The sequence below is a fragment of the Lactuca serriola genome, chromosome 2 (genome assembly GCF_051521515.1).
Source record: "Lactuca serriola cultivar US96UC23 chromosome 2, Lser_US96UC23_V15, whole genome shotgun sequence".
Lineage (NCBI taxonomy): Eukaryota > Viridiplantae > Streptophyta > Magnoliopsida > Asterales > Asteraceae > Lactuca > Lactuca serriola.
The window spans coordinates 196544862-196689040 of NC_136409.1; the positions used below are offsets into that span (position 1 = coordinate 196544862).

Here is a 144179-nt window from a genome sequence, read left to right on the forward strand (position 1 = left end):
GCAGCTCTCGTTTGAGTCTAACTATTGTAGGGTTGTGTCTTTTATTCGAAAGATTATTTAAATTTTGTTGCATGTAATCGTAATCATGAAGTAGTTAGCGGATTTTAGTAGGGGTTCTTCAGTAGTTGATGGCAGTGTGAGGTAGGAATCCTAGGAGAGCCTAGGAAGTGCCTTAGAGGAATTGGGGCGTTGTTTAGCAATGTGTATTTGTTGAGAGTGGGTATATGTGATTGGATCATATGGTAGTAGACATGTGTAGTTACTTAGAAGATCTAGAATGATTCTTGAGGAAAGTACGGATAGGTGTGGAAATAAGTATTGGGCCTGTACTACTGAAAACATAGGATTCATACTCAAATCAAGGAGGATTTCGGGGATTCTAAGGAGCTCGCGGAGGGTAGAGTGTATGGTTTGGCACCATGATTCACTACAACGTGTTTTCGTCCTCATCAGATTATCGGTTATTGTTGTTCAGACTGGGGATGGGTCTAGTGATTTCTTGGGCCTTAGTGACCATGTCAGTCTAAGTTTTGAATGGTGCAAACCTAGGTAAGTTAGCTTATCTGAGTTCTTAAGGTAGTGCTAGTTGAGTCACGAGACTCAAGAAGGAAGCGATTGTTATGATCGGATCGAGGATTACAGCCAGAGGCTAAGTGATTGGCTAATGGATTGGGATGTCACTATCTTTGAAGGGGGGTATTCACTTCTATATTTTCGTATTCGGAGGAAAGAGAGAGCAGACATGTGATTTTCAGAGTTGCGAGGTACACCCAACATGTGGCTAGATAGTTGGGGTTCTTGGCGGCAAGTATGACAATGTTGGAATGTACAAGACGATTATTGTGGTATGATAGCCTTGAGTTGAGACCAAGGGTCTACTTTCCTCGAATTTATTTCGTCATCGCAATATGTAACTTAACATATTCATTTACTAGTTAGTAAAAGACAACTAGAACTCCTAAAAGCACAAAGCAAGCAGCATTCGAGCATTGAGTAAACATAACCAAGCATATCTCATTCAAGTTATCCCTGACTAATCTGTACTAGCATGCAGTTCATGAATTTGAGATACATATAACAGACATATAAGGCATCCTCCCTAGATCCTTAGCCCTAATCTAGCATGCAATTCTCATAAAGTTGATACACATATAACATGCACATAAGGTATCCTTCCTAGATCCTTAGTCCTACTCTAGCATGCAGTTCTCATAACATATCATAGCATAAACTTGTATGGGTAATTTGGGAGTACTTACTTGAGCTCGTCTGATTGCATGCACCATACCCTTTTCTCTTTTTCAAAATTCTTTTTGCTTTTTCTAAAATCTCTTTTCCTTTTCTCAAAGTCATTTTTATAAAAAAAAAAAAAAAGGTTTTCCTTTTGAAGATTTCTATACCAATTCCTTAGTCTGAGTTTAGACACACCCGGAAGTATGACCGAATCCCTCAAACCAAGGATCTGATATCAACTTGAAACATCCCAAAAATACGGTCCAAAAATTTCGTTTTGATTATTCATAAAACCATAAATACCATTTGTCATCTCATAAAAAGAACATAAGTAATGTATCTCAAATCATCATAATAAAATATTGTATCAAAATCATATGCCAAATATCATAGTCTAAACATCCCAGCCTGAAAATTGTGGTGTGTGCCATGTAGTCATCCCGAGCTCTTCTCCTTTCTACCGGAAGTACCTGAAACCAAACTGAAAACTGTAAGCACGAATCTTAGTGAGTCTCCCCAAACTACCACATACCATACACATAATCACATAATAACATACATTGGGCCTTGCCTGTTACATCAGGCCCCGCCGGGCATCGGACTGAAGTCCGACATTTGGTCCCGCCCGACATCGGACCGAAGTATAGTATACATATAACATAGCAACATACATATAACACATAAACACATAAACATTCCTCGAGCTTGCCCCGACATCGGACCGGATTCCAGAACACGTAACACATAACATATATGTTAGACCTTCCTCGAGCTTGCCCCAGCATCGGACCGAAGTCCGGAACACATAAACAAACACATGCAAGAATCACGAAGACATCAAGCATACAAACATTCCTCGGGCTAGCCCCAGTATCAGACCGAAGTTTGGAAACATATAACTACATCGGGCTAACCCCGACATTGCTAACATACATAAACGGGACGACCTTGATGCCTTAGACCCGTTCCTACTGGAAGATGACTCACCTCGCAAAGATGACTACTGAAATCTCAAGTGAGGAATCCCCGACGACTGCTCCCACGACTCCCTGGCTATTATTATCACCATAACACTTAGTCAAAACATGATAATTCTCCTTAGGGTAAAATGACCATTTTACCCCTGGTCAAAGTCAATGCTCTGGTCAAAGTCAACCTTCTGGTTGACCCAACTCGTCGAGTAGCTCCATAAACTCGTCGAGTCCTAGAACCTGAAATCGCAATCTAACTCGTCGAGTCACCCCTCGACTCGTCGAGTTCCCAGGCTACTCATAGTCGCGATCTACCGAATCAACTCTTCGAGTCCCTTCACTTACTCGTCGAGCTCTAGATTAAGCTAAAACGGGACAAACCAACTCAACTCGTTGAGTCCCTCTATGGACTCGCTGAGTTCATCTGTTTGATTGAGCCATCTCCATGGATTAAGCTCTTACCCTTCATATCCAAACCCCATACTTCATCTACACACTGGGAATACACTTTTAAGGGTAAAGTTTCCAACTTTACCCGCTATTAGTCCTCCTTAATGGGTTTAGCTCAAACCCTAACTCTCTAGAACATATATCTTGGTCAACAAGCCATAATACTCTAAACCAAAGCACACTATATTAGATCTAGGCCGTGGACATCAGTTGGGCACGTAAAGTTCCTAGCTTTCCTTCCATGCATGGCCTTTTAGGGCTAAAAGGGCCATAATAACATTGTTAAGCTTGCATGGGGCTTCCATAGCCATAAAGTTTGCACCTTTATGCCATGGAACCCCTTCTAGATCCCAAATCTAAAATGTAAGTCACTTGGGACGTCCAAAGACCAAGGTTGTTGAACCAAAACCCTCATAAAAATGGAAGTACGTAGATCTAATGAATGAATGATCAAGTTAGAGACTTGATTACCAGAAAGTGATGAGGACGGAAGGGAATCCCTAGATCTACAATCTTCTCCTTGAACCTTCTAGCTCCCTCTTCTTCTTCTTCTAGCTTCAAGAACACACATAAAATCACTCAAGAATGGCTCACACACTCACAAAATGCTCTAGGGTTTCATGGATTAGGGTTTAGGACTTGAAGGTTGGAAATGAGGCTAAACGGTGGGGATTAAGATGCTTAAATAGGGTGCAAAACCCCGAAATTAGGGTTTCATTCTGGCAGACCTACTCGCCGAGTCGTGGGCTCTCGACTCGTTGAGTAGATAGTTGAAAACCCACGTCAAAGACTCGAATCTACTCAACGATTCAGGGGCTTCCAACTCGTTGAGTAGCTCTACAAAAATGAATAATTTTATAAATAAATGTGTACCAGAAACCATGCGTTACATGACTGGGGTGGGTGTCCACTGAATCATCGCTCTACATCTGGCTATTGTGTCTTTTTAGGTTACAATCTCCTTTCCTAGTCCTCCAAACGTCTAAACACGACATCTCAGTCTAGTGTTGAAGCCAAATATAAGGGGGTTGTTAATGCAGTTGCTGAAACATGTTGGATTTGCAACTTACATTTGGAGCTTCATTATATGCCTGTAGGCTACCATCATTTACTCTGATAATGTTAGCGTTGTTTACATGTCATCCAATCCGGTTCATCATCAACGCATCAAACATATCGATATTGATCTACATTTTGTTCGAGACAAAATTGCCATTAGTCATGTTTGTGTTCTTCATGTTCCGTCTTCTTCTCAATATGCATATATTTTTACAAAGATCTTGCCGTCACCTCTTTTCCTTGATTTTTGGTCTAGCTTGAACGCTCGTGATTCTTCTCCCGTTCAAACTGCAGGGGATATTAGTGTATTATTTGTATGTGTATTTGTATTATTGTTTATAGTCTAGCCCATGTGTTTAGCCGTTTTCTTATTATTTTTGTACCTTGTATATATTGTGGGTATTTAATGAAAGATGGGATTCATGGGAAAATATAGACGGTTGCAATAAAGTACATGGTGTAGCTATTGCAGCTGCTTCCCTTGCTATTTTATCTACATTAATAAGTCTTGCTTGTAGCTTTTCGCCTTCAGGAGACATAGAAATCATATTTTCACCATTGGTTGGATTTGTTCATGTTAGATGTATGAGCATTTTTTCATATTCAAATGTTTGCATAAAGGAGAACAAGATGTTGATTGTTAATAAAAAGGGTAATCTAAGTTCGTATAGACAAAAGGTAAATAGATTATGTAATTAGGTTACACAAAAAAATTATGAAAATATGGTCTGCCAATTGAGTCATCCATTTGCAAAATTATGAAATAATGAAAATATGAAATTACCTTGGTGCCAAGTAGATCGAACATGCATGGTTTGCCAATTGATTTTCCATTACAAACTGTAATAATATATGATGATAAAAAAGAAACTCATCTTCTTTTGTTCATATAACATCAACAGTAATGAACCTAACTATATATATATATATATATATATATATATATATATATATATATATATATATATATATATATATATATATATATATATATATATATATATTCAAATGTTTCTCACATCTACTGTGTATTAGAATGCATCAATAAGAATTTTGTAAGAGTTTATATGTATATTAAATGATATCCATACTTATAATTTCTTTTTATGGAAATTAATTAAATTCGTCATTAATGTCAACAATAATATTCTTTCAGAATGAATTCGTATCTAGAGTAATGAGAGTGTATCGTTCTTTATATTCCATGCAATTTTATTTAAGTGAGTGAGTCCTGAAACAAATAACGAACTCATACATAAAAACCTAGAATGTTATTGTTGATATTAATGACGAATTTAATTAGTTTCTATAAAAAGAATTATAATTATGAATATCATTTAATATACAATCAATTATGGAAATTATTTAATATCTATCTTTATTTAATTAAATAATCATTAAATTTTATTAAATTCTTATTGGTATATTCTAGCACACAATAAATATAAGAAACACATTAATTTGGCAGCTAATTTAATATAAACATAAATCATTAGACCTTGTGTATATGAAAGATTGATGGTTGCAAAAGACAAAGTTAACTGCATGTCCTTTTATTAGCTATTTAAGATGAGATTTTCTGCATCTTTCAGAAATTTTTTTGTGAAATTGGATCTTTTTTTACTCTTAAAAGCATAGAACTTAGTGAAAACTTCATTGTTATATCGATGCTTTGACAAATTTTCCGAGACAGACATAAATCTTAGCAAATCTTTGCATTATAACGAAATATGATATGATAGTCTTAAACAAGTGCATCTATGATGCAATCTCCAATGAAATATAACTTCTCGTATCATTATTAAATCAAGCATTATTTAAAACATTCACACTAAGCCAATTATCACAATAACAAAGTTTGAGTTTCATGTTTGTTATAATCATAGCAAACGATGATGATATCGAGTTAAAGTCCAATCCACAAGAACTAGAAGTACTTAACAAACCTTTTAAAATGAAAGTCATATTATGATATGATCGGTTTTTTCTGTCATCTATTCGCCTACCAGCAATTTGAATTGACTAGAAATTTTCTAAATCTGAAATCACATTAATGAAAAAAAAAATCACTCCTAGTTTTTCCGAAATCCAAGCAAATGTGAAATTTGCCGTTTTTAAACAATATACGTGTTTGTTGGACCAATGTTCATTTATCAAGGCTCTTTCGTCAAGCTGATAAAACCTCAAGGGTGTCTTCTGAAACATTTCTTTTATTTAAACCACCTATCACCTATGCATTCTGTGAAGGGAATTGAAGAAACAGTCCATCGCACGCAGGGAGGAGATTGAGAGAGTAAACGCTAGTTTCAAGTGAAAAGCCTAGGGCTGTTTAACCCGATCGATTCAGGTCTATAATCTATATCTTTCTCCTTTCGATCTAATCAATGCATGTGTGTATGGATTATGTTTCGATTATTGTCCTCGAAAAAAATCAATGATTATCGCGGTTTCATTTTGATTTTAGATATAGCTGCATTATAGAACGATGTATAGATCTGTGGATTACAGTCTTCTGCGCTTTCAATTCGGTTCATTTGATTCGGTTTTTCCTCTAAATTTGAGCATTTATCTATGTTGCATGTAATTTTGTTTTTTTCACTTATTGATGAATGAAAATCCATAATTTTGGCTGTTGCTTGGATTTGAGTTCTTAATTCTATTAAGCATTGAGGATGGAATCTATCGTATGTTTGTGTTCTTACCTTGCTCATAATTTTTGCGATTAATGCTTTGGGAGAACTTTTTAGATTTTCTCTGCTTTCCTTAATATAGTCACAGACGGATGACAACTGTTGAAATAGTTCTTCGGCAGTGATGTTATTAAATACCTACTGTTATATCTGCTTCGATGCAGTTTCAATAGGATATTTTCCAGTAAAACGATGAATTGTTTCTTTCAATCGACGAATAGATCTGTGAATTAAAGTCCTAAGCTTTCAATTCGTTATATCATATTTTGTTGTCGAGGTTCTTAAGCTTACATAATCATTGATATCATCGACAAATGGCAATTGCTCAAAGATATATAAACACCTGTATATTGCCTTCATGTTTCGATAAGTAATTTCCATAATTGATGCTTCATATTAAACATCTTGCAGGTTAGTATCTGGTGAAGAGGTAAAATGGGAGCAGGAGGATGTATGTCTGTTTCTGAAACAAAACCCGAAGAAAAGAAGAATCCGTTGAAGCGAGTCCCTTGTGCAAAACCTCCTTTCACAATCAGTGATATCAAAAAAGCCATCCCTCCCCACTGTTTCAACCGTTCCCTCACCCGTTCCTTCTCCTACGTCATTTACGACCTTGTGATCAGCTTACTCCTCTACCACATCGCCACCACCTACTTCCACCGCCTCCCAACGCCTCTCTCCTCCCTCGCATGGTTAGCTTACTGGGTTGTTCAAGGCTGTGTTCTCACCGGCGTTTGGGTCTTAGCCCACGAATGCGGTCACCACGCATTTAGCGATTACCAATGGGTTGACGACACCGTAGGCTTTCTCCTCCACTCCGCCCTCCTCGTACCTTACTTCTCATGGAAATACAGCCACCGGCGCCACCACTCCAACACCGGGTCACTCGAACGCGACGAAGTGTTCGTCCCAAAGCCCAGATCCAAAATCCCATGGTACTCAAAATACCTAAACAACCCACTGGGCCGAATCATGAGCCTGTTCGCCACCCTCACTCTAGGCTGGCCGTTATACCTAGCATTCAACGTCTCCGGCAGACCCTACGACCGTTTCGCCTGCCACTACTCCCCCAACAGCCCTATATACAACGACCGCGAACGCCTCCAGATCTGGCTCTCCGACGTCGGAATCATCACCATGTCTTTGTTCCTCTACCGTGTTGCTCTTGTAAAAGGCGTGAGTTGGGTGATTTTTGTCTACGGGATTCCGTTGCTGATTGTGAATGGATTCCTGGTATTGATTACTTACCTTCAACATACACACCCGTCGTTGCCGCATTATGACGGGTCGGAATGGGATTGGCTGAGGGGGGCGTTGGCGACGGTGGATAGGGATTACGGCGTGTTGAATAAGGTGTTCCATAATATTACAGATACACATGTGGTGCACCATTTGTTTTCAACGATGCCTCATTATAATGCGATGGAGGCGACGAAAGCTGTGATGCCGGTGCTTGGGGAGTATTATCAGTTGGATGAGACGCCGTTTTATGTTGCCATGTGGAGGGAGGCTAAGGAGTGTTTGTTTGTGGAAGCGGAGGGAGAGGGAGGAGTGTTTTGGTATAAGAATAAGATGTGAATTAAGTAATTAAAGATTAAAGATTAAAGATTAAGGATTAAGGAATTAAGGTTAGGTTGTGTTTTTGTTTGTGTGGTTGTGGTTTAAATGTAGTGTTCGAGTGTTTGGTATTTTGTTAGTTTAATGAACATGGAGTAGTTCCTTCTTTTAAGACAAGTGTGAAACAACTACCAAAGAACTTTTGGTCCGTCATTGAAAAGGTCTCTCAACCAAATCCGTATTATCCATGAATTCTTGTGGGATGCAATTACATTCCGTAATTGTACTGATAGTATTTAGATGGTGCCATTTTGTCACATAGCGATAATGATATGTTCTTGATGTTAATGGTACCTTGTACTGGCTTAAAAGTTACGAATTTATACGAAAAGATTTATCAATGAAGTCATCATATTAAAATTGGCTTCTAGTAAAATTATATTTTCCTAATGTTTGTTGCTCATATTAATTGCGTGTGGTTATTAGTTAATTTGATTTAAAACCTATATAACTAGAACAAATCTCAAAATTCTGTGGCTACTTAATTTATTATTTTACTAGGAACAAAACAAAGGGCGCACGCAACTTAACTAATGTACACATAAAAGAGTAATGGTAGAGTAGAAACAAGATGAATCCAGTAAAAAAAAATGGAGAGAGCGTAGTAGCTTAGCTATATACACATTTACAGATTAAAATCAGCAAAAAAAATATGGATGGCTGTAGCCTGTAGATAGAGGTATGATCTCAAGCAGAAAATTAGAAAGGTCAACTGCATAAACCAGATCTATATTCCTGACTGAGAGTGAGAGATCAAGGCATACAATTGTTTTGCAGTTAAGCTTGCTTCTGAAAGGTTTCTGAGAGGAGCTGCAATCTCATCACCAATTGCCATCAATAGCTCCATGCAATCTGCAACTCATTTATCAGTCCTGGTCAGTCTTTCTATTCATTACAAATTGGAAAAAAAAAAAAAAAAAAAAAAAAAAAACAGTTCCTTCATATCATTTCCAATGGTATCACATTTTCTTCTTGTTAGCTAGGCCTAGCCGCTAGTGTACATAATATTGTGTATTTGCATTATATTTACTGTCCGGCCCTATGTATCTCAGCCTAGTCTATGATTTTTTATTAACCTAGGCTAAAATTTAAGATCTTGGGGATTACTCTCTTTGGGAAGAAAATACTAACCTGGGATTTTGCTAAAATTTAGCAGAGACGCTGCAGCAAGAACCTTGTGCTCTACCCATTCACTATTTTCAAGGGTTTCTTTCAGTTTTGAGATAAGAACCGAAAAGGCAGACAATTTAGCTTCAGAATCAAGTGAACAACTTAACCACACCACCGTTGTCAACCCCACCTTCATCATCTCCCTGTGTCCACAACTCAAACCCTGAGAAAGTGATTCCAAAAACAACTTCTTTCCATCACCAATTAGAGATTCCGACAGTTTCATTAACCAATCTTCAACAGCCTCTTCATCCTCAGTATCCTACATTCATAACCAAATTCACACTCGTCCCAAAACTAATACTGTAATCCTTGCAGAAAGAGAAATCAAATTACCATCAATACGTTATCTTTTATTGTGATTTTATTGTCTGAATCAGGTCTATCAAAGAAACCAGCTTTCTTTAAGATCCAATCCTCTGTCATAACCTTCCCAGAGAAAGAGATACGCCCTCCCAAGATAAGGAGTGCCTTGCAACAAGCTTCTTGCACCTTTTCATTAGAAAGGCTGGCATCCATAGCAGATGAAATGGTATCAACAGCTTCTTCTCTATATATACTGTACTTCTGTTGTTGATCCACCTGTCAGTTTGCACATATGTTTAACTAGTTTTAGTATCCTCTCAAAAGAAGCAAACAGGTTAAACAACAAACAAAACATACCATTAGGTCCATGTGTAAAAGGAGCACAGCAACCAAGGGTTTTTGCTCTGGTGAACAACTCTGAAGAAAGAGTAACAAAATGTGCATCGAGCTCACTATACCTTCCTTGTGCAACCCATTTAAGAAAAACTGGACGTCTTTTCTCCTTGAGTCGCACACATGGACAAATGTTATTAATTTAACAGAAAGAAGAAGAACATAGAGGTTTGAAAGTTGAAACTGAAATACCTGTTGAGACAAATGAGATCAAACAGCAGAAACACAGCATTTGCTCTTGATTTTACTCCCTTACAGTGAAGCAACTCAAGCAGACACTGCTTCTCAATGTGTCTAGCCACATGATTTCTGCAACTAGGGTCTACTTTAATACAGTGGGACAGCAATGCAGCTACACGAGTCTTCTCATCCAAATTTCCATACTCAAATCTTTGAATGAGAAACTGTAAACCCCCAAGAGCAAGTAACTGTTTGGCATTTGCTGTATTTTCCTCTGTGCCAAAATCAGTAAGAAGCTGCTCTAATATGAAAACAGTTGCTTCAGCTTTATATTTCTGTTCCCCATGGCTTCCTGTGGGCTGAGAAGCAGAAGCTAATATCTCCCTGGAGTGCTTTGATTTCCAGCCATCAATCATTCGCTTCAAGATAGAGTTTGTGAATGGAACAAAATGGCATTCAAGAGTTTTCCCGGTTACAGGACATGTTGTGTTGCCTTTATCAAACCATTGTACAATAGCTTCACGCTCATAGGTTTGACCAGTCTCTATAGTCACAGGATCTTCAAAAAGAAGTCCGGTTAAAGGGCATACATAATCCTCAGGGGTATTCAAGTAAAAGCACCCTCCTCCATCACCATATGGCCTTGTTTTCATTGGCTGCATAAAAAAAAGAGAGAGAAATATACTTTTAGGGTGGATAAAAACAAAGGGTATTGTACTATTGTATAAACCATAAAGTTTTGCACTTAGGATCAATGTTTGTTTCAATATAATTACCAAAAAATCAGGATATTTTGCATCATCTAAATCAACAGATTTCTCGGATTGTTGCAGTGCAAAGACATATGTTGCTAGCCTCTTGAGAGTAAGTTCATTGACTTTTGCAACTGGAAGTGATTCTAACATTTTAGTGCTCTCCAAACCTTCTTCTTTTGCTATTATTACATCCTGCTACAATGGAGAATATTAATGTGAAACGACTAATGACATGATGAATCCAAATTTAGGACTACACTTACATGATAAGGTACCACATCCCCTTTAACATCTAAATCTCTGTATATATCTTCTTCCAGAGGGTATGTCACTGTCCTTTTCTCTTCCACTACAGACTCATCAAAGCTACATATGTCATCATCTGATCTTTGTGAATATTGATAGTCTTCCACTTCAGCAGTTACTGGCTTATTCATCTGCCCAAATACAGAATCATATAACTTTTTGCTGACCATAGACTGTGATGAAAATGGTGGGCTGTCCTCATGCTGAATCCCCTGAACAGAAACAGATGGAACATGGATGGAAGGAATTGAGGGAGCTTCAACAGCATCTGTGAGCCAATCTTTATAGTACAATGCAAATTGGTAAGTACCCGTATCCAAAATCTCATTATACACTTTCTTAAGTTGCTTTAGCTTCCTTGTATTCTGTGGGTCATCAGATAAAGATTCAACTTCTTGGTTATACCACTCTTCTAGATGGGATAAATGAGGGTGAAATACAGTTTCCCATAACTCAGGTACCAAAACGGATCGAGCTGCAGATGGTGAATCACAGAAAATCTGCAAAAGATGCTTAGCTGCTATCCGTTCTTTCTTTTGTAACTGATATACCACACTTAAGTACAAGTGGCCACAAGCTGAAAGAATGGAATTAGGAATTCCGGAGGTAATTCCATCCTTTAGATCATTTGCATTTAGACCTGTGATCACACTAAGCTGTAAAGAAGCTTTTTTGAGCTCTTTTGTAGTGGCGCGATTATCTGCAGCTTTTTCGACTGTTTCTATGGCTTGATCAAGATTCGATATAACTTTGCTTTCAGCCACTATTTCTTCTTCTAACTTAGAGAAATTAATGGCAGCAAAGCAGTTGTGGTACATTGATGTCCTGAAATCTTGATCTTTGAGAAAACTTTTAATGTAACCACTCAAAATAGATATCATTGCTTTGATTGCAATGTCATCAAGAGCTACTTCGGGTACAGATTCAATATCAACTGGTCTTCGAACCTTAGTGTCCTTGTTTTGTGTGCTTCTGTTTGATCTGGTAGATGATGAACCAGGTTGATTCGCATCTTTCTGATGATTAACATAGCCATTATCAACCTGAACATCCTTCCCTGAGATGTCCATGTTATCATACTTCTCTTCTTTCTTGCTCATTGGAGGGCTAAACACTCCATTTAGATAAATATCTTTGTACTTTCCTTTATCTGGTCTTCTGTCATTGACTTTCTGCTTGCCTTCTTTGACCTCAACTATCTCATCAAGAGAAAATGGTTGTGATGAATCGATACTGTATCGAGGAACATCACGTGTGTCTTGAGAACCTCTTCTAATATGTCTTTCCCTAGTTTCATTCCTTGAACCTCTATCTAGTTTTTCCCTTTTCAGAACATCTACTGATCTCCTACTCTTGAGTTTATCAGTTAGGGGAGATTCAACACGCATATCATATCTACGGGTATCTGAATATGCCCTCTCTGTCTTTCTCAAACGAGTTGAAGGACCACGAAGCGGGTGGGTTGGGATTGATGTTACGGGTCCTGAGGAAGCTCTAGTCATTCTCTTTGAGCTACTGCTTTTGAAACCCTCCTCTGTAAGAAGATCCTCCAGTGACATTGCCATTTAAAAAGGTTGAAGCTTTTTGGTATGAAATCCTGTGTTAACCAAGAAGACCCGTGTCATTAAATCAAATGACAAAATCCACTAATATACATCTCAATTCATGTATGCAATTCAACACAGGCAAGACTTGTGTATATGATAGACAAACATAATATGGTATAAAAGCTTGAGGAACTACAAAATATTCAAAGGGCTCCTAGATAACAGGTTATACAATCCATTTTCGTGACCATGTTGCCACAAAATATCCAGTGAAAGGTTGTATAATTTGTATTAAAATACTCGTGATCTCTTACAGATGTGCTTGTATCAAAATTAGGTGTAAAACTACTAAAACTAATCGAAACAAATGGGGCCCTATAAACTTTAAAACCATTTTAGTCGTTTATGCAATTTCTCAAACACATGATGTGCACTTTATAACTCGTAAAAAAATTGAATATTCGTACCCTTAACTTTTATCTTCTCGGTATATACTGGAAACGCACGTACCACATGAACATAAAATGGTTTCCAGCAGAGCACTTCCGATGATCGGAGAGGAAACTGCAAAATTGAGAAAAGGGTAACAAGAAAAAATGTAATATTGGCGAAAATTTTGAAGAAACGAGTGAGTGAAGGCCATTGGCTATCAGATATAAGAAACGGTGGCATGATTAAGACAAATGGAGATGCAGACAGGGAGGCAACAGAGAGTGAGACAAATGGAAGACGACAGAGCAAGATTGATGAAAGTATTAACAATGAGGTTATGTTGCCGGCCGAATCAATGGCATGTTTGAAGTTTTCCTATATTTTGATCGAGAAAGCCGACCTCATCTCTGTCGTTGTCGCATTGTTCTTCCAGTATGACCAGTTCGGCAGTTGAATTAAGCGGACTGAATTCACTTTATATGTAACCTCCTTCTTCTTTTTTTTTTTTTTTTTTTTTTCTTTTTAGGTGTTTTTTTAGTTAATAACTTTTTTTTTTATTTTTTAATTATTATTTATTTTTTTATCTTTTATTATTATTGTTATATATATATATATATATATATATATATATATTAAGGAAATGAATCTTAGGAACAGTAAAGTTCCTAAGATGTTGGCTGAAGTGGCCTTTTTTTATGGGTTTTGTTCCAATTTCGACTTCCTGGGCATTTTACGGACTTATGAACATTCTTTAGACACGCGTTTATCATCGTTGCATTTGTGTCACTGTATCACTGTCTCCCGATGCTTCTCAGTTTTCTCCCACCGCCTTATCTCTTTCTTTCTTTCTTTCTTTCTGGGTTTCGTTCCAATAATATCTCTTTCTTTCTCTTGCTTTCTGGATGGTTCCGTCTGTCTTCCATGTTCGACACGGTCCAACACCGCCATCTCCACCGTCTTTATCAAGCACCACCAGCCACTCCTTAATTTTTACAGTCCTTCTGCTATTCATCGTTTGCTCTTTAACCCACCATTTTCTTCATTTGATGGGTTCCGACTTTGATGGTTCCTTACTGATATTGAGGCGATGATGAGTTTTATTTTTGAAAAGATTTTACGTTATCGAGTATCGGGTGAAACTGAGGGTTGTTTTTTGGCAGGGCAACTCGAAAGGCATTCCAGTCGGATATTGCAACCGGTGTTTGCAGCCATCCCGATGTTTCACCCCTTTTTCCTGAACATCGCCCGGTTGAAATTCAGGCTCGTGTTCTTGATTTAGGGTTACTGCATTAGTACATGAGTACATGTTGTGTTGTCAAAGTTCTCCCTTTTGTTTCAATTGTTTCCTCCCTGTCTTACTATTGCTTCGGACGTAGGGATTCAAGGGTTTTTAGGGGGTTGCTTGGCTTGCAATTTTGGGTTGGCTGACTTGCCGGTTAAAATACCGGTACCGGAATCTCCTTCTAAATAAACATCAGAAAACATCTCTTCCGTCAGCATGCCCTCCAATTTTGAAACTTCCCTAATCTCATTTATTTTCTTCAGGTATGCTTAATGAGTTAATGGAATCACAATTTGAAATTATGCGATGCATAAGGTTATGCTTCCAGTTTGGTATTTTGTAAGAATTTGAGGTACACAATCTATTTTATGTATTTTTACCTAATTTCTTATTCTCCTTGCTGAAAAGTCATTATCTTAGTTTGTTGGATTAGAACTTGGAAGCGAAGATTGAGAGTCAAGTAAATCATTTTATTGATTTAATTTCAATTTTAGTAGGTTTTTAATTATGACTTTTGGGTTTTTCTCAATATATGATTATGGGTTTTGTTTTGTTAAAAGAATTGAGTGAATCTTAAAAGTGATCTTGAAATTACCACCATTGTTTGAGATAGAGAGATTCTTTAACCAATTGCTCTAGGTCTCTCACGTACTCTAATCTAATTACACCCTTGAACCTAAAGGTATTCAGTCTTTCGAGTTGTAAGTGTAAGCAAGCAGCTACCCAATCCATAAAAATCAACTTTACAGTGTGTGTAAAATGTTGTGAATTGTTTTTCAGATTGTAAGGGTAAAATGGTCATTATTTTGTCATTCAGCCAGTTTATTAAGTCTACAAAAGAAACAAACTTTATATATGGATCAAGTGTTCTCTGGGTATATCATGTTTAGAAATATTTACGAAAATGACAGCATATAAGGGTAAGTTTGTGTTAATTTACTTGGAAAAGGTTCCCTTTAATGACCTTCCGTATTAAATTGTTCTTTTTTTGCATTAAGTCATACTTAATGGATTAGATGATTAAAAAATTTTGGTGAAGGTATCTGCAGTTCCGGAATGCCCTTTTAACATTTATTTTGTTTTTATAGAAATAAGGAATACGCAAAAGGTAAGGATGATGCATTTGCACCAACATGGTGTTTGGAGAAGTTGTATACAATAGGAAGAGGATCTCCTTTCATGTATAACAATATATCAACATTATGAATTTAATAATTTCTTATTGTAAAGGGTAAACTCATTTATTTTTTCATTTTGACTTATAAATCCATTTCAATCAGAACGAAGATAGGACATATATTTGGCTTTGATAGCCCCTGAAGTAAAAAAAAACGTTATTCTCACTATTCCTAAGGTGAACTCAAAAAAACATTTATCTTTTCACCGGGATCCAAATCGTGAAATTGGTCGGTACCAAAAGTCAAAATATTAGGTTTTGTCCCACCTACACAAATGACAGATCCAAGTTTTTAACTACAGATAAATTGTATATATATTTGAATAAAAATGTAATTTCATAAGTGGTGGCTTTCTTGCATACTCCTTTTATGCATGATGCCTTTAAGAGTTTGGTGAACACTATCATTATGAGATGGTTTGAGATGTTGAAGGGTCGCTAATATAATTACACATTAACTTTTCATTCAATATTCATATATGTACTGGGGGAGAAGAAAACTGACAAAAATGTTACCATGTCCTATAATCAGAGCGGATACCTTCTCTTTTTTCTTTCTTACTTCCAGCTCTTGAAGAGCTCCAAAGTGGAATCCAATGATAACAAATTAGATTTTATTTTCTATGAATCGTTATTCTTCTTTGTTTCTTTTTGTTTCCAGCAACTACCGATTTTCCATTATAATCCTCTCATATCTTTTTCTTATCTATTTTTTAAGGACGTATGTTGTTGGAAGTTGGAACCCTTATGATTATTGGTTGCTGTTACAAAATGACCAAAATGGTGATGTCCAAAATTAACATACAAGGTAAAAAAAGCTTTCTTTTTTTATCTATTATGTCATGTTTTAAGTGACCAAAAATTATTATTTTACCTACGTTTTACCTGCAAGAAAAATGACCAAAAACTAAAAATTATACTTAAATAGTTACAATGACCAAAAGGGTAAAAATGTTTTGTTTGAATCTTTTTATCCCATTATAACACCTGACATCATGCTTTGAAACTAAAGTACCATATGGTTTACTTTCAAAAGCAAAAACTCTCCAGTTCGTGCATACAGTCTTGCCAAACAAGTATAATTATAAACTTCTAAAGTTATAAAATATAAAAATTAACTTGAAATAATTATAATGTTATTTCAGCCTTTTGATGAAGCAATTGTTGAGTTGGATACATTGGGGAGGATTCTTACATGGATAACACTTTTTTTATATATATCTATATATAATTTGTTGATTAATAATTTAATATTAATGACTTAATTGTGACAGGACTAGGGAGCTGATGATCTCATAGTGTTTTGTAACTATTTTTTATCCTCACACTTGCTCCTTTTATTTCATTATTTGTGTTCAATTTTAAACATTGTTGCTTAATTTGATGTCGGAGATGGATATATAACGTTCTTACTTAGATGTCAATAGGGAAGTTGATTTATTGAAGCTTTACATGATGCATCATGATGAAGAACATAAATTAGGGTTTGTTGAAATAGGATCAAAAAGAGAAAGATTAAAAGGAAGAAGACGATGAAATAGAACTAATTGATTAAACGATAACACAATCTACAAGATTGCCCAGGGAATCTCCCTCTCTCTAAGCCGAAAGCTTAAGAGCCAATACAAAGTATTACACTATCAATTTTCTAGACATCTCTCTATTATGACCTTTCTCTCTATTTATTATAATCCTAGCCCACCTAGGTGAATTTCCTATTTTGCCCTTTACTGGGTCTTCTAGACAAAACCTATAAACTTCTTGCTTAAATGGTATTTGGGCCCAACAATACTCATTTCCTATCACATCACAACCCCTCTGACGTAAATAAGCTAAATAAAGAAGACGATGGTCAAGTTATTGCTCTCATAATATTTAAAAAAAAATAATGACATATTGTAAATTTGATTTAATCGATTTAAGCTTTCCATATCTGCTTCTGTTATTGTTTATATGATGATTTTGCCAAATTTATTTGGGTTTATTGTAACCGCTCCATCAAAGTTGACCAACAACAATCCCAAAATCAAGGCTTACCAACCGTCATGCAGTGGCAATTCCAGGTGATTTCATGTTTTTCTTTTATAATCTTCATGTGTTATATAATCTTTGCCTTGATTTTTAATGTATGTACACACGGTTTTGAGGTTCTGAACACATAGTTTTGAGCTTTCGAAAACCTATTTGCACAAGTATTGCAGTTTCATCAAAGTTTATTTTTTGGTCAATTTTCCATGCCCTGTGTTCGATGAATTGTTTAAGAGAATTCTGTTTGATTAAACTCATTTGATTATGAGAGATTTACATTAGATTGTTTTAATGTGATCAGATGAAGATGGGCACAAGTACATGAGTGGCGAAACCGAAAGTTACTGCTATGGACGCATTCCAGATTGTGGTGGGTCGGCTAAAAGGGGATACTCAATTAGGCATGATTTTAGAATTTCTGCACAAAAAGTAAATGTACCAATTTTTGTGAATAGTATCTAATTCCATGTTAACACCACATCTTATTTACCATGAAACCATACGTTAACATAATTTTTCTTTTCTAGGATGCAACTTATCGGGGAATCGTTGGTGTAAGTTTTGATGTTGTGCAATACGGGTAATGTATTATAACGTTGATTGCCTTTTGTTAGAATTGGACGGATCTTATTTGGTTATCATACTGGTAAATATGTCCATGTTTTCCTTCATTTTATTTTTATTTCATATTTTTCTTATTTACATTGATAATTTTACTACCAAACAGGAGACAAGAAGTAAAGAAGCATACGCGGTTGCAGGTAAACTACAAATGAGATCCTTTCTTTTTAATTTATAAAATTCAGTGCTATAGGGTGCGTTTATTATTCCATTACAAAATTTCATATTTCCCTGTTTCATTTACTAATTTGCAAACATAAACAACTGATAAGATCGATGCCTACAGCCAGTACATTGACGTTTTTTCTTCATAACATGTCAATGATTTGGATAAGAATAACAACCTACTTTTATTTCATATTTTACCAATATCAATGTACTTTTAGTTTTTTGTCGAATATAACATCATAATTTCATTTTCCATTTTGTCAAATATAGAAAATGGAAGTAGAGTGCTATATATGGGTATCTACTCAAAATTGCAAACCATCACGACCATTTTTTGTGGCATGACATTTATGATTTTATATGAGAGGAGATGCAGCGAAAATTGGACCAGAGGGCCGAAGAATTGCACAAGGAACGAAAGTGATTGTAGAAGGCGGATGTGAGTTTTAAGGGTAGCTCACCTACTTGCGTTCTGCACCTGATGTTATTTATTCTGCTTCTGCACTTTTAGGATAGCTCACATAAACCTTGATATTCTATTAGTCATATTAAGTTATTTAAGCTTCATATTCTGTAACTGGATTTCTGAGATAAGCATTTTTGTTTTAATTTTCAGGATCATGTTTGAGGAACACTTTGTGAAAACCACACAAGAAATTGAATAAGAAAAGATTCATAAATAAAGTTAATTCGATCTTTGGAATTCATATTCATCCACAAACATCATCAGCAAATGACTATAGTTGCACACAACAGTAACAACTCCCAACCCCCGCAACGCGGGTTGAACAAATCTAGTTATTATTATTAGTAGTAGTAGTAGTAGTAAAAAAACTCGAGCTTCGTCCAAGGTCGGGTTTTTTTTTACAATAGAAGGCGGCGGGAACTAAACTTGCCAAACTTTGAAAATATTATGGTTAAATTTTGTAATAAGGGACCAAAAGTGTAAGAATCAAAAAGTTTAGTGACAAATGTCTAAAACAAATGAACGTTACTACTTCTTAAGCTTTTGAGAATTAAATAACTAAACTTGTCAAACTATGGAAAATATTGCAGTTAAATTCTGAAGAAAAACAAACTTGTGTAATAAATGACAAAAAATGTAAGAATGGAAAAGTTTAGTGGCAAATATATAAAACAAAGAAACATTACTATTCCTTAACTTTTGAGGATATATATATATATATATATATATATATATATATATATATATATATATATATATATGAGAAATTAAATATCCTTTTACCTTTTGTTTTCTACTTTTATTTCTGCATATTTAAGATGATGACAAGTAAACAAATTTAACATCCCAATCAAATTTAAATTTAATTGAATGACACATGTAACCATCTAAATTAGGTAGGAAGATAGTATATATATATATATATATATATATATATATATATATATGTATATATAGGGATTAGGGAATATAATGCTATTAGGTATCTAATTTTGGGTGTAGAACCTAGAAAAACGACGTCGTTTGTGGGTAAAATAAGGACCCGCTTTCTTTTTCTTTTTTTGCGCTTTCACATGTTCATTGTTCGGTTTCAATTTCCCTTCTCCGCATTCCTATCAAATTTGGATGTGGGATTTGAATTGGTTTTTAACTTTTGTGATTCTTCGATAGCTTCATTTAAGTTTGATTATTGGGTTGTCGTTCCATTTGATTGTCCATGGTTGATCCAATTCCTTGACTGTTTGTTAGATTCCACAACAATCAATTTTCTCATCCGCTTTAAGTTATACAGTTTAAATTCATTTACATTCGTTGCTTGTATATGGTTTAAATAAGTAAATGGTAAGGTGGGTAGATTATGTATGGGTTATGCCTTGTAGGTGTATGATTAAATGCCTACGAGTGATTTTTCATTTCATGGATAAGTAGCTATATATGAGCATTCGTGCTTATCAAAGTGAAACATCCAAACAATACAATCCAAAATTTTCGTTTTAAACCATTAATAAAATCATAAATATCCTCATCATATAAAAATCATAAGTCATGTATCAAAGTTACATGTCAAAATATATCAGAGTATAAACATCACAGACTAAACAAATGGTGTGTGCACTACAATCTTAACGAGCTCCTCTTTTGAAGACTGAAGTGTCTGAAACCACAACTGAAAACTGTAAACACGAAGCTTAGTGAGTCTCCCCAAACTACCACATACCATACACATAATCACATAACTTGGGTCTAGCCCACTGCATCGGGCCCCGCCCGACACCAGACCATAATCCGGTACACATATAAACATATCAACAATACATAACATAAATGCAAAACATAAACATAACCTTGGGACTCCGCCCAGCTACATCAGGACGAACCCGACATCGGCTTACCCAGCATCGGACCGTAATCCGGTACACATATAAACATATCATCAATTCATAACATAAACACATAACATAAACATAACTTGGGCCTAACCCACTGCATCGGGACGAACCCGACATCGGCTTACCCTGGCATCTGGCCTAGGCCCGGAACAAATAATACATAACATGCATGAATCACAAAGACATCAAGCATACATATACTCTTCTCGGGACCACCCCAACATCGGACAGTAGTCCGGAACTACTAGCATATAAACAGGCTGACATTGTGGCCTTAGACCCGTTCCTACTGGAAAAGGAATCACCTCACACTGCTGAAGTCCCGCAGACGAAAACCCGTACTATTGCATGACAACTTCTCGAACTGTCAATATCAAAACAATACCCAATTAATAATTGGGTTCCAACATATATCTATAAGGTCCATGCTTGGGGTAAAAGACTATTTTACCCCTAACTTAGTTTGATTCAAGCCTAAGGCCCAATCGAAAGGCCCAAAAGTCTAATAATTAATCAAGGCCCCATTATGGCCCAATTTTCCAAATTGGGCCCAAACCTCTACATGGTATTGCCTTATGGCCCAACCATTTATTCTTGGTCCAACACTTGATATTCTGATGGCCCAATATCTCATAATCATCAAGGCCCACACTATGGCCCAATTTTCCAAATTGGGTCCAAATCCCTTACACGGGCCTTACCCTAAGCCCATTAAATAATTATAGTCCATTTGTTTGTTCTTGGATGGCCCAATTCGAAGCTCAAGTAAAATTAGGGTTTCACATAAAATGACGACCATTAAGGACTTAATTCATTAAGTCTATCACTCTACTAGATAAATCATATGGTGTGATTGAGTGTAATTCACAATTCCATTCCAATGGCCCAAATGTGGGTCCCAATAAGTCCAAGCACATAATTCTAAATTAGGGTTTTTTTAAACCCTAATTAGGGTTTTCAACCCAATCACAACCCAATAGGCCCAAGGCTAAGTCATTAGATCAACTAGGGCTCCATCAGGCCCATTAGGGTTTTGCTAGTCGGGCATCACCCACTACCACCTCGGGTAATGGTGGTCAATGGCGGCACACAGCGACGGCCACCACCTCACAGTGGTGGTTATGATTCTTTTCATTATTCTTTTTGCTAATTACAATTACAACGCTTTAATCCAAAAAAAAATAAACACACACACACACTAACTAACCTAAAAATTGATATTGCCATATTTATACATATTTTTAGGCAATATTTAAGTATATTTTTATATATATTTTGGTCATTTGCATAGAATAATGATACTTACAAGGTTAAATTATATTTTGCAGCAAAAAAAAGACATTTTGAAGAAAGGGACTAAAAGCATTAAAGGATGGAACTTTGGAGGTTGAAGGCTTAAAAGAAAAGAGAAACACCCAAAAAAAGACGTACTCAGGACGTGAACAGTTGATGGTTCACGACGTGAGTGGAAAGAATCAGTAGATAAGCATTCGGGTGAAGGAATCCTTGACGATCACAATTACTCCGAGTTCACGACGTGAACGGTGATTTTCCAGAAATATATATATATATATATATATATATATATATATATATATATATATATATATATATATATATATATATATATATTATATCCTTCTCCATTATGATTTGGAACAACTTTTGCTGGCTAGGAGGATTCCTGGAGACGAAATTCAGAGGAAAAGAAGCTCTGGAAGTTGGTTTTAACACCAAGGAAGAAAAAGTTTATAATTTGTCTTATAGATTGGTACATTTAAATATGTTTTTGCTTATAGAATTCGTTTGTTTAGCTGTTAATATGTCTAGCTAAATCTACCTGCTTCTGTTAGCTAGATGAAGTTGGAACTCATGGTTTCAATGCATTAGACTTAACTTTACTTGTTGGTGATATGCTTGTGTTGATTGATTTTACCTAGCATGCTTAATTTAGTTATTTGATTGCTTTGAATTCTTGTTCTGTGTAGTTAGTGAACACAATTCTGCATGAACTTGAATACCTAATAATATAGTGAACACTAGTTATTGGAGCTAAGATCAAACCAATCTTAGATTAGTAATTGAATAATTAAGTTAAGCTGTGTTCGAGAACTCATATTATGACTGTAATTGTGTTTTGATTAATTAATCTTTCATGGCTCCAATCTTATCTAATAATTGATTATGTGTTAACTATTTTATGAGCATAAATAGATTTACATGAATTGATTAATAATTAGTAGATTTAGAACTAAATTGCTAATACATTCTTAATTGGTCACCAACAGTAATAGTTATAGCTAATGTATAACCATTGAGTGAAAGTGGATTCGAACTCACAGAAGTATTTTGTTTATTGATTGAGTTTTTGTTAAAGAATTAAGTTTATCTACACTTGCAAAATTAGATAAAAAAAACCCTTTTAGCTTGTTAATAATTAGATTAATTTAGTAGTAAATAAAGTCATTGATAACACCATTCCCTGTGATCGACACCCGACTTACCTAAGCTATACTATAATCTGACTAGGTACACTGCCTATAAGTGTATAGTTAGTCTAAGTTCGTTAGGTTATAAATATTAAAATTAGTGGGTACTTCCGTGCACATCAAGTGTTTGGCGCCGTTGTCGGGGAACGGTGTAACATCCCCATTTTCACGGCCAGAAAAGACGGAGTTTTGTTTATGCTTTATAAAAATCAGAGTATCTCTTTTAATAAAAAGGTTGCGGAATTTGTTCCCAGTAAAACATGATAAATACGTTATCAAAGCATTTCCGAATAAAAGTATTTTTATTCATTTTAAAACATTTGGGATGTCATTGTCAATACATAAACATAAGCATAAAAAGAACTTACATTCATTATCACTAGTGATTTATATCTCCTTAATCTCTCAGTGTAATGTGACTTCATATCGACACCAGTGATATAAATAAACTGAGTGGGTCAGGTTGGGAAACCTGGTGAGTACATAGGGTTTTCAACCCACAACAATATAATTATTATGTTTAAACAATCAAGCAATCAACCCAATTACCCATCCCCATTATCTTATTTATTCTTAAGGATCTACCCTAAGAATCAGCTATTTCTCGTTCACTCATTCCTAAGGATCATCCTAAGGAATCGGCACGAAGTCCATCGTTGCCACGGTTTACACAACGGGCACTAATTCTGCATAATCGTCATGGTTTAGGCATCAAGTCTACATGATCACCAAGATTTAGGCATCAAGTCTGCACGATCACCAAGGTTTAGACATCAAGTCTGCATGATCACCAAGGTTTAGGCACCAAGTCTGCATGGACGCTAGGGTTTAGAGTACACCGGGTGAACACATCGTTCACAACACCTATAGGTTGCGAGTCCGCTAGTGTTCCACTGGACTGTCTAGAATAGTCTGTGGTTGTCATCCATACTCTGCTGAATGACGGGGCCATCATTTGGGAAAGGCTTCTCACATCGTCCACCTCTCACCCTCACCTCGTGGTCTATAACACCTCTCAACTCATCATCCAACTCATATTCCATCTATTACATCTACCCATGTTTTTTCCCAACATTATCGTAGATATAAAATACATATACAATTTAAATCATTTAAAACATGTATAAAATTGTTCATCCAGCATAGATAGAAAGTATTCAGATAATATGCACACACAACACGTAATTTACATAGAATACTTCATATCTATGTGTAAGCTGAAAGTAACTATGCACTCACCTGATAAGGTGATGACTCGGTACTCGGACAACACTTCGTTACTGTTAAAACAATTATCCCTTGACGAAACCTAGTATCATTACCACTAGAGTTTAGTCTAACGTTAACCGCGACTAATTAATAGTCTAGTTATTATTACTATTATATAAGCGTTAAATAACACTCAATATAACTCATAATAATAGCTCAAATAATGATTTTAAGGTCCTAATAATGTTACTATAATTAATTAGAAGCTATATTAAAAATAGCGTAGGCGTAGCTCTTTCGCAAAAACCGGGCTTCGTTGGAGGAGCGTTCCCGAGCCGAAAGGCTCTTTTCTCGGGACTCCGGGAGCCTCGGGGCTTCCTTCGGGTGCTAGGGGGTTTACCTAGGCTTTTAGGGGGGGTTAGGGAGCTTAGAGAGAGGAGGTTGAATTCATGATGAACTCGCCGAGTAAGAGGATCTACTCGCCGAGTTGGGACATGTGGCAGCCTTCTGGTGGTGCCACGTGTCCAATTCTGGTGGTGCCACGTCACCCCTATCGCGTATAAGCCTTCAAACTTAGAAAAATCATAACTCTCGCATATGAGCTCCATTTTCGACGTTCTTTTTTCAACATGTAGGTAAAATCAAGATCTACAACTTTCATTTAGACTTCGTCGGCTAATTCTCGACCGATCTCAAATTTAACAGTAGGAGGCGTTTAGACTGTTAAATGACCGCGAAGAATTCGTAACTCCTTCATACGGACTCCGTTTTTGTCTATATTTTTACCGTTGAGTTCCTATTAATGAGATCTTCAACTCTCATTTAGGTCGCGTAAGCCAAAAACCACTCGAATTAAAATTCGAGTTTCGGGCCGTGCACTGGTAAGCCGAATCTTAGAAAAATCATAACTTCCTCATACGAAGTCAGATTTGGGCGTTCTTTTATGGATGTTCTGGGTTTAACGTATACTACAACTTTGGTTTAGATTTCTAAGGCTAAAATTCGCTCCATCGTAAATTTACTATTTACGCTTCCCGGTGTCGTGCCTGTTTTGCCGTAAAACTTCAACGCACCATAACTTCTTCGTTATAACTCGGATTTCGGCGTTCTTTATATGTAAGGAAACCTTGAGACATATTCTACAACTTGGTTAAGACTATTTATTATAAATAATCTTTTGCCGAAAAGTCGTTTTCGACCCCTATTATCTCTAAATTGACTAGCCCAGATCTACGGGCGTTACAAACGGCTTAGTTTATTATTTGTTTATTTGCTTTAGATTAATCGATCCTTTTTGCGGGATAAAACCTGCAAAAAGTTAATTTCCCAACAAAATTTTTTAGCATAAGTTTTTGTTTTTTTTTTCTGTTTGTCCAGTTTTCACGACGTGAGAGCACTTCTCGCAACGTGAATATAGTAGTATCAGTTTATTCATTTAGTAGAGATTTTCAATAAATTCTAGGAAGGTTTGATTTTTTTCTGATTACAGAACTCACGACGTGAGTTTATAAGACTCACGACGTGAGAACTGTGATTTTAAGCTTTCTTTAGTTTTTAGTTTGTTTTTCTGTTTTAGTTCGTTTTTACGTTGTCTTTATAGATTGTCTGCAGGAGTTCATGACCAGAGGCTCAAACACACCTTTGGTGCCACCACTTGAAAATCCGGAGTCGACCCTTCACAAAAACAAGAATAAGAACGTGAAGGAAGATCACACGCCAAAGAAGACGCCATTGCAAGAACTTAAATCAGCCTTTTCAAAGAAGTCGGGGAAAAAGACAGGAGAGACAAGTTCAACCCCAAAGGATAAAAGCAAGGTTGAAGAATTTGGTCCAATTTCTAACCCACACGAATCAGAATACGAGTCAGATCCAGAATTTGAAATATTCGCGAGTGAGCCCAAAGACGAGCAAGAGAACGAAATGGCAGACATTGAGGAGATGTCCATGGGAGCTTACCAGAAGCGGATCCGAGAAGATATGGGTCCCGGTTTAGTCCAACCAGCATTACTTGCCACTGCTACATTCGAGCTAAAGGGACACATCTTGACTGCACTGAAGGATATCCCATTTTATGGGAAGGATCATGAGGAAGCTTTTTAAGCATCTTGATGAAGTCAATGACATTGCGGATTACTTCAATGTCCCAAATGTCAATAGAAACACCGTCTTGCTTAGGATGCTTCCCATTACTTTCAAGGGAGCTACTAAAGAGTGGTTAAAATCACTTCCACCAGGTACGATCACCACTTGGGCTCAAATGCGTGAGCAGTTCCTTGACCAGTTTTTCCCACCATCCAAGATAGCTAAACTTAAGAAGGCAATATCCAACTTTGAACAACAGCCAGGGGAGTCATTATACGAAGCATGGGAGCGTTACAAAGGCTTGCTCAGAAATTGCCCTCCGCATGATCTTAATGTCCAACAAGAGATGTCAATCTTCTATGATGGGGTCAACGTTATAACAAGGCAACTCCTTGATTCTCAAGGACCTTTGACAAAGAAAAATCCAAGGGAGGTCAAGGAGCTGATTGAAGAATTCACGAAGCACTCTCGTGAGTACCACAACCCCAGGCAAGATGGAATCAAAGGCGGTGGAGGGGCCCAAACTGAAGAAATAGCAGCTATGATGGCTATGCTAAATAATATGGACCGGAGGCTAACCCAAATGGACCAATCAATTCATGCTATAAGAGTTGGTCGCGAGCGGTGTAATGGTCCACACTTGACCAAGGACTGCAATTTAGATGAGTTCCGGAATAAAAAAGCTCAAGTGCGCTACTCGAGTGGGGACAAGTATGATGAAGTCTGGAGGAAACCAAAGAAAGAGTGGCTGCCATATGAAGAATACAAGAAGCAAAAAGAAGAGAAGTATAGGCAGACAGGACGAGGCTTCTACCAAAAGGAGCAGCCACCAGCTGAGAAGAAACCCGATCTAGAGACCATGTTAGTTAAGTTTATGGAAGCTTCAGAAAAGAGACACGAGGCTACATATTATGCTATTGATGAACAAATAACTTTGATGAAGAATTATCACACAATGATGGTAGAACAGCAAGCTTTAATAAAAAATCAACAAGCCTCCATTAATAATCTTGAAGTGCAACTTGGTCAATTAACTACTTTGGTTCATGAGAAGCTTTCCCCGAAAAATCCTAAAAATAAGACTCAATCTCATGTAATGGTCATAGATACAGAAGAAGAGGCCATCTATGAGTTTCTAGAGGCATTAGAAGTGGAGCCACAACAACCCGATCAAAAGCCAAAGAAGCCAAGACTCGAAAAAGAAGAAGCTGCTGGAACACCCAGTTCACGACGTGAGCCCGCTATGCTCACGTCGTGGGATCTGTCTGAACAGAAAAATTCCGTCTTTGTTCCAACATATAAGCCACCTTTTCCGTTTCCTTCCCGATCTGCGCTTAGTCCACTGGAAAAAGAGCATATAGAGTTTATTAAGCACGTGAAGGGTATCCCGATTAATACTCCCTTTGTCAAGTCGTTATAAAAAATTCCCAAATATGAAATTTTTTTACAAGACTTGATAGACACTCGTCAACAACCAAAGAAGAATTCCAAAGTTATTCTAAGTGAGCAAATTTCAAGAGCTGTATTGGGAGATATACCTAAGAAGATGGGGGATCCTGGACGACTCACTCTTCCATGTGAGTTTGGGAACAACATGAAGGTTTATGCTTTAGCCGATTCTGGAGCTAGCATAAATTTGATGCCTTATTCATTTTATCAGAAGTTGGACATTCAGAATATGAAGGCTACAAGAATGACTATTCACATGGCAAACCATTCAGTGACACAACCCTGGGGGATTGTGGAAGATATTTTAGTGAAAATTAGGAAATTCATTTTTCCAATAGACTTTGTGGTATTGGACATGAAAGAATATCCCACTGTACCGGTTATTCTTGGCCGCCCGCTGCTAAACACTGTTGGAGCTCTTGTTGATATTAGGGAGTCTAAGCTCACCTTGAGAGTTGGTGATGAAAAATAAATTTTTGGAATGGAAGATGGCTTTCAAGGGAATCATGCTCACGAAGAAGTGTTCAACATGGATGAAGACAATGAAGTTGAAGAATTTGAGAAGCTTATGGAAAAAGAAATTCATCAAGTCAAAAGAACAAAACCAAGAGCAGTTGTTCCATATTTAGTTGAAGTCATTGCATACATGAGTCCAGTTTCTTGGGTGAACAAGGAAGATGACGAGATTATAAGTGATGAATAGGAAGTTACTTCAAAAGTAACAATTCCAGTGGTGAAAAAAGAAAAGAATGCTATGGGGTATAAGGAAGAGACTAAGGGGACCAAACGCAAGCTTGATGAAGACGGTGTAAAGGCTAAAAAAGAGAATTCGAAGAAGGCGTACAAAAGACGAGTTCAAGCTTACAAGAGGCGTTTCAAGGAACAAAAGATCTTAGTGGTGGATTCTTCCAAGGACTCAACGTAGGAGGCACGGAGTCCAACTCATGACTCCAAGAAAAAGAAGCGCTTCTCGGGAGGCAACCCGAGTTTGGTTTGCAATTTTTCTTTTCTTTTTAGTTTTTGCATTTTAGAAACATAAATCGTATCATCCAACTTGCTTTATTCATAATTAAACACTGAGTGTGGGGTCCCTAAAAATGAAGTGTTAATAATTACGGATTTAGTTAATAGACAAACTTGACTTAATAATATTTTCGTACAATATTCACGACGTGAATAGTTAAAAATTCACGACGTGAATTCTGAATTAGTCGGGTAATGAAAAAATGATGCTAGTCAGCCCATTTTCTATTAAACTTATTAGCCCAAGACTAATCCATTATAGGGAATACATGGCCCAAAAATTCAGCCCAGACAGGTGTAAATCCTTAAGGATTCACGACATGAATTTTAAAAAACACAGGACCACAGATTAAGGGGATAAGAATCCCTTTGACCCTCATTTCTTTAATCCCCACGAAGTGAACACGAGATCTGGTCCCCCTTGCTTCAATTTTGGCCGACAATCACACGAGTTTTGTTTTTGCTTACCTCATTCTACAATCTAAGGTAACAAATCTTGATTCTTAAGTTTAATTTTTCTTTAATAGTTGAACTTAGGGTTAGGGTTTGTTAGTTAGTTGAAATGTATGAAATGTGCCCAAGAATTCGTGGATTAGCCTTGCTATGTTAATGAATGATGGTCGAAATTATCATAGGAGTAAACCCCATTAGTAATGTGGTCAGATTTGCCCCTGATTTTTTTAGATATTGCTTGTTGTGGTTGCGAACTCACGACGTGAATTTTTAGGAATTCACGAAGTGAATTCTGGGCTAAGCAGTTTTCTGTTTTCCTTTATTTCTAATTTGTGGATTGTTTCTTTGGATATTTTTGCTATTGTTTTTGCAGAAATGGCTCCTAGAAGAGAGGTTCCAGCCGGAGTAGCATGTTTCTATCCCTTTTACAACTTCCCAACAACTACACCCCGGGATATATATACGCGATGGAATAATCGGTTGGGTTGGCTTTACAATCGGGCGTTTGCTATTGCCCCAACTATTCAGTGGGCACGATTGAGGGAGGTTGGGTTGGTGGATCGGATGTCCCAATATCTAACCAAAATATTTTTGGGCGATGGGTTTTTTCTTCACGTGCAAGGGATGGTACAATTTATTTGCCATCCAAGAGCGGGTTTATAAAGAGTTATGCGTGGAGTTCTTTTCGACAGTGACATTCCATGAGAATGTACAGGATCCTACCTTTCCCCAGGCTTTGGTTTTCCATCTAGGAGGGGAATATCGGGAGTGTAGTCTGGTGGAGTTTTCTCGCAGAATGGGGTTGTATGAGGCTCATGAGACCATAACTCATGAGTTTGTTTTATTCCTGAGGGGCGCCACACGAGGGTATGCGGATGGTGTTACGGGACCAGAGTTTTGGAGCAATATCGCAGCCGGCGTGTTCAATCCCGGTGTATCCCCCGAGAGTAGCATCAGATCACCAATACATCACCTTATCCATCGCCTTATTACCTTTTCCATTCACCATAAACGCCATGTTGATAAGGTTACTAAGGCCAACTTGTTCTTTTTGTGGTGCATTTTACAGCCTGGTGTGTGCTGTAACATTCCATATTTCTTGGCTCGATACTTGGCGGAGTATGCTACGAGTGCTCGTCCCGGGAGCCCCATTTGTGGAGGGCACTTTGTTACGCGCTTGGCCCGATCTTATGACCTCATTGTTTCCGGCATCACGCGTTCTTTGACATGCTTGGAGGGGAACAAGTTTAGTATGGGATTTTTAGAGACAATGAGGGCAGTCAAGAACTATGGGACGCATTGGGGAATTATTGAGGATAATGATGATGATGATGACCAGCCGACCAGCCAACCTGAACCGCAACCGAGGCCGAGGCGCAGGAACGTAAGAGGAAGGGGAGAACGCGGGCAACCAATGCATCCACCCGCATCCATGGTGGGGGCACCTTTTGGGGGTGACATGGCCGGTTATTTTGACCAGTTATCTTTGAGTGTAAATTGGATTGGTGGTACCATGGAGAACGTTGTTCGACACCTTGGAGTGGAGCAGCCGCCTCATTTGGGGTATCATTACCCGATTTGCCCGAGATGGACGGAGTATAGAGGGCATGGAGCCGATGGGGGAGGGCACTAGCAGGGTGAACGAGGATAACGAGGATGATTGATCTTTTTTTTCGTTTTATTTGGTTTACTTTTATGTTCTTTTTGTTTGTTTTGGATTTTAAAACTATTTGGATATTATGTTACTTTTTTTTCTCTTCTTGGTTGTTATTTTTCAGCATTACTTGGAGCGCGTATAAATGATGACGAGATACGAGTGCATATGTGTTTACCCGGGAGTGTTTTAAGTCGAGAGTCGAGACCCACAGTTTAAAATAAGTGTGGGGTGAGTCAAGAGAGTAGATAGTCAGCGAAAGAGTCAAAAATGGTGAATTTAGAAAAGTCTTAATACATTAAGACATTAGGTTGAATTGTGCACATTAAAAGAAGATTTGGCTAAATGTTTTTCTGTCTGCCCAGTTCTCACGACGTGCACTCTTGTTACTCACGTCGTGAGTCAGTTCTCAGGGGTTCCCAGAATACACGTGATTGCGACTTCACGTCGTGACTTTTCTTATCTCACGTCGTGAATCGGTGTTCTTCACAAGATCAAAGACCCCTGACATATTTTATTCCATGGGTTGATACCATTCTTCGTGTCATTATTATGAAGATTATTTTGGCTCATTTTCTCTACCATGAAATGTGGCGTTTGCTTTCCCATATTGTTCTTGTTGTGACAAAGAACATGGTTTGGCATGCGGAATTAAAGGTTGCACAATTGAACATGGTGATTTGGGTGTTTAAGAGATATATTGAATGTATATGGTGTTACAAAAAAGATCTAGATCTAGACTACATAATTAACACACACTTACACACTCACTTCTACATCTCTCAAGCACACCTCTACAAGTGGACAAACCCACCTTATATAGAGGTGTTTACATGTCTCTCTCTCACTCTCTAACAAATGGGTCTAAAGGCTAAAGCACCACATGCAAGTGGGTTTTACAAAAATCAAACATTTACAAAGTCATGAATGAAGAACTTTGTACCCCAACAGTTCTTTCCGTTGTGCGCATTTTTCTACACCAAATTTGTTGAAGATTGAAGACTCGATTCCATATTTTTCCGGTACATTACTTAGCTCGCGTTTTCAAGATCCAAGTTTCTATTTTTCAAAGTCTGTATTCAAGATGCACATTCCATCCTCACTTTTGGAGATGATCACGCCACTATCCCAGGGGAGTCTATTCCTTTTTCTCCTTTCTTTTAATTTTTATATTAATTTAAGCATACAATGGGGGCATTGTATAAAATAAGTGTGGGGTAGGGGATAGAAAAAGTAAATTGCTAGATAATGGTAACAATTTGAAATTTTGAAATTTTTAATAATTAAATATAGTAATAATAATTTGAATTGTAGTTGCCAGTGTTATATGGGATAATCCAATAAGAGCTCAAATGTTTAGTTGAGCCAATACACGTTATAGTGCATTTGTGGCCTCCCTTATTTTAGTGAAATAATGGAACAAAAACACGACCTCACTTAGTTTGAAGGATGCAATATGTTTAGCATCGTGTACCAGAAATGTATCCAGGAAAATTATTATCTGTAACCAATAAAGGTTGAAGTTGAGCGCCCATGCTTAAGCATGTAGAGTTTTGAGTGAAAAAAGTGAGTTACATGTTAAAAAAAAAGAGAGAGAATTACAAGAAAAAGTTTGAAGAATTTCTGGAGCATCAAAGTCAAAGTATGAAGATCAAAGATAAATAAATTCTGAAAAAATTCAAAAGTTGAAGATACCCAAAAATAAAAGATCAAATATCAAAGAAGTGAAGAATTTCAAAAGAATTCCATAGTGGTATCATAAATTGTAATTGTCTAGATTATGTATGTTTGGGTTGCTCAACCGAAAATACCTTGAGGGTAGGAGGTTTTCTGCGGATGGATTCGGAGGGATGTATAAAATGAGCATTGTTCGGAAGAAGTGGGCGAGTGTGTACGAAGATTGTGAGTATTTAAAGTATGGGGGGTACTTTAGGAAAAATTTAGACACAAATGCATGCGTTGAGGTCTTGGCATAATGGCTGAGTTGTAATTGGATTGTGCTATGAAATGCTAGTGATGAAAGTTGGAGTTTAAATAAGTAGATTTGCTTGAGGTCAAGCAAAGCCTAAGTGCGGGGTATTTTGATATTGTCATATTTATACATATTTTTAGGCAATATTTAAGTACATTATATATATATATATATATATATATATATATATATATATATATATATATATTGGTAATTTGCATAGAATAATGATACTTACAAGGTTAAATTATAGTTTGCAGCAAAAAAAGACATTTTGAAGAAAGGGACTAAAAGAGTTAAAGGATGGAACTTTGGAGGTTGAAGGCTTGAAAGACAAGAGAAACACCCAAAAAAAAGACATACTCACGACGTGAACAATTGATGGTTCACGACGTGAGTGGAAAGAATCAAGAGATAAGCATCCGGGTGAAGGAATCCTTGACGATCACGATTACTCCGAGTTCACGACGTGAACGGCGATTTTCCAGAAAAATATATATATATCCTTCTCCATTACGATTTGGAACAACTTTTGCTGGCTAGGAGGATTCCCGGAGACGAAATTCAGAGGAAAAGAAGCTCTGGAAGTTGGTTTTAACACCAAGGAAGAAAGAGTTCATAATTTGTCTTATAGATTGGTACATTTAAATATGTTTTTGCTTATAGAATTCGTTTTTTTAGCTGTTAATATGTCCAACTAAATCTAGCTGCTTCTGTTAGCTAGATGAAGTTGGAACTCATGGTTTCAATGCATTAGACTTAACTTTACTTGTTGCTGATATGCTTGTGTTGATTGATTTTACCTAGCATGCTTAATTTAGTTATTTGATTGCTTTGAATTCTTGTTATGTGTAGCTAGCGAACACAATTATGCATGAACTTGAATACCTGATAATATAGTGAACACTAGTTATTGGAGCTAACATCAAACCAATCTTAGATTAGTAATTGAATAATTAAGTTAAGATGTGTTGGAGAACTCATATTATGACTGTAATTGTGTTTTGATTAATTAATCTTTCATGGCTCCAATCTTATCTAATAATTGATTATGTGTTAACTATTTTATGAACATAAATAGATTTACATGAATTGATTAATAATTAGTAGATTTAGAACTAAACTGCTAATACATTCTTAATTGGTCACCAACAGTAATAGTTATTACTGATGTATAACCATTGAGTGCAAGTGGATTCAAACTAACAGAAGTATTTTATTTATTGATTGAGTTTTGGTTAAAGAATTAAGTTTATCTACACTTGCAAAATTAGATAAAAAAAAAACCTTTTAGCTTGTTAATAACTAGATTAATTTAGTAGTAAATAAAGTCATTGATAACACCGTTCCCTGTGATTGACACCCGACTTACCTAAGCTATACTGTAATCTGACTAGGTACACTGCCTATAAGTGCATAGTTAGTCTAAGTTCGTTAGGTTATAAATATTAAAATTAGTGGGTACTTCCGTGCACATCAAAAACCCACACATAAACAACCACCCTAGTGGTAGCCGACGACGGCACATGGTGGTAGCCACCACCTCACGACGGTGGCGGTGGCTTTTCTTGATTTACCAGCTACACAAAACACACACACACACACTCCAAGTTGCAGACTACACTCCAACCACCCACCTGGTGGTTCAAGGTGGCGGCAACAACGGCGATTATGGCAGTAGCCCTTGACGGTTCGCATCACCTCACCATCGTCGGCAGTGTGATGGGGACAAGGGTCGTTCCAGTGCACCCTTCGGTGGATTATGACCCACTTAAGACGAGTATGGCGCCCTATAGTGTGACATCCCCAAAATCACGACCAGAAAAGACCGGATTGTTTATGCTTTGTTTAAAAATCAGAGTAACATTTTAAATAAAAGTGTTGCGGATTTGTCCCAAAACAAAATATGATAAAGATTTATCAAAAGCATTTCCATAGAAATGTATTTCATTAAAAGACTTGGGATGTCATGTTCGTACAAATCAAAAGCATAAACAGTACAATATAAGCCTTACTACATTATTTCATATCTACAGGCCTATATCCGATTAATCTCTCATCCCAAGACATCACATCTATGCTCATGCGCCACTACCTGTAATACAAGAAACTGAGTGGGTCAGGCTTGGGAGCCTGGTGAGCACATAGGGTTTTCAACCCACAATAAATAAGTTTATTAACTTCATTAAATTAAACAAACCCGATTACCCGTTCCCGTTATCCTCACATTACGTCCCTAAGCATCTATCATAAGGGACCTACCCTAAGGATTATCATCGGGACGGACACTACTGCTAAGGGGATTCCTCAGCAATAAATGTCCTTGAGGCAACCATGTGGGGGATGGAGTACATCTGGTGAGCACACAGTTCAAATAAACACACAGTTCGAATAAACACCTATAGGTTGCGAGCCTGCTAGTGTTCCACTGGACTGTCTAGAATAGTCTGTGGTCGTCATCTATACTCCGCTAGATGACTGATTCATCAATAACATTTATAACGAGGCCTCTCATTATTTTATTTCGTCACACAACAACTATTACATCTACCCACATTTTACCCAACACATTTTGTAGATATAAAATATACATACAGTTTAAATCATTGAAAACATGTATAATAATGTTCATCCAGCATAGATAGCAAGTATTCAGATAATATGCACACATAACACGTAATTTATATAAAATACTTCATATCTATGTGGAAGCTAAAAGTAACTATGCACTCACCTGAGTAGGTGGTGACTCGGCGCTTGGACAACTCTTCGTTACTCTTAACACACTTTTCCTTTGGCAAAACCTAGTATCATTGCTACTAGGGTTTAGTCTAACGATAACCGCGATTAATTAATAGTCTAGCTATTATTATTATTATATAAGAGTTAAACGATACTTATATAACCCATAATAATAGCCCAAGTACTTATTATAAGGTCCTAGTAACATTACTATATTAAAACGTAAGCTAAACTAAAGATAGGTTAGGCGTAGCTCACTTACAGCGGGTTTTCTCGAAAATCGGGCTTCGCTGGAGCAGCGTTCCCGAGTCGAAAGACCCCTTTTCTCGGGACTCCGGGAGCCTCGGGGCTTCCTTCAGATGCTAGGGGGTTTTCCTAGACTTTAGGGGGCTTAAGGAGGCTTAGAGAGAGATTCTATAGAGAGAAAGAGAAGTTGGAAGGTGTGAGAAATGAGGATGCCCCGACACCCTTTTTATAGGCTGGAAATCACCAAAACTCGTCGAGTTTACCTCAAACTCGTCGAGTTTACCTCAAACTCATCGAGTTTTATGGCCAGGTGTCACCATCTGGTGGCTAGCCTTGGGAGGAAGCAACGGCCAGGATTGCGCCACGTCACCCGATTTCGCACAGCAGCCTCCCGACTTAGAAAAATCATAAATCTCGCATACGAGCTCCGTTTTTTGATGTTATTTTTTCCACACGTAGGTAAAAACAAGATCTACAACTTTCATTTAGACTCCGTCGGCTAATTCTTGACCGATCTTAAATTTAACAGTAGGAGGAGATTAGACTGCCAAATGACCGTGAAGAATTCGTAACTCCTTCATACGGACTCCGTTTTCGTCTGTCTTTTTACCGTTGAGTTCCTATTATTGAGATCTTCAACTCTCATTTAGGTCGCGTAAGCCAAAAACCGCTCGAACTAAAATTCGAATTTCGGGTTGTACACCGCTAATCCGAAACTTCGAAAAATCATAACTTCTTCATACGAAGTCAGATTTGGGAGTTCTTTTTATCGATGTTCTTAGTTTAACATACTCTACGATTTTCGTTTATATCGTTAAGGCTAAAACTCGCTCTATCGTAAATTCACTATTTACGCTTCCCAGTGGCGTGTCGGTTTTGCCGTAAAACTTCGATGGGCCATAACTTCTTCGTTATAACTTGGATTTTGGCGTTCTTTATATGTACGGAAACCTTGAGACATATTATACAACTTTATGTAGAGATATAGGGCTTATCTCACACTTTAATTTTTGACATTTATTTTTATTCTTTATTAATTATACATTTATAATTAAATTATAAGCACATAAATACACATAATTCACATAATACTCAAATATTTCATCTTTATTACTTCAAAAAGAGTTACAATAGTTGACCTAGACTATTACAATGACAAATATGCTTAGCCCTGAAACCCGGGCGTTACAATTCTCTCCCCCTTAGGATGATTCCGTCCCGGAATCATGCATCAACAAACAGATGTGGATAGCGACTCATCATGTCATCCTCTGTTTCCCAAGTGAGATTCGGCCCATTCGAATGTTTCCATCGGACTAGCACTAAGTCGACCATCTTGCGTCGTAACTTCTTAGTCTTACGGTCAACAATTGCCTCGGGCTCTTCGATCAGCCTCTTATTCTCATACATCCTTAACTCTGAGATTGGAATTATATCGGGAACATCTCCCGTGAATTTCCTCAAATAACACACATGGAAGGTGTTATGAATACCATTGAGTTCTTCGGGCAATTCCAACTTGTAAGCTTGGTTCCCTATCTTCTGAAGAACTTTGAACGGTCCAATAAACCTTGGACTCAACTTCCCTCGTTTTCCGAATCTTATAAGTCCCTTCCACGGCGAGACTTTAAGCAAAACGGAATCCCTAACTTCAAAAGTCATTGGTCGTATTTTCTTGTCAGCATAGCTCTTCTATCGATCCTGAGCTGCTAACATTCTTTCCCTAATCACCTTCAACTTCTCAGCAGTCTCATGGACTATCTCGGAGCCCATAAACTGCTTCTCTCCGGCTTCAAGCCAACAAGACGGCGTACGACACTTATGTCCATACAATGCTTGATATGGTGCCATCTTGATGCTCGAGTGAAAACTATTGTTGTAGGAAAATTCTACCAGAGGTAAGTGCTCGTCCCAATTCCCTTGGAATTCGAGGGTACATGCTCTCAGCATATCTTCCATTGTTTGAATCGTTCTTTCGCTCTGACCATCGGTTTGCGGATGGTAAGCAGTACTTAAGCACAACTTTGTACCCAACTCCTCTTGTAGACTCCTCCAAAACCTCGACGTGAAACGACTATCACGATCTGATACAATCGTAAGAGGAACACCATGAATTCTTACAATTTCCTTCACGTAAGCATTTGCGAGCTTATCCATAGACCACTTCTCGTTGGCTGTTATGAAGTGTGCACTCTTGGTGAAACGATCCACGACTACCCAAATCATGTCGTGTCCGCTCTTCGTCCTGGGTAGTTTAGTCACAAAATCCATGGTGATGTCTTCCCATTTACCCATGGGTACAGGTAAAGGTTCTAAACTCCCATACGGTTTTTGATGTTGTGCCTTAACTCTCGCACATGTTACGCACTCGGCCACATACTTCGCAACATCGAGCTTCATCGTCGGCCACCAGTAGTAGGGTTTTAGGTCCCTATACATTTTAGTGCTACCGGGATGAACTGAGTACATGGTCTTATGTGCTTCTTCCATCAGAAGATCTCTTATTCCTCCCGTCTTAGGTACCCAAATTCGATCTTGGAATACCTTCAGTCCTCGACTGTTTGTACCGAACACTAACGTTTTTCCCAAACGTTCTTTCTTTAGGTCATTCTTCTCTAAAGCTTCTTCTTGAGCTTTCCTGATACTTTCCACAATCGTCGAGATGACTTCAATTCTTAACGTTCTTGGCCTTTTCCTTTCAAGATTGACTTTCCGACTGAGAGCATCAGCAACAATATTTGCTTTACTTGGGTGGTAAAGTATTTCACAGTCGTAGTCCTTGAGTAGTTCTAGCCAGCGTCGTTGCCTCATGTTCAACTCCTTCTGATTAAAGAGATACTGGAGACTCTTATGATCAGTGAAGAGCTTGCACTTCGTGCCGTAGAGGTAGTGCCTCCATATCTTTAGGGCAAATACTACCGCTGCCAACTCCAGATCATGAAGTGGGGTAGTTCTTTTCATGCTCTTTCAATTGTCGAGATGCGTATGCTATCACCTTTTCTCTTTGGGTCAGAACACAACCCAACCCGACTCCAGATGCATCACTATAAACCGTAAAGTCTTCAACTCCATCGGGTAGAGAAAGTATCGGTGCTTCACATAACTTCTTCTTTAGCTTCTCGAATGCCTCATCGTGCTTCTCACTCCACGTATACGTAGCTCCTTTGTGGGTCAACGCTGTTAATGGAATAGCTATTGAAGAAAAGCCTTGGATAAATCGTCGATAATATCCGACTAATCCTAGAAAGCTTCGAATCTCCGTGGGACTCTTTGGACGTTCCCACTTCATTACAACCTCGATCTTTGCGGGATCAACCATTATCCCTTCCTGGTCAACCACGTAACCCAAGAACTGGACCTCTCGTATCCAAAAGTCGCATTTGGAGAACTTAGCGTAAAGCTTCTCCTTTTTTAATACTTCCAACACTTCTCGTAGATGTTTGCCATGCTCCTCCTGACTTTTCGAGTAGATGAGAATGTCGTCGATGAACACTATCACGGATTTATCGAGGAATGGTTTACAAACCCTATTCTTCAAATCCATGAATGCTGCTGGAGCATTGGTTAGTCCAAATGACATAACCAAGAACTCGTAGTGTCCATATCTCGTTCTGAATGCAGTCTTCTCGATATCCTGATCTCTCACTTTCAGCTGATGATATCCTGACCTAAGATCGATCTTTGAGAAGTAGCTCGAACCTTGCAGCTGATCGAATAGGTCGTCAATCCTCGACAATGGATACTTGTTCTTCACTGTTGCCTTGTTCAGCTCTCGGTATTCTATACACATTCTCATGCTTCCGTCCTTCTTCTTCACGAATAACACCGGAGCTCCCCAGGGTGATGAACTAGGTCGAATGAAACCGTTGTCCAACAGCTCCTGAAGTTGTGTCATAAGCTCCTTCATCTCCGTCGGTGCTAATCGGTATGGTGCTTTTGCTATCGGTGTCGTTCCTAGTAACAAGTCTATACGAAACTCCACTAGCCTATCAGGTGGTAATCCGGGAAGATCTTCGGGAAAGACTTCCGGATAATCACATACAACCGGTATATTTTGCACCTATTTCTTTTCTTTCTTAGCATCGATTACGAATGCCAAGTATGATGCACATTCCTTGGACAAACATTTCTTGGCTTTCATCAGGGAGATGATTCCAAAATTCACTCTGCGTTTGTCCCCGTACACCATAAATGATTCCTTTCCGGGTGGGTTCACCCTTACTATCTTCTTTCGGCATTGAATCTCAGCGTCGTTGGCGCTAAGCCAATCCATACCCAAAACGATGTCGAAACCGTTTAACTCTATGGGTAATAGCTCTTCGTGGAATTCGTTTCCGTTTAGGTCGATGACGATGTTCCTAATACGATTACTAACAGGTACGAATTTGCCACTGGCAACTTCTACAATCAGGGCATTATCAAGTTTTTCTACAGACAATGCTAATTTCCCACCAAATTTGTGCGACACAAAAGAGTAGTTGACTCCGGAATCAAATAGTATATTTGCAGGCAAACCATTTACAAGAAAGGTACCTGAAGCGACGTCTGTTGCCTCCTTCGTAGCCTCGAGCGTCATCTGGAAGGCTCTCACCTTCGGCTTCGGTGGTATGTTGGGCCTTCCCGCATCTTTCTTCTTTGGTCAATCCTTAGCAATATGCCCTTCTTCACGACACTCATAGCACACCCTCTTGTTGGTGGTGCACTCATTGGCATAATGCCCCGTTTTCCCACACTTGTAGCAGGTTACTTCCTCACCACATTTTCCCGAGTGCTTCTTCTTGCACTTCTCGCACCATTTCAATTCATTTCCTCCCCCGAACTTCTTTGAACCGAACTTGCTCTTCTTTTTGTTGGGTTTAGCAGACCCTTCAAATTTCCTCTTCTCGCCAACCTCGACTTTGTTGGCAGCTCTTACCTTAATCATATCCTTCACAGACTTGGCAGCCCAGATAGCTGCCTCCAAAGTAGGTGCCTGACGCACTGGCACCGCGTACTCCCATGGTAATCCCTTTGCGTACTTATCAATTTTCATCAGCTCATCCGGAACAAGACGCAATGAAAATTCCATCTTTTCTGTGAAGTTGTTCGTGTATTCATCGATTAACATGCTCCCCTTCTTCAGGGTTAGAAACTGGTTCTCTAGCTCGAGCAAGTTTTGAGCTGAGCAATACTTTCGTTTGAATTGCACCAGAAATTCTGCCCACGTCAGTTGCAGGGGCTTGTCGGGGCTTAAAGTCTTCCCCAAGGTATTCCACCAGCGTACAGCGCCTCCTCGAAACTGACGCACTGCAAACGTGGTCTGTAGCTTCCCTCTGCAACCGCATGTCATGAAATCTAACTCCATTTCCGAGATCCAATCCATGACCCCAATTGGATCTTCCTTTCCCGTGAAATTCGATGGCTTGCAAGTCTGAAAATCCTTGTACTTGCATCCATTTCTCTCGAACCCGTCATCTTGGTTATTTTGTTGAGCTATTGGTGGGTTGATTTGACCAACAGTTCCACTGTAGTCTCCTTCCTCAGTCTGCCCTTCGTTCAACTCGGGCTGTTCGATCTGAATAGTGGCTTCCTCTCGATTTTGTTGGAGCAAACGTCTAGTTTCCTCTATTTGACGATCCAACATCGCTTGGATCATCGCTTGCACTCCGACCATTGTGACTGGCTCAGCAACGGCTTCCATCACCGATATTTGCTCAATTACTGGGGGTTGGTTTATGTTCCCATTTGCGTTCACGTTTCCGCTACGGGTCCTTGCCATCCTTATCTATACACCGAATAAGGTGAATTTAGATCTTTATTTAGGACTGATGTTCAAATCGTCCTTATCACCCCGAAACATTTACATGCTAGTTCTAATATCTTAGTCGTACGTTTAGAATCCTAAACACATAAGGTTTCCAGATCCGGCCGACAACAGACCATAGATCCGAACAAATAATAGCATATCAGGCACAAAGTATTTAGCACATAAAGCATTTTAGGCATAATTCCTAAAATAATCTAGTGCTCACACCTCACAATCATCGCTTAGCATTCTAAGTTTAAGTCTATAAATAAATCCATATTCCCAGTTCGCTTAAACTAATGCTCTGATACCAACTGTGACATCCCCAAAATCACGGCCAGAAAAGACCGGTTTGTTTATGCTTTGTTTAAAAATCAGAGTAACATTTTAAATAAAAGTGTTGCGGATTTGTCCCAAAACAAAATATGATAAAGATTTATCAAAAGCATTTCCATAGAAATGTATTTCATTAAAAGACTTGGGATGTCATGTTCGTACAGATCAAAAGCATAAACAGTACAATATAAGCCTTACTACATTGTTTCATATCTACAGGCCTATATCCGATTAATCTCTCATCCCAAGACATCACATCTATGCTCATGCACCACTACCTGTAATACAAGAAACTGAGTGGGTCAGGCTTGGGAGCCTGGTGAGCACATAGGGTTTTCAACCCACAATAAATAAGTTTATTAACTTTATTAAATTAAACAAACCCGATTACCCGTTCCCGTTATCCTCACATTACGTCCCTAAGCATCTATCATAAGGGACCTACCCTAAGGATTATCATCGGGACGGACACTACTGCTAAGGGGATTCCTCAGCAATAAATGTCCTTGAGGCAACCATGTGGGGGATGGAGTACATCTGGTGAGCACACAGTTCAAATAAACACACATTTCGAATAAACACCTACAGGTTGCGAGCCTGCTAGTGTTCCACTGGACGGTCTAGAATAGTCCGTGGTCGTCATCTATACTCCGCTAGATGACTGATTCATCAATAACATCTATAACGAGGCCTCTCATTATTTTATTTCGTCACACAACAACTATTACATCTACCCACGTTTTACCCAACACATTTTGTAGATATAAAATACATATACAATTTAAATCATTGAAAACATGTATAACAATGTTCATCCAGCATAGATAGCAAGTATTCAGATAATATGCACACATAGCACGTAATTTATATAAAATACTTCATATCTATGTGTAAGCTGAAAGTAACTATGCACTCACCTGAGTAGGTGGTGACTCGGCGCTTGCACAGCACTTCGTTACTCTTAACACACTTTTCCTTTGGCAAAACCTAGTATCATTGCCACTAGGGTTTAGTCTAACGATAACCGCGATTAATTAATAGTCTAGCTATTATTATTATTATATAAACGTTAAACGATACTTATATAACCCATAATAATAGCCCAAGTACTTATTATATGGTCCTAGTAACATTGCTATATTAAAACGTAAGCTAAACTAAAGATAGGTTAGGCGTAGCTCACTTACAGCGGGTTTTCTCGAAAACCGGGCTTCGCTGGAGCAGCGTTCCCGAGTCGAAAGACCCCTTTTCTCGGGACTCCGGGAGCCTCGGGGCTTCCTTCGGGTGCTAGGGGGTTTTCCTAGACTTTAGGGGGCTTAAGGAGGCTTAGAGAGAGATTCTATATAGAGAAAGAGAAGTTGGAAGGTGTGAGAAATGAGGATGCCCCGACACCCTTTTTATAGGTTGGAAATCACCAAAACTCGTCGAGTTTACCTCAAACTCGTCGAGTTTTATGGCCAAGTGTCACCATCTGGTGGCTAGCCTTGGGAGGAAGCAACGGCCAGGATTGCGCCACGTCACCCGATTTCGCACAGCAGCCTCCCGACTTAGAAAAATCATAACTCTCGCATACGAGCTCCGTTTTTGACGTTTTTTTTCCACGCGCAGGTAAAAACAATATCTACAACTTTTCATTTAGACTCTGTCGGCTAATTCTTGACCGATCTTAAATTTAACAGTAGGAGGAGATTAGACTGCTAAATGACCGCGAAGAATTCGTAACTCCTTCATACGGACTCCGTTTTCGTCTGTCTTTTTACCGTTGGGTTCCTATTAATGATATCTTCAACTCTCATTTAGGCCGTGTAAGCCAAAAACCGCTCGAACTAAAATTCGAATTTCGGGCTGTACACCGCTAATCCGAAACTTCGAAAAATCATAACTTTTTCATACGAAGTCAGATTTGGGAGTTCTTTTTATCGATGTTATTAGTTTAACATACTCTACTATTTTCGTTTATATCGTTAAGGCTAAAACTCGCTCTATCGTAAATTCACTATTTACGCTTCCCGGTGCCGTGCCGGTTTTGCCGTAAAACTTCGACGTGCCATAACTTCTTCGTTATAACTCGGATTTCGGCGTTCTTTATATGTACGGAAACCTTGAGACATATTCTACAACTTTATGTAGAGATATAGGGCTTATCTCACACTTTAATTTTTGACGTTTATTTTTATTCTTTATTAATTATACATTTATAATTAAATTATAAGCACATAAATACACATAATTCACATAGTACTCAAATATTTCATCTGTATTACTTCAAAAAGAGTTAACTTGGACTATTACATTGACAAATATGCTTAGCCCTGAAACCCGGGCGTTACATATAGTCCTTGGCGGTCCTCTGACCACCCACGACTTCCGAAAGTGCGAGCTAGACTAGGCGGCCACGAATCTTGCTCTTGCGAATTCTCGTTGCCACAACTTTGGTTCGTCGGCTTCGGCTCACGTCGGCAACAGCGGCAGTGGTCACGTCCGAATAACGACATGAGGTTGGTTCTCTCTGTCATCCATGGGATAAATAGTGACAGCGACTCATCCCAGTGGTTCTTTGACAACGATAAGGAAGATTCTACCTGACGGCCGATGGTGGCGATTAAGCGGTGGCTATCGACGGTTGGATTGCAGTAGCGGAGGAAGGATGGAGATATAGGGTGCGACGACCGAAAGTAGAGAAATAGGAGTGGTGTCGGTGAGGGAGGCATAAGGATGGAGAGTTGGCGGCTGGTGATATCCTCTAGGGGTAGGGTTTGCATTTGATTAAATATGGAGGTTGCACGCTAGGGTGACGGGTTCACCCATACCCTTCAAACTTCTTTCATATTATTCGAGTTCAGCCCCCCATTCACTAAAATCTTGTCAACTTAATCCAATAGTTACCCTTTTGCCCCTGATTCCATAATTTCATTTCATTCTAGGTCTAAAACTTACCAAATAGCCCCTTAGCCCAAAAATCTCTTCAAATGAAGTCCCAAAAGTTACCATTTAGTCCCTGCCTTCATAAATACTTACAAAATCAATATGGAACTTACACTTTTAACCCCAACTTCTAAAATAGTAGCAATTAACTCCTCAAGACCAACACACATCTATATAATTATTGATTTTAGGGCTACTATACATTCATTAATTTATTTATCTATTTAGTTATTTAATAAACGGGGTGTTACACAAAGAATGTTATTTCTATTAAATTTGCATCTTGTGTATGTCTAAACCCACTTAGTCCTAATTACATGGGTATCATGTGGTCATAAATTCCAACAAAATAAAATTAAGAGATATTTTAGTAGTTTTGGTTTACCTCTCCTTTGTGGGTTATACGCGTCTATCTTTGTAAAAGTGAATGAAAAAAATAATGTATATCAACAAAGCTTGTAAACACAAGATGTACTATAGGAATGCGTATCCTTAACTGTTGGCCCCTGACTCACTAACCTCTTGCAAGAGAAATGAAAAGAAAAGTACTTATGTGGTCAAAGAGAGCATAATTGATTGCGCAATGACGGAAAAACTGCTATAGAGAGAGCATAATTTGCTGAAATTTTTAGCAGGGAAGATTTATAGGCTAGTATGGTTGAAAGCAATTGGATCCAACAATCTATAAAAGAACATTCAATGATAAATAAGTGGCGCTGATGATTGTTTACAAGCCTTATTGCAAGGATTTATAGCAGAAAGTTAATATTATTGTAATTTTAAATGTTACATTTCTTGTAACTCTTCTCTTGCACTTTGTTAGGCTTCTTTAATGAAGATTACTACATAAAAACGGTGTGTGATTCTGTTGCAAAATGGGATAATTAATTACTAAAAGTCCAGAATCAAAGTTAAGATGTTATTATTGTGTACAAGTTTTAAAGTACAACGCCTGGACATAATAAAATGAAAAATAATACATGATCAAATAGACTCTCACTATCGATTACCTTAAGCACACAAATTATACATAATACATGATCAAATAGACTCTCGAATAAAAGACTATACCCTAGGTCAGTAAACTTGCATATTTGTTGTCAATTACACTATTTTAAGAGTTGTGAAGGGGTCACCCAATTTTCTTTTGCTTATTTGACATTTTATTAAATAAATATTTTGTTTTTTCAATGCCACCTATGCAAGGTTATAAGATCCACAATAAAAGTAGGTATTCTTCTTCCAAACAAGGTGCGTTTATCTAGTGAACTCCAAAAAAAAGTAGCACTAACGCTATAACAACTTCCACTGCCACCACCTCTATCGTGACGTGCCGATTTGCCACCAATTTCGCTTCCTCGTCCTTTCCGCCAAGCCGCCTGAATGAAGTATGCTGCCCAGGTTTGCTACTATTGTGAAGTGGCCTGAATAAACGGGTTAAAGATTCTCCCCACAACATATAGAAGATGTTGAATTTAGGGTCGATCTCCCAGGTTAAAAGGTCCTTCGGACAGAGAGGTAGAAGACACCGATTCTTGTTTGAAGCTCTGAAGCATTTTGAATCCGATTTTGTTTGAAGCATTTTTGGGTTTGATTCTTGTTTGAATCTTTACGATTTTTGAGAAAAGATGAATGTAAGCTTTTTTGGGTCCGATCTTATTTAAAGATTTATGAGAAGCTTTGAAGATTTATTTAAATCTTTGACGATTTATGGGTTGTTTTAAGCTTCGAATACCAAATATAAAAACAAGGATTTATGATTTATTGGCTCTTTGACGATTGATGATTAATGCTCGATTCTTTGATGAATTCTGATTTCTAGGTTCTTTAGATTCGATTCATTATTAATGTAGCCATTCTATGTTGTTATTTTTTCCCCTAATCAGCCTTGTATCGACTCATTCCTCGCCGCCTATGTTCTAGTTTTCCTATCAACCTTCACTCACTCAACAATAATGGTAGACATCTCTTTATATCCATAATAGAGAGTAAATTTCACATAAGTAATAGTGGTGGTAGAGCGGTGGAGTCGGTTGATGGCGTTGATTGGTAGGGTTATGACGACAATGATGATTGTTGATTATGGTGAGTATGCATCCACCTCAGCCGCCACTCAAGCAATGAGTAGGCATCACCTCACCTGTTTGTTTTGTTTTTTTTGGCAACAAAACCTTCTATCAAGGGTCAATAGATAATTTCAACTAGTGACTTTATACTTTATTCACTTTTTGCACAAAAAAGTTAAATAGGTGAAAACAAACATGATGAGTTCCCGAGATGGTATGATATTTTCCTGTTATATTATATATCTTTGTGATTACGAGTTTCATCGTACCAAAAAGCCATTGACATATGTAATATTGATTTTGCATATTTAGTCACTGAATTTTATTCGTGCTTGATTTACCCTTGCATTATTTAAAATTATTCACATTTTACCCTTATGACCGGTTAGAACCTTCACATTGAAACAAAAATCATTGTTTTTGGGTCGTTACACCTTCATATTGAAAAGGTACCAAACTTTCAATTTTGTTCATATTTAATCATTAATTTTTTTTCGTACTTGATTTATCTCGAAATTATTCACATTTTAACCGATCATAAGGGTAAAATATGAACAATTTCAAATAATTCAAGGATAAATCAAGCACAAAAAATTCAATGATTAAATGTGAATAAAATTAAAAGTTTGTTATTCTCTCAAGTCATTATCCATTTAATATATATATATATATATATATATATATATATATATATATATATATGGTTAGGTTATATTGTTTCCAGTAACTATTGTGTGCCAGAATGCACATATTTGGACCATCGGATGAATAGAATCAACAATCATGATCTGAGGGTCTATGATATTACAATAGGGTAGCATGTATCATATAATCGCACAATTTTTATCAAAAGGGTATTTTGGACAATTAACTACATTTATAAAAGGAAATTTTCGGATTTTTAGGAATGATTAATTCTCCTAATTTAAAAAAAAAATCTGAATTTTTTAATTAATTCAATTTCAATTTTTACCGATTTTATTCAATCAAAATATTTTTTTGTTAGAATGATACTCTTTCAGAATTGTATTCTAATATAATATTACTGAAGAAAAACAAAATTCATAAATAAGATGTTCAAATAACAAACATTCTAATATATTTTTATACATCCGAACTTAAATACAAATTCATACATATTCTTACAGACTAAAAGTCTTATACATTTTAATATAGTTATAAAAATTCTAAAAGAATATAAACAAAAATGAATAACATTCTTAAAAAAAAAAATAACAACATTCCGCTAGAATACTATCGTGTGCCATGTTTTCTTCTTGAATTCTGAAAGAATATTGCTGTTTTTGGATGTTGAATCTTGAAATTCTGAAAGAATATTGTTGTTTTTCTTCATTCTTTGAGAATGAAGTATCATATATCTTTTTTTCACAAGTTTCCTCATCATTCCTGCATCATCCTAACAACTGCACCTTAAGCATACAAATAATTAATTGCAATTCTTTCATAATACAACAAAAATATTCTTACAGAATAAACTATTCTTGCAGAATAAAATATAATCATTTTACTTGGAACAAGGGGAAAAAAGTTAATAGAAAACTCAAGTAAGGATCAAAATTGCAAGAAAAAACTTTTTGGAATCAAAATTGCAAGAAATCAGCTAAAGTCAGGGACCACTTTTGTAATTTACTCTAATAACAACAGAACATCACCTGCTGAGCAGCAACTTCCCTATATGGAAATGAATATGTTCTTTCCCATCTCTGAAATTTTACTTGATACTTCCCAACGAAAATCACCAGTGTAAAGCATGTTCCCCAAATCACCACAGAATAGATACATAACTGCACCTGCCACATACAAAAAGAATAACTCGAATCAAAGAAACAACAAAACTTTTGAATATAAATGTTACATATCAATCTATACAAGAAACTCAAGAACTTGCATCAGTTACATATTTGACATATGCAGGGAGATATGGAGGGAAAGGATAAAGTTGCTAAATCTTTGGATTCAAGTAGTGCTTGAAGCAGTTCCAGTTACAGTTTATTCAAAAAAACCTTCAATCTATCACCAAACAAAACTTTTCAATTTATCTGTCAAAGAAACGTCAAAATGAAAACTGTCAAAAGTTCAAGCATATTAAACAAGAGCTTTGAGACGAAAAAACCAAAATCAAAATCAATTATACCTCAACTAGTAAATCATCCTGCCCAAACAAAATGGTCCAGACTCCAGAATACATTACCATGTTATTCAGTTGCATAGTTCACCACTGGTAACTTTTAATTGGAAGTCAAAGTATAAATCAAGCACTCATTCAATAATGAACATAATGTATTGAGAAATTGAAATAAAAAAAGTGACGAGCAATGAATTGAATCAAATCCAAATCAGACTAACCGGGGCAATGATTGGCATCAATGGCTATAACTTCAACCCTAGTTTCCAAGCCAGACCACAATGAAACCAAAGATAACGAGTACCATTGTCCAATTTCGAGAACTCGAAGCAATAAGAGATCGAAACCGGGAAATTTGGGGGAGAAAAGCTTAGCAGTGATGGAAGAACAGAATAGTGGACCTTTCTTCCAACGAGAAGACAAGCTAGCGGTATGATTGGCGTGAAGATGAGTTAAGAAATAAACCTGACTGCCTTCAGCCCAACGATCGATTGATTGTAGAAGAAGAAGCAGAAGCCGTGGATTAGAAACAATAATGAGTTAGATTTAGGGCTAGGGTTAAGTAGTTGGTCAAAGAGATTTTTATGGTAATTCCCATTAATTAAGGGATTTTATTTTAATTATCATTTTAAAGTTACATAATTACCCTTATTCAATTTTTTAATTATTTAATTATTCTTCAATTTCTATTGGTGCATTCATGCACACAATAGTTGCTATAAACATTTGAACTCTCTCTCTCTCTCTCTCTCTCTCTATATATATATATATATATATATATATATATATATATATATATATATATATATATATATATGAGAAAATAAATACTACTAGTGAAATACTATGGAAGTTTGGAAAAGAAGATAAAACCAAACTCCCAATCATCTGTATTTATGGGTAGTTTTTGCTTTTTATCGTAAAAGATAGGGGCTATTACTGAAATAATGTTAAAAAGAAATTAGATTAAAGGGTAAATTTAAAACGGCTACTTTTTAATTTTTTGTTGCTTTTTGGATGCAGGATTTTGGATTTTAGCGAATCTGACTTTTTTGCATTTCCTAGTTTCCAAAAATGCCCATGTCTCTTTCTGTTTTTACGCTCATATTAATTAAAAATATGACGAAACCACCCTTGTAAAGCAAAACCCCACAGCAATAACATCCCTGATTTAGGACCCAAAAACCCATCTCAACCACAACCAAGTTTAACACAAAATGGCCCATTAAATTGATATTTATGCCATTTTAGGAAAATTATTTTATGAAACACATAGTTATTTTAAGATAGGATACTGCTGTATATTTGTTATTTAATAAACAACACTTGAGTAACATGATAGATACTGTCTTTTATAGATTTGATTATAGCAATTTCGATATCAAATAACTTGCATATCTCTAACCAAATCTTTTAAGATTTAATCAAATGAAATATCAAAGATCAAAGATAATGTATAATTATAACATATTATTTAGATATCTTAACTATTTTAAGGGTAGACATACTTTTTTTTATTCAGTTAAAGTTTTTTTTTTAATATGTTGACAAACCTTAACCATTTATCAATATGGCTTAGTAAAAATATTTGATAACCAAAGTCAATTGAAACATCGCTCAAATAAGATGCAACCAAAAATCAAATTGAAAAAAGAATTTGTATATTTTTATAGAGTAGGAAATTATATTACCTTTGGGAAGCGTAATAATGATGAAATACGTATATTTAAGTTGGTTTAAATGGAAAATACGTAAATGCTAGAGGACAACGGTGCCAAAAAATCCTCAATGGCACATATGTAATTTGTTAGAAAAACAAAGCCCATTGTCGTAGCTCACCAACAGTAAACTCCAGATTAAATATTTTATTTTTATTTTTGGCTCCATTTCTCTCTCTAGAGCGGTGCTTTCTTTCTTTCTAAGTAGCTTAAAGTTGCAGTACACACTCCCATCCCACCACCACCGTCTCTCTAATCTCACCCTTTTCTCTCTCTCCTAGGGTTTGCTACATTCGCTGAATCAAACCACAAGTAGACGAATGTAACTAGAAAACATCATTTGTTTGTGTTAATCTCTTCGTATTTTGCCGTTTTTGGGTATTTGTAAGTTTCTTTTTTTAAAAAAATAAAAAATAAATTAAATGTGTGAACTTTAAAGTTCTCGGCTTTTTATTTGTTGATCTTGAAGTGGGTTTGAAGTTTAATGTTGGAGCACGGTTGCTGTATTTGAGTTGGTGGTTTGAGAGTGAAGAAAAATGACGTCGAGAGGTGGAGGCAGTGGTCCGTCGGATCAACCGCCGCCGCCGCAGCGGCGGATCATGCGGACACAGACAGCAGGGAATCTCGGAGAGTCGATATTTGATAGTGAGGTGGTTCCCTCGTCGTTGGTCGAGATTGCTCCTATTCTTCGTGTGGCTAATGAAGTCGAGCCTAGTAACCCCAGGGTTGCTTATCTTTGTAAGTTCTGAACCACTCCAGACACAATTGTGTAAAAACTGTTAACAATGCTATACCTGCAGTTAAGTTTACGTTGAGCTTGATTAGGAGTAGCGGAGTTTACTGTGTTTTTACTTCAATTTTGTGACCATATGCAAAATCGGAAGGGGAATTTGCTTAGAAAGACTTCGCACTTCCCTCCCTAATCTCGTCCTAGCCTCTTATGATTCTTTTTGCACCAGGGTCGTCTTTTATGTTCTCTCTATGTTCTTTTAATTGAGTTGAATCGCCAAGTGTTGTCTAGCTCTTGATAGTTTTATGCCTAATCTGATGGGTATTTGATCAATGTGGGTTAACTGTAGTGGTAATGAGTAAGAAAAACAGTTTATTTTAACTTAAAAAGTATATATTTTTTGTGAATCTGGGAAATTATAGTCTTTTAGAGAACTGATGCCATAGTCATGGTTCTTCTGCAGGTCGATTTTATGCATTTGAGAAAGCTCATAGGTTGGATCCTACTTCTAGTGGACGGGGTGTTCGTCAATTCAAAACTGCCCTTCTTCAGAGGCTTGAAAGGGTAAGTACTCTCTAATGGTGTTTTGGGTTGTTGGGAAACAACTTCACTGATGCAATGATGGCCTCAAGTTCCTTTTTCTGTTTGTCATTTCAATCAATGAAGAATCCTCTTTCATTTTGATCAGGAAAATGATCCAACCTTAATCGGGAGAATGAAGAAAAGTGATGCACGTGAAATGCAGAGTTTTTACAGACATTACTACTCAAAGTACATTCAAGCTTTGCAAAGTGCTGCTGATAAGGCAGACCGGTGAGTTTTTATAAGATGCCAAGTGGCTGTAAGCCTGTAACTGTTAAGCATCACATATTTTTCTTCTTTTTCTGTACTTAAAGTTCATATTGTTGTTCAGTGCTCAGCTTACCAAAGCATACCAAACCGCTAATGTTCTCTTTGAGGTTTTAAAAGCTGTTAATCAGACACAATCAGTGGAGGTTGATCGCGAGGTGTGTACAAATGAAAATTTCATACTTGTTTCTTGATGAATCTTTTCCTACATTATTGTGTCTTTGTTTTCTTTTACTCTCCTGATTTATATACTCTCTTTCATGAACTGCTTCACAGATTCTGGAAACACATGATAAAGTTGCACAGAAGACAGAGATCTATCTCCCCTACAATATTCTACCTCTTGATCCCGATAGTGCCAATCAGGCTATTATGATATTCCCAGAGGTGCATTTACAACTTCCATCCATTTTTTTCTTCTGTATCATTCTCAATAATTTTCTTATAAAGCTGCTTACTTTGTTTACAGATTCAAGCTGCTGTTGTTGCTCTTCGTAACACAAGGGGTCTTCCATGGCCTAGGGAATACAAGAAGAAAAATGAAGAGGACATTCTAGATTGGCTTCAAGCTATGTTTGGGTTCCAGAAAGATAATGTGGCAAATCAACGGGAGCATCTAATTTTATTGCTTGCAAATGTTCATATTCGCCAAATTCCAAAACCTGATCAACAGCCCAAGTTGGATGAACGTGCATTGAATGAAGTGATGAAGAAACTTTTCAAGAACTACAAGAAATGGTGCAAGTATTTGGACAGAAAGAGTAGTCTTTGGTTGCCAACAATACAACAAGAAGTTCAACAGCGTAAATTGTTATACATGGGCTTATATCTTCTTATATGGGGAGAGGCTGCAAATTTGAGATTCATGCCCGAGTGCCTCTGCTACATCTATCATCATGTATGCTAATGCTTTCATTAGGAACATTTAATTTGCTTTTGGGACAATTTCCATGAATTGACACTATTTTATATTTTGTAGATGGCTTTTGAACTATATGGAATGCTAGCTGGTAATGTCAGTCCAATGACTGGTGAGAATGTGAAACCAGCTTATGGAGGAGATGAAGAGGCTTTCTTGACAAAAGTGGTTTCTCCTATTTATGATGTCATAGCACAGGTATTAATTAAAAACACTCAGTTTGCCTCATTTTTTTTTTTCTTGTAATGTTTGTTGTTATCTCATGGGTGCTGTTCCACAGGAAGCTGCCTGGAGCAAAGTAGGGAAATCTAAACATTCCCAGTGGAGAAACTATGATGATCTAAATGAATATTTCTGGTAAGATTTGATAGATTTGTAGTTTGTTAGAATATTAAGATATTGTTGGTGTTATGTTTTATAATTAGTTTATTACTGAAAAACTTTTTGAGCTTTTCAGGTCAGTAGATTGTTTCCGGTTAGGCTGGCCAATGCGTGCTGATTCTGATTTTTTCTGTGGGCCCATGAAGTCCAACGAGTCTGATAAAAATGGGGTAAGTTATATCAATAATGCTCTTTTCATATCTTTGGATGATTATGACATAAATGCTAAATGATTGTGTGATAATTTAGGATGGAAAATCATCTGGAGGTCGAAGGGCTGCTAAAGTGAATTTTGTTGAGATACGATCATATTGGCATGTTTTTAGAAGCTTTGACAGAATGTGGAGTTTCTTTATATTATGCTTACAGGTAACTTTTATTGTAATTACAGATGTTTTTAGTTAATACTACTATTATTGTTCATTTCAAGATGGATAACAGTTTGTTCCTTTTGAAGGCTATGATTATTGTTGCTTGGAATGGCGATGGAAACCCGACCAAAATATTTGATTCTGATGTTTTTAAGAAAGTATTGAGTGTCTTTATAACTGCTTCAATATTGAAACTTGGTCAAGGTATGCAAGTGCAAATATAACATACAACAACTATATGTGATGTTATAGAGTGATTAAACTTTTTTTTTTTTTTTCAGCTGTTCTTGATGTGGTGCTAAATTGGAAGGCAAGACAAGCAATGCCCTTCTATGTGAAGCTAAGATACGTTTTGAAGGTTGTAACAGCTGCTGCATGGGTTATAGTCTTACCTGTTACTTATGCTTATACATCAAAAGATCCAGAAGGATTGGCTCAGACCATTAAAGGGTGGTTTGGGAACAGCTCAGGTTCCCCATCATTGTTCATTTTGGCTGTTGTTGCCTACTTGTCACCCAACATGCTTGCTGCTGTGTTGTTTTTGTTCCCCTTTATAAGGCGTTACCTTGAGAGTTCAGACTACAGAATTGTCATGCTCATGATGTGGTGGTCTCAGCCTCGGCTTTATGTTGGAAGGGGAATGCATGAGAGCACATTTTCTCTTTTCAAGTATGATTTTAAAAGATTAATTTATATGCATAGTTGGTTGAGAGATACATATGATATGATGGATATTGGTTCAAAATTTCAGGTACACGACGTTTTGGATTCTGCTCATTATTACGAAGCTGGCATTCAGTTACTATTTAGAGGTTCTGTTCTCTCCTTGTATTATGATCTTGATGCGATATTTAAAAACATGTTGTCTTTTGTAAGCATTGAAAGCTATAAACTATTGTTGCAGATACAACCACTAGTGAGTCCTACAAAAGCTATCATGAGTGTTCATATCAATACCTATGCTTGGCATGAGTTCTTCCCCCAGGGTAACAATGAATGATGATTTCAAAATTTCAATTACTTTTTTCCTTTTTCTTTTCTGAAACCAACTTATGTGAATTTTGCAGCTAGGAACAATATTGGTGTGGTGGTGGCACTTTGGGCTCCAATCATTCTTGTAGGATTACATTTCTTCCTTTAGTTGTACTTGTACAGTTGTACCCTTCTCTTTTGTCTTTTTGTTAACACTTGGAATTTATACAGGTGTATTTTATGGATACCCAAATCTGGTATGCTATATTCTCTACATTATTTGGAGGTGTGTATGGTGCATTCCGTCGTCTTGGAGAGGTTTGTCAAACTTTTTGTATCTCTATTTGAAAAAGACATTTTCGTCCTTTATGTAATGATCTTAATAAGAATATACTGTTTGCAGATTCGAACTTTAGGAATGTTGAGATCACGTTTTGAGTCGTTACCTGGTGCGTTTAATGGCTGTTTAATTCCACCTGAGAAAAGTGATACAGTGAAAAAGAAAGGACTTAAAGCTACCTTATCTCGTAATTATGAAGCAGTAAGTTTATATTCCATCTGTTTGAACTGATGGATTCTGTTAGTTAGTTGTAAGTTAAGAGTTAAGAGTTAAGAGTATGATGTTGTTGTTGTTACTGGGATGCAGATCTCCTCCCATAAAGGGAAAGAAGCTGCAAGATTTGCTCAGTTATGGAACAAAATCATCACAAGTTTCAGAGAGGAAGATCTTATTAATGACAGGGAGATGAACCTCTTGCTTGTTCCATATTGGGCAGACCGAGAGTTGGACCTAATACAGTGGCCTCCTTTTCTGTTAGCTAGCATGGTAATCTACTAGTACACAATCATTAACTCTTAATTTTTTTTGGGGAATGGGAATTATTTATTGTTTTTCTAATTACTATATAGATTCCTATTGCATTGGATATGGCAAAAGACAGCAATGGGAAAGATCGTGAGCTGAAAAAGAGAATCGAGAATGATAATTACATGTCTTGTGCTGTTCGTGAATGCTATGCTTCCTTCCGCAATATCATTAAGTTTTTGGTTCGTGGAAGACGAGAGCAGAAGTAAGTTCAATTCTCACATGAAACAAGATTTTGTCATTCTGTTTTTCTTTTCCATTTAGCATAAAATCGGTTTTTCTTTTCAGGGTTATCAATGATATATTTGAGGAAGTTGACAAACATATTGATGAAGGAGATATAGTGAGAGAATTCAAAATGAGTGCTCTACCTATCCTCTATGACCACGTTGTCAAGCTTATCAATTACTTGGTATATATATATGATTTTTTGACGTAAGTTTTTATGATGTTTGAAGTAGCTAACAACACAATGCGGGGTTTGGTTGGTATTCACAGTTAACAAATAAGCAAGAGGACCGGGATCAAGTTGTAATCCTTTTCCAGGATATGCATGAAGTTGTGACAAGAGACATAATGGAAGATCAGTTTCCTAAGTAAAATTCCTTTCTCTTTCTTTCACCTTGTGTTCATTCTTATATTGTGTCTTATATCTGTCCTTTTTTTGGTATATAGTTTGGATGGACCAGGCTATGATGCGGATGAACAGTACCAGTTATTTGCACCTGCAGGAGCAATCATGTTCCCAGCTCCAGAATCAGAAGCTTGGAAGGAGAAAGTAATTCTAAGACCTAACTCCTAACAACAAATTGATTTTTTAAAATTTGAGGTTTTTATATTGGATTCTTGATGTCTATTTTGCAGATCAATAGGTTGTACTTATTGCTTACAGTGAAGGAGTCTGCCATGGATGTGCCATCAAACTTGGAAGCTAGAAGACGAATATCCTTCTTCTCCAATTCATTGTTTATGGACATGCCATCAGCACCCAAAGTTCGCAATATGCTTTCCTTCTCGTAAGTCTTGTGTGAAAATGTGAAGTTGTTATTTTTCAACTGAAGTTGATATCATATAAAGATGATAATATGTTTGTTTGTTTTTTTTGTGTAGTGTCCTCACTCCTTATTACACGGAGGAGGTTCTGTTTTCATTGCATGATTTAGAAGTCCAAAATGAGGATGGGGTGTCAATCCTCTTCTATCTACAAAAGATTTTCCCAGGTTTGTAATATATAATCAGGTGGTTAGTGCTTTGGATGTGTATGTATGTCTATATATAAATCATTGACTGGTGTTGACCTACAGATGAGTGGAACAACTTTCTTGAGAGAATGGGTTGTGAAAATGAACATGACCTAAAAGGAAACAACGAGTTAGAGGATCAACTACGTCTCTGGGCTTCATACAGAGGTCAAACCTTGACCAAGACTGGTAAGTTTGACCTAATAAGTTGCCAGCATCCATTTGGTTGGACTAATGACTAATCTAATTCTCCATAATGTATGACAGTTCGGGGAATGATGTATTATCGTAAAGCCTTGGAGCTTCAGGCTTTCCTTGATATGGCTAAAGATGATGGTATGTATGCTATTTTGATTTTCAACCATGAAAAATGCAACGTTTTAAGTTAACATTAGATAATTCAGTTTGGTGTTGATGTTGTTGTTTGATATTCAGATCTGATGGAAGGGTACAAGGCGATTGAATTGAATGAAGATCAGATGAAGGGAGAAAGGTCATTGTGGGCCCAGTGCCAAGCTGTAGCTGATATGAAGTTTACATATGTGGTGTCATGCCAACAATATGGTATTCAAAAGCGATCTGGGGATGCTCGTGCACAGAATGTCCTGAGGCTCATGACAGAGTATCCATCTCTGCGTGTAGCATACATTGATGAGGTTGAGGAGCCGAGTAAAGACACAACTAAAAAAATAAACAACAAGGTTTATTACTCTGCTTTAGTCAAAGCCATGCCAAATTCTAATGCTTCCGAAACAGGCCAAAACTTGGATCAGGTAAAACACCAACACTTTTTTTCTGTTCAATTTTATTTGTAAAAAAATTAATAAATGTGATCTGAATGTGCAGGTTATTTATAGGATAAAATTGCCTGGACCTGCAATATTGGGAGAAGGAAAGCCTGAGAATCAGAATCATGCTATCATCTTCACACGTGGAGAGGGCTTGCAGACAATTGACATGAACCAGGTATGCATGCATTGCCATCAAACTTTTACTTTATTTCCTTTATGTGAATATAAAATTATAAATAAAAGAATCTTTCTTTTGTAGGACAATTACATGGAAGAGGCCTTAAAAATGAGGAACTTGCTCCAAGAATTTTTGAAAAAACATGACGATGTGAGGTACCCTACAATATTGGGACTGAGGGAGCATATTTTCACTGGCAGTGTTTCTTCTCTTGCATGGTTCATGTCTAATCAGGAAACAAGTTTTGTAACAATTGGTCAGAGATTGTTAGCCAACCCTTTGAAGTAAGTTCTATCTAAAATCCTCAAACCCTAAATAAATCTCTCCTTTTGCACCTACCCTAATTTTACACTTTGACTCCTCCCTCCAGAGTTCGTTTTCACTATGGTCATCCAGATGTTTTCGATAGACTCTTTCACCTTACAAGAGGAGGTGTCAGCAAAGCCTCAAAGATCATAAACCTAAGCGAGGACATTTTTGCTGGTATTTTCAAACTCAACATTATCTCTTCTTACACCAATTGTTTTTCTTAAACTCACCTCATTTCTCTTTCTTGCTTTTGTATGTATACACAGGTTTCAATTCTACACTTCGTGAAGGAAATGTGACACATCATGAATACATACAAGTTGGTAAAGGAAGAGATGTGGGTCTAAATCAAATCTCTTTATTCGAGGCCAAAATTGCTAACGGAAATGGGGAACAAACTCTTAGCCGTGACCTATATCGACTCGGACACCGATTCGACTTTTTCAGAATGTTATCATGTTACTTCACCACAATCGGTTTCTACTTTAGTACCTTGGTAATTAAACCAACTCAAAAATTTGTCATTTCATATTTTATATTTTACATTTCTTTGAAGCTAAAAATTCATCCACACTTTCCTCTTTGCTTTCAGATAACCGTATTGACTGTGTATGTGTTCCTTTACGGGCGTCTGTATATGGTTCTTAGTGGGCTAGAGAAAGGTCTTGCTTCCCAACCTGCCCTTCGCCACAATAAACCACTTCAAGTGGCTCTTGCTTCACAATCCTTTGTGCAAATCGGATTCCTAATGGCCTTACCTATGATGATGGAAATTGGTCTAGAAAGAGGTTTCCGGACTGCATTAAGTGAATTCATTCTCATGCAACTACAACTTGCCCCGGTTTTCTTCACCTTCTCACTTGGAACAAAAACTCACTACTATGGTAGAACACTGCTTCATGGAGGTGCAAAGTACAGGGCAACAGGGCGTGGGTTTGTTGTGTTTCACGCAAAATTTGCTGAAAACTATCGGCTTTATTCCCGTAGTCATTTCGTGAAAGGAATCGAGCTTATGATCTTGCTTCTTGTTTACCAAATATTTGGTGAGTCATATAGAGGAGCTGTTGCTTATCTGTTGATCACCATTTCGATATGGTTCATGGTTGGGACTTGGCTGTTTGCTCCGTTTCTGTTCAATCCCTCGGGTTTTGAGTGGCAGAAGATTGTTGATGATTGGTCGGATTGGAATAAGTGGATTAGCAACCAGGGTGGAATTGGAGTCCCCCCTGAGAAGAGTTGGGAATCATGGTGGGAGGAAGAACAGGAACACTTGAGATATTCTGGAAAACGTGGTGTTATAGTTGAGATACTGTTGGCATTACGTTTTTTCATTTATCAGTATGGGCTTGTTTATCATTTGAGTATGACAAAGCATCAGAAGAGTGTCCTGGTTTATGGCATATCATGGGTCGTCATTTTTGCAATTTTGTTGGTGGTAAAGGTATGAAAAAAAAATATACTATAAAATATAGTTTTGGATGTGGGTATTTTAGGTATTTGAGAATGAATATTTGAATCTTGATCGCAGGCTATATCGTTTGGGCGGATGAAATTCAGTGCAAAATTCCAACTTGTTTTCCGGCTAATCAAAGGGGCGATCTTCATTATGTTTGTGTCAATTCTTGTGATCCTGATTGCACTTCCTCATATGACACTGCAAGACATTGTTGTGTGCATTCTTGCCTTTATGCCTACTGGATGGGGATTACTACTGGTCAGTAAAAATACTTGATTTATCATTTATATATATGAACAAAATGATGATGATGAAATGTGTTTGTTTGATTTTGATGACAGATTGCACAGGCGTGTAAACCGGTGGTGAAAACAGCTGGATTCTGGGGATCAGTGAGGACACTTGCACGTGGATATGAGATAGTGATGGGTCTGCTTCTGTTCACACCGGTTGCATTTCTTGCATGGTTTCCGTTTGTTTCAGAGTTCCAAACACGTATGCTCTTCAATCAAGCCTTCAGTAGAGGTCTGCAGATATCTCGTATTCTTGGTGGCCATAGGAAAGATCGATCAGCTAGGAACAAAGAGTAGTAGTAGTAACCTACAAATGCAACATCATGAGGTCTCTTTGTGCTGCTGTGTTTTGTTTTTTTTGGGTAGCTAGTTCTTTGTAATTGTGCATTCAGCATTGAACCACTGCTAATTCTGTCATCACGTGGAGAATGCGGAATTGTTAATGTATCATTTTAATTTAAAAATGCATGTTGAGTTTTCGTATTTTCATGAATGCTACTCGTCATATTTGCAAGAACATAGATTTGCTCTGAAAGGAAAAGAATAAAGACTAAAGGGAGAGCTCTATGTGCTGCCTAGTGGCTATGATGTAGAGAATGTGGGACCTTTATTGGGTTGCATTTGTTAAAAATATTAATAAAGAACAAAATTTTTGATAATAATCAAATAAATTCTATAAAAAAAAACTATTGATGACGTAGAACAAAATTTAAATGATTGTACAATACCAAAAACAAATATAGAAACAATATACAAAAGAGGAACCTTATTACTTTTAAAGTTACTCTATCAAAATGACGGAGCAAACTGTCTATTGTTCAAAATCAACAAAATTTAAATCATGAGTAAATTACAAGAATCGTCTATCATGCAACTATTAAACTGTATGTTTAGTCCATATTTTTCAATAATTAACTCAGACTGTCTTTTATATCGTAAAAATGTGCATGCTTTGTCCCTAAAAATGTTTACCAGACTTAAAATGTCTATTTTACCCTTATCTATTTATTGTTGATTTATTTTTGAATTGTTTATTTATTAACCTTATTAAGTTATAACCCGTGTACTACACAAAACAACTTAAGATAGTATGAATGATAACATTATAATTTAAAAGTACAATGGTATAATAAGGAGACTTTTATCTTTCATTTACGCAAACTGCAAAGGCGTCACAAGGGCCGAGACCGATGTCAATTGTTTGGTTATTTTTCATACAAGCTAAGAAATTATTTTAACATTTAGTGGTAAATCTTTGTTTTCAAAAGCAAAAAGATAACATGATCTTAGCCATCAAAAAAAGGTAAATCTTTGAGGATCCATACAAAGAATAAAATACTTAAAATTTTATTTTGATGAATAACTTTAATGTAAGATATTTCGTTTCAATATTATTTAAGACTGCAAGATTCTCAAAATGGTATGTAATCTAAACACTGTGTGAGTGTATACCGCGTGTGTAAATATGATTCTCAAAATATATTATCAAGAATTATTGCATGTGTTTTTACAGAAAACGATGATTGACAACCATTAAAAAAGATTCTTATCAGGACAAGAAAACAAAAGATTGTCAAAAATAGAAAATTCTATGTCGTCCAATTATGCATATGACACTATTTCAAGATTCAAATCATGACAAGAAGACAAAAAGATAGCCAAAAGAAGAAATTTCTATGTTGGCTAGTTATGACAAAAGAAAATTATTAAAGAAAAGATTGAAATTATTCAAGAAAAAAGACCCGGTAAACATCCGATTATCAATATCAAGGTCATGATCTTCTATAAATTGAGCTGAAGTTATAAACATTCGAAAAAAATTATATTTCTCTCAAATATATAGTTTATGTATAAGAAACCCACTACAAATTTCTTTATCTACTTTGCGTAGCTCAAAATCTCTAGATTTTCAAATCTATCATTTCTCCAAATGCTTAGGTTTCTTTATCTACTCTGCGTTGCTCAAAATCTCTATATTTTCAAATCATCATTTCTCCAAATACTTTTATCGACTCTTCTTCAAGTTTAATAAAGAAAGATACTCTTCAAGTACTTTATTCAATTCGTTATGCAATTATTTTCTTGAATTTATTTCTCCTTTAAATTTGTTTTGTTTATAACCATGTTCCGCATTATGGACATAGCCTAGACAATAAAGTTATGCTATAGCATTTGTAGTTGTGTTTTGTTAGATTAATTGTATAGATAATATAAACATCGTATGGGATTTGAAAACAAAAGTACTTTCAAGACAAAATGAATCAACTGATTTACAAGTTTAAAATTTAGTCGTAAATAGAACAAAAGATTAAAATGGGATTTTCATCTTCAAATCAACTAAGTAACAATCATCTTCAAATCGTAAGTCCCATCCCATCTTTTTAAAATGCTTCTCAAACTCTCAATCATCCTTAGAGGGTCATGTCCTAGCTGTTGTGGAAGTCGCTGTAGAAATATTAAAATCTTCAATGCACGACTCAGGTCAATAACCACATTTGAAAATACACGTCTTAATTCGCAAAAATGATCCATGTGGTTTGCTAATTTCTTTGGCCCTTACCTTTTTCATATACATGTCACTGCTCTTCAGACATGTCAGCTTCTCATATGAACTCAGAAGCTATGTTGCTCAAAATTTGTTGAAATCAATTTTGATTCAACAACTGATCTGAACAAAACAACAGAGACAAAAGTAAAACAGTTTACCAAACAGGCTTTCTTTTTCTATTGTCTCTGTTGTCTTTGGGGGCTGCCATTGTCAAGTATCTTGAATTGCTAATCTCCCGAGGTATCACAGCTCCAGATGCTTTCAGGATTCCAATCAACTCTGGAAACAGCTTCTTATTCTCCTCGTTAACAAACACAATTGAATTACCTTCCACTCCCATTCTTGATGCCCTACCAATCTGATGAACATACTCCTTAATGGAATTCGGCATGTCAAACACAATCACTTGTCTCACATGCAAAAGATCAATCCCTCTCCCCAATATTCCAGTTGCCACAATAACCTCAACCTCTCCTAATAAAAAAGAATTCAAAATTTCTCTCCTTTCTTTCATGCTCTTCTCTCCATGAATAGCCAAAGCTTTTAACCCTGTGGTGACACTTATACCCTCAGAAAGAAGATCCGCCCCAAGCCTTGAACCCACAAACACTATCACAGGTGGCTTAAAATGCTGTGAGCTGGCAAATATATCAAAAAGCTTTTGTTTCTTTCTTTTCGACTCAACCCATATAGCCACCTGTTTCACAGCTTGATTTGGCTTGTTTAGCTTTCCAACAGTGATCACATTCATCTCTTTTGCTAATGATCTTCCCATCTTCTCCACTTCAACTGGAACAGTTGCAGAGTATAGTAACACTTGAGGTTGAGATAGAGCCCTGTAAATCTGCATCACCTGTTCACGGAAACCTCTTTGGAGCATGCAGTCAACTTCATCTATAACTAAAATTGATACAGTGTCGAGTTCAATGTCATATTTAGTTAAAAGATCAATAAGCCTGCCAGGTGTCCCAACAATCATTTCTACTCCACCCTGTATACGATGGATCTGTTTAGGCATTGCATCACCACCTACCACTAATGCTGTTTTAAAAGGCAAACCTTTTCCAAGTATCTTAGCTTGTTCTTCAACTTGTATGGAAAGCTCCCTAGTTGGTGTCAACACCATCACTAATGGCTTTTTCTCTTCTTTTCTGAAATTTGCACAGAAAGAGATTGTGGGAATCAAATAAGATGCGGTTTTTCCTGAACCAGTCTCGGCTGAAACAAGCAGGCTTTGACCCTTTAAGGCAGCAGGAATTGCTTGCATTTGAACAGGTGTTGGGATTTCATACCCTGCAGATTCGATGTTTTGCAGGAGCTTCTGAGGAAGATTACAGTGAGAAAAAGACAACACTGGAGGTGGAACACAACTACCCTTTACAATAATCTCAAATTTAAGTCTAATCGATTCCATTTGGTTGGTGGTTAATGAGTGAGACTCTGGTTTACCTTTTTCATTACCATCTCTAACATAAAAGCATTCATCGCTTGTGGGTAATCTTATGGTAGGAGGCGTGAGACTAGTAGGCAACTTGGGTTCTTTGATTTTAAGTAAGAGCTTCTGCTTACATTCAAGGCTGCATATATCATCATCAGTCTCGTCACATATGTATTCCCCATATCGTCCGCATTCTATGCACAGAGGCTCTCCTGGTAAAGCTTCTCTTTGTTGAGCACTATATTTCTTCACATCATCAGCTGCAGGAGACACTAAGAAAAAACCCAAAATAAATGAGTTTAGCAGAAATTCTAGGAGAACAAAGTATAAGGTATACAGTGGTTAACAACTTTAAAATTGGATATGCAATTTTAGGGTGAAAATGCATTGAAACTTCGATAAGCTTCACACATCAGAGAATGTTGGTCCATTTTTTGATAGAATGCAAATCAACTTTATATTTAGAACTTGGGAGTTCCAGGTTTTACATGAAAAATCATATCCTTTTCCAAGGTGCATAAGAGTGACAACTGACACTATGTTCTCATAATACTGAATTTTCAACATAATCATTAGACATTAGGAAAAATTGATTGGGCATCTAGTTGTCTGGATTTGTGGACTCAATAGTACGTTGATCAACGAACAAGGTACAATCTTACCTTGAATCCAATAAACTATACTGAAAAAAACAGCGAGTTCAATGAGAATTGGTAAAAGCCCATACCTGAAGTTTCTACAGGATCTTGCGCTGTTAACATTCTTTGATCCTCATTTCCGCTCTTCATGACAATATTCCGAAGCAATTAAGCGCGAATTACTAGAACATCCGTGATTAAAAGGAGCACTTAGGTCATAGCTGCCGTAAGCAAATTCAGCAACCAATGATTGAAATTCTCTAGCAAACGGGGATAGAGAACACCGGAGATTTTCAAAGTATTGAAATGAGATCGAAATCCAGGAAGAACAACGCTGGCAGTAGAACAAATTTAAGATGTGTATGGACCCTAAAAAAATTGAATTTGCAAATCATGATTTTAGGGACGAAACCTATGGACAAATTACTACTCTTTACACCAATTAACATAGATACTCCCTTATCTTTTAGAAGTTTTTATATATAGCCTCTCAACTATGCTTCTCTTCAAATAAGTTCAATCTTGGTTCTGAAGAATTCACCACGACATGTGATCTTGGAATGTTATTTAGAGATCTCCAGTGTTGAAAAAAAATAAAAATAAAAAAATAAAAAAAATAAAAAAATTGATAACAATCTTTTTCAGGCCTATTTTCCTCCAAATCATTAGCTTTCCAAAAATAACTTTGGAAACAATATAATGTTGGGTGTTGATTCTTCCGCTTAATATTTTATGAACAAAATTACAAAAATGGTTCCTATGCTATGTAAAATTTTGGGTTTTTAGTACAAACCCCAAGTTTTTTGTATTCATGGTCTTTTTTTGAGTGATTTGTATGTAAAAATAGTCCTTCCGAAAATTGAAATGACTATAATATCCTTGGGATATTTATTTTTCATTTTTATTTCATTTTTTTTTAAATTTAATATTTATTTATTTATTTTAACAATTAAGAAAAATAATAGATGACCTCTCTCTCTCTCTCTCTCTCTCTCTCTCTCTCTCCTTCATTTGTTTTTCTTCTCCACCTCTCTAAAAAAACATTCAACAAACACTTGATCGGTTCCTTTCTACCCCCCAACAATTGTAAGAACATCAAACCCCTACACAATCCACAAAGCTTGAAGAACATAAACTGTTGCAGATGTTGGATCCAACTCTCAAGAATTTGTTCTTGATTCATCTAAAAAGAAGAACAGATCTGTAATAGAGATTATCCCTTCAAAACTTGAATCCATCTTCTTCACCTGTAAGAACCCATTTAATAGAATCCTCCATCGATTGAAGGCTCAAAGCAAACACCTTGAGAAAGCAAAGGGTAGGTGAAACGAGCGTCTAGGTCGGTTCCAAAAAGAACCTTAGACTGCTGGTTGTTGGACATCAAATAGGCGACGACGATTAAGGTGGTGGCGGCGAGGATTCTGGTCCAGATTTGGGTGGCAGTGAAGCACAAATGTAAGGATCAAGATGGGATTGGTCGGAGTTTGGAGACAATTGTGTTGATGTTTTCAGTTGCAATTGTTAGTTTCTTGAGAGATGGAGATGGACATATTATGTTGTACCCGGTGGTGGGGGGGGGGGGGGTCGTGTAGGGTTGTTTTCTGGTGGGTCAATGTAACACCGAAATTTTCAAAACAAAATTTTCATTTAAAATCGTTTATCTCTTTAACACTTTTCATAAAAATCTCTTTTTTTGTTTAGATTACAATACATGACTCTTTTGTTCAATCAATTAATAAACCAGGATCCTCTAAACAAACGCTTCCTCTGGTGTGTACAATCGAGTCGGTGTCGTCCTGTGATCCTGAGAAAACCTGAAACACATAACACAAAACACTGTAAGCACGAAGCTTAGTGAGTTCCCCAAAATACCACTCTAACACATATTAGCCACTTAAGGCTATAACTCTGTTGACCCTATGGTCAGTGTGTCTCGGTGGGACCCTCCAGTCCCAACTCTCTGTGGACCTTCCGGTCCTAACTCTATGGACCCAAAGGTCCTAACTCTGGTAACTCTGAATCATGCATATCACATATCACAATAAATCTCATAAAATAAATAGCATACAAATACACTGGCACATAACTCTAAACCTAACTCTGTGGACCCTCTGGTCCTAGCTCTGTGGACCTTCCAGTTCTAACTCTGATATACACACAACATAAATCACGTAGAAATAATGCAGTGCCACACATCGCATAGATAGCATACAATAACTCTGTCACATAACTCTGTTACCACTCTAGGTAAAGTATAGTGAGAAGACTCGCATGGAAAGCAGAAAGCAGATATCCTCACACTTGAATCTCGAACTCGCCACCGCCTAACACATAAGGCAAATATCTCTAATTAACACTTGAAGTCTCAACTCTAATTAAACCGACGATTACACTTTCCCCTCTCTAATCAGATAGTGGGTAAAAGACCATTTTACCCCTCCATGGTCTCTATTACCTATGTTAACCAAACCCTAAAGTCACACAAAAGTCAACTGTCAACCTTGACCAGACTCGTCGAGTGCACCAATGTGACTCGGCGAGTCCACGCGTGCCCCTCACACTCATGGTCTTCACTTGACTCACTGAGTCAACCCTCCACTCATCAAATCAACACTGATCGCGAATCGCGGGACAACTCGTCCCAACTCATCGAGTCCGACTCTTGACTCGGCGAGTCCAGATTTGGACCAAGTCCTCTAGTTCCCTTCCGACTCACTGAGTCGTTCCTCAACTCAGCGAGTCACCATGTAACATCCCCCTCTGGCACGTATCACAATATTGTCCGCTTTGGGCCACTCGGCACGAGGACTTCCCAGGGGGTCACCCATCCTGGTACTACTCCCGCCCGAGCACGCTTAACTGCAGAGTTCTTATGGGATCTGCTGCTGTCACGGCTTTAAAACGCATTGGTACTACTCCCGCCCGAGCACGCTTAACTGCAGAGTTCTTATGGGATCTGTTGCCGTCACGGCTTTAAAACGCGTTGTGATAAGGAAGGTATCCACACCCCTTATATGGAGATGTTTCGTTCTCCTTCCAAGCCGATGTGAGATCAGATCTAACCCACTTTCACCCCCCCCCCATTATAGGGTTCGACGTCCCCGTCGAACACATCGACCCGTGCCCTGGCTCTGATACCATTTGTAACATCCCCCTCTGGCACGTATCACAATATTGTCCGCTTTGGGCCACTCGGCACGAGGACTTCCCAGGGGGCACCCATCCTGGTACTACTCCCGCCCGAGCACGCTTAACTGCAGATTTCTTATGGGATCTGCTGCCGTCACGGATTTAAAACGCGTTGTGATAAAGAAGGTATCCACACCCCTTATATGGAGATGTTTCGTTCTCCTTCCTAGCCGATGTGGGATCAGATCTAACCCTTTTTGGTAACGCCCGAGTTTCAGGGCTAAGCATTTTTGTCAATGTAATAGTCTAGGTCAAATCTTGTAACTCTTTTTGAAGTAATAAAGATGAAATATTTGAGTATTATGTGAATTATGTGTGTTTATGTGTTTATTATTTAATTATAAATGTATAATTAATAAAGAATAAAAATGAGCGTCAAAATTAAAGTGTGAGATAATCCCGATATCTCTACATAAAGTTGTAGAATATGTCTCAAGGTTTCCGTACATATAAAGAACGCCGAAATCCGAGTTATAACGAAGAAGTTATGACCCGTCGAAGTTTCGCGACAGAACCGGCATGATACCGGAAAGCGTAAAAAGTGAATTTACGATAGAGCGAGACTTAGCCTTAGCGATCTAAACAAAAGTCGTAGAATATGTTAAACTAAGAACATCGATAAAAAGAACGCCCAAATCTGACTTCGTATGAAGAAGTTATGATTTTTCGAAGTTTCAGAATAGCAGTGTACAACCCGAAATTCGAATATTAGATCGAGAGGTTTTTAGCCGACACGACCTAAACGAGAATCGAAGATCTCGTTGAGAGTAGCATAACGAGAAAAAGATGGGCAAAAACGGATGTCGGATGAAGAAGTTATGAGGATTTAACGGACCAATCGTGTCCCGGCCCGTTAATAATATAAAATTTAAAATCGAGCCAGAATTAGCCGACGAAGTCTAAACGAAAGTTGTAGAGTACGTTCCCACCTTCGCGTGGATATAAAGAACGTCGAAATTGGAGGTCGTACGCGAAAGTTACGATTTTTTAAAGTTGAAGTATGAAAATGCGAAACCTGGTGCGAGACTGATGACGTGGCGTGTTGTGGGCCGTCCGATGATGGTCTCAGATCTCGCTTCGGATCATGCCACGTAGTCCTCGCATACGCCCAGCGTCCGAAGCCAGTACGCCCCGCGTACCCTCGCCCTTATCTCTTCCGGAGTGCAAGCCAGCTGGTCCGAGGTGGCGCTCTTATCCGATGGTTACGCCCCGCGTAGGTCCGAGGTACGCCCAGCGTACCGAGGCCTCGCAAGGCTATAAAAGGGGGCCGAGATTTCTTCATTTTTCACACCTTTTTCACTTCTCTCTCTACAACCCAAAACCACCCCTAAGCCCTAGATGAAACCCCTAGCACCCTAGGGAAGCCCCGAGGCTCCCGGAGTCCCGAGAAAAAGGAGTCTTTCGGTTTCGAAACGCTGCTCCAATTAAGTCCCGGTTTTTCGATAAAATTCGTTGTAAGTGTGCTACGCTTACGCAATTTTTAATATAGCTTTCAAATAATTATAGGAATGTTATTAGGTCCTTAAAATAATTATTTGAGCTATTATCGAGTATTATTAACACTTAATAATACTCGGACTAATTAATTTGTCGCGGTTATCGTTAAACTAAACCCTAGTGGTATCAATACTAGGTTTTATCGAAGGAATATCATTTTGAGAGTATCGAAGCGTTGTCCGAGTGCTGAGTCACCACCCAATCAGGTGAGTGCATAGTTACTTTCAGCTTACACATAGATATGAAGTATTTTATATAAATTACGTGTTATGTGTGCATATTATCTGAATACTTGCTATCTATGCTGGATGAACATTTTTATACATGTTTTCAATGATTTAAACTGTATATGTATTTTATATCTACGGAAATGTTGGGGTAAAACATGGCTAGATGTAATAGGTGATGTGTGATAAAATGATGAGAGGCCTCGATGTTGATGTTGTTGATTCTGTCATCTAGCGGAGTATGGATGACGACCACAAACTCTTCTAGACAGTCCAGTGGAACACTAGCAGGCTCGCAACCTATAGGTGTTTGTGAACGATGTGTTCACCGGTGTACTCCATCCCCCACATGGTTGCCTTTAGGACATTTATTGCTGAGGAATCCCCTTAGCAGTAGTGTCCGTCCCGATGATGATCCTTAGGCTAGGTCCCTTATGATAGGTGTTTAGGGACGTAAAGTGAGGATAACGGGAACGGGTAATCGGATTATTGTTGATTGATGAAATTAATAAACTTATTTATTGTGGGTTGAAAACTCTATGTGCTCACCAGGCTCCCAAGCCTGACCCACTCAGTTTTATGTATTACAGGTAGTGGCGCATGAGCATAGATGTGATGTTTTGGACGAGGGATTACGGATATAGGCTTGTAGATATGAACTAATGTAGTAAGGCTTATATTGTACTGTTTATGCTTTTGATCTGTACGAACATGACATCCCAAGTCTTTTAATGAAATACATTTCTATGGAAATGCTTATGATAAATCTTTATCATATTTTGTTTTGGGACAAATTCTGCAACACTTTCATTTAAAATGTAACTCTGATTTTTAAACAAAGCATAAACAAACTGGTCTTTTCTGGCCGTGATTTTGGGGATGTCACACACCAACTGTGTGATTATCGGAAAAACCCTAGCCCTACTCGTTGAGTCTGCCCTTGGACTCGACGAGTTCATGCCATGCTCAAACTGAAATGACCTCCCGAGGTCAGATCCGTTCCTCCAATCTATAAATCTGGCCTTCCCAAGCATGATAATCATGAAAAGTCCCGATCTTGGTGCACATGCAAGGGCTCAAGAACTCTATTCGAAGAAATGACCCCTAATATGACATCCTAGTCTCATTCCTTCCATTAATACACATAAAGCTCAGAGGGTTAAGGTCTCTGGACCTCTTTGGATCCAGATCCAAAGCCTTAACACAAGAAGAGGCCAAATGTTCACCAAATCTAGTCTCTAATGGGTCTAGAAAACCCTAACTCCAAAAATAATCACCAAAAGTGAAGAAGGGTCGAATCAATACCTCAAGAATGATGTCTCTGGCTCTGAACTTTACATAATAGCACCCTCTTCATCCCCCTCTTGCCCTGGTCACATTCTTCATGCAATAACACTAACACAAGGATCAAAAATGACCTCTTCTCCCTCATAAATGCTCTAGCTCTCTTAGGGTTTCTCTCTGGGGTTTGGTAGCCTCAATTGACAGCCATAAGGGCCTTTAAATAGGTCCCAAACCCACAAAATTATGGTTTCATTAAACAGCGTGGACTCGCCGAGTCCTCCCATGAACACGCCGAGTCCAGTCATTAACCCGGATAAGAATTTGCGACCCTACTCGGCGAGTCTAAGCACCAACTCGCCAAGTCCCTCCACAAACCCCAAAATAAATGAATAAAATAATATACCTGGGGACCCGGATGTTACAGTCAAACGTGTACTCCTTGAAAGAAACAAATCCGCATCTTGGTGGGGGTTTGTTGAGCAAATGGATTTGGGGTTGCGACAACTTGACAGATCGACAACCTTCACCCTTCATCGCAACAAACCACCATCTTCATAAGCTCTATCACCAGCCTTCATCTTCACATCAGAGAGAGAGAGAGAGAGAAAGAGGTGGACCTCTATTATTTTTTAATTGTTAAAATAAATAAATAAATATTAAATTTATAAAAAAATGAAAGAAAAATGAAAAATAAACACCCCAAGGGTATTATAGTCATTTTAATTTTCGGAGGGACTATTTTTACATACAAACCACTCCAAAAGGACCATGAATCCAAAAAACTCGGGGTTTAGACTAAAACCCCGAAAATTTGCATACCATAATGACCATTTTTGCAGTTTTATCTATTTTATGTATAGATTATTATACCCTTCCATTAATTTTAATTTTAATTGATGAAACTGCAAAATTGGTCCTTGTGGTTATACAAAAACTATGGATAAAGTCCAAAAAGTTTCCGACTTGCATAAAAGGTCCAAAATCAAGTATTTTTCATGGTTTCGGTCCCTAGTAAAGTTGAAATGATAATTTTGCCCTTCTATGTTTCTTTTTTGCATTTTTACATTTATTCTAATAATTTGCTCATTTAAAAATAAAAGAAAAACAAAATAACGGCCCACCCACCACAATGGTACCCTCTCTCTCACACACACACTCACCAGAAAACCTTTAAAACCCACTTCTCATCCATCGTCTTCTTCCCCTTCCATTGTAAGTCAAACACACACACACACAACTGTAACTCAACAAAAAAAAACACACACACATATAACTCAAACACATACCAAAACATCACCGGTAAATTCGTCGATTATGGATCCTCCCCACCCAGTAAATTTTTTCTCAGTTGTTGACATAAGTTTTGAAATATCCCCGATTCTTATTTGATTTTGTTAACCGGTAAAAGCAATATTACATTGATAATCAATTAAATTAAACCACCATTACCCCCATCGATGGATGTACTTCATGAAATCAAATACGATCGAAATCTTTCAAGATCGAACCTTTCTGAGAGCATCTCCATCGAAACCATTGGAGACCTTCAAATCGAAAACTAGTATCATTCCATCAATCATCTAAATTTGATTACCAGAGCACAACCGATATGCCTAAAATCTATGATTAAATTTATCACAATAATCAACTATTCCCTCACAAAATGCAATCGCTTTTCCATATATTATCATGAAGGAATCGTCAACTGAGGAGGTGACAATATTTGTTTCATTTTCATAAACCCCCTTTCATTTGCCACAGCTCCGACATATATCACCCAAAACAGAAACGGAACCCTCCCGTCCGATTAACAGGAAACAGAAGGACGCTAGCAATTGAGATTAAACATATGGATTGTACAAAACCAAACCAGCAAATCAATTTCCGATGAGATAAGGGATAACTAGAGGTGGCGGCAGATAGGGAGTTGAGAACAAAATGTTGAAGTACAAATTTGGGTTAGCGGCTGACCGGCTGTCAAAGAGGGATTTGCGAGAGGGGAGTTCCACGGGACCTGCTTTCATATTCATCTACTCTAAAATCCAACCTTGGAATCCATATTGTTCGATCATAGAGTAAACTCAACATGGTGCTTGCATTTCTTCGATTTTCTCAATGGATAGGTTAGAAGAAGGAGGTGAGGGAGAGTCGAAAGTAGAAGGAGAGGTTACTATCTTGTATAATGGGTGTAAGGCGGGCCTATTTTTTTGAATTATAAAATTTAATTAATCAAAATAAGAAAATGGAAAAAAAACGAATTAAAAGGGCAAAACTGTGCTTTCAATTCATCGAGGGACCAAAACTACGGGAAATTCCAGATTTTGGATCTTCCATGTAAGTCGGAAACTTTTTGGATTCTATCCATAGTTTTTGCATAACCACAGGGACCGATTTTGCAGTTTTGTCGTTTTAATTTAAGATTTAAGATCATGAAGAGAAAGAAAAATCTTCCCAAACAATATATCTTTGTACGTGCAAAAAATTTAGTTTTCAATAAGACATAGTTTCTAAATTCAAAAACTTGGATTTTTTTTAAACGACTCTTGAAGTAATTTCTTTTACATATTTGTAACTATAAATAAAAAAATCATACCAATTCTACAAAGACGAGTTATGTAACCATTATTATGCATTGATATCTAGTGAAATAAACTAATTATGATGCATTGGTCACTTGATAAAACGTATGTGTACAATACTAACATTACAAACATTGTAAAGAGGGCTCTATTCCTAACATGTATTTTATATAATACTAATATTACTAAAACACTGTAAAGAGGACTCTATTACCAACATGTATTTTATATAATACTAACATTACTAAATTGAACATGTATTTTATATAATACTAACATTACTAAATTGTAAAAAGAACTGTATTGCCAACATGTATATTTTATTATTTTTATATAATATCCAAATCTGTAGAAATCCGCAACCAACTTTTTCATTGTAAGCTGAATATAACAATGTAAAGTAAAAAACAAATAAAAATATATGGGAATGAACTTATTAAAGATGTCATATTAATTGGAATCTACAATTAATTGATAACAATATAAATGTAACAAAACATACGAATATTTCTAACATTTGACGAATGAATTAGTAAATTAAAGTGACATCTTGGTATGAATTAACTAAACAGTACATAATCTTTGGCCATCTATTTTCATGAAACAAAAAAAGACAACTTCAAACTAATAAATATTAAATCATAAGAAAATTATTCCAACATAAATATTCAAACTAATGCATATCCACTATTGAAACTACTCTGATGGCATATCATCACTTGAAAAAACTAGATATGCATTTAAATCAAGTAAGTTGTTTTCGCGACTTATATCATTAATATTATTTGACACTTCATTGTTCATTTGAAAGACACAAGTAGAACTTGAAGCATTTTGTGTTTGTGATGATTCCACAAACTCAAATCTTGAAGGTCTCGTGCGGTAGAATTTAATCTTCTTTTCTTTTTTGATTTTGGAGGTCTACCCTTTGGTCGACAAATCATAAGCTCAAATAACATATCAGATTTAGTCAAAAGTTTAGTAATAATTAAATTAACAATTTATTTCTTACTTTGAGGTCACATTTGGTATCTTGAAGACAACTCACTAAACAATTCTTCAAATTCTTTGGGTTCATCATTGTGTAAATCATCTTCTGAATTCAAACGCAACTATCAATCCTCCACTATGAATGAATAAGATCCAATGAAAGTGTTATTCATTCTAAATGTTTTATCTTGTGAGCACAAGGAATAGTCATGGTTCCATAAAATGTTTGGTTCAAAGAGTAATTGTACCTAAAAACCAAATATAATAAAGGTTAATATAAAAAATAGTGTTGTGCAACTATGTAAAACTATAAGCTTTGTACATATTACCATTTTTTTTCATATTGCCTATGTATCTCCTTTAATTCCAAATGAGATACATGACACAAAAGCTCTCTAAAAACAAGTGCATCACCATTATGAAGAACTTTGATTCTCTCACTTGCGAGTTTCACTTTAATCTCGTTGAAAGCCACCTGTAGATATTGTTTCAGTTTGGCATTAACACCTTCAGCCCTTGACGATGACCGATTACCAAAATGCAAATAGTTTTTTGTCCATGCACTAACAAACTTTTCCTTCCAAGGCAACCATGTGTTTTTTATGTACTCAATTACAACTTTCTTCATCTCATAAAACAACTCAAATTCACCCCAGTTATGCTCAAAAATAGTTGTAGTTGTTGAATATGCTACATTATTCCAACTTGACATAAATATATTAAACTTTTTTGCATGTGCAAAATGATTCTTGCAATTTGTCAACACATTCTTTTCAATATGCCAAATACACAAAAGGTTTTTCATGTTCGAAAATACCATATTTATGGCATTCATTAATGCCAACTCTCTATCAGACATGATCACATACGGTTCACAGTTTTCAAGAGTCTTCTTAAACACACTTAAGCAACGTTTGGTGGGTGGGACTAGACTGGACATAATGGAACAAACTCTTTTCAGATAATGTTTGGAGTAGATGGGATAGGAAGACGGTGAAACATGATTAATTTTAGTCCCACCCAAAAGGATGGAACACAGTGGAACAAAGAACATTTTGAAAAAAAATACCCTTTATACCAGCGTCTCCCGTCTCTTCTCCCAACCTCCCTACTCACCTACCATTTACTCTGGTCAATAACTTTGCCTCTTCCATCTTCAATGGTAACCAATTTCTCTCGTCAACTACATAGTGCATGTAACGAACCAATCATTGACATATTTTTTTTTTTAAGAAAAACACCAACCGGAACCTTGCTTGAATTTTATTTTAAGAACATAACTGTAACGACGTAAAATTTTCAAAACAAGATTTTCTCATTTTAAACACATAATATCTCAAATCATCATTCTCAAAATCACAAGTGTCTCAAATGTCAATAATAAAACATAAATCCCAGAATCATAAAACAACTCCTCGCCAGTGTGTACAATCACGTCGGTGCCTTGTCGCGATCCTCAAAACTACCTGAAACACATGACACATAACACGGTAAGCGCACAACTTAGTGAGTTCCTCAAAATACCACACACAACTCATTAGCCACTCGAGGCTATAGCTCAATGAGACCCTCCGATCAATGTGTCTCAGTGGGTCCCTTCGGTCCCTCGACTCATCATATCAATATAATACACAGAAAGCATAACAAAAACAAATATCAGGATATCTCATTGCACATATCATACACATAAGACCCTCTGGTCACCCATAATATTACCACTCAAGGTAAGTATAGTGAGAAGATTCACCTCATAAGCTAATGGATGAAAATCTCGCACTCAGGATCTCGATCTCTACCCACCGGTCTAGCCTCCGCCTAACACATAATAATTATCCCTAATTAATATTGGCCCTCAAGAAGCTAGACTAACCCTTCTTCAACTCACAGAAGGGTAAAAGACCATTTTACCCACTCCAAGGCTTAATAGTCCTCAATCTTGACCAAACCCTAAAAGTCAACAAAAGTCAACATCAACGAGTATGTTGCGCGTTCTAACTCCCTACGTTGGGCGTACTTAGTTGCTTACAGAATCGGGGGTGCTTGACCCCTACGCTGCGCGTATTGGGGTTACACCCAACGTACGCCCCAATTTCACTCTTCTCATATTTTTGGTCTTAATCCGTTAAGACATAAGCTCATATCTCAGATCTGGACCTTCTAATGCCTCTTAGTCCATAAAGTCATCGACTTTAAGCCTTTGCATGGCTGGAAAGTCACCATCCTCCATAAATACACACTCTTTTGTCCCAAAGGTCTTATAACTCATGCATGGAATGAATTCACCAACCAAGATTGGATTTTTATGGCTTCACACTACTCATACACTCAAAAGGGGTTGGTCCTAGGCTCTAGAGTTCAAGATCTCATCAAGACTCCACCTTTATGGGACAAAACCCTAAAATGTCCAACACAACTTGCTCATAAGCAGGAAAGGTAAAGTCTGAAGCTTTATACCTCAAATAGAAGCTTCACACCCAGATTTGCTCAGATCTAGAAGCTTGGACTCCAACTCTCCTTCTTCAAGGTCTTCTCTTCTCTTTAAAACCACACAAACACTCCTTCAAAGCTCAAACACACACACAAGCTCTAGAATGGAGATTAGGGCACTCTTAGGGTTTTCTCTATGGAAATGGTGGCCAGAAATGAGGCCATCATGTTCCTTAAATAGGGGACTCACCCCAAATTAGGGTTGCATTTTGGGCCTAGTACGCCCGACGTACTCACGGGTACGCCCAATGTACTGGGTGGTCTCCGCGTTGCATGCACGCTGACGAGTACGCCCCGTGTACTCATTCCTCACTCATTTATATTTAAAACCAATAATGACAATAGCCCAAAAGATTAAGGTTCTCGAGGTATACCTAGACTCAGGATGTTACAAGAACCAACTAGGCCTTGATAATTTTTTTAAGAACAACTAAGTAACGAGTGAAAGAAGATATCTAACAGGGTCAGAATACAGTTCTTTATGATCATGGACTTCCCCAATATCAATATAATGACTAACAAGAGAGGGGTTTTGTAATATGAATTTTGTTGTTACTTCTCTTTATTTTTAAAAGCGATTTCCAGTTCTTGAGTCAACAATTTAAACCTCAAACTTGAATATGTTCATTATCTTGTTGACGATTTGACGATTTAGTAAAATCGTAGTTAATTTATTTTGCATACCTTCAAATTAAAGGAAAAACGACTTTTTTGCTTTTTGATGATTTGTTGGGTGAAAATCTTAGGTGCGTCACATGAAAGAAGATAAGATGAATATGATAATGGGCGACGATGGAGGTTTCGGACCCAATTGCAATATTTGTGATGCCATGGAGGTTAAAAAGTATTAAATATGCAAAAATAATTATATAATTATATTATATATAATATGTCATGTGTGTTTTCAAGTATAATATAGTAATTTCTACATATTATTTTTAAAAAGTATTAAATATGAAAAAATAATTATATAATTATATTATATATATAATATGTCATGTGTATTTTCAAGGATAATATAGTAATTCCTACATGTTATTTTGTTTCGTCCTAGTTTCGCCAAACAAGATACAGACAATCTTCTTAGTCATGTCCAATTCTGTTTCATCCAATCCAGTTCTATATTGTTCAGTTCTATCCCACATACCAAACGCTACCTTAATGCCCAAATATAACTATCTTCATCCTCTCTCTCAAGAAATACAAACCCAGAATAACAATATGTATTAAAACATGAAACTCAGTGATATCAAGGAGAGACATGTTATATTGTTGGTTTGATATGTACAATCCATTATAAAGATATTAGAGAAAGATTTTGCCAATTTATTTGACAAATGATGTGCAATAAACAAATGAGTTATATGCCCTATTGAGTTATGTAAAATATCATAGATAAAACCCTCTTTTTCAAACTCTTCAAATAAAACACTAATCATTGATCGATTTCCCAAGTTTTCCTTGCGGATTTTCGCATTTAGATTGTATATAGTTCGAGAGACTACTAGAAGGTCTGAGTTTCCTTGGCGCAAAGAAGAAATAATTTTCCTTGGGGGTATGCCAGAAAGCGTCATGTTTTTTGACACTTTGTACATCATTAAGTGATAATCGATGATATGATGGATGCCCAAAGATATCAGTAGATGGTTAATGGTTGTGAGTTAAGTTTTTTGCCTTAAGTATCCAAACACCATCATTTCCTTTTTTACCTACAATCTGGAAGAGACACTTAATCAAACGAGATCTAGTGTTCTTCTTCCTTTTATCTCCAATACACATTGTATCTCGATAGGAAACGCATCGATCACATCGCAGCGTGACATATTTATCTATACTTGAATCCCGAATTGATACCGCATATCTTTTAACATAATAAAAATCTCTTACGCTCTTTAGTAATTCACCATACAATTCAAATTTGGAGTTAGCTAAATAGAGTTCTTCGTTTTGTACCGTAGAATTTGATGAATCCATTATCTCTGTTTAATCAATTTTAACACAATCAAACATCACATTCAAGTTTAAATCAATAAGTTAACATAATCAAAATCAATTTTAACACATTTTGAATCATAATCAATTCAAGTTTCAATTTTGAATCATAAACAATTCAAGTTTAACATAATCATAACCAATTCAAGTTTAAACATGGAGTTATCATAAATGTTAACATAGTCAAAAGTCTAAAATATAGCTTCATTAAACAATTGAATAATTCTCTTTTAAGGTAAAAAAGTCAAAGTCTTGCTCATTTTTTTCATCTAATCTTCACATTTAAAAATAAAAATAAAAAATTGAACAATTAATGTTACTAAAAAGCTTTTTAGTAACATTAATTTGGTGTTGTTGAGATGCGTAACTAAAAAGCTTTTTATTCAAGAAAAATTACGTATTCAAAATTTAATATATGTTGTTGAAGCATGTAATTATTCAAAGTAAATTTCTTACGATCACCACTAGCATGTGGTCCACAGTGACTTTTCTATTCCCCTTTTTTGTGATATGTAGACTATCAATCTTCCTAACCCAATCATGACGATACAAATTGAGTATTGACATTTTATTTAGTTATTTATAATTTTTTTTAGTGACTAATAATGGAGATTTTGAAGGTTACCGATTGAAAGATGAACGAAATTAGCCGCTGATGAAGATTGTCGTGCCAATTGTGGATTTCCGAAGCTTGGTCGTGCGTCGTGTATGTATTTTTGGAAAAAAGAAATTGGGTATATAGGTTAAGATAATAATTCACGTAAAGATAGATGAGATCCCATATTATCAGCTTCTTATATTAATTATCTATACATTAGTTAAACAATTAAATGAATTGAAGGATATAATAGTCTATACATAAAATATTAAGTGGAAGTATAAAAAAAGCTCCTTGGAAAAACCAGCTCCCATATGGCTATACTGAATGTCTTTAAATTCCTACATGTATGGTGACTTTTATCACCTGTGACTTTTTTGTCAAACACCGCCCCTTATATGTGTATTGTGATGTCTCGTGAAGCTGGCTACGCCTCACTACAATGGAAAGAGAAAATGGGTTTGGGTTATGTGATCGATCGTTGAATGAACCGTTTGCAATCTTTTTTTTTTAACATTTAAATTATACCTATAAAAACTATTAAATCTCAACACTACAACATACACAAATTTCACTTCTTTTTCTCTTTACTACTATCTCAAAAATAGATCAAAATCATAACACTTCAAACATCTAAAAATGATGAATAATTCGTCATCTTCTTCTTCGTCGTCTTCATCTGATGACAATGATATGTATTTTCACTCGTTGATGGAAGCGATCGTTGCGTCGATAGGTCAAGAATGCGAAAGTTCAAACACCATCAAGAGGACTAGAAATTCAATCAACATGAATCATGAGGTTGCACACACTTTTGGTATGTGATTACTTTTGTTGATGACTACATATATAGCAATGCTCAATTCAAACGTCATTTCCGTATCAATAAACATTTATTCATGCGTATAACGAATGATTTAGAAGCTAATTACGAATGTCAATGGAGATATGATCCTAGAGGTAGACTAGGTTATAGTCCAATACAAAAGTGTACTGCAGCAGTTAGAATTTTAGCATACAACAACGTCGTTGATGTACATGATGACTATTTGAATATGTATGAAAGAACAGTCCAAGAATGTGTATACACCTTTTGTGAGTGTGTTATAGAACTATAATAAAATATATTTACGGAAGCCTACAAGAAGTAACGTTGAACAGATGTATGATGCACATGATAGTTGTAACACTTTCGAATTTGCTTCATTATTCGGGGCTGTGGCCCAATCTTTAGTGGTCATGAGGCTTAAGGCCTTGGGAAAGGAAGAATTTGGCCCTTCTCGGGTGTGGGTGTTATGGTCTTAAGGGATCCAAGTGTTCGATTGTGTCTTCGGAGGTCAAGGGTATAATCGTAATTGGATATTTCAGTCTTTTATGGATTTTGGGTTTTGTTCGGGAGGTTTTAAGGCTTGGGTGTGTTATTAGAAACGTAGGGCTTCTCGCCCCCTTTCTGTGGATATAAGGTTCGTTGGAAACGGATCTAATATAAGGAAGTTATGGCATTTTGAAGTTATTGATAGATTTGTCCCCTAATGGAAATTGTTTACAAGTCGGTCCCATGTACGCAAGTGGTATGCGCGTGTCTGGTTGGGTACGCCCAGCGTAATAGGCAGAGTGCCAAACTCTACTTTTAGGGTTTGGGCACTATATATACTCCATTATAACCTCAAGACTCTCTCATTATCAACCCCTATTGCTCTAAAACCTTAATTTCGAACGCTAACCTCCTCCAAGAGTGTGTGAGCATATTGTGTGTATCTTTGGTGGGTTTTGGTGATTAATCAAGAAATGGACGTTTGGTGTAATATGGTGGTTCAAGGGAAGGCGTGTGGATCTCGACTCTCTACTCCATTTTCAGCTCATTAGAGGTATAAAGCTCTAACCTTGCTCATTAGAAGCTTAGATCTAGCATTATTGTGAGTTTTGGCCCTATTTTGGTCTCATGGGTGAGATCTAGTGATTTGATAACACTCCATGAGCTTAGAGTTGCTACTCTTAGGATTTCTGAGGTTGTTAGTTCATAAAAATGCTTACTTGATGCTTAAGGATGGATCATATATGTGTTAAGGTGGTTATTGTGGATCTTAAAGAATTATTTTGGATGTTGGGTCCCACTGAGACATGCAAACTAATAAAGTTGGCAACTTTATCAGTTAAGAGCTTATTATATATGAAGGTTCCATGAGGTTTTGGGGCTAAGTGCTTAAGGGATTAAGTCATAAGTTGACTTTTGTGAAGGATCGAGGTTACGCCCAACGTAACTACATATATGCCCCGCATACTGAGGATTTCAGGGGTACGCCTAACGTACCGGTGTATGTACGCCCAACGTAAATGGCCCAGTGCCATTTTGGGCTTGTTTGACATCTTTGGACTTTGGGCCTTGGATCTGGGTCTTGGGCTTTGAGATTTGGACTTCTTGGATTGAGGACTTGTTTTTGGAACTGGACTCCTTTTTGGACTAAGTTATGGGCTTTCTTTGTTGGGCCTTACTCGCCCAATGGATTTGGGCCTAATTAAGTCCAATGGGCTTGGGCCACGTGGTGTATTTTGGGTCTCGTTGCTTGGGTCTGTGGGTCGTATGAGATCAGTTATGGGACTAAGAGAAGTTTTGGACTTTAGGATAAGGCCCATGTGGAGGTTGGGCCCAATTTGTCAAATTAGGCCATTAGTGGGCCTTTATGGATTTTGTTGGTTTTGGGCTTGGGCCTCAGTTTTGGTTCATGTTGGGTCAGGGTAAAATATGGATTATGGATTTTGGAACCTAATTGCTGATTGGGTTTTATTTTTGGTATTGATAGCTCGGGAAGTCGTCAGGGCAGCAGTTAGGGATTTCTATCAGTGAGCTTCTGCATTCGAGGTGAGTCTCCTCACTGTTTTATGGGTCGAAGGCATCAATTCCGGCCTATTTGGTTTATGTATAGTAGGAAGACCCGGGGGTAACCCTTGGCAGGAGGCGGCTCCTGGCAAACTGTACGCAAGACCAGAGTCTGAACTCTGGCAGTTAATTAGTTAAGTAGTGTGGATTGTATGTTAGTTGTCTTTGTGATACTTGCATGAAAGAGTTGCAGGTGGCTCCTGGCACTTGTCTGTAAGACCCAGGGTTTTGGCCCCCGGCCTGGCAAGGAAGACCACGAGGCGGTTCGTGGCAAAATGGCAAGACTATGGTGACACATAACACTTTTATTGATTGTGATATATGTATGATATGTATGGCTCGATGATATGAATATTATTTATGGCTCGATTGGTATGTGTGGTATGTGGTATTTGGTGAACTCACTAAGCTTTGTGCTTACAGTTTGTGGTTTATGGTTTCAGGTACTTCCGGTTCGAAAGGGAAGGGTCCGGCTTGATCGCGGCGTATACACCCGTGTTTTCCGTAATATGTGATTTTGGGAATGAACTCGAATAAATGATTATATTGAAATGTTTTTCAATGTTTGGACGAAATTACTCTAGTGCTTTGAATATAATAAAAATGAAATTTTTAACCTTGATTTTTGGGATGTTACAAAAGTACACACGGTTTCCCAGGAATGCTTGGTGACTGTACACATTTGGAGTGGGAAAATTGTACAAATACATGGAGAGGTCAATTCACAAGGGGTGATCATGGAGTGCCGACTATAATGATAGAAGTAGTAGTATCAAGCGATCTATAGTTTTGGCATGTTTTTTTTTGGCATGACAAGGTCAAACAATGACTTGAATGTACTAGGTCTGTTACCGATATTCAACGACATTATGTAAGGTAAAACACCTAATTTTTCATATGTTGTGAAAGAAAATTAATACAAGTTTGGGTACTACCTTAGAGATGGGATATCTTCGGAGTATGCTACATTTGTCAAATCATACGCATATCTACAAGATGAAAAAAGGAAATTGTTCAAATTAGCACAAGAAGAAATGACATTACATCAAAGTATCAAACACCCAATATGAGCACATGATAAGGGAAAATAAATAATGTGTTGATTGTTTGTGTCATTTTGCATAATATGGTACTCGAAGATAAGGGTCGGGCTATCTGTATATATAACCCAAATGATGTACTTCATCCACCTATACAAATACAAGTTGATATCCCAAAATACTACACAAGAATTTTCGAAATACAAAACTAAAAAACGCACAACATTCTTCGCCAATATTTAACGAATCACATTTATGCGCGTCAGCATAACCAAGACGATGAGAACAAGTAGTTCCTTTGGGAATCTGTAATGTAGACTTGACCTACCACTAATCCCAATGAGTATGGATAGTTATATCAAATAAGGATTGGCCAAGCCAGACAGTTGGGAGGCAGAACCATTTCAGGGTATAGCCTTTCTAAAATCCAACAGCCAAGCCAACGAGACCTGTCTAGGAACCTCTCCTATAAATAGATTAATCGGTATTTTGACTTGGAATTTATTAATAAATCTTATTTATAGGTCCATAATGACGACTTATGAATATAAATATAATTTACACGAAAATCGAGAGAGTGTAGCTCAACTTACAGATGTTTTAGCAAAAACCGGGGAAAATACGCAGACAGAATCCCGACTCGAACACTTCTATTTGCCAAGCACTCCGGGACCTTAGAACCTTACTAAAATACCCCAAAAGTTGGGAGAAAGTTGGACTCGAAGGAACTAAATAGAATTAATAGAGATACATGGAAATTGGGGTGAGAAGGTGTGATTTTCGGAAGGGTATTTATTGGGGAGAAGGAGGCATGTCGTGCACTTGGCCCTTGCTGGCTCTCCTCTCCTCCGATTCCTCCACACCTCTTTCTTCTAGAAGGTGACACGTGTCACACTCTATGTTACCACATGTCACGTTCGTATCTTGCCATGTCATTGTGTCTCTTGGAGGAGTGAAGGGTCGGCTTGCCACATGGCGCACTCTGGTGCTGCCACGTCATCAGTGTAGGCAGTTTTTTGCAGATATTTGGACGGCCATAACTTTCGCATACGAGCTCCATTTTTGACGTTCTTCATATCGTCGAAAAGCAATCGACAAGATATACAACTTTCCTTTAGATCCCAATCAAATTCTCACTATATTAAAAATTTATATTTTTGATAGGTTGGGGTTGTTAGAGATCGTTGCGGAAAGCATAACTCCTATATACGGATTTCGTTCTTGATCTTCAACTCTCGTTTAGATTATTTTTCCTAATAATCTACCATTCTAAAATTCAATTTATGTGTCGCACACTGCTATACTAGGTTGCACAGAAACTTCGAAAAATCATATCTATTCCATACGGAGTCGGATTTGGGCGTTCCATATATCTGCAGAAACTGTATGGACGTTTCCTACGTGTCTATGTCAATTATTTTGGCTCAATATTAATATATTTTTTATTTCATATTTTATATTAATTATAATCTATGACTATGGTAATAATGGGGTGTTACAAGCATCCATTCCCCCAAAGTCCCCTTTGAAACCCTAGTTTCCTTTTAGTGAAATTGTGAGCTTTTAGAGTGTGGTTTGTGTGCTTTTTGAAGAAATAAGAAAGTGGTTGAGTTGCTTAGAAGCTTGAATCAACTTTGGATCCAGAAGTTCCTTCCCCTCATCCATCTCAGGAGGTATAAAGTCTGGATCTAGCTTAATTTTATGTTTTCATGCTTTTGTCCCCATAACCATGGTGTTTATGAGTAAGAGTTACTCTTGACCATTGCATAGTCATTTCCAGACGTTTTTAGGGTTGTTAAGCCATAAAAATGAGAGCTTGGTCACTCTCATCCATCCATACATGTGTTTTTGAGATTTGAATGACCTTTTGGACTTAGATTGTGAATATGTGCGCTTGGTATGCATGCAAATGGATAAAGTCAGAGACTTTATCCATTAAGACATTCATCTAGTGTAGATCTGGAAGTTTGGTGGTTTAACCTTCTGTATTAAGAGCTTAATGATTAAGTTGGGATTTGGCTTAGTACGCGGGGCGTAACTCTGGCTACACAACACATAGCCTCATTTTTCCTCGATTTTGCTCCATTAGGCTCTACACAGGGCGTAGAGCTATTACGCATGGCATAATCTGGCTGAATGTTGAGTTTTAACTTTTTGACCATTGATCGTTGACTTTGGCTGAGTTTGACTTTAGGTCAAATGGGGTGATTTGATCAGTAAATTGAGGCTTGGTCCCTGTTTGTTATTTAGGTGACTTGTAAAGCTGGTAATTGATTAGAAATCACATATCCAAGGTGCTTCCCAACTCCAAGCTCTTCACACTTCACTATCCACCTTCAAGAACTCCTCTAACAACTCCAATGGGCTCCAAAAAGGAAATCTTTGACTTAGGGTTGCTTGGGGGTCATTCTCATAGAGGGTGACTGAAGAAGGAAGGGGACATGAGGTTATAATGATGATTATATAAGGCCCTTAAAAATTTGGGTTTGCATGATCTTCATGTACGCCCTGCGTACAAGGTGTACGCCCAACGTACTAAGGTGCGCCCTAGTACGCTTAGCGTACATACAACGTACTCCCCAAAGTCCAAATTTACCAAAGTGCCACTATGGTCCCCTTTTGCACTCTTTCTTTTACTTAGGGACCAAAATGCAATATAATTCAATTATAGGGTCAAAATTAGAAGTACCTCATCATTAGGATGTTAGATATCTACTAAGCCTTCCTACAACATATGTTATATCAGGTCTAGTACTAATCATGACATACATTAGACAACCAATAAGAGTGCTAGGATCTATAAGAGTGCTAACAGGAGAACAATTCTCAAAACTAAACTTTTTCAATATCCTCTCAATTTAATGAGATTGGGAAATTGAAATCCCATTGTTTCCTTGTTTAATTCTTATACCAAGAATTAGTTGAATACCACCCCCCAAGGTATTTCATTTCAAAACTAAATGATAAGAATTTCTTGGTTTTATCAACTTTTTCTAAACCAATACCAAAAATCAACATATCATCCACATATAGACAAATTATAACTCCTTTACCAGAAGTATCAAATTTGCTATATACACACTTGTCAGCTTGGTTTAATGCAAAACCATTAGACAAGACAACATTATCAAACTTTGATGTCATTGTTTTGGTGCTTGTTTCAAACCATATGATGATTTCTTCTACTTGCATACTTTTTGTTCATTTCCAGGCATCACAAACCCTTTAGGTCTTTCATTTGAAAACTAGATGATAAGAATTTTTTTGGTTTTATCAACTTCTTCTAAATCAGTACAAAAAATCAACATATCATCCACAAATTATAACTCATTTACCGGAAGTATCAAATTTGCTATATATACACTTGTCAGTTCGGTTTAATGCAAAACCATTAGACAAGACAACATAATCAAACTTTAATGCCGTTGTTTTGGTACTTGTTTCAAACGATATAATGATTTTTTCTACTTGCACACTGTGTGTTTATTTCCGGACATCACAAACCCTTCATGTTGTTTCATGTATATTTTCTCATCCAAGTCACCATTCAAGAGTGCAATTTTCATATCCATTACACTTAAATAATATTAATGATATAAAATCATCAACAATAGTTTTTACCTAGTTATTACCTCCATTACACTTAAATAATATTAATGATATAAAATCATCAACAATAGGTTTCACCTGGTTATTACCTTTACTGCTCTCTACTCCCTCCCGTCTTATTGTTGAAAGATAAATTAAATATTCTTCTATATTTTATTCTTATTTAATAACATTGACCTATATTATCACCGATCCTAGCCCTACTTCATACTTCATACTTCACATTCACATTCCATCGAGTAGAGCTTTCCTTCAATTAAGTCGAGTCTGTGTATACTTCATAAAGACAATGGCTTGAAAAGTTAAAAGACCTTTGTTTCATTAGACGCGAACTCGATTATTTGAAATGACACAATGAAGGCCAGACGCTTACTCATGAATGAAGTCATTACGCCGCATCGTCGAAACTTCTGTGTATGCTTTGTCGACGACGACCCTTGCGGCAAACCATTGTCAAATAGTCAAGTTAGGAACTATCAGGGATACTTACACTGCCAATATTCTATTAGGAGGTTACTTAAAAATCAGAGAACTGCGAATTGCCTGCAAACTGTTCGACGAAATTCCTCAAAAAGACACTGTTTCTTGGAATTCATTAATAGCTGGTTACGTGAACTATGGAGATCTTGAGAGTGCTTGGGAGGTTCTAATACGTATGAAACGTTGTGGGTTTTGCTTTGATGGTTACACATTTGGTAGTATACTCAAGGGTATTGCTTCTGATGATTGTCTCTTTGCTGGGCAACAATTGCATGCGAATATCATTAAGACGGGGTATGATGAAAATGTGTACTCAGGAAGTGCTCTTTTGGACATGTATGCAAAATGTGGCGGAGTGGTGGATGCACGTAAGTGTTTCAATTGCATCCCTAACCCTAATTCGGTGTCATGGAATGCTCTGATTTCAGGGTATGTTGAAACTGGTGACCATGTGAATTCTTTTCAGCTATTCAAATCGATGCATAGGGAAGGTGTGAGGCTTGATGATGGTACCTTTTCTCCAATTCTAACATTGTTTGATAAACCTGAGTTCCATGAGCTAACAATGCAGGTCCACTGTGCGATCATAAAACATGGTATGGAATCTGATAGCTCTGTACTCAATGCTACAATCAGTGCTTACTCCAAGTGTGGGTCAATCAAAGATGCCAAGGGGGTATTTGATGGTGGAGATGACTTTTGGGACATTGTCTCTTGGAATGCCATGCTGGCAGCTTGCTTGGAACATGATGAACGAGTCCTTGCATTTAATCTTTTTTCCAAGATGCAAATATTAGGATTTGAACCCGACATTTATACATACACTAGCATGATAAGTTCTTGCTTCGAAGAAGAAATCCGAAATCAAGGACAATCTTTACATGCATTGGTAATCAAAAGGGGAGTCGAACATCTGACACCAATTTCAAATTCATTGATGGCTATGTTTAGTGGACCTCCTGGCAACTATATGGAATATGCAATAAGAATATTCAAGCACATGGAGTTCAAAGACCGAGTTTCTTGGAATTCAATGTTAACAGGACTTTCACAACATGGGTTTAGTGAGAATGCCTTGAAACTTTTTCAGATAATGCAATCTGGAAACCTAGAGATGGATTATTATGCATTTTCTGCAGTCCTTAGATCTTGTGCAGATGTGGCAACCTTACAATTGGGTCAACAAATCCATGGTTTGACCATAAGATCAGGTTTTGAGTCTAATGAATTTGTAACTAGCTCTTTGGTAGTCATGTACTCTAAGTGTGGGATCATTGAGGATGCTAGAAGATCCTTTGAAACTTCCCATAAACAAAACTCAGTTACATGGAACTCGATGATGTTTGCATATGCCCAAGATGGTCAAGGTCATGTTGCATTGGATCTTTTCTCTCAAATGAGGGAAAGAAAAGTGAAAGTGGATCATATAACTTTTGTTGCAGTTCTAACTGCATGTAGCCACATTGGTTTAGTTGAAGAAGGATATGAGTTTTTAAAAAATATGGAATCTGATTATGGGATTTCACCTCGAATGGAACATTATGCTTGTGTGGTTGATCTACTGGGACGTGCTGCACGTCTCAAAGAGGCAAAACAGGTGGTAGGGTCAATGCCATTTCAACCTAATGCAATGGTATGGAAGACTTTATTGGGGGCTTGTAGATTGTGTGGTGATGTTGAATTAGCAATGGAAGTGGGAAACTTTTTATTGAAATCGGAACCTTATGAACATTGCACTTATGTTCTTCTATGTGACTTGTATGGACATCTTAGGCGATGGGATGAAGTTGCTGTTTTAAAGAGAATTATGAAAGAGAAAGGGGTGAAGAAGGTACCAGGTTGGAGTTGGATAGAAGTTCAGAATCAGTTGCATGCCTTTAATGCTGATGATCATTCACACACTCAAAACCAGGAGATATTCCAAATGTTGACAAAATTAACCAATGATATTGCAAGTTTGAAGATTTTTTATGATCTAGATACTTTGATGCATGATTGTGATTGTGTTATTATGAATAGAAGCCCTACCATGCTTCAAGATTCAGAAGCTTCATTTTCTATGGAATGCTATTAAGTTGCTACAATCTTGACCACTGGAAGACTCTTTGAGATCTAAATCAGGTACTTCATATATTTTCTACATACGGGTTTTTAAAAGTTTGTTAAATTTTGAGATCTTAATCGGGTACATATTGATATTGTTGCTCAATCTTTGTGTTTATGTCCTCTGAAATTTATAATCTTATAAAATTTGGGGTTTATTGTCGAAGGTATAGGTTGCCAAAGTATGGTAGAACTAGGTGTGGATTCTGTTAGCTATTTCTAAGATTATCTGTGTTTATTATCGCCATTTTGTTTTAGTATTGAAGTAAAAGTGTTGTAGGGTTATTAGCTGACTAGTTAAGGCCATATAATAATCTATTTACAAATTTTTCTTTACCAATATAATAATTATATATGAATAATTTATTTGGCTATAGTTGTGTAATAATATAATTTATAAAGTTATTGTAATGCAAAATATGTAAGACAAATTTGTAACGCAAAAAAAAATATAAGGTGTGTTTTGAAAATCTATATAAGTTACAAATAAAGAATATACTTTTTGTTGTTAAAGATGGTGTATTTGGCTGTATGAAACTATCACTGTTTACATATACCTTTCAAAAGTGCCCTCTGTCTCTGTGTGAAGATATATAGAAGCAGAGTGTCACCATAGCATGAAGAAACAAAGTTTACAACAACTCTAAGAATATCTTTAAAATACAATTAGTAATGGTAACTATCACTTAAGGTATAAAATATGCATAAAGAAGTTGTTAGTGGATGCTCAATAGTGGAGATTATGGGATTGCCAATTTGCCATTGCCTACCACCTCCACCATAAGGTTTAGTTTACTGTGATTCATGAACTTCTTGGAGATTCATATATATTTTATACAACCTGATACTAATCCATGAATTTTTTAACAATATTAAAACCATTAGTGATTCAGTTTATGCAGATTTTTATCTTACAAGTTGCAGGTTTACCTTAATTTGCAGCCGCCATACATCACAGCACTATATATATAGTATATAGTTTCAGATGCTTTGTCAATATCCACTTTTATGTGATAAATTATTTTATTAACCTTGTTAACGAGACGACTTCATTTATATGACACTATATATATAAGTGTTAAGTCATAAGTGATTCTCCAACTATAATTCACATACCATTTGACTTGTCATGAAGAACGCAACCAACATCACCTTTGCATGGTTCATAACCATCTCCATGTTGTGTTTGCTTGCAAATTCTCAACTAACAACAACTTTTTACTCAAAGTCATGTCCCAACCTTCTCAGTATTGTACGCAAACAAATGATGAACGCGATCAAAACCGAAACAAGAATGGCAGCTTCTTTACTCCGACTTCACTTCCATGATTGTTTTGTAAATGTAAGTCCTTATCTAATCAATTAATCTATATAATGCCAAATTATCCATCTTAACATCAAAAAAAAATTAGGGGTGTGATGCATCAATTTTATTGGACGGAAGCAACGGAGAGAAAAACGCTTTTCCAAACATCAATTCCGCTAGAGGGTACGAGGTGGTGGATGCCATTAAAACCGCTGTGGAAAGCTCGTGTAGTGGAGTAGTTTCATGTGCCGACATTCTCGCCATAGCTGCCCGGGATTCCGTCCTCTTGGTAAGTATCAAAACATCCTGCCCGAATTAGAAAAAGAAACTGACCGGAAATCAAATCATTTGCAGAGTGGGGGACCATCATGGAAGGTGTTATTAGGAAGACGGGACGGGCTCGTGGCAAATCAATCTGGAGCCAATTCAAAACTACCCGCACCATTTGAGTCGGTTGGTAACATCACACTCAAGTTTCAAGCTGTAGGCCTTAATCTCACCGACGTCGTGTCACTATCAGGTAGGTATACTGTGTTTGACATGCATTGGACTGAGATTGATACTGATAACTGTAAAAATTGTAGGTGCGCATACGATCGGGTTAGCGAGTTGTGCTACGTTTCAAAACAGATTATTTAACTTCTCGGGATCAAATGGTCCGGATAGCACGATGTTGGATGGGAACATGGTGTCGGGGCTTCAGAATTTATGTTCGCCCGGAGATGTTACCCGGACAACTCAACTTGACTGGAACTCAACGGATTTGTTTGATAATAATTATTTTCAAAATCTGGTCAAAGGGAGGGGAGTTCTTGAGTCTGATCAGTTTTTGTATTCAAGTGCTCAGGCTGTGTCAACTACACGAAGTCTTGTTGAGGTTTACAGTAAAAACCCCAAGCTTTTTTCTGATGATTTTGCTAATTCCATGGTCAAAATGGGGAACATAGAACCACTTACTGGGTCGGCTGGAGAGATTAGGAAGAATTGCAGGGTTGTTAATTCCTAATTTGACTACTGTTTTTCTTTTTCTAAGATCATGTAAGATAAGTTATTATATCCTGCAGATGTTAAATGCAAATAATGGGAATAAAGTGTTTTTTTTTAGTTAAACCCTTTGGATTCTGTATAAATTTTACGTGATTCCACATTACCTAATTATCTCGACTTAAAAAGATTGAATATCTGTTGATTAGACGGATGGATAATTAGGTAATCTAAAATAATAGGTTTCCCTTATATGATCTTATAATTACTCTATCTTAAATCAAATTATCTCAATTTCAAGCAATTAAAAAAAAATACTAATCGCAATTAGTTTTTGCCGGATATCCAAACACCTTTTTAGTTATATCTTATAACTTGCAAGTGTGAAAAACACCACTACAATGATAGAGCAGATTCATGCCCAAACCACCAATGTTCCCTCCCTCAATTTCTTGGTGATAAAATCAAAAAGTACTCATTTATTACCTTCTTTGCATTGATTCAATTCACATCAATTGTCGCTCACTAATTTGGAAGGCATTACACACAGAAAGAGTCTTAATTTATCTAGTACACAACATAAAGTACAAGAACTAAACTTTTTCCAAAATGCAGAACTGCAAACATTTCGATCAACAGCCCTGTTCTTTGTACACAAGCTTCAAGAAAGCCCTTTCACCCTTCCAGTTTCAGTGTCAAGATCAATGTCATAAAAGCAAGGGCGTGTAGGAAGTCCAGGCATTGTACTCATCGTCCCCACCAATGGGTAAATAAACCCAGCACCAATACTTCCCCTCACATCCCTAATAGGCAACACAAATCCTGTAGGGGCTCCCTTTGCTGAGGCATTATCAGAAAATGAGTACTGCGTTTTTGCCATACAGATTGGCAAACCAGAAAACCCTTGTTTGCTATACATCTCAATCTGTTTCTCCGCCTTTCAAATCATAAAGAAAGAAAAATATGGAATCATCAACTTGTTTGATGTTTACAGTGATTTGATTCTGTTAAAAAGAAAAAAAAAACCCTAGAAGGTTATACCTGTTCAGAGTACTCAACACCACTAGCACCATATGATCTTGCTATGGCTTCTATCTTCTCTTTGATGCTTATATCCAAAGGGTACAGGAATCTCAAAGGTTGTGTCGCGCTTTCACAGGCTTTTTGTACAGCAATCCCAAGCTCAATCTGGGGACAAAATCGACATTTACTATCGCGTTAATTATATATATTTTTTTCAATAAAGTTAAGAATGAAGATCACTGATGACTAACCGCTCCTTTTCCACCATGGGCATGGTGAGTGCAAAGAACAGCATCAAAAGCACCAGCTCCAATGGCAGCGTTCTTGACAGCAGCAATTTCTGCATCAGTATCAGTTGAAAACTTATTCACAGCCACAACAACATTCACACCATACGCCTTTGTGTTCTCAATGTGTCGAATCAAATTCACACATCCTGCTTCAACAAGACCGACGTTTTCATTAACATAAGCCTTATCAAGCGGTTTTCCGGCGGTTACCAGGGGCCCACCACCGTGCATCTTCAGAGCCCTAATTGTGGCCACAATAATAGCACATTGAGGTTTCAACCCGCTATATCGACATTTAATGTTCATAAACTTTTCAGTTCCTATATCCGATCCAAAACCCGCTTCTGTCACAACATACCCACCAGGGCCCACCAGCTTCAACGCGATTTTATCAGCCACAATTGAAGAGTTTCCATGGGCTATGTTGGCAAACGGGCCTGCATGAACAAGAACAGGGGTGCCTTCAAGGGTCTGCATTAGGGTTGGATTAATGGCGTCTTTCATGAGCACAGTCAATGCGCCACCAAGCCCAAGATCATCAGCTGTTACAGGGTCACCGGATTTGCTGTTTCCAATCACCATCTTCCCGAGGCGTTCTCTCATGTCAGATAAAGATGTTGTCAGGGCTAAAACCGCCATTATCTCACTCGCAACTGATATGTCAAAAGCTGTTTCTCTCACCATTCCTTTCTCATCTGGGCCTTGACCCACGCTGATTTTCCTCAAGAAACGGTCATTTACATCCATAACCCTCCTCCATGTGATGCTATCAGGGTCAATGTCAAGTCTTGCAAATTTGTTGACTTCTTCTGGGGTCAAATCCTCGGGTTTTGTCTTGGTAATATTCAGCTTTTTTAATCGTCTGAACATTATGTCATTGAAGGTGCGGACACCTTCTTTGTTTGGTGGGCATAAGCGACTGAACAGAGCTTTATCACTTTGTGTATTTTCATGGAAGATTCGTGTGTCAATGGCAGCAGCAAGAAGGTTGTTTGAGGCGGTGATTGCATGAATGTCGCCGGTCAAATGAAGATTGAACTCATCCATAGGGATGACTTGACTGTAACCACCACCGGCTGCACCACCTTTGATCCCAAATGTTGGCCCTTGTGATGGTTGTCTGAGGGTGGTGACAACCTAACAACATCAAGAATGTGATCATGAACATTAAACCCTAATTTTTACAAGAACCCACAACCTAAATTGCATTATATACAAGTACAACACCAATGTTATAACTAAAGATCAAGATGTAATCCATATGAGATTCTTGATATGAAAATGAAAATTGTGAAAATTAAGTGAAGAATGTTACCTTTTTATCAAGAAAAGCTCCCAAAGCTTGACAAAGACCAACAGTGGTAGTAGACTTGCCTTCTCCAAGAGGTGTTGGAGTAATTCCTCCAACAACAACATAATACCCATCTTCTCTTTCTTTCAGTTCATCAAAAACAGACAACAAAACCTAAAAAAATCCAAACACCCAAATCACAAAAAAAAACCCTAAAATTTTCACATACCCACATCATTGCACAACAAAATCCAGAATTTACACATACTTAAATCGCTAAATCAGTCGTATAATATCTCGGTTGAGAAAAGAGCTCCGGTTTCAATGGCCATTTACATGATCCCATTTGGTTTTTCTCTTTTAAAAAAGATTCTCGGAAATCGATTTGAAGTAATAAAAAAAAGGAAGTAACATCCGAATATCCGATATCAATTTTATAGCTTTTGGGGATCAAATGGGTATTTTACTTCTTTAAGTTCATTATTCACAGACAATAAAACCTAAAACTCACACATGGGCAGATAATAATAAAAAATGGCCGGATCATAACATACTACACAAAAAAGAGATTAAGTTTGACTTTTGACGACAAACCTAGTAGTATCCAGTTGTAAGATCGATAACAATATTTTCCCAAGATCTACCTGAAGTAAAGAGAGGCCACTTTGACTTCCAAAGTCAGATTGTAGCTGTGGGGACTAAATTACATCGCTAACAAATGAAGTGTAAATTAAGATTGTACAAGAAATGCGAAGAGTACATACCTTGGCCTTGTATTTTCCGTAAAGATCATAGTGGTCAGGGTTAAGATTGAGATCTTTAGCAATCTCAGCGATATGTAGAGGAATAACAGAATTTGCAATATCTATATCTGCTGGAACAGGAGATACCACTTCTAATTTTCTTGAACTCATCTTTGTTCTTCGAGATAAAGGGGGTTTTATGCAAAGATCTTAGATTTCTTCCCCTAGGTTTTAATCTTTTTATAGAAAAGAAAAAAAAAAAAAACAATGAATCTATGTCATTCGTTCTTAGATGCACTGTCAGACTGTGTTTATGAATAATTGTGATTAGCGTTGAATATTGAAATGCGGACCTTGTGTGGGCTTGGTCCTATTGATCAAGGATAAGTGGAGCCCATGCGATTGCAATTGCATTTTACTCTATTTGACTTTCTATGAGTGACACTTTGAAAAAATTAAATGTGAAAATCCGATAGTTGATGACAAATTATAAAGATACTTATATGTTTACCTTCATGGTTTTAGTTTCTAATATAGTTGTTTTTTTATGGTTTTTTCTAGACAAAATTGCAAAAATTATCTATGTGGTAAATCGAAAAGGGAAAATGACTTGTAAGGGTAGCAAAGTATTAGACTTGTACAAAAAATATCATTGAACTTTTTTTTGTGCACATATCACCAATCAACTATAGCTTTTGTACACATATGACCATTAAACTTCACATTTGTTCAAAAAATATCATTATATTACCGATAATAATAGGTCATTAGCCACATAACATGCCACGTGGCATGTCATGTGGCTGCTGACGTGGATTTTACTGTTTATTATGTACACATTATACCATTAAACTATTTTTTTGTACACATTATACCATTAAACTGTTTTTTGTACACATTATACTATTAAACTGTTTTTTGTACACATTTTACCATTAAATTTTTTTTTGTACACATTTTACCATTAATGTTATATAATTTATTGAAAAAAAAATATCATTTCAAAAAATACATATCATTACATAAAAGTAGGTTTCCCATCACCTGATGTGGATTTTATTGATTTTCTAAATTTTAGTAAACTTATCATTATAAGTCATTTTCCTATCGGTAAACAACGACATAATTTCAATGCACTTTTTTAATCATCAACCATAATCAAGAAGAGGGGGGATTATAATAAGGTAACACGTACAAAATGTTTCATGAGTTTATAAGTGTACCTCAAACGTAGTTTCCTAAGAAAATGACTTATAAGAATATGTTTACTAAACATTAGCTAAAATAATAAACAATTGAGTATTTCTTCGCCGCTCCAGATAAAAGTCTCAAGTTCAAACCTTGTGGGTTTCAATTGATGTATGACCATCATAAATTCTCAACGTAGTTGTAAAAGAAAGTCTTTAGTATCATTGTAAAAAACAAACCGTTTCCCCCAAACCTTACAAAATCAGGGAGTCACAAGTGATGGAAAACCCATTTTATGTAAAAATATCTATTTTTTGAAATGATATTTTTTGAATAAACTATATAAGATTAATGGTAAAATGTGTACAAAAAGTTTAATGGTAAAATGCACACAAAAAAATTTAATGGTATAATGTGTAAAAAAATAGTTTAATGGTATAATGTGTACATAATATACAATAAAATCCACGTCAGCAGCCACATGGCATGCCACGTGACATGTTATGTGGCTGGTGACCTACTACCGGTAACATAATGATATTTTTTGAACAAAGGTGAAGTTTAATGGTCATATGTGTACAAAAGTTATAACTGATTGGTGATATGTGTACAAAAAAAAGTTCAATGGTATTTTTTGTACAAGTCTAATACTTCGTTACCCTTACAAGTCATTTTCCCAATCGAAAATTATCTTTTTGGTTCAAAAACTTTTAAACTTGCAATTCAAATTTTTGATTTTGTTGCAGGTCCAATTCAAACGTCATTTATTTCATTTATATTTGTTTTTCCATTTTCTTTTTATTAATTTCATAAAATAAAATAAAAAAAACTAGCCCTAATAACCTACCCACACCCCACACCACCCCACTTATTTCCTTCATCAGAGACTCTATCTTTCTCTCTCTCTTTACTATTCATCCGAAATCACCTACACTGTCGGAATCCACTGTCGAATTCCACCACCACCATCGTCCTTCGTCCTATCCGATTAGGGTTTCACCACTACTGCCCTCGTTGGAAACAATCGTCATGCCACCACCATTCGTCAAGTTACATGGAAACCACATAAATCAAGTTCATTGACGTGGAAAAAACCCACCAATAACTACCAGATCTAAAAGATGACAATAGAGAAAACCCACTGCCAGGAAACCCTAACGTCATTGTCACTTCTTGACCATTGTAAAAGGATTTACCGGCGGAGAATACGAAGGGTAGCAGCAAAATGGCATCATCGATTAAGGTTCCACTCTCTATTTCTTCTCTAGAGAAGTCAACGCTGGATATGTTAAGGTTTCGATGTTCGACTGGTTACATATCCACCGTGTTCATCAATTCATAGTATCGTCGTCATGATTCGTCAAGTCCTTCGTCTTTTAGATCTATATTATTTCGTCTTTCAAATCTACTTCTTCGTCGGTGGTTTAGGGGCTCAGTGAAAAGTGGTGTCTCCGAGTAGCATACAAAAAGTTATAGTAGTCCGACACACGGATTACTATGACAGGCGGTGACGTCAGGTTTTGCTTTAATAGGCGATTCAAGCTCCGACATGTGCGACTTTAAGGGTAAACAACAAAGATTATTTCCGAAAAACAGATCTAGAGAACGATGACCTTTGTGGTTTCTTCATGGCTATGAGGCGACATTTCAACGAGAGAGGTGGTGTTCCAACAAGAAAATGGTGGTTCGGTAAACAGTGGGTGACGGTCGTCTGGTGGTCCGGGGGACGATGGTCTGGTAGAGTAATGAAGAGAGAAAGAGGGTGATGGAGAGATAGAGAAAGAGAGAGAGAGAGAGAGAGAGAGAGAGAAAGAGAGAGATAAAGAGAAAGAAAGAAAGAAAGAGACTATGAAGGAATCTTTTAGACAAAATTGCAATAATGGTCCACGTGGCTAGTCGAAAATTGTCACTATCGTCCAAAAAGTTTTAGACTAGCACCGCCTGTCAAAAACTTTGATTTTGTTGCGACTTTGGTCCAATTTATTTTGTTTTTTCTAAAATGATAGATTTTCCCATTATTGATTTCATTTCCTATTTTTTCTGATTTAAAATTAAACAAAAAATAAAATAAAATACAAACCTAATTCCTAATAACCCTACCTCACTCCTCTTGTAACATACAAACACTATATATATATATATATATATATATATATATATATATATATATATATATATATATATATATATATACCCGAAAATCACGACATACAATTTTTTTGTTTTTAAATTAATAAATTGTTAATACAGATTGTTCTATAAAACCAGAGTAACCAATATTTAGCAAAACATCATTTAACCAGAGTAGTTCGCAGAATGCAAAAACATGTGGTGTGTGCTCTGCAATCATCTCGAGCTCTTCCATTTGAAAACCAGAGTACCTAAAACATAAACTGAAAACCGTAAGCACAAAGTTTAGTGAGTTCCCCAAAATACCATACCACATACAATTATAGATTATCATGCACACACATATAAATACCATGGGCTCCCCCATGATCTTTATCTATTATGTCATGGGCTCCCTCATGGTCTTTATCTGGAATGCCATGGGCTTCAACCCCCCCCCCCCTGTGGTCTGACATCCAATTGCCACAGGCTCCCCCAGGGTCTTCATGCAAGTATCACAAAGAGACAACTAGCATACCACATAACACATAATGGGCCAACATTGGTGCCTTCGACCCATGGATATAGTGAGAAGACTCACCTCGCACTACTGAATCATACAAAAAATCGTTAGTTGTTGACTGACAGATCCTCAACTACCAATAACAAAACAACACCCAATTAACAATTGGGTTCCAATCCATAACCATGAGTCCACACCTAGGGTAAAAAGACCATTTTACCCCTAACCTAACCTTGTCCAAAACTATAGCCCAAAATACAATCTGAAAGGCCCAAAGGCCAATTAATTAACCAATGGTCCAATTTTCCAAATTGAGCCCAAACCACTTACATGGGCCTTACCTTAAGGCCTAACCATTCATTCTAGTCCAAAAACACTTTGTATTCCGATGGCCCATTAATTACTTAAACACTCAAGACCAAAATACCAAAAACTAATGCCCTTCGGGGGCCTTCTCAAACTCAAAAACAGACCAAAATTCAATGTCCTAACGAGGCCCAAGACAAATAAGCCCAACCTATGGCCCACACCAAAGCCCAATAAGCAAAACTCATCCCTGACTGAGTACGTGGAGTGTACTTAGATGTATGCTAAGCGTATAGGCTGTTTGGCTTGTACGTTGCGCGTAATGGCCTTTACACCCAACGTACTCATGCATTGTAATGCCTGTGTTTCCGGGCTTGCCATATTTAGCAATATAATAGTCTAGGTTAACCTTTGTAACCCGTTTTGAAATAATAAGAATGTATTATTTGAGTATTATGTGTTTTGTGCTTAATTGCTTAATTATGTGGTCTGATTAATTAAGAATAAAAATAAGCGTCAAAATTTAAGTGTAAAATAAACTTAATATCTTTGGTTAATGTTGTAGTAGTCGAAACGAGGTTTCCGAATATATATAGAACGCCCAAATCTGACTTCGTATGAGGAAGTTATGATTTATCGAAGTTCCGACTTAGCGGTATACAGCCTGTTATACTCGAATTGAGATCGAGCGGTTGTTAGCCGAAGCAATCTAAATGAGAATCGAAGATCTCATTGTTGGTATTGAAACGATAAAAAGTTAGGCGAGAACGGACGTCAAACGAAGAAGTTATGAATTTATAACGAAAGTTTCTGTCCCTGCCTATTAAAAATAATTAATAAAAATAAAGTCAAAATTAGCCGACGGAGTCTAAACGAAATTCGTAGAGCGTAGTCTCACCTTCGCGTGGATATAAGGAACATCGAAAACGGAGTTCGTATGAAGAAGTTATGAATTTCCGAAGTTTATTAATCATTTTATATTTTTATTTAATTCAAAATCGGAGGCATTATCCGAAGCCGAGTCACCGGTGTAATCCGGAGTACGCCCCGCGTACGAGGTTACGCTATCGCATAACTCCGATAGTGTCGACACTTCGGATGACGCATGCAATGACGATTTCGGACGCGTACGCGCTGCGTACGCCTGTACGCCCCGCGTACTCCGAGGTTCCAGCCTCTATATAAAGGATCCGAAGGCAGCCTCATTTCTTGTTCATTTTCTTCTCTTCTCTCTAGTCTTTTGCATCGTTTTTCGTGCCGAAGTTACCCCGAAGCCCCGGTATCATACTCTAGCCCCGAGGCAAGTCCCGAGATCCCGAAGATCCCGAGAAGCGCGGTTCCCGAGTCGAAGCTCTGCCCGCGAGAAGTTCGATTTTCGAGGAGATCTTCCAGATCTGTTGTGGATTACTACTTCTATAAGTCGTAGTGCTGTTGGATCGTCTTCTGATCAAGTGAGTGTGTGGTTATTTCTTCTAATACAATAATACAAAGTATTTTATATAAAAATACGTGCTATGTGTATATATTTGGTTGTGTTATGTGTGAATGAGTATTCACTCTCTTCTATCTTACAGATCTGCTTATTTCTTTATGAGATATGTGTTATGTGTGTGTGTGCCTCGTCTGTTATGTGATATATGTGTTGATTCAAGCATGCTATACAGGTTTTCTTTAAACTATGTATACAAATGTATATTTTTATCTACTAATATGTTGGGTAGAACATGGGTAGATAGTTGGTGTGTAATAAGCAGATGAGAGGCCTCGATGTTGTTGTTGTTGTTGATCTAGTTATTCAGCGGAGTATGGATAACGACCACGGACTCTTTCTAGACAGTCCAGTGGAACGCTAGCAGGTTCATAACCTGTAGGTGTTGTGAACGATGTGTTCACCGGTGTACTCTATCCCCCTCATGGTTGCCTTTAGGATATCTATTGTTGAGGAAACCCCTTCGCAGTGATGTCCGTCCCGATGAAAATCCTAGATTAGGTCCCTTGAGATAGTTGTTGTTTTAGGGACGTAAAGTGAGGATAACGGGAATGGGTAATCGGGATAGTGATTGGTTGGTGAAATTAAATATAACTTATTTATTGTGGGTTGAAAACCCTATATGCTCACCAGGCTCCCAAGCCTGACCCACTCAGTTTTATTTGTATTACAGGAAGTGGAACAAGGGCGTAAGATGGATGGATCATCTTGTTGTTTTGTTTACAAGTCTGTATATGTATATATTTGTTGAATGACTTGTAATGTTTATCGTTTATGCTTTATGGTCTGTATCGGAACATGACATCCCGAGTTTTGATTATATAATGAATATGCATCTCTTGATGAAATGCTTTGATAAATATTATTTTATCATGTTTTGTTTTGGGAACAAATTCTGCAACTCTTTCAAATCAAAAGGATTTACTCTGAAATTATTTAAAAGCATAAATGAAAATCGGTCTTTTCTGGCCGAGATTTTGGGGATGTCACATGCATTGAGCCAAAACTTTCATTAAGCTCTTAATGCTTAATCCTATAAGTCCAAACCACATATCTACTTCTAAATGAACATCTAGAACCATAAAGAGGCACGTGCACCGTGTAAGTTGAGCGACGTTGATCCCGCCCCTTTACGCCACGTGTCAGGTCCATATTCATCCACATCACCTCGCGCACACGTACCAATTTCTGAATTTTTCAAAAAAATCATGTATTCTTCATACGAGCTCCGTTTTCAATGTTCTTTATATCCACACGTAGCTATCGATAAGATCTACGACTTTCGTCTGGACTCTGTCGGCTAATTCTCACTTTATTTTTAGAATTATATTTTTAACAGACTTAGATTGTTAAAGTTTGCATAAAAATCATAACTCTTCCATACGACATCTGTTCTCGATTGTCTTTAAATTGACGGAATTGTTGGAACTTAAGAACCAGAGAGTTTTCAAAGAGAGATAAGAGAGTTTGGAATGAGAAATGAAGAAATTTGAGGGGTATTTATAGATGCATAGGCACACGCCAAGTGCAGACAAAAGGCACACCGTGTAAGTCGAGTGACGTTGATCCTGCCCCTTTCCGCCACGTGTCAGGTCCATATGATGGGTTTTGAGCATTCTAACACTCATATGGTGTACATGAAATCCTAGAAACATTGGATCTATGTTTTCTCTAATATTCATGCAACTAAGAATTTTCCAAGGTTTACATCCTAACTAGCATGGCATGGGGTACTTGTAATATAAAAACTAGTAGAATGACATACCTTTGTAGTTGCTTGGATTCCTTAAGACTTTATGAGCCTAGCACCTCAAATGTTTCACACAACACCACAACTCTTGGAATAACTTGAGAGAAGAACACTTTGGTCACAAAATCGGCTAGCCCTCCTTGTCTTGCAATAGTGGTCGATTTTGCTTACCATATGGTTCATTATATAGTGTGTCACATGTAGGGTTAAACCCTAATGTACATGACTTTTCATTTCTTCCATGATCCATGGGTTTTAACCTTCATGGAGCATCCATGGAGCACCCAATGGGTCCTATCCCAATCTAGTGAATCATGGACCATAAGCCTACTATATAAGAATGAATGATTTACAAATCAATCACCATATATTTAATTAGTCTCTTTTTTATCACAAAATTAATTCCAAATTAATTCTTGATCAATACTAATTAAATAATATGATTTCATATTAATATATTAGAACTTATAATATATTAACAAACTATAAGTGTCCTTTTCTCATTTTGTCTATCCAAGTGTTATGATGTCATGCAACCCAACTGGACCATGCCAAATCGGGTCAAGTACATACTAAATATAGTTATGGACTTAGACACCTTATCCAACACCATATTCATCCAAATCACCTCGCGCATACGTACCAATTTCTAATTTTTCAAAAAAATCATATATTCTTCATAAGAGCTCCATTTTCAATGTTCTTTATATCTACACGTAGCTATCGACAAGATCTACAACTTTCGTTTGGACTTCGTCGACTAATTCTCAATTTAATTTTAAAATTATATTTTTAACTGGCTTAGATTCTTAAAGTCTGCGTAAAAATCATAACTCTTCCATACGACATCTGTTCTCGATTGTCTTTAAATTGACGGAATCAATGGAGCTTAAGAACCAGAGAGTTTTCAAAGAGAGATAAAAGAGTTTGGAATGAGAAATGAAGAAATTCGAGGGGGTATTTATAGATGCATTGTAACATCTGACTCCCATATATAAATTTTAAAAGCTTTATATTCATTTTATTGAAGGAACTCGACAAGTTGGAGGCCCCAACTCATCGTTTCGAACCTAGTCAGCCCACATGATTTATGACTTCTACTCGACGAATCGGATAACCCTGACTTGAAGAGTAGAGGCTGTGCATGGAAACCCTAAATTTTAGGGTTTGCACCCTATTTAAAGGACCTTAAGTCCTTTCCTCCAGCCTCCTTACCACCTTTTGACGGCCAGAAGAAACCCTAATCGATCTAACCCATATTTTTTAGTGTGTGAGGGGCTAAAGTGTATTTTTGGTGCATTTGTTGAAGAAGTTTGAAGATTAAGAAGCTTGGAACGAGAAGAAGCTTGTAAATCCAGTGTCTACGCGTCTTGGCTTGCATTTGAAGGTAAACAACTTTTACCTTGGACTTCTATGTTAGATCTCTTCTTATGTGAGAATATGGACATTTTAGTACAAAAATGGAGTCACTTGCGGATTGAGCTTATTACAAGGGCATAGTTTCAAATCTTGACTCCTCTAGGCCCTTATGGACATAAAGTCTCAAGCTTTATGAAGCTTTGTCCCTCCTTCATGTCCAAAACCTTCTTCTAGGCTGGTTATGAGTATTTTAGCTTCATGGAGCCTTGCATGCACGTAAAGTTAGCAACTTTACGTGATAACAACACCCTAGGAGCCTAGATATACAGTTTGGAGCTTTGGTTGCATGTAAAAGCATCTGAACGAGAATTAGACTGAAGGGACTCGACGAGTTGCATGGCCAACTCAAAAGAGTCGGATGAACATTGGTTGTTTTTGGTTTCTGCATGGACTCGGCGAGTCTGTGAGATGACTCGACGAGTTATTTAGGATTTTCCCAATATTATGTACACCACATGGACTCGACGAATTTTCTGGAAACTCAGCGAATCAACTTGGGTTTTCACGGTTTCTCGAGTTATGAAGGAACTCAACTAGTCAATGGACTATACTCGACGAGTTGGGTCAACATGGACTGTTGACTTTGACTTTGACCAAGGGTTGACCAGGTTGACTTTAAGGAGTATTTTAGTAATTTGGGAATTTATGGAAGTGGATCATTGGTGGATGTAGGTGATTGAGTTGGGAGCTATATTTGGGGAGTTTGACATTATCATCTCGAGCTACTTGTGAGGTGAGTTGTCCTCACTATACTAACAGGGTCGAAGGCACCAATACCAGCCCTTTTCAGATTTGTATCTGGTTTTATTGCATGATGATATGCTTAGTGACATATTAGGTTGGTATCCTGGTATATAGGATGATACTATGTTAGTGAACGGTTAGGTCGGTATCCTGGTTATAGGTTGATACTGTGTTAGTGATCTGTTAGATATGTATGACTATCTTTACATGCTAGCTAGCGTATGATATTTATGTGCACATGATTGTTTGATTGGGGGTTGGGTTGAGGCTGTTATGCTTTGTGCTTGCGCCAACATACCCAGGGCGGACCGGATAGACTGCAGACCGGTTAGGGCATACTAGTCAGGCCGAAAGCCCGACGAGCGGTCCGGATAGGCTGAAGGCCCTACGAGGCGGTCCATACATGCCGATGGCTCGGAGATCGGTCCAGATAGACCGATGGCTCATTATGCATGATGTTTATTTGCTATGATATGATTATGATTGTATGTCGTTGGTATTTTGGAGGAACTCACTAAGCTTCGAGCTTGCAGTTGTTGATTATGTTTTCAAGTACTTCTGATGATCGCGAAAAGACGAAGGCGTGATCGTGCACCTCCTTATATTTTTATGATTTGATTCTGGGATACTCTGACATTAAACCACTTTGAAAACAAATTTGTAATAATTATTGGTTTTTGAATGATTTAAAAAGTTTTAAATTGGCATGATTTTTATGGGTGTTACATGCATAGGCGCGCGCCACATGTAGACAAGAGGCGCACCGTGTAAGTCGAGCGTCGTTTATCCTGCCCCTTTCCGCCATGTGTCAGGTCCATATTCTTCATACGAGCTCCGTTTTCAATGTTCTTTATATCCACACGTAGTTATCGACAATATCTACAATTTTCGTTTGGACTTCGTCGGCTAATTCTCACTTTATTTTTAAAATTATATTTCTAACAGGCTTAGATTGTTAAAGTCTGCGTAAAAATCATAACTCTTTCATACGGCATTTGTTCTCGATTATCTTTAAATTGATGGAATCGTATCTACGAGATCTTCGACTCTTGTTTAGATTGTTTCGATAAATAGGGGAATATTTTCATATACATATAGCAAATTTAGTAGGAAATAGAGAACTCGGAACCAGACCAAATACTTAGATTCTGGTTCCGATTACGACTTTTTTCCAACCTTGTATAATTCAACCATATCAAATGCTCAAATATTAGCTTTAGAAAAACATTATAATTTAACAAAGTAACAAAAAAATGCTTTAAAATTGCATATGACGGCTGCACAGATTTAACCAAGATCAAAATATTAATAATGATTAATCTATTGGAAATTCCGTTCGTATCCTTCAATTGTCTTGTGTATCCCCAATATGAGTGTAATGGTGATTATGTACCCGATGATTTGATGATTTATATGAATGAACTAAAAATCTTTTTGTCTTTCAAAAAAATAAAAAGAAACATATAGTGGGTGTTTGGCTTAGTTTTTCACGGCCAAAAGTCCTTTTTGGAAAAGAAAAAAAACAAAAGATGTTTGGAAAACTAGTTTTAAAAGTCATTTTTGAAGTTTTTTACACAAGGAAAAAAAACTTTTTGGAAAAGTCAGAAAATCCTGACTTTTTATAACTTTTCCAAAAAGGACTTTTGGGGTTTGAAAAGCTAAGCCAAACACCTCATGCTCCGGTGGTAGAGAAGGAAATTTATAGTTTACTCTATTATTTCTTATTTGAGATTTGAGATTTGAGACTTGAGATTAATGGGTGATAATGAAATCATAAATAGAGTTAAAGTTGATGATAACAGAGCAACGCGTGCGGAAATGTCTCGTAAAAGCCAAAACTAATTTCAAAACAAGACAACAGGAAAAACCATAAATTTGCATTTCAAAACCATTGCTCAAATCCCCTTATTAGCTGTTAAACACACATCATAAAAATCCCAATATTTATTACCATCTCAACCGTTCTACAATCCTAGATAGATTCACAGAATTGAATGAATCCTGGGAGTTCAAGATTGCCCAAATCTTTAAGTGTCGGAATTTATCACCACTTCAAGTCAATTCATCCGATCTACTCTATCTATTTAAACCCTAATCTTAGTGTATCATTACAACAAACTCACAACAAACCCCCAAGTACTGATGGGTTGCTTCGTTTTGGCTTCTGGGTATTGACTTTCTCATCTGGGGTTTGCAGTTCTTGGTCAGTTCTTACGTTTTAGCTATCTCTCTCATCAGTCTCTTGATTATAACGATTCTGTTTTCTTCGCATGTTTTGATTCGTTGAAACTAACGTCCGTTGATGATTCAAGTGAAAAAAAGTCTCTGAAAAAATTATGGGCCAAGTCAACTTGTTTTCTTCTTGAAATTCAACAACGATGTTACGATTTAGCGAGGAATGTATGAGTTTTCTTTAAAGGAATTCAGGTAATTCCATGGTTAAATACCTTAATTTCTCAGTTCTTTGAATCTGTTAACACCAGTTTCCCATATTGAAATTGTAGTAGTTGTCTAGTCAAACCTCGGATGAGGTTCGCTAGAAAACATATTTTGATATTCGGATTGAATGTCTGTTAAAATCTGCTACATTTGGATATGAAAGTTAACCCATGGGTGTAGGTTTCTTGCACTCATAAAGAAATCTTCTTTCCAACGCTATCTGTGGAATGGATTCTTTCTTTGTATAACAGTTATCTTGTTTTCCCTATAATAGTATAATCCTATACCTGTATCTTATATCTACCTTTATTCAACTCAACTTTATTGTCTATGTTATATCTTGCCCCTCTCCATCCCTGTCCATCTGCATTCAAACTTTCAAAATTAGGGTTTTTCATAATGGTTTTGGTTTGATTTCAACTTTCAGGAGCAAATCAAAGACCACAAGAAAGCAAGAACATGGCTCCTGGAGGTAATGTTTACCAGGATGTGACTGAATCACGTGCTGCCATTGCTGATTACAGTGTCAAATCTGCAAATTTGGAAGGAAGAAATGGCCTCAGAATATGTAATTCTATTGGTGGAAGGCCTGGAATGGCATCAAACAGTGCTGTTCATGATCTACTAGAGTGCCCTGTATGCCTCAACATAATGTGTCCCCCAATTCATCAAGTACGTTTTTTTTTTTCTTCCCAATTCTCATGTGAATAATATATACAAATAAGAAATTATGTTCTAAATTTGAATGTTTATGTGCAGTGTCCAAATGGGCACACGATATGTGTGATTTGCAAGACTAAAGTTCAAAACAGTTGCCCGATATGTAGACAAGAGCTTGGAAATATAAGGTGTTTGGCTTTGGAAAAAGTTGCAGAGTCCATTGAATTACCATGCAAGTACCATGTTTATGGCTGCCAAGATATTTTAGCGTATCACAGCAGGATGAGACATGAAGAAGATTGCAAGCATCGAGGGTATAATTGTCCTTACGCAGGTGCAGAATGTCCAGTCACCGGTGATATTCCATTCATTGTTGCACATTTGAAGACAGATCATAATGTTGATATGCATGATGGCTCTAGCTTCAACCACCGATATGTGAAGCCCAATCCTCATGAGATCGAGAATGCTACTTGGATGTTGACTGTAAGATTTACACTTCATCCCCTTCTAGAATTACAAAGTAACGTAAAGAGTCCTTGTAAGCTAATAAGATTGGTTTTGATTTTGGGTGTGCAGATTTTCAACTGCTTTGGATACCAATTCTGCTTGCATTTTGAAGCTTTTCATCTGGGAGCAGCACCGGTTTACATGGCGTTTTTGCGGTTCATGGGGGATGAAAATGATGCTAACAAGTTTAGTTACAGTCTGGAAGTTGGAGGAAATGGTAGAAAGTTGAAGTGGCAAGGGATCCCGAGGAGTATTCGTGATAGTCACAAGACTGTTCGTGATAGTCTTGATGGGCTGATTATAACAAGGAATATAGCATTGTTCTTTTCTGGTGGGGACAGGCAGGAGCTGAAGCTAAAAGTGTCTGGGCGCATATGGAAGGAACAGTCTTGAGCTACAACCTGGAAAGAACAGTCATACTCACTGACTTCCAGGTTCTGGCTCAAGACTGATATTGAGCCCCGTGGCTCGGCAACAGATTCACATTTTATTTTTGCACAGGAGTGAATTATTACAGATGTTGATGAAAGTTGCCTGGTGCCTATTTATCAGGGTAAACTTTGTCCAAAACAGAAATATTATTGTCATGTTGTTGCTCTTGGCTAAAACGATCAGTTTCATTGATAATATGATTCTAATAAAGAAAACGTAAGTAGGGAGAAAACGACAACATTTGCAAAGGAGCGGTGATAACTGGGTTTTGTAACCAAAAGACCCGGTTTACAGTAATTTTATGGTTCCTATTATTGACTATAGACTCAAAAATAGGGCCATGTCTATGTTTTCCAATTATACAATTATTTTTCAAACCTGTCTATGAACGTTTTCCAACCCTACACCCTAGCCATTTTTGACCCGACCGGAAGACCAAGATATAAAAATGGAGTTTATCTGCTCTATACCCTGTCAGAACCGCATGTTGTTCCACTTCCACTGAATCAAAATTAACTCTATATCATACATGTTCCACTTCTAAAGATATTCTCTTGCGACCAAATCGGAAGCCAAATAATACATGCACAATAATATTAAGGATATTCTCTTGCGACCGAAATGTTATCATTGAAAAGATGTGAAACACTAACGCCACCGAGTATGAATAACCACACTCACAGTCGCCAGTTGTAAACCTTCGAGTATGAATAAGAAAGGGAGATAACAAGTCTTCCTATTTATTTATTTATTTTTATTCTATTTGGTGTATTCTTCAATTGTTGGGTCACTTGAAGCTAAAGTTGAAATAAGATTTGATTGGAGGTTGGTGGCTAGTTTTGTCCATTTGTTTATACTACCATCCATCGCATAGCATGATAGAAGCACCAGATACAAACCCTGAAGCTGTGGAGTCGAGACTTCCAAAAAAATCAAATAACATGTTTCCAACAAAAACAGTGGTAAGCATATATCCAAAAAAGTAACCAAGTTTAAGACGCCATAATAATATTATGGCTTCCTTGAAGCAAAGCATAACAATGGCATACATATAAGCAGCGATTAGGTACAGTTACAAACAACAATATATTATAAATATGGGTCAACATCACGACTAGACTAGTTGACTACTCAGAATCTGGACCACTACTGGTGTCCTTGATTCACAACAACACCACATGAGTTTACAACAACCACTTTACACACCACCTCTGTCTTCTGTCCTCTACCCTCTCTCTGCACACTGCACATGACAACAAACAGAGAGAGATAGATATAGTAGAGTATCATCAGCATACACAGCAACATTTCAAAATTAAATACAACACACCAAGTTTTCAAAACCCACATACCATCATCATCATCATGATTCAAGACACAGTTCTTCCATAGCAAATGCAGGCAAGATACAAATTTTTAGCCCACTTCTCCTGCACATACCATTTATAAATCATAAATAACGAACAAGCAAAGCTGAATGAGAAAATATATGAAAACCGACCTTAACATGGGTGCTTGGAAACTGTGATGTGCGTAAGGTTTCCTGTGTTTCATCGCCAGGCTTGTGGCGAGGCACACTCAAGATAAGAGCAGCTTGGTCCCAGGTGGCAGCTGTTGATGTAATACGGTAACCATTATCCCACCTTCTATGAATCCCCTCACTTGGATATAGAAAGTCAAGCTCCACCACCTATTATTATTATACACCCACCACATTAATTAATCATTAATCTTATTATTATTATATATCATGCTACCCTACCTGATCACTGAAGCCAGCATTACGGGACATGACAACACCCCAGCGGGTACCCGCGGTTGCCATGGATGTCACATGAAACCCTTCTCTCCATTTCTTGTTTATCCACTTGAAAGGGAACGAGTCGCTAACTTTGTAAGACTGTTGAGAGTACTGTGTCCCTAAAACTTCATAAAATAAGAATACACAATACACAACAATAACACATGCATCATATACTACTCTTAAAAGAAAAGCTCAACATACCTTTTGACATAACCACCAGAGAGCTTCCATTGTTAGCACCAGCAATCGAGCTGATGTAATAGTTCTTCTCCCATTGTTCCATAATCCATTCCTGTATCATCCATCAATATTATCAAATAAATAACTTTCTTTTCTTCCAACCACAGCATTTATCACTCTGTATACCTTACCTTGTGTAAGAAGAAAGGAGACAGTTCATAAACTTGGCTTGAAAACCCTGTCCCAGCATCCATTATCAAAGCCCATAAGTTGGAACAAGATGACACACAGCTTATAAGTAGGCCATCAGCATTTCCTCTCTCAACATGTTGGCTTAATCTTGCATCTGCAACATTGTAATGATACCTAATGCACCACAACCCCATTTTAGATATAAGAGGCCCACAGAATATAAAATAAATTAAAGGTATCACCGACCTTTGTTTCATTGGTAGCCTGGCATTGTAAATTGAAATCCACTGTGTTGCAGGGACTCCCATTCGGATTTTCTTTGAAGGCTGTCCATCATCATCCTCATCAAGATTCAATCTGCCCCGTTTTTGACCAACTTGACAGATGATCTGAAGTTTAAAAAAAAATTAACATTCTAATTAACAACAGATCATATCATACACACTAGTAACAAAATGAATCACCTTTTGAGCACCATCTGTGTTTATGGGCCTTATAGCAGGATTGGGTCCTATTAGTCCCTCAAACAAAGAAATTAGCTTCGAATAGTTTGGTTCTTCATCAAACTTCATATTCACAACTATCTCCAGAAACTGCCTTACAGGTGCAGGGCAAAACACACACAACATTTCAGGAGATGTCGCCATTTTCTTCTTGCACACTAGAAATGATTTATTGTCACCCTAAAGAAAAACAACATAACATTTACCAAAGCAATCTCATATATATATGCCAATAAAAGAATCTGGTGAATCAAGCAATACCTGATACCCTTGCCAAGGAAGCCTGCCTCGATGAAGAAATATGAGTGTATATGCAAGAGATTCCAGATCATCTCTTCTACTTGCAGTCCTACCCAAGTGTGCATGCACACTAGCATATCTAACTGTTCCCCTGCAATCACATGGCTATTCACTATGAATCCAAATGAACATTAAGTAAGACAATAGAATAGTTTGTTTCAAGAAACTGGTGATTTTAATTTGACCTGAACATGTCAGGCCGTTGGTCGTAGTCAACATGTTGACCATTAGCAGTCTCTCGCCACTTTGTTGCTGCATTTAGTATCAGTAAAATCATTAAAGAGGAAACCATCAAGTAACGAAAATTAATTTCTACAAGTAAAATGAGATTTCTTTTACCCAACCCCAGGTCAACAAGAAATAATTTCTTTTCTTGTGATGTTGATGGCTGGCCAAGTAAAAAGTTCTCTGGCTTTACATCTCCATGCACGTAACTAAGAAACAGAAGTCATTCAACATGGTGAAATGAAAGAAACAAGGTCAAATATATGTTTGTATCAACTTAAAAACTAACAAAAGAAGCATATGAGTTGAATAGCATACCCTCTTGCATGCAGCTTATCCAAAATTGACAAAGCTTCCACAGCTATACAAGCTACCATTTCAGATGACATCCTGGATATTAGAAATGGTTAACAAACAAGAAACCAAGAACAAATGCAAAACAAACAAGGATTTCTTTCCATGTGCACAAGCTCAAGAACTCACGATTGGCCAGAAGAATTCCAAACATCCCATAGACTAGGTCCAAGCATGTCCATGACCTGAAAGAGTGAGAAAAGACATAAAGACAACAGATTGCTATAATGTTGTCTAGCTTTCAAAAATAGTGAAAGGGAAAAGACATAAATTAGGATTATCATACCATCACATAGTACTCTCCTTGTTTTCCTTTATAATGTACTTTAGGCACACCGTGACTACCACCTAGAGTGCTGTTTGATCAAAAAGAACATCAATGCCACTTATAGTTTCGAAAAAACATGTTTAACTTGACTAAGATAGAACCCAAAGTAAGCACATACTTGTAAACTTGCCACTCGTATGGAGGACCATAACTGCAGCCTTTGCTGTTTTTGTGCTCAAATTTAAGAGCTACCTGTTACAAAGAGAAGCAGAGGAAAGAAGTTAGCCAAATCCAATTTTAGAAAAAAAGAATATAAATGAAAATGATTGGTTAAGGAAAATTTTACCTCCATGGCTCCAGGACCTGATATTCGTTCAGTTCCACCAGAAACACGGCGACCTACAAATACCTGACCAAAACCACCTTTGCCTAGCTTCCTCTCAACCTTATATTGTGGTGATCCACCTACTTGAACCTGAAAACCAACCAATGAAGGATCAAAGAAAGTACCTACTGATGTATTCAAATGATCAATTGACTGATTGAGAGATTCGAATAGCTCCACAATGCTAACAGGAAACCATTTATACTTAATGACATCTTGCCTATGCAACCTCTCAAAAAGTAAAAGCAAGTGCAGACACAAGGGAGACTACAAACATTAGAATTCAAAATATAAAAAGACAACCAGAAAGATGATCAAGGGCTTTCAAATGGTTCATGGGTGGCTAAGACTATAAATGGGAATTTTCCTAAACCATTATGCATCTAGCTCTACATGACAACTATGGATATATAACCACAACTTCAGAAACTTCATTCCAGTAATTAAGAACTTCATTTCCTCACTGAGACCATGCAAAAATTAGCAGGCTTTAAAATTTCAAAACAAAATCGAAAACAGAGAGACTGTGTAGTACCCTATCAGGAAAAGGGGCAGTATTTCCTTCTTCCTCCTGGCCAGTAACCTTGTTAGCGCTCAATCCGCCGCTATCCCCCATCCGTACTTCTTTGACTGTTTCTTTTCCTCTCTCCTTTGTTTCGGAAACAACAACCAACGTGGGTGGTGCTAAACCCTCTTTCTCCTCCTTTGTCTGCTTGGTCTGTCGCCGCGGATTCTTCTGTTGTTTCACCTTAACCAAAGTCGCCGCAGCCGCTCGAGTTTTGACGTACTTACCAACCAATTGCTCCGATCGTTTCTTCCCCGCCGCAGCCTTCGGCGAGCTGACACCTCTCTTCTTGTCGACTACAGGAGAAGCACGGGCACGACGTACTCCACTGCGCAGCTCTGGCATTTCCTACATGACAATAAGAACCTACTAACTCCTGAATCTACCATTATCTGTGATCAAACCCTAAGCATAATCAACTATTTCCCAGCAAGTAAACAAACCCCAATCGGAACGACTATTTCCTGTACGTAGTCAACAATATTTTCCAGAGAGGATATGATCGGTGGTTTTGAAGATTACTGAATAAAGAAATCAAAGTGGGTCTGGTCTGGAGAGAAGGTTATAGATATAGGTTTCTTGTATGTATTGCTTAGGTCAAAAATCAGGGGGGATAGGGTGAAAATGAAAACGGCTCTTCTTCCTTCCGTAAAGATATTTTTGTCCCCGCGACAATCAATTTTAGGTATTTTTAGTTATCGTTGTGTAATAATTGTGTGTGTTTTTTTTTTTTTTTTTTTTTTTTTTTTAATCTTTAGAATTCTTAAATCACCATAACAAATATTTGACAAAAGAATAGGCTACCAATCTTTTTAAAAAGTTCGTTATGGCTTTTTTATGGCTTGCGTAGCTTTATTTGCCATCAAGTTTTACCAAAATGTTACCTTAACTTATATATGTGTATAAAAATGAATAATATTTAAAAAATCATATAAAAATATTAATTATATACAAAATTACCGTCTTAAGTTATTTAGAACGTTAGGTAATATTATATTTAAATTGATTCCTTTTAATATATATAAAGAGAGAGCTAGTGTAACGACCATAAAAATTTCAACAAATTTAAACTTTTCAAAAACAACCCAGTTTCTTAAAGTTATTACAAAAAGGTTTTCAATACAATTATTATCAGAGTCTTCCCAAAACCACATCATAAAACATAATCATGAGGAGCGGTATGATTACGCATTTGCCTTGCCACGGTCTCCTGAAGAACCTGAAAACATTAAACCACAACTGTAAGCCCGAAAGCTTAGTGAGATACCCCCAAAATACCAACCACATATATCATACACGCACAACATGCCATATCATAACAGAACACAGAACAGCATGCACTTCGGGTCTACTGTGTGACTGGTCAGCCGTACCGGGCCTTCAGTCCACCTGGTCCACCCTCCGAGTCTAGCCATATACATCGAGTCACAGTGTGATTGGTCCGCCCGCACCGGGCCTTCAATCCACCTGGTTCACTCTCTGAGTTTACAGTATGACTGGTCCGCCCGCACTGGGCCTTCAGTCGGCCTGGTCCACTCTCCGAACCTCGGTACGTCTGGTCCGTCCTCTTGGGGCCTACAACCTATCCGGACCGCTCGCTGGGCCTTCGGGATAACCAGCCCGCCCTGGGTATGTTGGCCTACAGCACAAAGCAGGACCCGCCTCAACCCAACCCCAATCAACAACCAAGTGCACATAAACATATAATCATATAACAACAACTCAACCAATCTAGCAGATCACATACGCAGCACATCCCTACCAGGATTCCGACCTAACCGGTCACTAGCATAGCATCATCCTATAAACCAGGATACCGACCCTAACCAGGTCTCTAACATATACCATCCTAACTACCAGGATGCAAACATAACAAAGCAATAACATACAAACAACTACCCGGATTTCCATCCGATCAAGGTCGGCCTTGGTGTCGTAGACCCTGTCGATATAGTGAGGATAACTCATCTTGCAACTGCCGAAACTCTGAACTGAAGAAGCAGATTCCCGAACCACCGTCTCACCAAGAATCCCGAACTATCCAAAGCAGCAAAATAACCATTAGTCCAAGCACAATATCCTTCCAAGGGTAAATTAACCATTTTACCCTCAACCCAAACTGGTCTATGACTAAGGCCCACAACACTCATCAAGTCCATCATCCTCTCATTGGGCCAAAGCCCAAAGACCAATTCTCATACAAAGCCCAATATTAGCCCAATTTACTAAATTGGGCCCACCTCACCAAATGGGCCTAAATCCAAGGTCCATAATAATTAGTGAGTCCAAAATACTCCATCCATAATGTCCAGTTACGGCCCAAGCTCTAATATCCCAATAACAGGCCAATCTCTTAAGGCCCAAAAATGAAAACCCAACAGAGGGAGTACGTTGGGCGTACTCTCCTTGGTACGTTGGGCGTACAACGATGCTCGCGAATTGGGATCGGGGCACAGACCCACTATGTTGGGCGTACTTCCATTTACGCGGGGCGTAACTCCGCTGAACTACAACTTCTCATAAGATCTAAATGGCTTAAGCTCGTAAGCCCAAACTTCAGATCCACGGACCAAATATGCCTAGGATTCATAAAGTCTCAAACTTTATTACTTGGGACGTCCATAAAGCTCTTAACCCAAGTTCTTAATCCATTAAGACCTATCTATATCACATATGAGACAACCAAAGCCCTTGGGACCTCATTTTTCTTACTCAAGACCTCTCCTAAGGTCTAAAAGGACAGCTAATATCAACCAAATCGAATCATGCATCAAGATGAGGTTTTTGGGACAAGAATGATGTCAAAACTTCACAACACATAGATCTACACATGATGATTGCCAAGCCAGAGACTTTTTACCTCAAAAGGGCCTCAGAAGATGATGTCTTTCCAGATCTACAAGCTCCAGCCACTCAACTCCTTCTTTGACAACTTCCTCTTTCTTCTTCTAGACTCTCCTTTGCCAAAACAAGCTTTCCAATGTCAAACACACCCAACAATGGAGGTGGAACGACTATCTAGGGCTTCTGAGGATGAGAGAGTGTTTATGGAGGCTAGGGTTGGAACCATTATGTTCCTTATACAGTGGTTGGCCCTAAATTTAGGGTTTCTGAATGATAGACGTACGTTGGGTGTACATCCAGTACGCTGGGCGTACGTCAAAAGACCCCCGCGTTCCTTTCCTTCGTTATGTTGGGCGAACGTCCAGCTTACGTTGGGCATACCCAGCCAAACACATGCATGCTTGCTTGGCATGTATGGGACCCCTTTGCTAAACTCCCCCCCCCCCTTAGGGACCATTGCTGCCAATATCTTTAATTTACAACATTTCCTCCATCATAAGTCCGTTCTCGTCAACTCTATATCCACATTAAGGACCGGAACGCCCTTACTCTTGATCTCGGGAACCCATAAATAGATAATTCAAGAACGGGGTGTTAAAATTCTCCCCCACTTAAATTAGGCTTCGTCCTCGAAGCCTACTGCAACATACACTTCAGAACATCCCCTGCACTACAGAGTACAGACTCCGATAACTCAATCAACTCAGGTTCTTGCAATCTTACCACTGCATCTTCTCTATCATGGTCCCCAGATCCTTGGCCTCTGACTGAAATCTTTTATACCGACCTCAGCACCGGTCCAAACGGCTCCCGAGTTTGTTAACCTGCTGTCTTACCTTCCTCTGTTCCAAATCTCCCATCTGGAGCCACTAACCTCCTCCTTTTCCAAGGAGACTGAAAATATGACTCGGGCACGACGGTCATCCATTTACTCCATTTCCTCCCCTAACGGAGGACCCACACTCCTTCCGGAGCTACATACCTTTTCCTTTCCAGGAAATCCACTCAACAACCCTCACGCGCCTGTGCGTGCCACTGAGCTAAACTCCGCTCTACACTATCCATGTAGAGCAACTGCTATCCTCGGACTTCGCCTACTCCGGTTCTGCTCGCAAGGACTCTCGGGTCCATGCACTGCCTTTCACTAACATGATCAATACTTGGGGCCAAACCATATCAATTACCATATCATGGCGACATATTTTTTCATTCTCCTCAAAATGTTCCACTAACACATACAGAGTCTTCAGCATGACTGGACCGCCTTACCATGCCTTCAGCCTATCTGAACTACTCTCAGAACCTTCAGCAAGTCTGGGCCGCCCTCCGGGCCTTCAGCTTGTCTGGATCGTTCCCCGAGCCTTCGGCCTGACTGGCACGCCTTCCGGCCTTCAGTCTTTCCGGACCGCTCAAACTATCATACATCATTCCAACTATCCTTCCAGGGAATCCTTCCCGTATATACTATCCTAACCCTCTAGGGGTTCCGAACTCTATCTCTATTCTACATACTCAAACCCGACCCGATCCCAGGCCTCCCACAATCAATCACCCTTGGTCTGCATCCCGCCCCGCCTGTCTGACACTTGCTCATACCAGCCTACGCTCGGCTGACAGAACCACTTTTGATTTATGTTCTAATTTTTGAAACAGACTAGAAATGGTCATTGGATAATTCTTGATGAACTTAATCTCACCCTTTTTGATGTTCTATAAGCATTAAATCGATTAGTGTATTTTATATCATTCCAATTCATTCGGAATAGAATCGCGAATTCAAATTCTATCGGAATGGAAACACGAATTCTATTTATGTTGGAACGAAATATGGATATTTTCTCATTCATTCTACATGTTCTACAATTTTTTATTATTGGTTTTGGTGCAGTTAACAAGTCCGCATATTTTTCCAAAAGAATATAGTTTTTTATTTATCATTTGCTAGTGCGTTATTGGATTATAAACTACAATTGGATTTGTTTTCACAGAAGTTGATGCTTGAAGAAGTTGATGTTTGAAGAACGGACAACAAAATTAAAAGTGTTTCTTAGCAACCTTATTCTTTTAAAATGAATTAGTGTATTTGTTAGATTTTGATGTTTTTTTTTTCCGATTTGAAAGTTTTTTAGTTTTATTCTTTAACAATAAATGTAATTATTAACAATTGCTACATGTATTCTATAAGAATTAATGTAAATTTTGTTTTAATTCTTCAATTGCTGGTTCGAGAATTTGTTATTCTACAAGAAATTTTTAAAGTCATGATCAATAAATATGTTCAAGAATATTTCTATTATTTTATTCTTCTAGAATTGTTGGGTCAAAATATGGTTTATACTTTACTTTTCTGGGCAATTATATTTTTGTGTAATATTTATGAATTTATGGTCATGTTTACGGCTGAGTTTACGGCCGTAAACACCTTACGGCCGTAAACTCATTTACGGCCCATTTGTTTTGTCCGGCCCATATTCAAGTATACATAGAGGTGTTAGGGTGAGGAGTAGATTTTGATGATTGACGAACAGTGAAGTAGTTTACGGCCAGAGAGAGAAATCGTGTATGTGAATCTTTTGTATCCGGATTATAATTCTAATCAATTCATACATAGATTGATCATATTCTTCTTCTTCTTCTCTTCTATTTTTGATATGACATCGTCCGTTTGATTGGGATTCCGCACCATCAAACGGATCTGACTGATACACGGGCAAATTAGGGACTTACAATTGGTATCAGAGACTGGTTGTATCAGTCAGAAGGATTATTATTTCGTCTGGAATCTGAATAATTGGTGTTTACGGTCCAAGCTTACGGCCGTAAACTCCGAGTTCTTGGGCCGTAAACTCTATTTGGGGCATTATTTGATCTTATTTTCGAAATATGTTTGCGTTTTTTGATAGATCTCGCAAAAATAAAGGGGGTTTGTTGTTTGTGTTTTTCATAAAAAAGAGTTTTTGATTGAGTTTTGGAGCTTCAAAGTCGAATTTTCACTTAATCTTAAACTGTTTACGGCCGGAGCTTACTGCCGGAAACAGTTCACGGCCGGCGGCGCGTTTGTGTTTACGGCTAGGGTTTCCGGAGATCTCGGCTCGGCAGCGGCTTGCGGATCGAACGCTTTCGGCTCGGCTTCGATAAAAAGGAAGCGACTTGCAGGTGCCAAGAATCGATCTCGGGTCCTCAGCCCATAAGTCCAGCCCCTTTGCCAATTGATCCAGCTTGCTGGATGTTCTTCTCCTCCTGCATTTAATTCTTAAACACTCTTTTTCTCGGGTTCTAATTTCGAATTTTGACACTTTTAACCCAAAAACTCAATTTCTTTTATTTTTAAATTCTTTTTCATTCAAAATAAAAATAATAATAATAATAATAATAATAAAATAATAAATAATAAAATAATAATTTAAAAAAAAATTTGTTTTTATTTTTGACTTTAAACCTTGACTTTTTCGTTTAATTTTAAAATTTTCAAATTTAACTTTTCAATTTGACTTCCAAGTTTGACCTTTGACTTTAAACTTTGACTTTTTCGTTTAATTGTTAAATTTTCAAATTTAACTTTTTGGTTTGACTTCCAAGTTTGACCTTTGACTTTAAACTTTGACTTTTTCGTTTAACTTTTAAATTTTCAAATTTAGCTTTTCGGTTTGACTTTTAAGTTTGACTTTTTCAAGGTTGACTTTTTCATGTTTGATTTTTGAGTTTGATTTAAAAAAAAATAAAATAAAATAAAATTGACTTTTAAGTTTTATTTTAGCTTCTAGTTGTGCTTTTTAATCAATTTTGAGGTCTACGAGGGAATTTGAAAAACATGAAAGAGAATCGTCAGGAGATGTTAAGACAAAATTTTAACTTTTTCGATTATGTCCCTGGAGAAACGCTCGAAACTCAGTTGCAGCGGTTTACTACACTCACTACTGAGATGAATATAGTCGGGATCTTCTTGTCTAAATCTGAGACAAACAAAAAGCTATTGAATTCACTTCCAAAATCGTGGGATATGGACGTGGCTGACATCAAGAAGACAAAAGATCTCAACCGTCTTAGTCTGGTTGATATAATTGAAGAACTTAACGCTTTGAATTGTCGAAAAACAATGAGTTCAGCAAACCTTCCGGCCAATGAAGTGTCGTGTTCTCATTCATGTGAAGTTTCATGTTCTCAATCATATGAATATACAATTAAATTTCTTCAGGAACAAATTGATTTATTAAAAAGGGAACTTGAGGACCTGAGATATAAATGATATCAACTCAGGAAAGGACAAAAACCTCTGAAGGCTGAATTAGAAGCAAAAACCAAGGACTTTAGGAAACTTCAGGAAGAGTACAGCAACAAGTGTGAAAATTATGATTATGTTAAGAGTCAACTTGCTGCTGTAACTGAAGAACTTGACGCTTTAAAAATGAAGTGTGGAAAAACTGATGTCAATTTCAAAAATTATACTGCGTCAAGTCAGACAGTCGAGTCCTTATATGAAACCCAGTTAAGATTCAAAGAAAATCAAAACAAGGGTCTAGGGTATGATAGTGTTCCTCCTCCTTACAATCATAACTACACATCCATCCCTATGAAACAAGAAGAAATTGACAGGGAGGCATATCTTCGATATGGCAAAGCAGCTGGATTTGTGTCAGGAGGTATTCAGGTTGACAATATTGATGTTTCTGTTACATGTGCAGGTAAAGTAGCAGAAGATGAGAACAAGGAGAGCACTTCTGAACAAACCAATGACTCTTTGAACTCAGAATCTGTTGTTTCAAACTCGGTTGCTTCTAACAAACCTGTCGTTGGTAAATACAGGCCACCAATTCCAGCGCAACAAAGTGCCTGTTGTAAGTGTGCATGTGGGGACAACAAAAGACAAGGCAAAGATACGCCACCAGGGGCAGGAAGAGATAACTTCACAGTGAAGAAAAAGACTTGTTTTCACTGTGGAACACCTGGTTACATTGCCCGAAACTGTCCTAATCGCGCGTACGTTCCTTACTATGCACAAGGCTGGCAGAACGCGCCAAGAGGGAGATACTCCAAAAGAAACCCCTCAAGGTCACGTTCAGATATTGACGACTGGAATGCCAAGAAGGCCAAGAATGTAACTCCCAAGGCCGAGAATCAAACTCCCAAGGCCAAGCATCCAACCCACAAGGCAAAGAATCTGAATCCCAATGGCAAGAAGGGAATGCCGGCCAAGAAGCCCAATACAAGAGATGTTCCTATGAAGCTAAGACCGGTTAGGTCAAAGTTATCTTGGCAGTCGGCTTCAAGTGCCAAATCAAGTGCCGAGGCACCCATCAGATCGAAAAAGAAATGGGTTAAATCCAACTACCAATGGGTACCAAAGGCTCAATCTCCCAAATCAACTAACGACTCTAATATTTCTATATCTTCTGTTTGTGATAAGCAGGACATGTCATGGGAGAGAGTACCGTGCAAGGATGACAAAGGTCGAGCCAGTTTCAAAATGGACTGGGTTCCAAAGACCAACTGATCCCGCTCTGTGTCGGAGCAGCTATGGAGGCATATCATCAGACTTCGGGTTGTTGGTAGTGGCTGCTCCTGGCACTTGATAGGGGACATCTCTCAACTGTACAACACTCAAAACATTGTTTGAGAGCATGTATCCTTTTGCGGGAAAGGAAGAAAAGAAGGGATCACATGGGGCTTATGCTTAATGACATGAAGAATTTTCGGATCTGTTTTGAGATTACGCGTGCTGTTCTCAGACCTTCTAGATGCAAATTCAATCGGTGACTTACGGTTTGCGTTTTCTTCTCTAATACTCCTAAGTTTTTCTTAACCTGATTCGCTTTAAAGATTAATTTTTGTTTTAGGATATTTTAAATTTGCGCATTTATTTTCGTTTCTCTACAATGCACAAATTTAGGGGGAAAAATAAAACAAAACAAAAATCCAAAAACATTAGAATAAAAAAAAAATTAATTAAAAAAATTAAAAAAATTGTTGGTTATGAAATGTGCTTGAGGGAGATGTTTTGGGAAGTGATATGATCATGTGATAACAGGCAACCTGAGTCTGCGTAACGTACCCGAAGTTGAAGGGTCTATGCTCTGGTTTGATGCGTCGGTAGGCACGAATTTTTTTTAAATGGACTTGACTAGGGAGAGTTGAACTTAGGAAATTTATAGACTTGACAAATCTTGACCTAGTTAGATCCATTCAGCCTGACAATACGATGCTTGGATAGGTTGAGCAGGGAGATATATATGGGAATCTACTCGTCACATTAAATGAACCCGTACTTGGAACCGTGGTTTAACTTTTCCTCGATGTGCGGATTCTGTCCTTAATTTCGGTTGGATGGGGCGACTGGTAAATTCCGATAAATTAGGTCTGTAGAATATCATTTTCTTTCTTTCCGTCTGCTAGTCATATGTTGTCTCCTTTGCGTGACCTCCAATCCGACCTGGTACATAACATATGCAACTCTATTTCTCTGCAGGATATATATATATGTGTGTGAAATATATATGTGAAATACTTCTCATCTGTTAGCCATATGTTGTCTCCTTTGCGCGACTTCTAATCCGACCTGGTACACAGCATATGCAACCTTCTTCTTCTCAACCCCTCTGAAGTAGTTAGCAATAGAATTATGAATCTCTTCTCTCTTTGAATGGTTGTCTGCTCACCCGGTGTAAGGAGTACTCTGGAAGTTCTTGATGGCTGGGGCATATCAGGAAACGGGAAACACGTTCCAGTACACTTAAAATTGAACACTCAAAGATTGTTTATAGATCTCGCTGCTCAATTTAGGTGGACAACAATATCCCTGGTCGTCGTCATATGAATGGTCCTTAAGATATAGTATCTAAGGAATTAGGATCAGATATAATTTTTAGGAACTTAAGTTCACCTTGTCTTGTATCAAATAGTATGTCCTAAATTTGTCACAATTTTTCGTGTTTAAGTGGACAACAATACCGACGATCGACCAGACAAAGATGTGAATATGAAAGGTACCGACAAGTGGATAAAGGTTGTCTAAAAACTTTGATCCCAAATCACTCTTAAAGTTAGATATCATTTTTATTTTTGTAAAATTTGTCATAGTTTCTTCTAATTTAAATATTAGGGGAGAATTAAAAATTAAAAACAATAAAAAAAATAAAAAAATTCTAAAATCAAAGAAAAATCAGAAAAATTAAAAAAATCCAAAAATAGTGTTATTTTTGTTTTATTTCTTGTTCAGAAAAATAAAAAAAAATCCAAAAATATTTTTGTTTCTGTTTTAGTTTGTGTGCTAAGTTTTCTTTTAGTTTTGTTTTTGTCTTGAAAAGTGATTTCAGGTATAGATAAGACTCATGGAGTTTGTGTTGAAGATTTCTGAGCCAAAGCCTCGTCCGTGAGCATCGAAGAATTCTCATTCGAAGGAGCAAGAAATGAAGATTATTCTTTCAACATTCAATCTTTCAACCCTAGAAGCAAGGTGAAGCTGCAATTGAAGATTATGTGACGGATTGCATTGAAGCCTCCTCAATCAGTCTGCTGCTATCTTTGTACCTGCTGAAGTGATCTAGAAGTTTAGTTCTCTCTGATGTTCTCTCTAAAGATTCTCAAGCTGAAAGCGTTATCTTTCAAGAATCAGTACGTCAAGCCTCCTCACCCAATGTGCGATCAATGCCAAATTCTGAAGAAAAGCCCAACTGCTCAAGATGAAGTCATTCATTGAAGATTCATCAAGTTCATCTTGAAGTCGTGAAGAATTTGAAGATTAATGCTGAAGCCAAGTTCCTAATGAAGATTATCAAGAAGAGCCAGCTACTTTTTAGGGGGAGCTTGTTGGGTCATTAAGAAAAGAAAGCTATAAACCAAGGGGGAGATTGTTGGGTCAAAATATGGTTTATACTTTACTTTTCTGGGCAATTATATTTTTGTGTAATATTTATGAATTTATGGTCATGTTTACGGCTGAGTTTACGGCCGTAAACACCTTACGGCCGTAAACTCATTTACGGCCCATTTGTTTTGTCCGGCCCATATTCAAGTATAAATAGAGGTGTTAGGGTGAGGAGTAGATTTGATGATTGACGAACAGTGAAGTAGTTTACGGCCAGAGAGAGAAATCGTGTATGTGAATCTTTTGTATCCGGATTATAATTCTAATCAATTCATACATAGATTGATCATATTCTTCTTCTTCTTCTCTTCTATTTTTGATCTGACGTCATCCGTTTGATTGAGATTTCGCACCTTCAAACGAATCTGACTGATACACGGGCAAATTAGGGACTTACAAGAATATTTTTATTTTTGAACATACACAAATATATTATCTCAGAATGTCCGAATTAAAAACCTTATAATTAGTAAAAATCGGATTTTTAAAATTAATAAAATCTATGATCATTTAAAATATGCAAATTTCCTTTATTAAATTTATATTAATTGACTAAAATACCTTTCTATTTAAATTGAACGATATTTTTCAATTATATTTAATTCAATAAAATGTATTAATTACTTTCTTAAAATAAGTAAAATGATTGACCCACATTTATGCATACAATAACACAATAATTACTTTGAATAGAATAACCTAAGCATATATATATATATATATATATATATATATATATATATATATATATATATATATATATATATATATTTGTATCAGTTTTGATTAACTTTTATTCAATAAAAATATATTATTTACAAATCTTTTTCAATAATTAATCTTTTAAAAAAAACTTTTTTGAAATAAAGGTATCTATCTTAAAATCTTCATAAGTCTTTTTTATATAATTTGTCATTTTTAGTTTTTAGGTATATATAATATTTTCGAAAAATAGTAATTTACATAAGGATTTAAATATATAAAAATATTATAATACGAATATTTTGCTATAAAAAGCCAATATGATTAATCAAAAGACAATAAAGATAAGGATATCACATAACTATAATGTAAAATGAAATGTTATTAAAAGCAAAAGTCAAGATATACAAAACCTATAAGAATAATAAATGATTATTAAGATTATGTTTGCCAGACTAGCTAAATAGTTGAAATAATATGTATGACATATTATATCTAAATGTGAAGGAATGAAGCTATTGTGTTTAATCATCAACTCATGATCTACTATTTTATATAGACAACCATAATATATAAGATTGGTAAAAATATAATATGAAGCTGTAAGCTTGAGAAATCATTGATTTTTCAACTATTTATGTTAGTTATTCAACTTTTTATATTACAAGAATAATAGTATACGATTCTAATAAAAAAAATTCAAAGCTAATGTTTTTTTAGGATTAAGTATGACAATTCTTTTTACTAATATAAAAACTTTTCCATCTATCTGAATATTTTAATATTATTTTATGAAATTTTAAACGATTTTTTTATTTTAAGTATTCTAACATTTATAGGTTCAATACGTGTTTTTGAAAAGAAAACATTTATATGTAATTAATACATGTGAATGTAAAAAAATCATGAGTTTAATATATATTTGATTTAAGTCATCCTTAAATTTTAAAGGGTATGTTTCTTCTAAATTTCGTTTATTAAAATGTAAGTCTAACAATTTTTTTTTTTTTAAATAACGATGAAAAGTTAGTTATATATATATATATATATATATATATATATATATATATATATATATATATATATATATATATATATATATATATATATATATATTATAAAACATATTAAATTTTTCTTGAAATTTAAGAAGTATATTTTTTATAACTTAATGTACAATTCTGTTATGCTAATATCACTCATCTTTTCATGAAAAAAAACTAATTATGGTAAAACATAATCAACGAAAATATTTAAGGAATGATGAATTATATTTTGTTTCATTTTTATGTAGACATGATGTTTATCTAAAGGTTGGAAATGAAAATTTTCTAACATATCAACTAGAAAATTTATAATCATTAAAAACAGACAAATAACATTTTTTGAAAAAAAAAACATTCGCCGAAAAATTAATAATTGTCGCTTGCCACTTTGGGCGGATGCTCACGTGTGTATATATATATATATATATATATATATATATATTAAACAACAAAAATTTTATTAAAACTCTCTAGCAAGAAGCTAGAGACAAAACCAAATCACAAGTATGACATAGCAAGTTCTCGATCAAACAACCAATAATACCAATCAATTTTGCAATTCCTACGCCTATTTTTACCCAAAAATAAGCAAATGAACGAATGTCATCAAAGATCACATCTTTACAGGGCTTCACCATATTAAACACCATCTTGTTTCTATAACTCCACTAGTTTATAACCCGTGGGAACCACGGTTATAAAATTAATTAAACTTTTATAATAAAAATTTATAATTATTAATCAATTATTTTAAATAAATTATTAATTAAGAAATATATCAAAAATTTAAAGTTATTATAACTTCAAATTTAACATATAGTTAGAAAATATAAATTTAAATTTTGAAATAAGCTATCTAATATATCTATATGACACATTGTATAATATTAATGAGGATTTGTATTAGAGTGACTATAACATCTCAAAGTTCGAGTCCAAAAAATTCTTTTAAAAACATTACTAATTCATAGCGTTAAGTCATTCAAACATACAAAAAGGGTTCATATGACAATTCATAGTTTCATTTCCAAAACACTTGTTTAATTATCAGAGTAAACATCCCATGCTAACTTGCCATGGTGTGTGCACTGCAACCCTCCCGAGCTCCTCTTCAGAAAACTGAATACCTGAAACCAAAACTGAAAACCGTAAGCACGAAGTTTAGTGAGTTCCCCAACCTACCGCATACCATACATATCTACTGATCCATACATGTCATACATATTACTGAGCACATAACTACATATTGGGCTCCCGCCCACTGCATTGGGCCTCGCCCGCTATCGGACCCCGTCCGTCACCAGGCCCCACCTGGCTTCGAGCCTCGTTCGGCGTACAAATCTATTTTCCTTAGGCCCCGTCTGTCTCAGGGCCCAGCCCGCTAACATATACTAGCATACAATCATATCACAACACATAACTAACATACTCTACTGGATTATTGTACTAAGGCCTCGCCTATCTTGGGCCTCGCCCCTGTCCTACTACTGATGAATCATGGAACCCCGTCCACGCTCCTACTGACAGTGAGATACGGGCCCAGCCTGTAACGCCCGTAGATCCGGGCTAGTCAATTTAGAGACGATAAGCATAAAAAATGACTTTTTAATGGAAGATTATTTAGAATGATTAATCTTAACTAAGTTATAGTATATGTTACGAGGTTTCCGAATATATATAAAGAACGTCGAAATCCGAGTTATAATGAAGAATTTATGATCTGTCGAAGTTTCGCGACAGAACCGGAACGACACAACGCGACGTAAATAGTGAATTTACGTTAGATCGATATTTATCCAAAACAATCTAAATGAGAATTGAAGATCTCATCGATAGTAGTCCAACGACGGAAAGACGGACGAAAACGAACGTCAGACGAAGGAGTTATGAGTTTATAACGGAGTTTTCCTGTCCCGGCCTACTAAAAATAATATATAAGTAATATATTTATAATATATTAAAAATAAAGTCAAAATTAGCCAACAGAGTCTAAACGAGAGCTGTAGATCATAATCTCACCTTCGCGTCGTTATAAAGAACGTCGAAAACGGAGTTCGTATGCAAAAGTTATGAATTTCTGAAATTTGGGGCGCGAACCCCAAAGCTGTGTCAGAGACCACGACGTGGCAAGTCTTCTGACACCTCCGGGAGTCCCCCAGACGCAACTTGCGATGACCTATGCAGTGACGACCAAGCCCACGACGTGGAAAAAGGGTGCCACGACGTGGCAAGGGCCAAAATTTCCTTATAAATAGATTTGAAGGGCCAGCCGTTTAGGGTTGCTATTTTCTCTCCTCTATCTCCCGTTTACCTCGATTTGTGTGCAAGAAATATCCTGAAGCCCGAAGATCCCGAGAAGAAAAGAGTTTCCGAGCCGAAGCTCTGCTCGCGAGGAATCCGGTTTTTGTGAAGATCTTCCAGATCTACCGAAGAATACTACTTCTACAAGCTGTAGTGCTATTTGATCATCTTCTGATCAAGTGAGTGTATAGTCACTTTCATCTTACACAAAGATATGAAGTATTTTATAAAATACATGTTATGTGTATATATATTGTTGTTTATATGTGTGAGTGTGTGGTCACTTTCTTCTAACACATAAATATTAAGTATTTGCTATGAAATGCATGCTATGTGTATAATATAAAGTTGTTTATATGTGTGAGTGTATAGTCCCTTTCAAAAACACGATTTTAATACAAGTATTGTTTGAATGTACTAAGTATATGTGTTATGTGAGTGTATCGATGTTATCTTCTAATCTCATAGATATGATTTATTCTCTATGAAATATGTGTTATGTTTATGTGCCTCATCTTTTATCTGGAATGTGTTTTGAATGAACATACTATACAGGTTTTAAACTATGTCTAAAAATGTATATTTTATCTAATAAAATGTTGGGTAGAACATGGGTAGATAGTTGTCTTGTGATAAAAGGATGAGAGGCCTCGATGTCATTGTAATCCAGTCATCTAGCAGAATTTAGATGACGACCACAGACTTTTCTAGACAGTCCAGTGGAACGCTAGCAGGCTCATAACCTGTAGGTGTTAATGAACTTGGGTGTTCATTCGTTGTATTCCATCCCCCTCATGGTTGCCTTATTTGACTTATATTGCTAAGGAACCCCCGAAGCATGTGTTGTCGCCCCGATGAAATATTCTTAGACTAGGTCCGTTGTGTTAGTTGTCTTAGGGATGTAAAGTGAGAATAATGAGAATGGGTAATTGGGTTATTATTGGTTGATGAAATTAAATTAATTATTTATTGTGGGTTGAAAACCCTATATGCTCACAGGCTCCCAAGCCTGACCCACTCAGTTTTCTTTGCATTACAGGTAATGACACAAGAGTATAAGTTGGTGGACTTGACGAGAGATTTTGGATTATAGATCAGTAGTTATAAATAACTGTTGTAAGGTCTATTTTATACGGTTTATGCTTTTGGTCTATATCGGAACATGACATCCCGAGATTTTGTTATTTAATGAAAATACATTTCTTTAAAGAAATGCTTTGATAAATTCTTATCACATTTTGTTTTGGGAACAAATTCCGCAACCGTTTTCTTTAAACAATCACTCTGATTTATAAAACAAAGCATAAACAAATCGGTCTTTTCTGACCGCGAAATTGGGGATGTCACACAACCCACACTCACTCTTTTCCTTACTTGGGCGTCGCCCCTACTCTACTGCTACTGAGGTATGGAACACCGTCCACACTCTGCTATTGGTGAGATACGGGACCTCGCCTACACTCACCTCCCTACCAGGCACATATATGTATCACACAGACAACAAGTATAACTATCATACAAACCATTCCTTGGTAGGGATGAGCATATGGACTGGGGAACCGGCCGGAACCGGTACCGGCACCGGAATCGGAACCCGATGAAACTGGTCAGGCCGGGACCGGGACGTTATTTTTATGGATTTTTGGAACCGGGAACTGGTAGGAACCAGAACCGATATAACCGGAACCGGTAGAACCGGAAAAAACCGGAACCGTATGATGCTATTTTTCGAGGACCGGTTCCAACATTTGAAGACACAACAAGAACTGGTAGAACCGCTAAGCCGGTTCGGTTCTTATTTTGGCCGAAGCCGGTTCCCGGGTCGGTCCGGTTCGGGCCGGTTCCAGCCGGTTCGGTCCTTTTGCTCATCCCTATTCCTTGGGCACCCGCCCGCTAACATTGGACCTTAGTCCCGAATGTCATACTAGCATACTGTGCCTAGGGCTAACCCCCGAGTCTTGCTACTCATAACTACATGGGCCGGCATTGTAGCCGTAGACCCATTCACACAAAGGGAAACTCACCTGCACTGCTGAAATTTGCTGATAACCCTCTGGCTGCTGTCCAACAACTCTTTGAACCGCTGCTCCACTAGCTCCCCGAGCTACTAATATCAATATAACACTTAGCTCCAAATTGAACTCTAGAAGTCAAACTAAGTCCAACTTGGTCAAAGTCAAAGTCCTAGTCAAAGTCAACCTTCCAATTGACTCGACTCGCTGAGTCAACTCATAGACTCGCCGAGTTCTTAAACTCAGAAACTCTCAAAATATGACTCAACTCGCCGAGTCACCCCAAGACTCGTCGAGTTCAACAATCTCTGAGTCTTATCCTGACCAACTCAGTGAGTAACCACTCACCTCACTGATCTGCGTCTTAACTAGAAAAGGTTGAGGTTCTGTGACCAGACTCGCCGAGTCCAAGGCAATCTTCAACAAACTCGTCGAGTTTTTCTTCCAACTCGCCGAGTCCATGCTCATTTTCATAAAACTCGCCGAGTACACCCATGTGACTCGCCGAGTCTCTTCAGATCTCAATCCTACATTGGCTTTTCGAGCCATGCAGGGGCTCCAATCCATAGATCCACTATTCTACAGTCTAACCCCCACGTAAAGTTGCAAACTTTACGTGAAACCAAGGAGCTAAAGGCCCAAAACACTCTAGGGCTAGGGTTTAAGATAAAGGGGCTTCACCAATAACTCATTGACTGCTGCTTTAAGACATTCTGGACCATTACAATCCTAGATCTGAAGTAGCAACCTCAGATCTAAGCCCCAAACCCGAAATAGATCTCAGTCTTACCAAAATAGCCCCAAAATCTCATTCAAGAATAGATCTAATTGCAATAAAGCCAAAGCAACAACTTATTACCTCAAGGATGACCTCCCACTGAAAAATAATCGAACTCTCTGCAAAGCCCCTTGCTCCAAGCTTCTTGATCTTCAATATCTCTTCACAAAACCCCCCTTATCTAAGCTCCAAATTGCTTCCAAGGACTCTCACTCACGATTTAGGGTTTCTGGATCTCAAAAGGGGAGTAAAGAGGTTGGGGAAGGGATGTAATGTTCTATAAATAGGGCACAACCCCCGAGATTAGGGTTTTTCTCGTCCAGACCAGACTCGCCAAGTCCACTAGCCGACTCGCCGAGTCGGTCACTAAACCTTGCACACGGATCCCACTCCGACTCACCGAGTCATTCCTTGGACTCGACGAGTTGGCTCCTTTGACCTAAGGCTTTTCTTTTCTTTCTTGGTCTTTCTGATTCTGGGTGTTACAGTGACATTTGGCAAAAGAAGATTAAAAATATTCATTTATTAGAATATGGATATGCTCCAAAACATGACAATGACCACCATATCAAAATTACGTTTGGTCTCCACATCAATTATGAGATTATTACTCCAATTGATCAGATTAGTCATAAAACAATTGACAGGAGTGTCCACATCCCACCAAGCTGCGCTTATATCCCAAATAGAAGCCAATATCGAACAGTGGAGCCAACTGACACTAAAACACAATAAAAACGAGGCAGATTCTTATACAAAATTCTCGACCACTAGGATCAAGCATCTAGGATACACATTCATCCTGAATCTACTATCTCAAGAGTGGCTAATCATTCCCTACGTTGTTCTACTATGAACTGTACTTGTTCATGAAACTTCCACCAACCCTGTAGCCACTCGTGCATGCTAATAATACATAATGTTGGATCCTATAGACAGTTGAATAATTGATTCTAACCTGCACCCTTTATTATACAAGAACAGTATATAAGGCTAAATCAAACATTCTCAGGCTATAAGATCTTAGTTATGTACAATTATGATGCACACTAAGCCGTTACAGTAATGATGTCAATTTCATCTAGCATACAAGAGATTTTCCTAAGCTATCAAGTATTATACGTCATGCAATTCTATCATGTAATTCCTAAAGATCCCTATCCTATAACTAGCATGCGATTCTATCTTAAGCATCAATGCATCATAAGCAAATAACAGTGTGGGTATCTTGGGGGGTAAATTTTCTTGCTCCGCCTGATCATACATATCACATCATTCCTTGGTTACGTATGAAAATAATTTGAAAACTTTCACCGATCCTTAGTTTGAGTCTGGACTCATATGAATGTACATCCAATTCGCTTAAACCATGGTTTTGATACCAAGTCGTAACAACCCAAAAATCACGGTAAAAAATCATTTAACAACCCAAAACCATAAATGTTTACAAACATAGGTTCTAAAGTGTCAATAGTCATAAATCAAAGTATCTCAAAATCAAGTCTCATAAAAACTAAAGGATACGCACGATAAAGCCTTCGCTTTGTCCAGATCATCTGAAATACCTGAAAACATGAAACCAAACTGTAAGCACGGAGCTTAGTGAGTTCCTCAAAGTACTAACACACAAACATATAACATATACAATCATGTAAGTTTGGTCCAATCAATCATCGGACTGGAATACCCTCGGGTCCACTACCTCCTGGTTGGATTACCCTGGGCCCACAACCTTCCTGTTGGAATGCCTCGACTTACAACCTTTCGGTTGGATTGCCTAATACATATTGGGTCCATGACCTCCCGGTTGGATTGCCCCTGGCCCAAAACCTTCAGGTTGGAATGCCCTGACCCACAACCTTCCGGTTAGATTGTCTAATATGTACTGGTCCACAACCTCCCGATTGGATTACTCCTAGCCCACAACCTTCCGGTTGGAATGCCCGACCCACAACCTTTTGGTTGGAATGCCCCGATCTGTTGACTAACAGCACAAAGCAGTACAATCTCAACCCCACCATACCATTTCGACATATGCATAACAAATAACAGATACCTATCAACAAATAATCATATAACAAATCATCAGACAAACATGCAAATCTGCAACTCACTACAACATAGCAACATCATATATACCATGACACAGATCTAGTGGGCTGACATTGGTGCCTTCGACCCACAAGTATAGTGAGGAAAAACTCACGTGAATTGAAGAACTTCGAAACACTGCGATACGATACCTTTTCTAAATTGCTTGCACCCACGAATCCACTGACACTAGAACCAGATTGGTTGCGTACACCCAACTTACTCAACGTACTCCCAGCATATGCGATTCCAGTCCAGTATGCGAAGTGTACTCACAGGTACACCCATCGTACACTGGTTGATACCAACATTCCATTAAGCACTTTATCCCTTAATACCTTTTGTCCAGAGCTCAGATCTAGACTCAAAACATCAACTTAAGTAATAAAGTTTCCACATTTATGACTTTCCATGGCTAGAAAAGCTCCAAAAGCTAAAAACCTAACTTATTAATCCATTAAGACATCATAACTCTTGTATGGAAGGGACAGAAGGACCAAGATAACATTTTTATGGTTCCTAATAGCTCCATAATGGATAAAGTTTCCAACTTTATCCATTAGAATGGTCCAAACAACCAAGATCTAGTATTTAAGTCTCAAGGGGACCAAAAGTGTATCTTTCTCAACTTAATCCATTAAGTCCAAGTCTCCAACCTTCAGATATGAATAAGAATGATGTTTAGATGGATAAAGTTTTCAAATTTATCCATAACAAGGTCACAAACTTTCAAGATTTAAACATTACGGACTAAAGTGACCAAAAGTTAACAACACCCAAAACTACCTAGATCTAACAAATGCATCATCAAGATTCAAGCTTTATACCTCTAGAAGAAAGATCAAGATGAAAAAGGCTTGGATCTAGAAGCTTCAATGCAACTAACACTTTTCCAATGAACTCCTTCTTTTCCAAGTTGCACCAAGAACACTCCAAAGCACTCAAAAACTCATTCTTTATCACCCACACCCTCAAACTAGGGTTGGGGTTTAAAGGGAGGACGTTGAAGGGATGTAGGCTGAGAATGGAAAGGGTTTAGGGAGATTAAGGAGCTTAAATAAGGCTCAAAACCCTCAAATTATGGTTCGGGTTTTGATCGTGTACGCCCAACGTACTCCTGGTACTCCCAGCGTACTCCTGGTACGCCCAACGTACCAGATTAAATCACGCGATCTCCCATGCCTAGTATGCCCAAGGTACTAGGCTAGACCCAAAACCTACCTAATTTCCAATAGTCGTAAATTATTTGTTCCAACTTCGTTTTTGACGATCTTTATGTTGGATTAGGTGTCTAAGCCCATAAATATAATTGGTATAAACTTGAATTGATGGTAGCACAGTCCTTTTGGGTTGCCCTCAAAGCTGGCAACTGGATAAGGATTATTTTTGGAGGGAAAGATAATTTATTATTTGATTAATAAATTGGAATAATTAATTTGTTAATATATTATGAGAATAATATATTAATTATAAATTATAATATTTAATTAATTATTTATTCATAAACTAATTGGAAATCATTTTGGGATTAAATAGATTAATTAAAAGTGCAAGTTATATTTGGTTATTTATTAATAGTTGAGGAAAGAAGGCTCTATAAACCTCCTTTATAGAGGTGGATGAAATCTTCTAGGGTAAGGCCTAGAATTTTTGTCCAAGGCTCTTGGATGGAAGGTTCATGAGTTGTTTGGTCACCAAACAAAGAGATTTGGGTTTCCACCTTAAAAGCTTAGAAGTTAGGAGATAAGTATTTGACTTGATTAATTGTTTTGTTGATTAATATGATTGATCTTTTGAGTGTATAAATAATAAATCTGGATATTAATTAAACTTAATAATTAATGTCAAATATTATTTGGTTTATTTTATAAGTCATTATAAACCTAGTATTTTGAAAAGTTTAAAATACATCCTTATGGATCTAATTATTAATTTAATTAAGTAGTTAATTAAAGGATGATTAATAAACCCATATAATGGTTTAAATTTAATTAAATTGAAAGTTTGATTTATTAAAAGATTAAACCCTTGGAATTTTAGAATGTTTTAAAATACACCTTATAATATGTATATAATTAAAAGTTTAATATTATATATATATATATATATATATATATATATATATATAAGAATAGCCAATCAAATCGCTAGTACACCTCATTCACGAAACCATGCTATAAAGAGGGTATAAGGAAGCAGCCTATAAAATGGCCATTGAATGAGTGTCCACTCTCACCCATCGCTTTCCTGTGTGGTTGAGAGTCGTTAGCCGAACAGATTTGATAGGATACAATCTCATTAATAAGTATAATGACATAAAGTAACTAAAATATTTTCTAAAATCTCACTCTTAGTTACTTTAAGGAAATGTGAATTTGTAAATCCATCAAGTTGCACATTACACTTTATAAGTTGTTAGTGGAGCGTGCGTGGTTAACCGACACTCTAAAGGGGGACTAATAAAGCGTGGTAGTGGGTGTCTCGAAAATTATCGTTGATTAATGGAGCGTGTGTGGTTAACCGAGACATTAAAATGAGATGATAAATGACATCGGGAGTACCAAGCTAATTTGCATGGTTATTCACATCTTGTTGGTGATCCTCAGCATCCCAGTCACAAAAGTGAGAGCATAATCTGCGATTAAACATGCCATTGATTAGATTCAATGAATCTCAAATGATCTAGGAGTTTCATAAAACTGAAACTGGTAAAAGTGTTGCCTACCTAAAATAGATTCGAATTTGATTACGACATCCCTCTTCAAAGTTCGAATCGAAAATATGGATCCTAGCCTTAATTTAAATTTATGGGATAATAATTAAGGATTAAAATCAACTAAATTGAATTCTCTTTTCTCCCTTTATAGATGTTGAGTAAAGACCATAATGGTTTTCCTCGTTCTTTTGGAAATGGTTTTCCTCTACCATCTAAATATGATCCTCTACATTCTGATCAAGGTGAAAGTATGTTTTATTCTTCAAGAAATTGTGGAATTGGACATCATGCTTCTCCAACTCTTCTTCCTCATCCTCCTCCAGTGATTCTCCCTACGTCATATTTTTGTTAAGTTGAAAGATACGAAAACTACTCAAGCCCTTTTGGCATGTAAATATCGAGATGGAATTTCTATGTGTACACATGTTATGGAAATGACAAATTGGATAGGTTGGGTGTCATTTTCCCAAGGGAGCAGGCCATTGATTTGGTTCTACTTTCGCTTCCTAAGTCATATGAACAGTCCATTGAGAACATTTATATGAGTGAGCTCGACGTGACCCTAATTGATGTGACACATATATTGATTGTTACTGAAGTAGAAGTGTTTAAGAGCACAAATGAAGCAAAAGTGTTTGAAGGATCTAAATTCAAAATTTCCATTGACATTGACAATTTTCACAATGGTGGTCCAGAAAAGATTTCTCTTCCCAATGGAAAGGGATCGACAAAGGTTAAACTGTTTGATCGTATGGTAGAGAGAAAGGCTAGTTCTGAGATAGTTCCATGTGTTATCCCCAAAAAGTCTATATTTTTCTATTTCTAATTGAAGGGACATTGGTTGCGAAGCTTCCCAGACTACCTGAAAGATCTTAGAGATAGTAAAGTCAAGTCATGTGACTCTACTTTAGGTACATTCATTATCTAACTCCATTATGTTAACAAGTTCTTATTCATAGACTCTTAATACATGATGTGATGATCACATTTGGATGTTTTGTAGGAGCTAATAGAAAGAAGGAAGCTTAAGAAGAGTGAGTTGAATCTGATCATGAGATACGGATTTCGATTGCATGGTTCGATGATCAAATTTTGGAATCTACTGCTTAGGAGTTATGATAATTTAATATATTGCTTAGGAAATGTCTAGAAACATTGTTTTCACATTTTGATGTTTTGTAGGATCTAAGAGAAAGAAGGAAGCTTAAGAAGAGTGAGTTGAATCTGATCATGAGATACGAATTTCGATTGCATGGTTCGATGATCATATTTTGGAAGCTACTGCTTAGGAGTTATGATAATTTAATAGATTGCTTAGGAAATGTCTAGAAACATTGTTTTCAATTTTGCATTGTAAGGACAAGTTCCAAAATTTTCGTTTATTATCAATAAAAGTGAAATTTTGGTTTATTTAGTTCGTTTACTTTATATTTCCTTACACTGACATTTATGAAAGTGATGGTTTCATTTCTATTATTAGCAATGTTAATTAGGATTTGATTCTTATGATATCACTTGTGGTATTGTCATAATTAACTAAGTGATAACGAATTCTCACCACCCAAGTTTCAATTAGATAGAAACTTGGAGTCATGCAATTCGAATTGCGTGATGTATGAGAATCTTGATCGTTGGAAGATTATGACTAATTCATTGATCACATGTTTATGTGAGTCAAAGTGAAGGACTAATGGATCTATAACATGTTGATATGGACTATGCATATCCACCACAGAGGACGATAAGTCTATTCGTCACAATTTTTTACTGATGTTTCAGTAAGTGTGGTTGTGTTGATAAGATCAAGCATAATTCTGATGCTTTGAAAGGTTTCAAAGAGTAGTAAAGTGAATAAGAAGAATCTATTAGGAAAAAAGATAAAAGTTTCTCCAATCTAAAAAGAAATGAGAATACTTTAATATTGTGTTTTGTGATCGTCTTAATGATTGTGGAACTATATGACAATAAATTCTCAAAGAACCTCTTAGTAAAATTGTATGACTAAGAAGAGGAATCGGATATTGTTGAAATGGTTAAATCGAGAGATAAGTCATACTTCGTTTCCAATCAAGTTTTAAAGTCATACTCTAGTAGCTACAAATCGTATATTGGAAAACTTATTTTAAATTAAGTAGGTTTATAACACATCATGAAACATGGAGTAATAATGTTTTCTTACTCTAGTACATTTGGAATTGGAAGTTGTGATGTTTTGGTTAAAACAAAGAATAAACTAAGACCAATTCATGAAGTTTTTTTTGTCGGGAATCCACACTAACTTTTGAATATTTATTTTAGCTCATCAAGGAATGTTCATTAAGAGGGAAAATTATATGTAAAGAAGTCAGTAGGAGTCTTATTGATCTTGAGAGTTTCAGGAGTCAATCGACAATGAACCTTTTAGTTATCACTTGCACACAACCTGAGGTTGATAACCTATCGTGTTAAGTTGACACATCCTTGTTTCTGTGCACCTTCCAGTTAAGTTGGCAATATGTAACGTCCCAAAAATAAGACCCAAAAATTTTACTTTTAGTTTAAATAAAATGGTAATTCAAAACAATTTTCATGCAACCAAGATTGACCAAAGTATGTTACTACATCATATCATATCAGAGTAAATCACAAAATACAAAATCGAGTGGTGGGTGCTCTATAATCATCCCGGGCTCTTCCCTTTTCGTACTAGAAGTACATGTAACATAAACTGAAAACCGTAAGCACAAAGCTTAGTGAGTTCCCCAACATACCACATACCATACATAATAAACACATACTGAGCCCCTGCCCTTCATCGGGTCCTGCCCGACATCAAGTCCCACCCTGCCTCGGGCGCCGCCCGAAATTAAGCCCCGCTCGGTTTACAAAACTGTCAATCACCAGGCCCCACCTGACATCGGACCCTGCCCGACACACATATAAGAATATAAACACATAATCATACTAACACATGCAATAATCACAAAGATGATAACATATAATACAATCATTGGCCTTGCTTGGCATCGAGCCCTACTCGGCATACATACCAATGCATAACATGCAAGAGTCACACATACATCTAGCATTCTAACATAATAAACCATGGGTCGACATTAGTTCCTTCGACCCACTAAACAAAGTAAGGAAACTCACCTCAGACTGCTGAATCTCATAGATAAATCTATGGCTGCTGGTCCGCTAAAATCCGTGCGCTATCAACATAAAATAACATCCAATTAATAATTGGATCCCTTAACATAGGGTAAAAGAACTTTTACCCTTAACATAACTTGGACCAAGGCCAAGGCCCAATCCAACCACCCAAAAGGCCCAAATTCCAAAATGATCACCCAAAGCCCAAATATAGCCCAATCTTCCAAATTGGGCCCAAATCCCTTCGTGGGTCTTCAACCAAAAGAGTCCAATAAAATAGAATCAGCCCAAAAATAGAATTTTGATGGCCCAACAAATCCCTAGACTCCGAAGGTCCAACATGGGCCCAATACCGAAAAACCCAAGATTTTGAAGCCTACTGCTGAGTACGCGGGGCGTACTCAGATCGTACGCTTAGCGTACACGCTCTGGGGCTTGTACGCACAACGTACCAACTTGAACACCCAACGTACTCCTCAATTGGCCATCCCACATCATTAAGCACTTAATTCGTCAGCCTTTACTCCATACTCTCAGATATGACTTCCTTAAGGTGACTTATCATGTAAAGTTTGCAACTTTACGTGCATACATTGCTTAATGGGGTTCTAGAGCTCAAAAGAGCTTAACAAAGGTTCTTAACACATGCATGAGCCCATAAACACCACAAAGCTTGCATTTTTATGGACAAAGGGACCAAAAGAAACCTAAATCTACCATCAATTACTTATGGAGTGAATCAAGAAGCTCATCAATCACTCCAAGGACTCAAAAAGCATAAAAATAGCAACATAAATAGATCTAGCGTCATAGATTAGCAAGTTGTGAGCTTTTTACCTAAAAAGCCATGAAAATGATGAGCTAATCCCGGATCCTCAAGCTCCAAGCACAACTCCAAACACAAATCTAGCGCCAAAATATCACTTTGAGCCGTTAATTTCTTAATCCAACAAACCCTAATTTCTTAGCCTATTAAGACCCTCTAACACATGCATGGGCTAAATATCACATCCAAGATCACATTTTTATGCTTCAAGACACTCCCAAACATCTGAAAGGACAATTCAAAAGGATTAGAGTATGTCATACTCATAATACCAAGCTCATAAAAATAACCACAAATGTAAGGCTAACAAGATCTAAATGAAATCAACATCAAGTTCAGAACTTTATACCTCCAAAGGGTGTCAATAGATGGTAGGATTTTGGATCCAAAGTGTTCCACTCTTCAAGGATTTTCTTCTCTTCTAACTTATTCCTTTAAGGACACAAAAACATACACAAAAGCTCAAAAATACACTTGAGAGAATTAGGGTTGGCTAAGGAACAATTTCCCAGATGAAGACTGATCAGGAAAAAGGGTTTAAGGCTCATAATGGGGATTAAATAGGGTGCAAACCCTAAAATTTTAGGGTTTAAACCCCAGATACGTACGTGTTGCATACATCACGAGTATGCCCCGTGTACTAACACAAATTTGTGGTTTCCATAAAAGGCTACAAGGGACCATTTTGCAATCAATTCTTATATCAAGGGTTAAAAGTGCAATTTCTGGAAATCGAGGTGCTACATGAGTATTTTGGTGAAAGACTATGTTTTGAACTCTCCAAAAGGGTCTTCAAAATAGTTTTTCTAATTGTCATCGTATATGGTTTGTAACACCCCGACTCCCAGGTACAAGTTTTACGCATTTTATGACATAAAATAGGACCTACTCGACGAGTTGGTTGCCCCCAATTTTTCGTGTAGAGGCGGGTTAGCCCGCGTGGATAATTGGATCTACTTGGCGAGTCGGAGGACCCGGACTCGACGAGCAGGAGCTGGGAGATGAAACCCTAATTTTTAGGGCTTGCACCCTATTTAAAGGACCTTAAGTCCCTTCCTCTAGTCCTTTACCACCCCCTTGACGGCTGAGACAAACCCTAATTGAGATTACCTTGTTCTTGAGTGTTTGTTAGGTTTAAAGAGTGATTTTGGTGCATTTTGTGAAGGAGGTGTGAAGTATAAGAAGCTTGGGGCAAAGAGGATCTTTTGGATCTGACTCTACTTCAGCATGGCATCATTTTGAAAGTATAAAGTCGATACCCTTGCTTATCTTTAGCTAAATCTCTTCATGTTTGGCTTTAGGGCTATCTTTAGCACATTTGGAAGCCATTTTGAGTATTGTGGCAAGATCTGAAGTTATAAGTTCATATTTGAACTCCCCTTGGTCCCTATAGCTATAAAGTTATGAGATTTGGCAAGCTAAGGCCCTTCATTTTGGGTTAAACCTTCCCTTTCACTTGGTTTTGACATTTAGGGCCATACATGTACGTAAAGTTTGCAACTTTATGTGGAAAACATGCCCTATGAGGTTGGATCTGCAATATAGAGCTTTAGGGTGGCTTAAAAACATCTGTATAAGTAATGGACTACATGAACTCGACGAGTCGCTTAGCCGACTCGGCGAGTCGTATGAAGGTTGCCCATATTTGACTCTGCATGAACTCGGTGAGTCAGTAAGAGGAATCGACGAGTCAGTAAGAGGACTCGACGAGTCAGATAGAGTTTTCCCCAACTTCTGGACACACATGGACTCGACGAGTTGGTTGGAAACTCGACGATTTAGTTAGGGTTTAATGACTTTTTGAGTTTTTAAGGAATTCGACGAGTTGCTAGTTGCACTCGACGAGTTGGGTCAACATGGGTTGTTGACTCTAACCGTTGACTTCGACTATGACCAAGGCTTGATCAAGTTTGACTTTTGGGGGATATTTTGGTAATTTGGGAATTTATGGAAAAAGATCATCGGTGGATGTAGGTGTTGTACTTGGAGTTGCATTTGGTGAAGTTTGACTTTATCACTTCGAGCTACGTCTGAGGTGATTTCTCCTCACTATATCAACTGGGTCTAAGGCACCAATTGTAACGCCTGTGTTTCCGGGCTTGCCATTTTTAGCAATGTAATAGTCTAGGTTAACCTTTGTAACCCATTTTGAAATAATAGAAGTGTATTATTTGAGTATTATGTGTTTTGTGCTTAATTGCTTAATTATGTGGTTTGATTAATTAAGAATAAAAATAAGCGTCAAAATTTAAGTGTAAAATAAACTTGATATCTTTGGATAATGTTGTAGTAGTTGAAACGAGGTTTCCGAATATATAAAGAACGCCCAAATCTGACTTCGTATGAGGAAGTTATGATTTTCTGAAGTTTCGACTTAGCGGTATGCAGCCCGAAATACTCGATTTGAGATCGAGCGGTTTTTAGTCGAATCGATCTAAACGAGAATCGAAGATCTCGTTGTTGGTATCGAAGCGATGAAAAGTTAGGCGAGAACGGACGTCAAACGAAGAAGTTATGAATTTATAACGAAATTTTCTGTCCCGGCCTATTAAAAATAAATAAATAAAAAAATAAAGTTAAAATTAGCCGACGAAGTCTAAACGAAATTTGTAGAGCGTAGTCTCACCTTCGCGTGGATATAAAGAACGTCGAAAACGGAGTTAGTATGAAGAAGATATGAATTTCCGAAGTTTATTAAATAATTTGTATTTAAATTTAATTATAAAACCCGGTATTATCCGAAGGGGGAGTCACCGGGCATATCCGAAGTACGCCCAGCGTACTGCTGTACGCCCCGCGTACAGCGAAGCATGACGACCTTCGCACTCGAGTTCTTCGGATGACGAATGCAATGACGATTTCGGACCAGTACGCCCCGCGTACTCCGAGGCTCCAGCCTCCTATAAATAGGATGCGAGGGTTCCGGGCTTATTTGCTCATTTCTCCTCCATTTTGTGCCGAAGCTCTGCATGTAAACCCCCGAAGCCATCCCGACACCCCGGATCTCATATCCAAGTTAAGAAGGAAGTTTCGTGCTCCCGAGATCCCGAGAAGTGCGATTCCCGAGCCGAAGCTCTGCCCGCAAGAAGTTCGATTTTTGTGAAGACCTTCCAGATCTGCGGAAGAATACTACTTCTGCAAGCCGTAGTGATGTCTGATCATCTTCTGATCAAGTGAGTGTATACTACCTTTCATAAACACGATAATAATACAAGTATGGTTTGAGTGTATTTAGTATATTGTTGTTTATATGTGTGAATGTGTATTCACTTTCTTCTATCTTATAGATCAGATTATTTCTCTATGAAATACGTGTTATGTGTGTGTGTGCCTCATCTGTTATGTGGAATATGTATTGATTAAATCATGCTATACAAGTTTTTAAACTATGTATAAAAATATATATTTTTATCTACTAATATGTTGGGTAGAACATGGGTAGATAGTTGGTGTGTAATAAACAGATGAGAGGCCTCGTTGTTGTTTGATTTAGTCATCTAGCGGAGTTTAGATGACGACCACGGACTTTTCTAGACAGTCTTGTGGAACATTAGCAGGCTCGCCACCTGTAGGTGTTAATGAACTTGGGTGTTCATTTGCTGTACTCCATCCCCTCATGGTCGCCTTATTTGACTTATATTGCTGAGGAACCCCCGAAACATGTGTTGTCGCCCCGATGAAATATTCTTAGACTAGGTCCCTTATGTTAGTTGTCTTAGGGACATAAAGCGAGAATAACGGGAATGGGTAATTGGGTTATTGTTGGTTGGTGGAATTAAATATAATTATTTATTGTGGGTTGAAAACCCTATATGCTCACCAGGCTCCCAAGCCTGACCCACTCAGTTTTATTTATATTACAAGAAGTGGCGCGAGGGCATATGATGGATGAACCATCAAATTATTTTGTTTACAAGT

The 144179-nt window shown here is 37.2% G+C and overlaps 9 protein-coding genes, 2 long non-coding RNA genes and 1 other non-coding gene across 17 annotated transcripts; 7 read left to right on the forward strand and 5 right to left on the reverse strand.

The window, feature by feature from the left end:
• Positions 1 to 5959: 5959 nt before the first annotated feature.
• LOC145087987 (acyl-lipid (9+3)-(E)-desaturase-like) lies at positions 5960 to 8208 on the forward strand. Its single transcript, XM_079026161.1, has 2 exons — positions 5960 to 6060; positions 6815 to 8208. Exon 2 carries the CDS (start codon positions 6839 to 6841, stop codon positions 7979 to 7981), a length of 1143 nt encoding a protein of 380 aa, XP_078882287.1. The 5' UTR covers positions 5960 to 6060; positions 6815 to 6838; the 3' UTR covers positions 7982 to 8208.
• Positions 8209 to 8540: 332 nt separating this feature from the next.
• LOC145087986 (putative E3 ubiquitin-protein ligase LIN) lies at positions 8541 to 12695 on the reverse strand. Of its 2 annotated transcripts, none has more exons than XM_079026160.1 (7): positions 11088 to 12695; positions 10846 to 11016; positions 10082 to 10725; positions 9854 to 9998; positions 9527 to 9772; positions 9152 to 9452; positions 8541 to 8872 (listed from the first exon to the last, which is right to left on the reverse strand). In XM_079026160.1, exons 1-7 carry the CDS (start codon positions 12693 to 12695, stop codon positions 8748 to 8750), a joined length of 3240 nt encoding a protein of 1079 aa, XP_078882286.1. In that variant the 3' UTR covers positions 8541 to 8747. The 2 variants fall into 2 exon arrangements, with proteins under 2 accessions (XP_078882286.1, XP_078882285.1); XM_079026159.1 differs by having other exon boundaries at positions 10846 to 11019.
• LOC145087988 (uncharacterized) lies at positions 11301 to 13099 on the forward strand. Its single transcript, XR_013700921.1, has 2 exons — positions 11301 to 11432; positions 11510 to 13099. It is a non-coding gene; the product is annotated as an uncharacterized LOC145087988 (long non-coding RNA).
• A 640-nt stretch (positions 13100 to 13739) lies between these two features.
• LOC145087990 (uncharacterized) lies at positions 13740 to 15673 on the forward strand. The gene is made up of 2 exons (XR_013700922.1): positions 13740 to 14743; positions 15480 to 15673. It is a non-coding gene; the product is annotated as an uncharacterized LOC145087990 (long non-coding RNA).
• An 11070-nt stretch (positions 15674 to 26743) lies between these two features.
• On the reverse strand, positions 26744 to 26850 carry LOC145091096 (small nucleolar RNA R71). The gene has a single exon (XR_013701984.1). It is a non-coding gene; the product is annotated as a small nucleolar RNA R71 (small nucleolar RNA).
• Positions 26851 to 51237: 24387 nt separating this feature from the next.
• On the forward strand, positions 51238 to 60873 carry LOC145087991 (callose synthase 3-like). 2 transcript variants are annotated; one of them, XM_079026162.1, is made up of 35 exons: positions 51238 to 51419; positions 51505 to 51773; positions 52229 to 52329; positions 52454 to 52578; positions 52679 to 52772; positions 52891 to 53001; positions 53084 to 53512; positions 53594 to 53731; positions 53814 to 53890; positions 53991 to 54084; positions 54164 to 54283; positions 54372 to 54489; positions 54567 to 54954; positions 55037 to 55097; positions 55190 to 55271; positions 55353 to 55402; positions 55489 to 55575; positions 55661 to 55798; positions 55904 to 56083; positions 56167 to 56327; positions 56411 to 56534; positions 56621 to 56718; positions 56798 to 56900; positions 56987 to 57138; positions 57233 to 57342; positions 57427 to 57552; positions 57631 to 57699; positions 57799 to 58136; positions 58210 to 58329; positions 58414 to 58616; positions 58703 to 58815; positions 58908 to 59137; positions 59234 to 60082; positions 60170 to 60355; positions 60439 to 60873. In XM_079026162.1, the coding sequence occupies exons 2-35, from the start codon at positions 51572 to 51574 to the stop codon at positions 60685 to 60687; spliced, it is 5826 nt and encodes a 1941-aa protein (XP_078882288.1). In that variant the 5' UTR covers positions 51238 to 51419; positions 51505 to 51571; the 3' UTR covers positions 60688 to 60873. The 2 variants fall into 2 exon arrangements, with proteins under 2 accessions (XP_078882288.1, XP_078882289.1); XM_079026163.1 differs by having other exon boundaries at positions 51238 to 51413.
• A 1739-nt stretch (positions 60874 to 62612) lies between these two features.
• Positions 62613 to 65525, reverse strand: LOC145087992 (P-loop containing nucleoside triphosphate hydrolases superfamily protein). Its single transcript, XM_079026164.1, has 2 exons — positions 65104 to 65525; positions 62613 to 64648 (listed from the first exon to the last, which is right to left on the reverse strand). Exons 1-2 carry the CDS (start codon positions 65162 to 65164, stop codon positions 63093 to 63095), a joined length of 1617 nt encoding a protein of 538 aa, XP_078882290.1. The 5' UTR covers positions 65165 to 65525; the 3' UTR covers positions 62613 to 63092.
• Positions 65526 to 87594: 22069 nt separating this feature from the next.
• On the forward strand, positions 87595 to 91309 carry LOC145087993 (Pentatricopeptide repeat (PPR) superfamily protein). 2 transcript variants are annotated; one of them, XM_079026167.1, is made up of 2 exons: positions 87595 to 89985; positions 91196 to 91309. In XM_079026167.1, exon 1 carries the CDS (start codon positions 87764 to 87766, stop codon positions 89936 to 89938), a length of 2175 nt encoding a protein of 724 aa, XP_078882293.1. In that variant the 5' UTR covers positions 87595 to 87763; the 3' UTR covers positions 89939 to 89985; positions 91196 to 91309. The 2 variants fall into 2 exon arrangements, with proteins under 2 accessions (XP_078882293.1, XP_078882292.1); XM_079026166.1 differs by having other exon boundaries at positions 91216 to 91304.
• Positions 90454 to 92423, forward strand: LOC145087995 (peroxidase N-like). Its single transcript, XM_079026169.1, has 4 exons — positions 90454 to 91309; positions 91380 to 91562; positions 91628 to 91793; positions 91858 to 92423. The coding sequence occupies exons 1-4, from the start codon at positions 91097 to 91099 to the stop codon at positions 92277 to 92279; spliced, it is 984 nt and encodes a 327-aa protein (XP_078882295.1). The 5' UTR covers positions 90454 to 91096; the 3' UTR covers positions 92280 to 92423.
• A 293-nt stretch (positions 92424 to 92716) lies between these two features.
• LOC145087994 (formate--tetrahydrofolate ligase) lies at positions 92717 to 95931 on the reverse strand. The gene is made up of 5 exons (XM_079026168.1): positions 95626 to 95931; positions 94886 to 95035; positions 93532 to 94707; positions 93299 to 93445; positions 92717 to 93194 (listed from the first exon to the last, which is right to left on the reverse strand). The coding sequence occupies exons 1-5, from the start codon at positions 95773 to 95775 to the stop codon at positions 92919 to 92921; spliced, it is 1899 nt and encodes a 632-aa protein (XP_078882294.1). The 5' UTR covers positions 95776 to 95931; the 3' UTR covers positions 92717 to 92918.
• Positions 95932 to 106974: 11043 nt separating this feature from the next.
• On the forward strand, positions 106975 to 109368 carry LOC145087997 (E3 ubiquitin-protein ligase SINAT2-like). 2 transcript variants are annotated; one of them, XM_079026171.1, is made up of 5 exons: positions 106975 to 107335; positions 107445 to 107559; positions 107999 to 108243; positions 108331 to 108717; positions 108811 to 109368. In XM_079026171.1, exons 3-5 carry the CDS (start codon positions 108031 to 108033, stop codon positions 109132 to 109134), a joined length of 924 nt encoding a protein of 307 aa, XP_078882297.1. In that variant the 5' UTR covers positions 106975 to 107335; positions 107445 to 107559; positions 107999 to 108030; the 3' UTR covers positions 109135 to 109368. The 2 variants fall into 2 exon arrangements, with proteins under 2 accessions (XP_078882297.1, XP_078882298.1); XM_079026172.1 differs by having other exon boundaries at positions 106975 to 107300.
• Positions 109369 to 110144: 776 nt separating this feature from the next.
• LOC145087996 (casein kinase 1-like protein HD16) lies at positions 110145 to 114576 on the reverse strand. 2 transcript variants are annotated; one of them, XM_079026170.1, is made up of 17 exons: positions 113920 to 114573; positions 113346 to 113474; positions 113178 to 113251; positions 113018 to 113087; positions 112861 to 112916; positions 112696 to 112767; positions 112492 to 112586; positions 112338 to 112404; positions 112114 to 112243; positions 111814 to 112032; positions 111596 to 111738; positions 111349 to 111523; positions 111179 to 111269; positions 110936 to 111093; positions 110675 to 110863; positions 110526 to 110603; positions 110145 to 110416 (listed from the first exon to the last, which is right to left on the reverse strand). In XM_079026170.1, the coding sequence occupies exons 1-16, from the start codon at positions 114292 to 114294 to the stop codon at positions 110544 to 110546; spliced, it is 2103 nt and encodes a 700-aa protein (XP_078882296.1). In that variant the 5' UTR covers positions 114295 to 114573; the 3' UTR covers positions 110145 to 110416; positions 110526 to 110543. The 2 variants fall into 2 exon arrangements, 1 of the variants encoding a protein (XP_078882296.1); XR_013700923.1 differs by lacking the exons at positions 110145 to 110416; positions 110526 to 110603 and having other exon boundaries at positions 110726 to 110863; positions 110936 to 111085; positions 113920 to 114576.
• Between the last annotated feature and the right edge of the window lie 29603 nt (positions 114577 to 144179).

Coding starts and splice junctions, on each gene's coding strand:
- LOC145087987 (XM_079026161.1), top strand. CDS start 6,839: ATGGGAGCAGGAGGATGTATGTCTGTTTCTGAAACAAAACCCGAAGAA.
- LOC145087986 (XM_079026159.1), bottom strand. CDS start 12,695: ATGGCAATGTCACTGGAGGATCTTCTTACAGAGGAGGGTTTCAAAAGC. Junction 11,020..11,087: donor GGGATGTGGTACCTTATCAT/GTAAGTGTAGTC, acceptor TCTCCATTGTAG/CAGGATGTAATAATAGCAAA. Junction 10,726..10,845: donor CAAAATATCCTGATTTTTTG/GTAATTATATTG, acceptor TTTTTTATGCAG/CCAATGAAAACAAGGCCATA.
- LOC145087991 (XM_079026162.1), top strand. CDS start 51,572: ATGACGTCGAGAGGTGGAGGCAGTGGTCCGTCGGATCAACCGCCGCCG. Junction 52,330..52,453: donor TTCTTCAGAGGCTTGAAAGG/GTAAGTACTCTC, acceptor CATTTTGATCAG/GAAAATGATCCAACCTTAAT. Junction 55,799..55,903: donor TATCTCGTAATTATGAAGCA/GTAAGTTTATAT, acceptor ACTGGGATGCAG/ATCTCCTCCCATAAAGGGAA.
- LOC145087992 (XM_079026164.1), bottom strand. CDS start 65,164: ATGAAGAGCGGAAATGAGGATCAAAGAATGTTAACAGCGCAAGATCCT. Junction 64,649..65,103: donor AGATCCTGTAGAAACTTCAG/GTATGGGCTTTT, acceptor GTTTTTTCTTAG/TGTCTCCTGCAGCTGATGAT.
- LOC145087993 (XM_079026167.1), top strand. CDS start 87,764: ATGAAGTCATTACGCCGCATCGTCGAAACTTCTGTGTATGCTTTGTCG.
- LOC145087995 (XM_079026169.1), top strand. CDS start 91,097: ATGAAGAACGCAACCAACATCACCTTTGCATGGTTCATAACCATCTCC. Junction 91,310..91,379: donor TCCATGATTGTTTTGTAAAT/GTAAGTCCTTAT, acceptor AAAAAAAATTAG/GGGTGTGATGCATCAATTTT. Junction 91,794..91,857: donor CGACGTCGTGTCACTATCAG/GTAGGTATACTG, acceptor TAAAAATTGTAG/GTGCGCATACGATCGGGTTA.
- LOC145087994 (XM_079026168.1), bottom strand. CDS start 95,775: ATGAGTTCAAGAAAATTAGAAGTGGTATCTCCTGTTCCAGCAGATATA. Junction 93,446..93,531: donor CCCATGGTGGAAAAGGAGCG/GTTAGTCATCAG, acceptor TTTTGTCCCCAG/ATTGAGCTTGGGATTGCTGT. Junction 93,195..93,298: donor GTGTTGAGTACTCTGAACAG/GTATAACCTTCT, acceptor ATGATTTGAAAG/GCGGAGAAACAGATTGAGAT.
- LOC145087997 (XM_079026171.1), top strand. CDS start 108,031: ATGGCTCCTGGAGGTAATGTTTACCAGGATGTGACTGAATCACGTGCT. Junction 108,244..108,330: donor TGTGTCCCCCAATTCATCAA/GTACGTTTTTTT, acceptor GTTTATGTGCAG/TGTCCAAATGGGCACACGAT. Junction 108,718..108,810: donor ATGCTACTTGGATGTTGACT/GTAAGATTTACA, acceptor TTGGGTGTGCAG/ATTTTCAACTGCTTTGGATA.
- LOC145087996 (XM_079026170.1), bottom strand. CDS start 114,294: ATGCCAGAGCTGCGCAGTGGAGTACGTCGTGCCCGTGCTTCTCCTGTA. Junction 113,252..113,345: donor CAGGTCCTGGAGCCATGGAG/GTAAAATTTTCC, acceptor TCTTTGTAACAG/GTAGCTCTTAAATTTGAGCA. Junction 111,094..111,178: donor TCTGGTGGTTATGTCAAAAG/GTATGTTGAGCT, acceptor ATGAAGTTTTAG/GGACACAGTACTCTCAACAG.